The sequence below is a fragment of the Loxodonta africana genome, chromosome 17, assembly GCF_030014295.1.
Source record: "Loxodonta africana isolate mLoxAfr1 chromosome 17, mLoxAfr1.hap2, whole genome shotgun sequence".
Classification (NCBI taxonomy): Eukaryota; Metazoa; Chordata; class Mammalia; order Proboscidea; family Elephantidae; genus Loxodonta; species Loxodonta africana.
Genome location: NC_087358.1, coordinates 44,997,011 through 45,141,189, shown reverse-complemented (window position 1 = coordinate 45,141,189; position 144,179 = coordinate 44,997,011).

The window sequence follows — 144,179 nt, the reverse complement described above, 5'->3', positions numbered from 1 at the left end:
TACTTGGACTGAGTCCTTGGTCTTGCCAGAGCCTTGGGACTCAGGGTACCAGGACTCCTCCAGGCTGAGGATGTTCACTCTGGCTTCTACCTGAGAACAATGCTTCTGGGCCACTGTGGTGTCCTTGCTGAGTTTTGATATCTTGGAGACCCGGTGGGCAGAACCATGGGGCCTTGCTGTTCAACTAGCTTGTTTCTTCCTCTGCTGTGCCTCCTTTGCCTCAAAAATTAGCTGTTTTCTCAGGCAGATTAGTTTTTGTTCTGGGGCATGTGGACTGTCTATTGGGATGGGGAATTCCTGGAGAGATGTTTTACCTTGGTTATTGAGACTCCCAAACGCCTCCTGTGTGGGTAAGTTCTCTAAGAGTGCTACAGATTGGTTCCGAGACTCCCTTACCTTTATGGGAATTCCCAGATTTAACTCTAAGGCTTTTTTTCTCAGATGGAAATTTAGTTTGGTCAAGATGTATGTTTTACCGCCTCTGAAATATCAGCATGTTTCTCTACCTGTGTGGGCACTTGGGCTGAGTCCTTGGTCTTGCCGCAGCCTAGGGACTCAGGGCAGCAGGCATCTTCAGGCTGGGGATGTTCACACTGGCTTCTACCTGAGTACAAAGCTCCTGGGCATCTGCTGTGTGCTCACTGAGTTGTGAGATCTTGTGGACCCGATGGACAGAACCGTGGGGCCCTGCTGTGGAACTAGCTTGTTTCTTCCTCTGCTGTACTGCCTTGACCTCAAGAATCAGCTGTTGTGGAAGGCCGATTACTTCTGGATCTGGGGCCTATGGACTGTTTGGTGGGATGTGGAGATTCTGGAGCCCTGTTTTCCCTTGGTTGTTTAGAGTGCCAGGTGCCTCCTGTGTGGGTAAATTCTCTGAGACCGCTCCAGGTTGGTTCCGGGACTCCCTTGCCCGTATGGCAATTCCCAGATGTATGTCTAGGACATTTTTTCTCAGACGGAAATTGAGTTTGGTCAAGATGGGTGTTTTGAGTGCCTTTAAAAGAGCAGCATCTCTTTGACTTTCTAGATGCACCATCTCCTTTGTTCCTGCACTTTAGCGAGGAAGTCTTGTGCACCGTCTGCACGAGTCTCGTCATCTTGAAGGCCTGGCCCGGGACTTATGCACCGTTCCTCCCAGGAGATCTTCTCAGTCGGAGGCTCTGGTGTGAGTTCAACAGGCTCAGGCATTATCCCTGCCGTGGCAGATTGGCTAGTGATTGGCGGGCCCGTGGCCTTGGAGGGAGCCAAATCATAGAGAGGAGGCAGCCCTGACAGGAAGGCTAGATGTTTGTCCTGTAACTTAGCTCCCAGTTTCTCCTTGGCTCCCTTGGGCAGGGATCGGGACATCTTAGTGTGTTCAATGACGGCACCTGGCAGTGCCTGGGAGCACATAACTTTCTGATATATCTCAGGATCAGTTGGTGCCTGTAGCTCTAGCAGCTTGTTTTCCGGATTGCAGGAGAACTGAGCTACTTCCGTGCCCCCTGGAATTCCGCAGTCCCGGGAGCTAAATATATGGGCAATGACAATGCCCTGCAGGGTCTGCCAACATTTGGAGTCGATGTGGCTCCGCAGTATTACTTTGGTCTGGGTGAGCAAGTGTGGCACGGAGTCTGACCCTGGGGCCAATGTGAGTGAAATCCGGTCACTAAAGCCACTGGCCTCTATGGCTGCAGACCAGGGGACATTCACATGGTCCAAGGCTTTACTGCTCGATGACAGAGGCTGTTGGTCAGCAGGAGATCCGAACAATGCAGTGGACTGCTTGATCTTCTGAGACACGCTCCCCTGATGGTGAATTAAGTGCTTGTGGAGGTGGAACTCCAGCCTCTGGCCTGGTCTGCAAAGAAGGGTAGTTTCCTCATGAGGACTGAGACTGTCTTCTTGGTCCAGGAAGTTTCCACGGTCTCAGGAGACCGGGCTGACTCACAGAGCTCATTCAGCATGCGGCTCTGGGAATGGGGCACAGGGCCCTTGGCTGGGACCAGGTTCTTCTTAAGTTTTTTTTTTTCTTTTTTTGGTTCAATTCTCCTCTGGATAGAACATGGATTCTTCATCTACTGTCTTAGGATCGCAACAGTGAAAAATGCACTTCGTCTTATTTCTTAAGGCAAATTCTGCAAGGTCCGGGCTCCTCGGAATATAGTCTCCTCTCGCTTGCTCCTGTGGAGTGTCAGTCTGCAAAATTTTGTTCTGCAAAAGATTCCCCGGAATTAGTGAGCCCAACAAAGAAGGCCCTGTGAAGCTTGGGGCCGCAGAGGCTGGACAGTTGAAGGAGTCCTGCCTGGTTGTGTAATGAGATTCAGGTTGATTTCACTGTCCTCCAGATCCATGTTCTCAGAGTCTTTCCCTCCAGGAGTCCCTGGAGGTAGTTTTGGGAGCTTAAACTGAGGAGAGTATTTAGGACTCTGCTGACTGGAGGCTGTAATATCAAAGCTCTGACTCTTTTGCCAGGGACCTCGGGGTGTCCTGTTGACAGATAACCCTGCTGGCTTCTGGTCTTCAGCAGGGTGTCTGTTTTCTGTATTTGAGGGCAGCCCAAAGCCTGCATTCCATTCCTTCGAGTCCCCTCGTGGTTTCGATTTCCGTGGGGACTCTTCCTTCACTGCCAGTGTGGGTACTTGGGCTGAGTCCTTGGTCTTCCCAGGGCCTTGGGACTCAGGGCAGCCGGCCTCTTCCCGGCTGGGGATGTTCACTCTGACTTGTTCCTGAGCACAAAGCTCCTGGGCACCTGTGGTGTCCTTGCTGAGTTGTGAGATCTTGGCGACCCGGTGGGCAGAACCATGGGGCCCTGCCGTGGAACTAGCTTGTTTCTTCCTCTGCTCTACTGCCTTGACCTCAACAAGCAGCTGTTTTCTCAGGGAGATGAGTTGTTGTTCTGGGGCATGTGGACGGTCTCTTGAGATGGGGTTTCCTGGAGGGATGTTTTGCCTTGGTTATTTAGACTCATGAGCGCCTCCTGTGTGGGTAAGTTCTCTAAGACTGCTACAGATTGGTTCCGAGACTCCCTTACCTTTATGGGAATTCCCAGATGTATCTCTAGGTCCTTTTTTCTCAGATGGAAACTTAGTTGAATTAAGATGGATGTTTTGACAGCCTTTGAAATATCAGCATCTCTCTCTCTGCCAGTCCGGGTACTTGGGCTGAGTCCTTGGTCTTGCCAGAGCCTTGGGACTCAGGGTACCAGGACTCCTCCAGGCTGAGGATGTTCACTCTGGCTTCTACCTGAGCACAATGCTTCTGGGCCACTGTGGTGTCCTTGCTGAGTTTTGATATCTTGGCGACCCGGTGGGCAGAACCATGGGGCCCTGCCGTGGAACTAGCTTGTTTCTTCCTCTGCTCTACTGCCTTGACCTCACCAAGCAGCTGTTTTCTCAGGGAGATTAGTTGTTGTTCTGGGGCATGTGGACTGTCTCTTGGGATGGGGTTTCCTGGAGGGATGTTTTGCCTTGGTTATTTAGACTCAGGAGCGCCTCCTGTGTGGGTAAGTTCTCTAAGACTGCTACAGATTGGTTCCGAGACTCCCTTACCTTTATGGGAATTCCCAGATGTATCTCTAGGTCCTTTTTTCTCAGATGGAAACTTAGTTGAATTAAGATGGATGTTTTGACAGCCTTTGAAATATCAGCATCTCTCTCTCTGCCAGTCCGGGTACTTGGGCTGAGTCCTTGGTCTTGCCAGAGCCTTGGGACTCAGGGTACCAGGACTCCTCCAGGCTGAGGATGTTCACTCTGGCTTCTACCTGAGCACAATGCTTCTGGGCCACTGTGGTGTCCTTGCTGAGTTTTGATATCTTGGAGACCCGGTGGGCAGAACCATGGGGCCTTGCTGTTCAACTAGCTTGTTTCTTCCTCTGCTGTGGCTTTGCCTCAAAAATTAGCTGTTTTCTCAGGCAGATTAGTTTTTGTTCTGGGGCATGTGGACTGTCTATTGGGATGGGGAATTCCTGGAGAGATGTTTTACCTTGGTTATTGAGACTCCCAAACGCCTCCTGTGTGGGTAAGTTCTCTAAGAGTGCTACAGATTGGTTCCGAGACTCCCTTACCTTTATGGGAATTCCCAGATTTAACTCTAAGGCTTTTTTTCTCAGATGGAAATTTAGTTTGGTCAAGATGTATGTTTTACCGCCTCTGAAATATCAGCATGTTTCTCTACCTGTGTGGGCACTTGGGCTGAGTCCTTGGTCTTGCCGCAGCCTAGTGTCTCAGGGCAGCAGGCATCTTCAGGCTGGGGATGTTCACACTGGCTTCTACCTGAGTACAAAGCTCCTGGGCATCTGCTGTGTGCTCACTGAGTTGTGAGATCTTGTGGACCCGATGGACAGAACCGTGGGGCCCTGCTGCGGAACTAGCTTGTTTCTTCCTCTGCTGTACTGCCTTGACCTCAAGAATCAGCTGTTGTGGAAGGCCGATTACTTCTGGATCTGGGGCCTATGGACTGTTTGGTGGGATGTGGAGATTCTGGAGCCATGTTTTCCCTTGGTTGTTTAGAGTGCCAGGTGCCTCCTGTGTGGGTAAATTCTCTGAGACCGCTCCAGGTTGGTTCCGGGACTCCCTTGCCCGTATGGCAATTCCCAGATGTATGTCTAGGACATTTTTTCTCAGACGGAAATTGAGTTTGGTCAAGATGGGTGTTTTGAGTGCCTTTAAAAGAGCAGCATCTCTTTGACTTTCTAGATGCACCATCTCCTTTGTTCCTGCACTTTAGCGAGGAAGTCTTGTGCACCGTCTGCACGAGTCTCGTCATCTTGAAGGCCTGGCCCGGGACTTATGCACCGTTCCTCCCAGGAGATCTTCTCAGTCGGAGGCTCTGGTGTGAGTTCAACAGGCTCAGGCATTATCCCTGCCATGGCAGATTGGCTAGTGATTGGCGGGCCCGTGGCCTTGGAGGGAGCCAAATCATAGAGAGGAGGCAGCCCTGACAGGAAGGCTAGATGTTTGTCCTGTAACTTAGCTCCCAGTTTCTCCTTGGCTCCCTTGGGCAGGGATCGGGACATCTTAGTGTGTTCAATGACGGCACCTGGCAGTGCCTGGGAGCACATAACTTTCTGATATATCTCAGGATCAGTTGGTGCCTGTAGCTCTAGCAGCTTGTTTTCCGGATTGCAGGAGAACTGAGCTACTTCCGTGCCCCCTGGAATTCCGCAGTCCCGGGAGCTAAATATATGGGCAATGACAGTGCCCTGCAGGGTCTGCCAACATTTGGAGTCGATGTGGCTCCGCAGTATTGCTTTGGTCTGGGTGAGCAAGTGTGGCACGGAGTCTGACCCTGGGGCCAATGTGAGTGAAATCCGGTCACTAAAGCCACTGGCCTCTATGGCTGCAGACCAGGGGACATTCACATGGTCCAAGGCTTTACTGCTCGATGACAGAGGCTGTTGGTCAGCAGGAGATCCGAACAATGCAGTGGACTGCTTGATCTTCTGAGACACGCTCCCCTGATGGTGAATTAACTGCTTGTGGAGGTGGAACTCCAGCCTCTGGCCTGGTCTGCGAAGAAGGGTAGTTTCCTCATGAGGACTGAGACTGTCTTCTTGGTCCAGGAAGTTTCCACGGTCTCAGGAGACCGGGCTGACTCACAGAGCTCATTCAGCATGCGGCTCTGGGCATGGGGCACAGGGCCCTTGGCTGGGACCAGGTTCTTCTTAAGTTTTTTTTTTTTTTTTTTCCTTTTTTGGTTCAATTCTCCTCTGGATACAACATGGATTCCTCATCTACTGTCTTAGGATCACAACAGTGAAAAATGCACTTCGTCTTATTTCTTAAGGCAAATTCTGCAAGGTCCGGGCTCCTCGGAATATAGTCTCCTCTCGCTTGCTCCTGTGGAGTGTCAGTCTGCAAAATTTTGTTCTGCAAAAGATTCCCCGGAATTAGTGAGCCCAACAAAGAAGGCCCTGTGAAGCTTGGGGCCGCAGAGGCTGGACAGTTGAAGGAGTCCTGCCTGGTTGTGTAATGAGATTCAGGTTGATTTCACTGTCCTCCAGATCCATGTTCTCAGAGTCTTTCCCTCCAGGAGTCCCTGGAGGTAGTTTTGGGAGCTAAAACTGAGGAGAGTATTTAGGACTCTGCTGACTAGAGGCTGTAATATCAAAGCTCTGACTCCTTTGCCAGGGACCTCGGGGTGTCCTGTTGACAGATAACCCTGCTGGCTTCTGGTCTTCAGCAGGGTGTCTGTTTTCTGTATTTGAGGGCAGCCCAAAGCCTGCGTTCCATTCCTTCGAGTCCCCTCCTGGTTTCGATTTCTGTGAGGACTCTTCCTTCACTGCCAGTGTGGGTACTTGGGCTGAGTCCTTGGTCTTCCCAGGGCCTTGGGACTCAGGGCAGCCGGCCTCTTCCCGGCTGGGGATGTTCACTCTGACTTGTACCTGAGCACCAAGCTCCTGGGCACCTGTGGTGTCCTTGCTGAGTTGTGAGATCTTGGCGACCCGGTGGGCAGAACCATGGGGCCCTGCCGTGGAACTAGCTTGTTTCTTCCTCTGCTCTACTGCCTTGACCTCAACAAGCAGCTGTTTTCTCAGGGAGATGAGTTGTTGTTCTGGGGCATGTGGACTGTCTCTTGAGATGGGGTTTCCTGGGGGGATGTTTTGCCTTGGTTATTTAGACTCAGGAGCGCCTCCTGTGTGGGTAAGTTCTCTAAGACTGCTACAGATTGGTTCCGAGACTCCCTTACCTTTATGGGAATTCCCAAATGTATCTCTAGGTCCTTTTTTCTCAGATGGAAACTTAGTTGAATTAAGATGGATGTTTTGACAGCCTTTGAAATATCAGCATCTCTCTCTCTGCCAGTCCGTGTACTTGGGCTGAGTCCTTGGTCTTGCCAGAGCCTTGGGACTCAGGGTACCAGGACTCCTCCAGGCTGAGGATGTTCACTCTGGCTTCTACCTGAGCACAATGCTTCTGGGCCACTGTGGTGTCCTTGCTGAGTTTTGATATCTTGGAGACCCGGTGGGCAGAACCATGGGGCCTTGCTGTTCAACTAGCTTGTTTCTTCCTCTGCTGTGCCTCCTTTGCCTCAAAAATTCGCTGTTTTCTCAGGCAGATTAGTTTTTGTTCTGGGGCATGTGGACTGTCTATTGGGATCGGGAATTCCTGGAGAGATGTTTTACCTTGGTTATTGAGACTCCCAAATGCCTCCTGTGTGTTTAAGTTCTCTAAGAGTGCTACAGATTGGTTCCGAGACTCCCTTACCTTTATGGGAATTCCCAGATTTAACTCTAAGGCTTTTTTTCTCAGATGGAAATTTAGTTTGGTCAAGATGTATGTTTTACCGCCTCTGAAATATCAGCATGTTTCTCTACCTGTGTGGGCACTTGGGCTGAGTCCTTGGTCTTGCCGCAGCCTAGGGACTCAGGGCAGCAGGCATCTTCAGGCTGGGGATGTTCACACTGGCTTCTACCTGAGTACAAAGCTCCTGGGCATCTGCTGTGTGCTCACTGAGTTGTGAGATCTTGTGGACCCGATGGACAGAACCGTGGGGCCCTGCTGTGGAACTAGCTTGTTTCTTCCTCTGCTGTACTGCCTTGACCTCAAGAATCAGCTGTTGTGGAAGGCCGATTACTTCTGGATCTGGGGCCTATGGACTGTTTGGTGGGATGTGGAGATTCTGGAGCCATGTTTTCCCTTGGTTGTTTAGAGTGCCAGGTGCCTCCTGTGTGGGTAAATTCTCTGAGACCGCTCCAGGTTGGTTCCGGGACTCCCTTGCCCGTATGGCAATTCCCAGATGTATGTCTAGGACATTTTTTCTCAGACGGAAATTGAGTTTGGTCAAGATGGGTGTTTTGAGTGCCTTTAAAAGAGCAGCATCTCTTTGACTTTCTAGATGCACCATCTCCTTTGTTCCTGCACTTTAGCGAGGAAGTCTTGTGCACCGTCTGCACGAGTCTCGTCATCTTGAAGGCCTGGCCCGGGACTTATGCACCGTTCCTCCCAGGAGATCTTCTCAGTCGGAGGCTCTGGTGTGAGTTCAACAGGCTCAGGCATTATCCCTGCCATGGCAGATTGGCTAGTGATTGGCGGGCCCGTGGCCTTGGAGGGAGCCAAATCATAGAGAGGAGGCAGCCCTGACAGGAAGGCTAGATGTTTGTCCTGTAACTTAGCTCCCAGTTTCTCCTTGGCTCCCTTGGGCAGGGATCGGGACATCTTAGTGTGTTCAATGACGGCACCTGGCAGTGCCTGGGAGCACATAACTTTCTGATATATCTCAGGATCAGTTGGTGCCTGTAGCTCTAGCAGCTTGTTTTCCGGATTGCAGGAGAACTGAGCTACTTCCGTGCCCCCTGGAATTCTGCAGTCCCGGGAGCTAAATATATGGGCAATGACAATGCCCTGCAGGGTCTGCCAACATTTGGAGTCGATGTGGCTCCGCAGTATTGCTTTGGTCTGGGTGAGCAAGTGTGGCACGGAGTCTGACCCTGGGGCCAATGTGAGTGAAATCCGGTCACTAAAGCCACTGGCCTCTATGGCTGCAGACCAGGGGACATTCACATGGTCCAAGGCTTTACTGCTCGATGACAGAGGCTGTTGGTCAGCAGGAGATCCGAACAATGCAGTGGACTGCTTGATCTTCTGAGACACGCTCCCCTGATGGTGAATGAACTGCTTGTGGAGGTGGAACTCCAGCCTCTGGCCTGGTCTGCGAAGAAGGGTAGTTTCCTCATGAGGACTGAGACTGTCTTCTTGGTCCAGGAAGTTTCCACGGTCTCAGGAGACCGGGCTGACTCACAGAGCTCATTCAGCATGCGGCTCTGGGCATGGGGCACAGGGCCCTTGGCTGGGACCAGGTTCTTCTTAAGTTTTTTTTTTTTCTTTTTTTGGTTCAATTCTCCTCTGGATAGAACATGGATTCTTCATCTACTGTCTTAGGATCGCAACAGTGAAAAATGCACTTCGTCTTATTTCTTAAGGCAAATTCTGCAAGGTCCGGGCTCCTCGGAATATAGTCTCCTCTCGCTTGCTCCTGTGGAGTGTCAGTCTGCAAAATTTTGTTCTGCAAAAGATTCCCCGGAATTAGTGAGCCCAACAAAGAAGGCCCTGTGAAGCTTGGGGCCGCAGAGGCTGGACAGTTGAAGGAGTCCTGCCTGGTTGTGTAATGAGATTCAGGTTGATTTCACTGTCCTCCAGATCCATGTTCTCAGAGTCTTTCCCTCCAGGAGTCCCTGGAGGTAGTTTTGGGAGCTTAAACTGAGGAGAGTATTTAGGACTCTGCTGACTGGAGGCTGTAATATCAAAGCTCTGACTCTTTTGCCAGGGACCTCGGGGTGTCCTGTTGACAGATAACCCTGCTGGCTTCTGGTCTTCAGCAGGGTGTCTGTTTTCTGTATTTGAGGGCAGCCCAAAGCCTGCATTCCATTCCTTCGAGTCCCCTCGTGGTTTCGATTTCCGTGGGGACTCTTCCTTCACTGCCAGTGTGGGTACTTGGGCTGAGTCCTTGGTCTTCCCAGGGCCTTGGGACTCAGGGCAGCCGGCCTCTTCCCGGCTGGGGATGTTCACTCTGACTTGTTCCTGAGCACAAAGCTCCTGGGCACCTGTGGTGTCCTTGCTGAGTTGTGAGATCTTGGCGACCCGGTGGGCAGAACCATGGGGCCCTGCCGTGGAACTAGCTTGTTTCTTCCTCTGCTCTACTGCCTTGACCTCAACAAGCAGCTGTTTTCTCAGGGAGATGAGTTGTTGTTCTGGGGCATGTGGACGGTCTCTTGAGATGGGGTTTCCTGGAGGGATGTTTTGCCTTGGTTATTTAGACTCATGAGCGCCTCCTGTGTGGGTAAGTTCTCTAAGACTGCTACAGATTGGTTCCGAGACTCCCTTACCTTTATGGGAATTCCCAGATGTATCTCTAGGTCCTTTTTTCTCAGATGGAAACTTAGTTGAATTAAGATGGATGTTTTGACAGCCTTTGAAATATCAGCATCTCTCTCTCTGCCAGTCCGGGTACTTGGGCTGAGTCCTTGGTCTTGCCAGAGCCTTGGGACTCAGGGTACCAGGACTCCTCCAGGCTGAGGATGTTCACTCTGGCTTCTACCTGAGCACAATGCTTCTGGGCCACTGTGGTGTCCTTGCTGAGTTTTGATATCTTGGCGACCCGGTGGGCAGAACCATGGGGCCCTGCCGTGGAACTAGCTTGTTTCTTCCTCTGCTCTACTGCCTTGACCTCACCAAGCAGCTGTTTTCTCAGGGAGATTAGTTGTTGTTCTGGGGCATGTGGACTGTCTCTTGGGATGGGGTTTCCTGGAGGGATGTTTTGCCTTGGTTATTTAGACTCAGGAGCGCCTCCTGTGTGGGTAAGTTCTCTAAGACTGCTACAGATTGGTTCCGAGACTCCCTTACCTTTATGGGAATTCCCAGATGTATCTCTAGGTCCTTTTTTCTCAGATGGAAACTTAGTTGAATTAAGATGGATGTTTTGACAGCCTTTGAAATATCAGCATCTCTCTCTCTGCCAGTCCGGGTACTTGGGCTGAGTCCTTGGTCTTGCCAGAGCCTTGGGACTCAGGGTACCAGGACTCCTCCAGGCTGAGGATGTTCACTCTGGCTTCTACCTGAGCACAATGCTTCTGGGCCACTGTGGTGTCCTTGCTGAGTTTTGATATCTTGGAGACCCGGTGGGCAGAACCATGGGGCCTTGCTGTTCAACTAGCTTGTTTCTTCCTCTGCTGTGCCTCCTTTGCCTCAAAAATTCGCTGTTTTCTCAGGCAGATTAGTTTTTGTTCTGGGGCATGTGGACTGTCTATTGGGATGGGGAATTCCTGGAGAGATGTTTTACCTTGGTTATTGAGACTCCCAAACGCCTCCTGTGTGGGTAAGTTCTCTAAGAGTGCTACACATTGGTTCCGAGACTCCCTTACCTTTATGGGAATTCCCAGATTTAACTCTAAGGCTTTTTTTCTCAGATGGAAATTTAGTTTGGTCAAGATGTATGTTTTACCGCCTCTGAAATATCAGCATGTTTCTCTACCTGTGTGGGCACTTGGGCTGAGTCCTTGGTCTTGCCGCAGCCTAGGGACTCAGGGCAGCAGGCATCTTCAGGCTGGGGATGTTCACACTGGCTTCTACCTGAGTACAAAGCTCCTGGGCATCTGCTGTGTGCTCACTGAGTTGTGAGATCTTGTGGACCCGATGGACAGAACCGTGGGGCCCTGCTGTGGAACTAGCTTGTTTCTTCCTCTGCTGTACTGCCTTGACCTCAACAATCAGCTGTTGTGGAAGGCCGATTACTTCTGGATCTGGGGCCTATGGACTGTTTGGTGGGATGTGGAGATTCTGGAGCCATGTTTTCCCTTGGTTGTTTAGAGTGCCAGGTGCCTCCTGTGTGGGTAAATTCTCTGAGACCGCTCCAGGTTGGTTCCGGGACTCCCTTGCCCGTATGGCAATTCCCAGATGTATGTCTAGGACATTTTTTCTCAGACGGAAATTGAGTTTGGTCAAGATGGGTGTTTTGAGTGCCTTTAAAAGAGCAGCATCTCTTTGACTTTCTAGATGCACCATCTCCTTTGTTCCTGCACTTTAGCGAGGAAGTCTTGTGCACCGTCTGCACGAGTCTCGTCATCTTGAAGGCCTGGCCCGGGACTTATGCACCGTTCCTCCCAGGAGATCTTCTCAGTCGGAGGCTCTGGTGTGAGTTCAACAGGCTCAGGCATTATCCCTGCCATGGCAGATTGGCTAGTGATTGGCGGGCCCGTGGCCTTGGAGGGAGCCAAATCATAGAGAGGAGGCAGCCCTGACAGGAAGGCTAGATGTTTGTCCTGTAACTTAGCTCCCAGTTTCTCCTTGGCTCCCTTGGGCAGGGATCGGGACATCTTAGTGTGTTCAATGACGGCACCTGGCAGTGCCTGGGAGCACATAACTTTCTGATATATCTCAGGATCAGTTGGTGCCTGTAGCTCTAGCAGCTTGTTTTCCGGATTGCAGGAGAACTGAGCTACTTCCGTGCCCCCTGGAATTCTGCAGTCCCGGGAGCTAAATATATGGGCAATGACAATGCCCTGCAGGGTCTGCCAACATTTGGAGTCGATGTGGCTCCGCAGTATTGCTTTGGTCTGGGTGAGCAAGTGTGGCACGGAGTCTGACCCTGGGGCCAATGTGAGTGAAATCCGGTCACTAAAGCCACTGGCCTCTATGGCTGCAGACCAGGGGACATTCACATGGTCCAAGGCTTTACTGCTCGATGACAGAGGCTGTTGGTCAGCAGGAGATCCGAACAATGCAGTGGACTGCTTGATCTTCTGAGACACGCTCCCCTGATGGTGAATGAACTGCTTGTGGAGGTGGAACTCCAGCCTCTGGCCTGGTCTGCGAAGAAGGGTAGTTTCCTCATGAGGACTGAGACTGTCTTCTTGGTCCAGGAAGTTTCCACGGTCTCAGGAGACCGGGCTGACTCACAGAGCTCATTCAGCATGCGGCTCTGGGCATGGGGCACAGGGCCCTTGGCTGGGACCAGGTTCTTCTTAAGTTTTTTTTTTTTCTTTTTTTGGTTCAATTCTCCTCTGGATAGAACATGGATTCTTCATCTACTGTCTTAGGATCGCAACAGTGAAAAATGCACTTCGTCTTATTTCTTAAGGCAAATTCTGCAAGGTCCGGGCTCCTCGGAATATAGTCTCCTCTCGCTTGCTCCTGTGGAGTGTCAGTCTGCAAAATTTTGTTCTGCAAAAGATTCCCCGGAATTAGTGAGCCCAACAAAGAAGGCCCTGTGAAGCTTGGGGCCGCAGAGGCTGGACAGTTGAAGGAGTCCTGCCTGGTTGTGTAATGAGATTCAGGTTGATTTCACTGTCCTCCAGATCCATGTTCTCAGAGTCTTTCCCTCCAGGAGTCCCTGGAGGTAGTTTTGGGAGCTTAAACTGAGGAGAGTATTTAGGACTCTGCTGACTGGAGGCTGTAATATCAAAGCTCTGACTCTTTTGCCAGGGACCTCGGGGTGTCCTGTTGACAGATAACCCTGCTGGCTTCTGGTCTTCAGCAGGGTGTCTGTTTTCTGTATTTGAGGGCAGCCCAAAGCCTGCATTCCATTCCTTCGAGTCCCCTCGTGGTTTCGATTTCCGTGGGGACTCTTCCTTCACTGCCAGTGTGGGTACTTGGGCTGAGTCCTTGGTCTTCCCAGGGCCTTGGGACTCAGGGCAGCCGGCCTCTTCCCGGCTGGGGATGTTCACTCTGACTTGTTCCTGAGCACAAAGCTCCTGGGCACCTGTGGTGTCCTTGCTGAGTTGTGAGATCTTGGCGACCCGGTGGGCAGAACCATGGGGCCCTGCCGTGGAACTAGCTTGTTTCTTCCTCTGCTCTACTGCCTTGACCTCAACAAGCAGCTGTTTTCTCAGGGAGATGAGTTGTTGTTCTGGGGCATGTGGACGGTCTCTTGAGATGGGGTTTCCTGGAGGGATGTTTTGCCTTGGTTATTTAGACTCATGAGCGCCTCCTGTGTGGGTAAGTTCTCTAAGACTGCTACAGATTGGTTCCGAGACTCCCTTACCTTTATGGGAATTCCCAGATGTATCTCTAGGTCCTTTTTTCTCAGATGGAAACTTAGTTGAATTAAGATGGATGTTTTGACAGCCTTTGAAATATCAGCATCTCTCTCTCTGCCAGTCCGGGTACTTGGGCTGAGTCCTTGGTCTTGCCAGAGCCTTGGGACTCAGGGTACCAGGACGCCTCCAGGCTGAGGATGTTCACTCTGGCTTCTACCTGAGCACAATGCTTCTGGGCCACTGTGGTGTCCTTGCTGAGTTTTGATATCTTGGCGACCCGGTGGGCAGAACCATGGGGCCCTGCCGTGGAACTAGCTTGTTTCTTCCTCTGCTCTACTGCCTTGACCTCACCAAGCAGCTGTTTTCTCAGGGAGATTAGTTGTTGTTCTGGGGCATGTGGACTGTCTCTTGGGATGGGGTTTCCTGGAGGGATGTTTTGCCTTGGTTATTTAGACTCAGGAGCGCCTCCTGTGTGGGTAAGTTCTCTAAGACTGCTACAGATTGGTTCCGAGACTCCCTTACCTTTATGGGAATTCCCAGATGTATCTCTAGGTCCTTTTTTCTCAGATGGAAACTTAGTTGAATTAAGATGGATGTTTTGACAGCCTTTGAAATATCAGCATCTCTCTCTCTGCCAGTCCGGGTACTTGGGCTGAGTCCTTGGTCTTGCCAGAGCCTTGGGACTCAGGGTACCAGGACTCCTCCAGGCTGAGGATGTTCACTCTGGCTTCTACCTGAGCACAATGCTTCTGGGCCACTGTGGTGTCCTTGCTGAGTTTTGATATCTTGGAGACCCGGTGGGCAGAACCATGGGGCCTTGCTGTTCAACTAGCTTGTTTCTTCCTCTGCTGTGCCTCCTTTGCCTCAAAAATTCGCTGTTTTCTCAGGCAGATTAGTTTTTGTTCTGGGGCATGTGGACTGTCTATTGGGATCGGGAATTCCTGGAGAGATGTTTTACCTTGGTTATTGAGACTCCCAAACGCCTCCTGTGTGGGTAAGTTCTCTAAGAGTGCTACAGATTGGTTCCGAGACTCCCTTACCTTTATGGGAATTCCCAGATTTAACTCTAAGGCTTTTTTTCTCAGATGGAAATTTAGTTTGGTCAAGATGTATGTTTTACCGCCTCTGAAATATCAGCATGTTTCTCTACCTGTGTGGGCACTTGGGCTGAGTCCTTGGTCTTGCCGCAGCCTAGGGTCTCAGGGCAGCAGGCATCTTCAGGCTGGGGATGTTCACACTGGCTTCTACCTGAGTACAAAGCTCCTGGGCATCTGCTGTGTGCTCACTGAGTTGTGAGATCTTGTGGACCCGATGGACAGAACCGTGGGGCCCTGCTGTGGAACTAGCTTGTTTCTTCCTCTGCTGTACTGCCTTGACCTCAACAATCAGCTGTTGTGGAAGGCCGATTACTTCTGGATCTGGGGCCTATGGACTGTTTGGTGGGATGTGGAGATTCTGGAGCCCTGTTTTCCCTTGGTTGTTTAGAGTGCCAGGTGCCTCCTGTGTGGGTAAATTCTCTGAGACCGCTCCAGGTTGGTTCCGGGACTCCCTTGCCCGTATGGCAATTCGCAGATGTATGTCTAGGACATTTTTTCTCAGACGGAAATTGAGTTTGGTCAAGATGGGTGTTTTGAGTGCCTTTAAAAGAGCAGCATCTCTTTGACTTTCTAGATGCACCATCTCCTTTGTTCCTGCACTTTAGCGAGGAAGTCTTGTGCACCGTCTGCACGAGTCTCGTCATCTTGAAGGCCTGGCCCGGGACTTATGCACCGTTCCTCCCAGGAGATCTTCTCAGTCGGAGGCTCTGGTGTGAGTTCAACAGGCTCAGGCATTATCCCTGCCGTGGCAGATTGGCTAGTGATTGGCGGGCCCGTGGCCTTGGAGGGAGCCAAATCATAGAGAGGAGGCAGCCCTGACAGGAAGGCTAGATGTTTGTCCTGTAACTTAGCTCCCAGTTTCTCCTTGGCTCCCTTGGGCAGGGATCGGGACATCTTAGTGTGTTCAATGACGGCACCTGGCAGTGCCTGGGAGCACATAACTTTCTGATATATCTCAGGATCAGTTGGTGCCTGTAGCTCTAGCAGCTTGTTTTCCGGATTGCAGGAGAACTGAGCTACTTCCGTGCCCCCTGGAATTCCGCAGTCCCGGGAGCTAAATATATGGGCAATGACAGTGCCCTGCAGGGTCTGCCAACATTTGGAGTCGATGTGGCTCCGCAGTATTGCTTTGGTCTGGGTGAGCAAGTGTGGCACGGAGTCTGACCCTGGGGCCAATGTGAGTGAAATCCGGTCACTAAAGCCACTGGCCTCTATGGCTGCAGACCAGGGGACATTCACATGGTCCAAGGCTTTACTGCTCGATGACAGAGGCTGTTGGTCAGCAGGAGATACGAACAATGCAGTGGACTGCTTGATCTTCTGAGACACGCTCCCCTGATGGTGAATGAACTGCTTGTGGAGGTGGAACTCCAGCCTCTGGCCTGGTCTGCGAAGAAGGGTAGTTTCCTCATGAGGACTGAGACTGTCTTCTTGGTCCAGGAAGTTTCCACGGTCTCAGGAGACCGGGCTGACTCACAGAGCTCATTCAGCATGCGGCTCTGGGCATGGGGCACAGGGCCCTTGGCTGGGACCAGGTTCTTCTTAAGTTTTTTTTTTTTTTTTTTTGGTTCAATTCTCCTCTGGATAGAACATGGATTCCTCATCTACTGTCTTAGGATCACAACAGTGAAAAATGCACTTCGTCTTATTTCTTAAGGCAAATTCTGCAAGGTCCGGGCTCCTCGGAATATAGTCTCCTCTCGCTTGCTCCTGTGGAGTGTCATTCTGCAAAATTTTGTTCTGCAAAAGATTCCCCGGAATTAGTGAGCCCAACAAAGAAGGCCCTGTGAAGCTTGGGGCCGCAGAGGCTGGACAGTTGAAGGAGTCCTGCCTGGTTGTGTAATGAGATTCAGGTTGATTTCACTGTCCTCCAGATCCATGTTCTCAGAGTCTTTCCCTCCAGGAGTCCCTGGAGGTAGTTTTGGGAGCTTAAACTGAGGAGAGTATTTAGGACTCTGCTGACTAGAGGCTGTAATATCAAAGCTCTGACTCCTTTGCCAGGGACCTCGGGGTGTCCTGTTGACAGATAACCCTGCTGGCTTCTGGTCTTCAGCAGGGTGTCTGTTTTCTGTATTTGAGGGCAGCCCAAAGCCTGCGTTCCATTCCTTCGAGTCCCCTCCTGGTTTGATTTCCGTGGGGACTCTTCCTTCACTGCCAGTGTGGGTACTTGGGCTGAGTCCTTGGTCTTCCCAGGGCCTTGGGACTCAGGGCAGCCGGCCTCTTCCCGGCTGGGGATGTTCACTCTGACTTGTTCCTGAGCACAAAGCTCCTGGGCACCTGTGGTGTCCTTGCTGAGTTGTGAGATCTTGGCGACCCGGTGGGCAGATCCATGGGGCCCTGCCGTGGAACTAGCTTGTTTCTTCCTCTGCTCTACTGCCTTGACCTCAACAAGCAGCTGTTTTCTCAGGGAGATGAGTTGTTGTTCTGGGGCATGTGGACTGTCTCTTGGGATGGGGTTTCCTGGAGGGATGTTTTGCCTTGGTTATTTAGACTCAGGAGCGCCTCCTGTGTGGGTAAGTTCTCTAAGACTGCTACAGATTGGTTCCGAGACTCCCTTACCTTTATGGGAATTCCCAGATGTATCTCTAGGTCCTTTTTTCTCAGATGGAAACTTAGTTGAATTAAGATGGATGTTTTGACAGCCTTTGAAATATCAGCATCTCTCTCTCTGCCAGTCCGGGTACTTGGGCTGAGTCCTTGGTCTTGCCAGAGCCTTGGGACTCAGGGTACCAGGACTCCTCCAGGCTGAGGATGTTCACTCTGGCTTCTACCTGAGCACAATGCTTCTGGGCCACTGTGGTGTCCTTGCTGAGTTTTGATATCTTGGAGACCCGGTGGGCAGAACCATGGGGCCTTGCTGTTCAACTAGCTTGTTTCTTCCTCTGCTGTGCCTCCTTTGCCTCAAAAATTCGCTGTTTTCTCAGGCAGATTAGTTTTTGTTCTGGGGCATGTGGACTGTCTATTGGGATGGGGAATTCCTGGAGAGATGTTTTACCTTGGTTATTGAGACTCCCAAACGCCTCCTGTGTGGGTAAGTTCTCTAAGAGTGCTACAGATTGGTTCCGAGACTCCCTTACCTTTATGGGAATTCCCAGATTTAACTCTAAGGCTTTTTTTCTCAGATGGAAATTTAGTTTGGTCAAGATGTATGTTTTACCGCCTCTGAAATATCAGCATGTTTCTCTACCTGTGTGGGCACTTGGGCTGAGTCCTTGGTCTTGCCGCAGCCTAGGGTCTCAGGGCAGCAGGCATCTTCAGGCTGGGGATGTTCACACTGGCTTCTACCTGAGTACAAAGCTCCTGGGCATCTGCTGTGTGCTCACTGAGTTGTGAGATCTTGTGGACCCGATGGACAGAACCGTGGGGCCCTGCTGTGGAACTAGCTTGTTTCTTCCTCTGCTGTACTGCCTTGACCTCAAGAATCAGCTGTTGTGGAAGGCCGATTACTTCTGGATCTGGGGCCTATGGACTGTTTGGTGGGATGTGGAGATTCTGGAGCCATGTTTTCCCTTGGTTGTTTAGAGTGCCAGGTGCCTCCTGTGTGGGTAAATTCTCTGAGACCGCTCCAGGTTGGTTCCGGGACTCCCTTGCCCGTATGGCAATTCCCAGATGTATGTCTAGGACATTTTTTCTCAGACGGAAATTGAGTTTGGTCAAGATGGGTGTTTTGAGTGCCTTTAAAAGAGCAGCATCTCTTTGACTTTCTAGATGCACCATCTCCTTTGTTCCTGCACTTTAGCGAGGAAGTCTTGTGCACCGTCTGCACGAGTCTCGTCATCTTGAAGGCCTGGCCCGGGACTTATGCACCGTTCCTCCCAGGAGATCTTCTCAGTCGGAGGCTCTGGTGTGAGTTCAACAGGCTCAGGCATTATCCCTGCCATGGCAGATTGGCTAGTGATTGGCGGCCCGTGGCCTTGGAGGGAGCCAAATCATAGAGAGGAGGCAGCCCTGACAGGAAGGCTAGATGTTTGTCCTGTAACTTAGCTCCCAGTTTCTCCTTGGCTCCCTTGGGCAGGGATCGGGACATCTTAGTGTGTTCAATGACGGCACCTGGCAGTGCCTGGGAGCACATAACTTTCTGATATATCTCAGGATCAGTTGGTGCCTGTAGCTCTAGCAGCTTGTTTTCCGGATTGCAGGAGAACTGAGCTACTTCCGTGCCCCCTGGAATTCTGCAGTCCCGGGAGCTAAATATATGGGCAATGACAATGCCCTGCAGGGTCTGCCAACATTTGGAGTCGATGTGGCTCCGCAGTATTGCTTTGGTCTGGGTGAGCAAGTGTGGCACGGAGTCTGACCCTGGGGCCAATGTGAGTGAAATCTGGTCACTAAAGCCACTGGCCTCTATGGCTGCAGACCAGGGGACATTCACATGGTCCAAGGCTTTACTGCTCGATGACAGAGGCTGTTGGTCAGCAGGAGATCCGAACAATGCAGTGGACTGCTTGATCTTCTGAGACACGCTCCCCTGATGGTGAATTAACTGCTTGTGGAGGTGGAACTCCAGCCTCTGGCCTGGTCTGCGAAGAAGGGTAGTTTCCTCATGAGGACTGAGACTGTCTTCTTGGTCCAGGAAGTTTCCACGGTCTCAGGAGACCGGGCTGACTCACAGAGCTCATTCAGCATGCGGCTCTGGGCATGGGGCACAGGGCCCTTGGCTGGGACCAGGTTCTTCTTAAGTTTTTTTTTTTTCTTTTTTTGGTTCAATTCTCCTCTGGATAGAACATGGATTCTTCATCTACTGTCTTAGGATCGCAACAGTGAAAAATGCACTTCGTCTTATTTCTTAAGGCAAATTCTGCAAGGTCCGGGCTCCTCGGAATATAGTCTCCTCTCGCTTGCTCCTGTGGAGTGTCAGTCTGCAAAATTTTGTTCTGCAAAAGATTCCCCGGAATTAGTGAGCCCAACAAAGAAGGCCCTGTGAATCTTGGGGCAGCAGAGGCTGGACAGTTGAAGGAGTCCTGCCTGGTTGTGTAATGAGATTCAGGTTGATTTCACTGTCCTCCAGATCCATGTTCTCAGAGTCTTTCCCTCCAGGAGTCCCTGGAGGTAGTTTTGGGAGCTTAAACTGAGGAGAGTATTTAGGACTCTGCTGACTGGAGGCTGTAATATCAAAGCTCTGACTCTTTTGCCAGGGACCTCTGGGTGTCCTGTTGACAGATAACCCTGCTGGCTTCTGGTCTTCAGCAGGGTGTCTGTTTTCTGTATTTGAGGGCAGCCCAAAGCCTGCATTCCATTCCTTCGAGTCCCCTCGTGGTTTCGATTTCCGTGGGGACTCTTCCTTCACTGCCAGTGTGGGTACTTGGGCTGAGTCCTTGGTCTTCCCAGGGCCTTGGGACTCAGGGCAGCCGGCCTCTTCCCGGCTGGGGATGTTCACTCTGACTTGTACCTGAGCACAAAGCTCCTGGGCACCTGTGGTGTCCTTGCTGAGTTGTGAGATCTTGGCGACTCGGTGGGCAGAACCATGGGGCCCTGCCGTGGAACTAGCTTGTTTCTTCCTCTGCTCTACTGCCTTGACCTCAACAAGCAGCTGTTTTCTCAGGGAGAAGAGTTGTTGTTCTGGGGCATGTGGACGGTCTCTTGAGATGGGGTTTCCTGGAGGGATGTTTTGCCTTGGTTATTTAGACTCAGGAGCGCCTCCTGTGTGGGTAAGTTCTCTAAGACTGCTACAGATTGGTTCCGAGACTCCCTTACCTTTATGGGAATTCCCAGATGTATCTCTAGGTCCTTTTTTCTCAGATGGAAACTTAGTTGAATTAAGATGGATGTTTTGACAGCCTTTGAAATATCAGCATCTCTCTCTCTGCCAGTCCGGGTACTTGGGCTGAGTCCTTGGTCTTGCCAGAGCCTTGGGACTCAGGGTACCAGGACTCCTCCAGGCTGAGGATGTTCACTCTGGCTTCTACCTGAGCACAATGCTTCTGGGCCACTGTGGTGTCCTTGCTGAGTTTTGATATCTTGGCGACCCGGTGGGCAGAACCATGGGGCCCTGCCGTGGAACTAGCTTGTTTCTTCCTCTGCTCTACTGCCTTGACCTCACCAAGCAGCTGTTTTCTCAGGGAGATTAGTTGTTGTTCTGGGGCATGTGGACTGTCTCTTGGGATGGGGTTTCCTGGAGGGATGTTTTGCCTTGGTTATTTAGACTCAGGAGCGCCTCCTGTGTGGGTAAGTTCTCTAAGACTGCTACAGATTGGTTCCGAGACTCCCTTACCTTTATGGGAATTCCCAGATGTATCTCTAGGTCCTTTTTTCTCAGATGGAAACTTAGTTGAATTAAGATGGATGTTTTGACAGCCTTTGAAATATCAGCATCTCTCTCTCTGCCAGTCCGGGTACTTGGGCTGAGTCCTTGGTCTTGCCAGAGCCTTGGGACTCAGGGTACCAGGACTCCTCCAGGCTGAGGATGTTCACTCTGGCTTCTACCTGAGCACAATGCTTCTGGGCCACTGTGGTGTCCTTGCTGAGTTTTGATATCTTGGAGACCCGGTGGGCAGAACCATGGGGCCTTGCTGTTCAACTAGCTTGTTTCTTCCTCTGCTGTGCCTCCTTTGCCTCAAAAATTCGCTGTTTTCTCAGGCAGATTAGTTTTTGTTCTGGGGCATGTGGACTGTCTATTGGGATGGGGAATTCCTGGAGAGATGTTTTACCTTGGTTATTGAGACTCCCAAACGCCTCCTGTGTGGGTAAGTTCTCTAAGAGTGCTACAGATTGGTTCCGAGACTCCCTTACCTTTATGGGAATTCCCAGATTTAACTCTAAGGCTTTTTTTCTCAGATGGAAATTTAGTTTGGTCAAGATGTATGTTTTACCGCCTCTGAAATATCAGCATGTTTCTCTACCTGTGTGGGCACTTGGGCTGAGTCCTTGGTCTTGCCGCAGCCTAGGGACTCAGGGCAGCAGGCATCTTCAGGCTGGGGATGTTCACACTGGCTTCTACCTGAGTACAAAGCTCCTGGGCATCTGCTGTGTGCTCACTGAGTTGTGAGATCTTGTGGACCTGATGGACAGAACCGTGGGGCCCTGCTGTGGAACTAGCTTGTTTCTTCCTCTGCTGTACTGCCTTGACCTCAACAATCAGCTGTTGTGGAAGGCCGATTACTTCTGGATCTGGGGCCTATGGACTGTTTGGTGGGATGTGGAGATTCTGGAGCCCTGTTTTCCCTTGGTTGTTTAGAGTGCCAGGTGCCTCCTGTGTGGGTAAATTCTCTGAGACAGCTCCAGGTTGGCTCCGGGACACCCTTGACCGTATGGCAATTCGCAGATGTATGTCTAGGACATTTTTTCTCAGACGGAAATTGAGTTTGGTCAAGATGGGTGTTTTGAGTGCCTTTAAAAGAGCAGCATCTCTTTGACTTTCTAGATGCACCATCTCCTTTGTTCCTGCACTTTAGCGAGGAAGTCTTGTGCACCGTCTGCACGAGTCTCGTCATCTTGAAGGCCTGGCCCGGGACTTATGCACCGTTCCTCCCAGGAGATCTTCTCAGTCGGAGGCTCTGGTGTGAGTTCAACAGGCTCAGGCATTATCCCTGCCATGGCAGATTGGCTAGTGATTGGCGGGCCCGTGGCCTTGGAGGGAGCCAAATCATAGAGAGGAGGCAGCCCTGACAGGAAGGCTAGATGTTTGTCCTGTAACTTAGCTCCCAGTTTCTCCTTGGCTCCCTTGGGCAGGGATCGGGACATCTTAGTGTGTTCAATGACGGCACCTGGCAGTGCCTGGGAGCACATAACTTTCTGATATATCTCAGGATCAGTTGGTGCCTGTAGCTCTAGCAGCTTGTTTTCCGGATTGCAGGAGAACTGAGCTACTTCCGTGCCCCCTGGAATTCCGCAGTCCCGGGAGCTAAATATATGGGCAATGACAGTGCCCTGCAGGGTCTGCCAACATTTGGAGTCGATGTGGCTCCGCAGTATTGCTTTGGTCTGGGTGAGCAAGTGTGGCACGGAGTCTGACCCTGGGGCCAATGTGAGTGAAATCCGGTCACTAAAGCCACTGGCCTCTATGGCTGCAGACCAGGGGACATTCACATGGTCCAAGGCTTTACTGCTCGATGACAGAGGCTGTTGGTCAGCAGGAGATCCGAACAATGCAGTGGACTGCTTGATCTTCTGAGACACGCTCCCCTGATGGTGAATTAAGTGCTTGTGGAGGTGGAACTCCAGCCTCTGGCCTGGTCTGCGAAGAAGGGTAGTTTCCTCATGAGGACTGAGACTGTCTTCTTGGTCCAGGAAGTTTCCACGGTCTCAGGAGACAGGGCTGACTCACAGAGCTCATTCAGCATGCGGCTCTGGGCATGGGGCACAGGGCCCTTGGCTGGGACCAGGTTCTTCTTAAGTTTTTTTTTTTTTTTTTCCTTTTTTGGTTCAATTCTCCTCTGGATAGAACATGGATTCCTCATCTACTGTCTTAGGATCACAACAGTGAAAAATGCACTTCGTCTTATTTCTTAAGGCAAATTCTGCAAGGTCCGGGCTCCTCGGAATATAGTCTCCTCTCGCTTGCTCCTGTGGAGTGTCATTCTGCAAAATTTTGTTCTGCAAAAGATTCCCCGGAATTAGTGAGCCCAACAAAGAAGGCCCTGTGAAGCTTGGGGCCGCAGAGGCTGGACAGTTGAAGGAGTCCTGCCTGGTTGTGTAATGAGATTCAGGTTGATTTCACTGTCCTCCAGATCCATGTTCTCAGAGTCTTTCCCTCCAGGAGTCCCTGGAGGTAGTTTTGGGAGCTTAAACTGAGGAGAGTATTTAGGACTCTGCTGACTAGAGGCTGTAATATCAAAGCTCTGACTCCTTTGCCAGGGACCTCGGGGTGTCCTGTTGACAGATAACCCTGCTGGCTTCTGGTCTTCAGCAGGGTGTCTGTTTTCTGTATTTGAGGGCAGCCCAAAGCCTGCGTTCCATTCCTTCGAGTCCCCTCCTGGTTTCGATTTCCGTGGGGACTCTTCCTTCACTGCCAGTGTGGGTACTTGGGCTGAGTCCTTGGTCTTCCCAGGGCCTTGGGACTCAGGGCAGCCGGCCTCTTCCCGGCTGGGGATGTTCACTCTGACTTGTACCTGAGCACAAAGCTCCTGGGCACCTGTGGTGTCCTTGCTGAGTTGTGAGATCTTGGCGACCCGGTGGGCAGAACCATGGGGCCCTGCCGTGGAACTAGCTTGTTTCTTCCTCTGCTCTACTGCCTTGACCTCAACAAGCAGCTGTTTTCTCAGGGAGATGAGTTGTTGTTCTGGGGCATGTGGACTGTCTCTTGGGATGGGGTTTCCTGGAGGGATGTTTTGCCTTGGTTATTTAGACTCATGAGCGCCTCCTGTGTGGGTAAGTTCTCTAAGACTGCTACAGATTGGTTCCGAGACTCCCTTACCTTTATGGGAATTCCCAGATGTATCTCTAGGTCCTTTTTTCTCAGATGGAAACTTAGTTGAATTAAGATGGATGTTTTGACAGCCTTTGAAATATCAGCATCTCTCTCTCTGCCAGTTCGGGTACTTGGGCTGAGTCCTTGGTCTTGCCAGAGCCTTGGGACTCAGGGTACCAGGACTCCTCCAGGCTGAGGATGTTCACTCTGGCTTCTACCTGAGCACAATGCTTCTGGGCCACTGTGGTGTCCTTGCTTAGTTTTGATATCTTGGAGACCCGGTGGGCAGAACCATGGGGCCTTGCTGTTCAACTAGCTTGTTTCTTCCTCTGCTTTGCCTCCTTTGCCTCAAAAATTAGCTGTTTTCTCAGGCAGATTAGTTTTTGTTCTGGGGCATGTGGACTGTCTGTTGGGATGCGGAATTCCTGGAGAGATGTTTTACCTTGGTTATTTAGACTCCCAAATGCCTCCTGTGTGGGTATATTCTCTAAGAGTGCTACACATTGGTTCCGAGACTCCCTTACCTTTATGGGAATTCCCAGATTTAACTCTAAGGCTTTTTTTCTCAGATGGAAATTTAGTTTGGTCAAGATGTATGTTTTACCGCCTCTGAAATATCAGTATGTTTCCCTACCTGTGTGGGCACTTGGGCTGAGTCCTTGGTCTTGCCGCAGCCTAGGGACTCAGGGCAGCAGGCATCTTCAGGCTGGGGATGTTCACACTGGCTTCTACCTGAGTACAAAGCTCCTGGGCATCTGCTGTGTGCTCACTGAGTTGTGAGATCTTGTGGACCCGATGGACAGAACCGTGGGGCCCTGCTGTGGAACTAGCTTGTTTCTTCCTCTGCTGTACTGCCTTGAACTCAAGAATCAGCTGTTGTGGAAGGCCGATTACTTCTGGATCTGGGGCCTATGGACTGTTTGGTGGGATGTGGAGATTCTGGAGCCATGTTTTCCCTTGGTTGTTTAGAGTGCCAGGTGCCTCCTGTGTGGGTAAATTCTCTGAGACAGCTGCAGGTTGGTTCTGGGACTCCCTTGCCTGTATGGCAATTCCCAGATGTATGTCTAGGACCTTTTTTCTCAGATGGAAATTGAGTTTTTTCAAGATGGGTGTTTTGAGTGCCTTTAAAAGAGCAGGATCTCTTTGACTTTCTAGATGCACCATTTCCTTTGTTCCTGCACTTTAGCGAGGAAATCTTCTGCACCGTCTGCACAAGTCTCGTCATCTTGAAGGCCTGGCCCGGGACTTATGCACCGTTCCTCCCAGGCTCAGGCATTATCCCTGCCATGGCAGATTGTCTAGTGATTGGCGGGCTCGTGGCCTTGGAGGGAGCCAAATCATAGAGAGGAGGCAGCCCTGACAGGAAGGCTAGATGTTTGTCCTGTAACTTAGCTCTCAGTTTCACCTTGGCTCCCTTGGGCAGGGATCAGGACATCTTAGTGTGTTCAATGACGGAACCTGGCAGTGCCTGGGAGCACATAACTTTCTGATATATCTCAGGATCAGTTGGTGCCTGTAGCTCTAGCAGCTTGTTTTCCGAATTGCAGGAGAACTGAGCTACTTCCGTGCCCCCTGGAATTCCGCAGTCCCGGGAGCTAAATATATGGGCAATGACAGTGCCCTGCAGGGTCTGCCAACATTTGGAGTCGATGTGGCTCCGTAGTATTGCTTTGGTCTGGGTGAGCAAGTGTGGCACGGAGTCTGACCCTGGGGCCAATGTGAGTGAAATCTGGTCACTAAAGCCACTGGCCTCTATGGCTGCAGACCAGGGGACATTCACATGGTCCAAGGCTTTACTCCTCGATGACAGAGGCTGTTGGTCAGCAGGAGATACGAACAATGCAGTGGACTGCTTGATCTTCTGAGACACGCTCCCCTGATGGTGAATTAAGTGCTTGTGGAGGTGGAACTCCAGCCTCTGGCCTGGTCTGCGAAGAAGGGTAGTTTCCTCATGAGGACTGAGACTGTCTTCTTGGTCCAGGAAGTTTCCACGGTCTCAGGAGACCGGGCTGACTCACAGAGCTCATTTAGCATGCGGCTCTGGGCATGGGGCACAGGGCCCTTGGCTGGGACCAGGTTCTTCTTAAGTTTTTTTTTTTTTTTTTTTGGTTCAATTCTCCTCTGGATAGAACATGGATTCCTCATCTACTGTCTTAGGATCACAACAGTGAAAAATGCACTTCGTCTTATTTCTTAAGGCAAATTCTGCAAGGTCCGGGCTCCTAGGAATATACTCTCCTCTCGCTTGCTCCTGTGGAGTGTCATTCTGCAAAATTTTGTTCTGCAAAAGATTCCCCGGAATTAGTGAGCCCAACAAAGAAGGCCCTGTGAAGCTTGGGGCAGCAGAGGCTGGACAGTTGAAGGAGTCCTGCCTGGTTGTGTAATGAGATTCAGGTTGATTTCACTGTCCTCCAGATCCATGTTCTCAGAGTCTTTCCCTCCAGGAGTCCCTGGAGGTAGTTTTGGGAGCTTAAACTGAGGAGAGTATTTAGGACTCTGCTGACTGGAGGCTGTAATATCAAAGCTCTGACTCTTTTGCCAGGGACCTCGGGGTGTCCTGTTGACAGATAACCCTGCTGGCTTCTGGTCTTCAGCAGGGTGTCTGTTTTCTGTATTTGAGGGCAGCCCAAAGCCTGCATTCCATTCCTTCGAGTCCCCTCCTGGTTTCGATTTCTGTGGGGACTCTTCCTTCACTGCCAGTGTGGGTACTTGGGCTGAGTCCTTGGTCTTCCCAGGGCCTTGGGACTCAGGGCAGCCAGCCTCTTCCCGGCTGGGGATGTTCACTCTGACTTGTACCTGAGCACAAAGCTCCTGGGCACCTGTGGTGTCCTTGCTGAGTTGTGAGATCTTGGCGACCCGGTGGGCAGAACCATGGGGCCCTGCCGTGGAACTAGCTTGTTTCTTCCTCTGCTCTACTGCCTTGACCTCAACAAGCAGCTGTTTTCTCAGGGAGATGAGTTGTTGTTCTGGGGCATGTGGACGTTCTCTTGAGATGGGGTTTCCTGGAGGGATGTTTTGCCTTGGTTATTTAGACTCATGAGCGCCTCCTGTGTGGGTAAGTTCTCTAAGACTGCTACAGATTGGTTCCGAGACTCCCTTACCTTTATGGGAATTCCCAGATGTATCTCTAGGTCCTTTTTTCTCAGATGGAAACTTAGTTGAATTAAGATGGATGTTTTGACAGCCTTTGAAATATCAGCATCTCTCTCTCTGCCAGTCCGGGTACTTGGGCTGAGTCCTTGGTCTTGCCAGAGCCTTGGGACTCAGGGTACCAGGACTCCTCCAGGCTGAGGATGTTCACTCTGGCTTCTACCTGAGCACAATGCTTCTGGGCCACTGTGGTGTCCTTGCTGAGTTTTGATATCTTGGCGACCCGGTGGGCAGAACCATGGGGCCCTGCCGTGGAACTAGCTTGTTTCTTCCTCTGCTCTACTGCCTTGACCTCACCAAGCAGCTGTTTTCTCAGGGAGATTAGTTGTTGTTCTGGGGCATGTGGACTGTCTCTTGGGATGGGGTTTCCTGGAGGGATGTTTTGCCTTGGTTATTTAGACTCAGGAGCGCCTCCTGTGTGGGTAAGTTCTCTAAGACTGCTACAGATTGGTTCCGAGACTCCCTTACCTTTATGGGAATTCCCAGATGTATCTCTAGGTCCTTTTTTCTCAGATGGAAACTTAGTTGAATTAAGATGGATGTTTTGACAGCCTTTGAAATATCAGCATCTCTCTCTCTGCCAGTCCGGGTACTTGGGCTGAGTCCTTGGTCTTGCCAGAGCCTTGGGACTCAGGGTACCAGGACTCCTCCAGGCTGAGGATGTTCACTCTGGCTTCTACCTGAGCACAATGCTTCTGGGCCACTGTGGTGTCCTTGCTGAGTTTTGATATCTTGGAGACCCGGTGGGCAGAACCATGGGGCCTTGCTGTTCAACTAGCTTGTTTCTTCCTCTGCTGTGCCTCCTTTGCCTCAAAAATTAGCTGTTTTCTCAGGCAGATTAGTTTTTGTTCTGGGGCATGTGACTGTCTATTGGGATGGGGAATTCCTGGAGAGATGTTTTACCTTGGTTATTGAGACTCCCAAACGCCTCCTGTGTGGGTAAGTTCTCTAAGAGTGCTACAGATTGGTTCCGAGACTCCCTTACCTTTATGGGAATTCCCAGATTTAACTCTAAGGCTTTTTTTCTCAGATGGAAATTTAGTTTGGTCAAGATGTATGTTTTACCGCCTCTGAAATATCAGCATGTTTCTCTACCTGTGTGGGCACTTGGGCTGAGTCCTTGGTCTTGCCGCAGCCTAGGGACTCAGGGCAGCAGGCATCTTCAGGCTGGGGATGTTCACACTGGCTTCTACCTGAGTACAAAGCTCCTGGGCATCTGCTGTGTGCTCACTGAGTTGTGAGATCTTGTGGACCCGATGGACAGAACCGTGGGGCCCTGCTGTGGAACTAGCTTGTTTCTTCCTCTGCTGTACTGCCTTGACCTCAACAATCAGCTGTTGTGGAAGGCCGATTACTTCTGGATCTGGGGCCTATGGACTGTTTGGTGGGATGTGGAGATTCTGGAGCCCTGTTTTCCCTTGGTTGTTTAGAGTGCCAGGTGCCTCCTGTGTGGGTAAATTCTCTGAGACCGCTCCAGGTTGGTTCCGGGACTCCCTTGCCCGTATGGCATTTCCCAGATGTATGTCTAGGACATTTTTTCTCAGACGGAAATTGAGTTTGGTCAAGATGGGTGTTTTGAGTGCCTTTAAAAGAGCAGCATCTCTTTGACTTTCTAGATGCACCATCTCCTTTGTTCCTGCACTTTAGCGAGGAAGTCTTGTGCACCGTCTGCACGAGTCTCGTCATCTTGAAGGCCTGGCCCGGGACTTATGCACCGTTCTTCCCAGGAGATCTTCTCAGTCGGAGGCTCTGGTGTGAGTTCAACAGGCTCAGGCATTAACCCTGCCATGGCAGATTGGCTAGTGATTGGCGGGCCCGTGGCCTTAGAGGGAGGCAAATCATAGAGAGGAGGCAGCCCTGACAGGAAGGCTAGAGGTTTGTCCTGTAACTTAGCTCACAGTTTCTCCTTGGCTCCCTTGGGCAGGGATCGGGACATCTTAGTGTGTTCAATAACGGCACCTGGCAGTGCCTGGGAGCACATAACTTTCTGATATATCTCAGGATCAGTTGGTGCCTGTAGCTCTAGGAGCTTGTTTTCCGGATTGCAGGAGAACTGAGCTACTTCCATGCCCCCTGGAATTCCGCAGTCCCGGGAGCTAAATATATGGGCAATGACAGTGCCCTGCAGGGTCTGCCAACATTTGGAGTCGATGTGGCTCCGCAGTATTGCTTTGGTCTGGGTGAGCAAGTGTGGCACGGAGTCTGACCCTGGGGCCAATGTGAGTGAAATCCGGTCACTAAAGCCACTGGCCTCTATGGCTGCAGACCAGGGGACATTCACATGGTCCAAGGCTTTACTGCTCGATGACAGAGGCTGTTGGTCAGCAGGAGATCCGAACAATGCAGTGGACTGCTTGATCTTCTGAGACACGCTCCCCTGATGGTGAATTAAGTGCTTGTGGAGGTGGAACTCCAGCCTCTGGCCTGGTCTGCGAAGAAGGGTAGTTTCCTCATGAGGACTGAGACTGTCTTCTTGGTCCAGGAAGTTTCCACGGTCTCAGGAGACCGGGCTGACTCACAGAGCTCATTCAGCATGCGGCTCTGGGCATGGGGCACAGGGCCCTTCCCTGGGACTAGGTTCTTCTTAAGTTTTTTCTTTCTTTTTTTGGTTCAATTTTCCTCTGGATAGAACATGGATTCCTCATCTACTGTCTTAGGATCACAACAGTGAAAAGTGCACTTTGCCTTATTTCTTAAGGCAAATTCTGCAAGGTTCGGGCTCCTCGGAGTATAGTCTCCTCTCGCTTGCTCCTGTGGAGTGTCATTCTGCAAAATTTTGTTCTGCAAAAGATTACCCTGAATTAGTGGGCACAACAAAGACTGGCCCTGTGAAGCCTGGGGCAAAAGAGCCTGGGCAGTTCCAGGAGTCTTGCCTGGCTGTGTAGCGAGATTCAGGATGATTGCACTGTTCTCCAGGTCCATGTTCTCAGAGTCTTTCCCTCCAGGAGTCCCTGGAGGTAGTTTTGGGAACTTAAACTGAGGAGCGTGTTTAGGACTCTGCTGACTGGAGGCTGTAATATCAAAGCTCTGACTCCTTTGCCAGGGACCTCGGGGTGTCCTGTTGACAGATAACCCTGCTGGCTTCTGGTCTTCAGCAGGGTGTCTGTTTTCTGTATTTGAGGGCAGCCCGAAGCCTGCATTCCATTCCTTCGAGTCCCCTCGTGGTTTCGATTTCTGTGCGGACTCTTCCTTCACTGCCAGTGTGGGTACTTGGGCTGAGTCCTTGGTCTTCCCAGGCCTTGGGACTCAGCGCAGCAGGCCTCTTCCCAGCTGGGGATGTTCACTCTGGCTTCTACCCGAGCACAAAGCTCCTGGGCACCTGTGGTGTCCTTGCTGGGTTGTGAGATCTTGGCGAGCCGGTGGGCAGAACCATGGGGCCCTGCCATGGAACTAGCTTGTTTCTTCCTCTGCTCTACTGCCTTGACCTCAACAAGCAGCTGTTTTCTCAGGCAGATTAGTTGTTGTTCTGGGGCATGTGGACTGTCTCTTGGGATGGGGTTTCCTGGAGGGATGTTTTGCCTTGGTTATTTAGACTCGTGAGCACCTCCTGTGTGGGTAAGTTCTCTAAGACTGCTACAGATTGGTTCCGAGACTCCCTTACCTTTATGGGAATTCCCAGATGTATCTGTAGGTCCTTTTTTCTAAGATGCAAACTTGGTTGAATTAAGATGGATGTTTTGACAGCCTTTGAAATATCAGCATCTCTCTCTCTGCCAGTCCGGGTACTTGGGCTGAGTCCTTGGTCTTGCCAGAGCCTTGGGATTCAGGGTACCAGGACTCCTCCAGGCTTAGGATGTTCACTCTGGCTTCTATCTGAGCACAATGCTTCTGGGCCCCTCTGGTGTCCTTGCTGAGTTTTGATATCTTGGAGACCCGGTGGGCAGAACCATGGGGCCTTGCTGTTCAACTAGCTTGTTTCTTCCTCTGCTGTGCCTCCTTTGCCTCAAAAATTAGCTGTTTTCTCAGGCAGATTAGTTTTTGTTCTGGGGCATGTGGACTGTCTATTGGGATGGGGAATTCCTGGACAGATGTTTTACCTTGGTTATTTAGACTCCCAAACGCCTCCTGTGTGGGTAAGTTCTCTAAGAGTGCTACAGATTGGTTCCGAGACTCCCTTACCTTTATGGGAATTCCCAGATTTAACTCTAAGGCTTTTCTTCTCAGATGGAAATTTAGTTTGGTCAAGATGTATGTTTTACGGCCTCTGAAATATCAGCATGTTTCTCTACCTGTATGGGCACTTGGGCTGAGTCCTTGGTCTTGCCGCAGCCTAGGGACTCAGGGCAGCAGGCATCTTCCAGGCTGGGGATGTTCACACTGGCTTCTACCTGTGTACAAAGCTCCTGGGCATCTGCTGTGTCCTCGCTGAGTTGTGAGATCTTGGAGACCCGGTGGACAGAACCGTGGGGCCCTGCTGTGGAACTAGCTTGTTTCTTCCTCTGCTGTACTGCCTTGACCTCAACAATCAGCTGTTGTGGAAGGCCGATTACTTCTGGATCTGGGGCCTATGGACTGTTTGGTGGGATGTGGAGATTCTGGAGCCATGTTTTCCCTTGGTTGTTTAGAGTGCCAGGTGCCTCTTGTGTGGGTAAATTCTCTGAGACAGCTCCAGGTTGGTTCCGGGACTCCCTTGCCTGTATGGCAATTCCCAGATGTATGTCTAGGACCTTTTTTCTCAGATGGAAATTGAGGTTGATCAAGATGGGTGTTTTGAGTGCCTTTAAAAGAGTAGCACCTCTTTGACTTTCTAGATGCACCATCTCCTTTGTTCCTGCACTTTAGCGAGGAAGTCTTGTGCACCGTCTGCACGAGTCTCGTCATCTTGAAGGCCTGGCCCGGGACTTATGCACCGTTCCACCCAGGAGATCTTCTCAGTCAGAGGCTCTGGTGTGATTTCAACAGGCTCAGGCATTATCCCTGCCATGGCAGATTGGCTAGTGATTGGCGGGCCCGTGGCCCTGGAGGGAGCCAAATCATAGAGAGGAGGCAGCCCTGACAGGAAGGCTAGATGTTTGTCCTGTAACTTAGCTCCCAGTTTCTCCTTGGCTCCCTTGGGCAGGGATCGGGACATCTTAGTGTGTTCAATGACGGCACCTGGCAGTGCCTGGGAGCACATAACTTTCTGATATATCTCAGGATCAGTTGGTGCCCGTAGCTCTCACAGCTTGTTTTCCGGATTGCAGGAGAACTGAGCTACTTCCGTGCCCCCTGGAATTCCACAGTCCCGGGAGCTAAATATATGGGCAATGACAGTGCTCTGCAGGGTCTGCCAACATTTGGAGTCGATGTGGCTCTGCAGTATTGCTTTGGTCTGGGTGAGCAAGTGTGGCACGGAGTCTGACCCTGGGGCCAATGTGAGTGAAATCCGGTCACTAAAGCCACTGACCTCTATGGCTGCAGACCAGGGGACATTCACATGGTCCAAGGCTTTACTGCTCGATGACAGAGGCTGTTGGTCAGCAGGAGATCCGAACAATGCAGTGGACTGCTTGATCTTCTGAGACACGCTCCCCTGATGGTGAATTAACTGCTTGTGGAGGTGGAACTCCAGCCTCTGGCCTGGTCTGCGAAGAAGGGTAGTTTCCTCATGAGGACTGAGACTGTCTTCTTGGTCCAGGAAGTTTCCACGGTCTCAGGAGACCGGGCTGACTCACAGAGCTCATTCAACATGCGGCTCTGGGCATGGGGCACAGGGCCCTTCCCTGGGACTAGGTTCTTCTTAAGTTTTTTTTTTCTTTTTTTGGTTCAATTTTCCTCTGGATAGAACATGGATTCCTCATCTACTGTCTTAGGATCACAACAGTGAAAAGTGCACTTTGCCTTATTTCTTAAGGCAAATTCTGCAAGGTCCGGGCTCCTCGGAGTATAGTCTCCTCTCGCTTGCTCCTGTGGAGTGTCATTCTGCAAAATTTTGTTCTGCAAAAGATTACCCTGAATTAGTGGGCACAACAAAGACTGGCCCTGTGAAGCCTGGGGCAAAAGAGCCTGGGCAGTTCCAGGAGTCTTGCCTGGCTGTGTAGCGAGATTCAGGATGATTGCACTGTTCTCCAGGTCCATGTTCTCAGAGTCTTTCCCTCCAGGAGTCCCTGGAGGTAGTTTTGGGAACTTAAACTGAGGAGCGTGTTTAGGACTCTGCTGACTGGAGGCTGTAATATCAAAGCTCTGACTCCTTTGCCAGGGACCTCGGGGTGTCCTGTTGACAGATAACCCTGCTGGCTTCTGGTCTTCAGCAGGGTGTCTGTTTTCTGTGTTTGAGGGCAGCCCGAAGCCTGCATTCCATTCCTTCGAGTCCCCTCGTGGTTTCGATTTCTGTGGGGACTCTTCCTTCACTGCCAGTGTGGGTACTTGGGCTGAGTCCTTGGTCTTCCCAGGCCTTGGGACTCAGCGCAGCAGGCCTCTTCCCAGCTGGGGATGTTCACTCTGGCTTCTACCCGAGCACAAAGCTCCTGGGCACCTGTGGTGTCCTTGCTGAATTGTGAGATCTTGGCGAGCCGGTGGGCAGAACCATGGGGCCCTGCCGTGGAACTAGCTTGTTTCTTCCTCTGCTCTACTGCCTTGACCTCAACAAGCAGCTGTTTTCTCAGGCAGATTAGTTGTTGTTCTGGGGCATGTGGACTGTCTCTTGGGATGGGGTTTCCTGGAGGGATGTTTTGCCTTGGTTATTTAGACTCGTGAGCACCTCCTGTGTGGGTAAGTTCTCTAAGACTGCTACAGATTGGTTCCGAGACTCCCTTACCTTTATGGGAATTCCCAGATGTATCTGTAGGTCCTTTTTTCTAAGATGCAAACTTGGTTGAATTAAGATGGATGTTTTGACAGCCTTTGAAATATCAGCATCTCTCTCTCTGCCAGTCCGGGTACTTGGGCTGAGTCCTTGGTCTTGCCAGAGCCTTGGGATTCAGGGTACCAGGACTCCTCCAGGCTGAGGATGTTCACTCTGGCTTCTATCTGAGCACAATGCTTCTGGGCCCCTCTGGTGTCCTTGCTGAGTTTTGATATCTTGGAGACCCGGTGGGCAGAACCATGGGGCCTTGCTGTTCAACTAGCTTGTTTCTTCCTCTGCTGTGCCTCCTTTGCCTCAAAAATTAGCTGTTTTCTCAGGCAGATTAGTTTTTGTTCTGGGGCATGTGGACTGTCTATTGGGATGGGGAATTCCTGGACAGATGTTTTGCCTTGGTTATTTAGACTCCCAAACGCCTCCTGTGTGGGTAAGTTCTCTAAGAGTGCTACACATTGGTTCCGAGACTCCCTTACCTTTATGCGAATTCCCAGATTTAACTCTAAGGCTTTTTTTCTCAGATGGAAATTTAGTTTGGTCAAGATGTATGTTTTACGGCCTCTGAAATATCAGCATGTTTCTCTACCTGTATGGGCACTTGGGCTGAGTCCTCGGTCTTGCCGCAGCCTAGGGACTCAGGGCAGCATGCATCTTCCAGGCTGGGGATGTTCACACTGGCTTCTACCTGAGTACAAAGCTCCTGGGCATCTGCTGCGTGCTCAGTGAGTTGTGAGATCTTGTGGACCCGATGGACAGAACCGTGGGGCCCTGCTGTGGAACTAGCTTGTTTCTTCCTCTGCTGTACTGCCTTGACCTCAACAATCAGCTGTTGTGGAAGGCCGATTACTTCTGGATCTGGGGCCTATGGACTGTTTGGTGGGATGTGGAGATTCTGGAGCCATGTTTTCCCTTGGTTGTTTAGAGTGCCAGGTGCCTCCGGGGTGGGTAAATTCTCTGAGACCGCTCCAGGTTAGTTCCGGGACTCCCTTGCCTGTATGGCAATTCCCAGATGTATGTCTAGGACCTTTTTTCTCAGACGGAATTTGAGTTTGTTCAAGATGGGTGTTTTGAGTGCCTTTAAAAGAGCAGCATCTCTTTGACTTTCTAGATGCACCATCTCCTTTGTTCCTGCACTTTAGCGAGGAAGTCTTGTGCACCGTCTGCACGAGTCTCGTCATCTTGAAGGCCTGGCCCGGGACTTATGCACCGTTCCTCCCAGGAGATCTTCTCAGTCAGAGGCTCTGGTGTGATTTCAACAGGCTCAGGCATTATCCCTGCCATGGCAGATTGGCTAGTGATTGGCGGGCCCGTGGCCTTGGAGGGAGCCAAATCATAGAGAGGAGGCAGCCCTGACAGGAAGGCTAGATGTTTGTCCTGTAACTTAGCTCCCAGTTTCTCCTTGGCACCCTTGGGCAGGGATCGGGACATCTTGGTGTGTTCAGTGAGGGCACCTGGCATATCCTGGGAGCACATAACTTTCTGATATATCTCAGGATTAGTTGGTGCGTGTAGCTCTAGGTACTTGTTTTCCGGAATGCAGGGGAACTTAGCTACTTCCATTGTCCTTGGAATTCCGCAGTTCCGGGAGGTAAACATATGGTCGATGACAGTACCCCACAGGGTCTACCAAAATTTGGAGTCGATTTTGCTCCGCAGTTTTGCTTTGGTCTTGGTGAACAAGTGTTTTCAAGGACTCTCACCCTTATGAGATCCAATGTGAGGGTCCAATGCGAGTGAGATGGGGTCACTAAAACCACTGGCCTCTATGGCTAAGGACCAGGGAACATTCACATTGTCCAATTCTGTTCTGCTCTATGACAGAGGCTGTTGATGAGCAGTGGATAGGAGCAATGCAGTGCACTGCTTGATCTTCTGAGACATGCTCCTGTGATGGTGAATTAACTGCTTGTGGAGGTTGAACTCCAGCCTCTGGGCATGGTCCGGGAGGAAGGGTAGTTTCCTCATGAGGACTGAGACTGTCTTCCTGGTCCCGGAAGTTTCCATGATCTGAGGAGACGGGGCTGACTCACAGAGCTCATTCGGCATGCGACTCTGCGCATCGGGCCCAGGGCCTTTGGCTGGGACCAGGTTCTTCTTAAGTTTTTTTTTTTTTTTTTTTTCGTAGTTTGGTTCATTTCTCCTCTGGAGAGTATATGAATTCCCCATCCACTGTCTTAGGATCACATGAGTGAAAAATGCACTTCGTTTTATTTCTTAAACCAAATTCTGCAAGGTCCATGCTCTTCAGAGTGTTGGCTACTTTTTCTTCCTCCTGTGGAGTCTCATTTTGCAAAATTTTGTTCTGCAAAAGATTACTCAGTATTAGTGGGCCCAACAAAGACTGGCCCTGTGAGCCCTGGAGTAGCACAGGGTAGGGAGTCCCAGGAATCCTGGCTTATTCTGTAATGAGATTCATGTTGATTTCACTGTCCTCCAGGTCTTTCTTCTCAGAGCCTTTCCCTGCAGAAGTCCCTGTAGGTAGTTTTGGGAGCTTAAACTGAGGAGAGTATTTAGGACCCTCCTGACGGGAGGCTGTAATATCAAAGCTCGGACTCATTTTCCAGGGACCTCGGGGTTTCCTGTTCACAGATAATCCTGCTGGCTTCTGGCCTTCAGGAAGCGTTCTGTGTTCTGTGTTTGAGGACAGCCCAAACGCTGCGTTCCGTTCCTTAGAGTCCCCTTGCGGTTCCGGTTTCCGTGGGTACTATTTCTTCACTGCCGGTGTGGGTATTGGGCTGAGTCCTTGGTGTTGCCGGGGCTTTGGGACTCAGGGCACCAGGCCTCTTCCAGGCTGGGGATGTTCGCAGTGGCTTTTACCCTAGCACAAATCTCCTGGGCATCTGCTGTGTCCTTTCTGATTCGTTAGATCTTGGAGACCCGGTGGGCATAACCATGGGGCCCTGCCGTGGAACTAGCTTGTTTCTTCCTCTGCTCTACTGCCTTGACCTCAACAAGCAGCTGTTTTCTCAGGCAGATTAGTTGTTGTTCTGGGGCATGTGGACTGTCTATTGGGATGCGGAATTCCTGGAGGGATGTTTTGCCTTGGTTATTTAGACTCTCTAGTACCTCCTGTGTGGGTCAGTTCTCTAAGACTGCTACAGATTGGATCCGAGACTCCCTTACCTTTATGGGAATTCCCAGATGTATCTCTAGGTCCTTTTTTCTCAGATAGAAATTTAGTTTAATTAAGATGGGTGTTTTGGCTGCCTTTGGAATATCAGCTTCTCTCTCTGCAAGTACGGGTATTGGGCTGAGTCCTTGGTGTTGCTGGGGCCTAGGGACTCAGGACACCAGGCATCTTCTAGGCTGCGGATGTTCACACTGGCTTCTACCTTAACACAAAGCTCCTGGGCATCTGCTGGGTCCTCACTGAGTTGTGAGATCTTGGAGACCCGGTGGACAGAACCATGGGGCCCTAGCTTGTTTCTTCCTCTGCTGTACTGCCTTTATCTCAACAATCAGCTGTTGTGTAAGGCTGATTAATTCAGGATCTGGGGCCTCTGGACCGTTTGGTGGGATTTGGAGATTCTGGAGCCATGTTTTCCCTTGGTTGTTTAGAGTGCCAGGTGCCTCCTGTGTGGGTAAATTCTCTGAGACAGCTCCAGGTTGATTCCAGGACTCCCTTGCCTGTATAGAATTTCCTGATGTATGTCTAGGACCTTTTTTCTCAGATGGAAATTGAGTTTGGTCAAGATGGGTGTTTTGAGTGCCTTTAATATAGCAGCTTCTGTTTGACTTTCTAGATGCACCATCTCGTTTGTTTGTTTCTCCTGCTGTTTAGTGAGGAAATCTTGTTTTCCATATGCACAAGTCTCGTTTTCTTGACGGCCTGGCCCAGAATTTATGCACCCTTCATCCCAGGATAACTTCTCAGTCAGAGGCTCTGGTGTGATTTCAACAGGCTCAGGCATTATCCCTGCCATGGCAGATTGGCTAGTGATTGGTGGACCTCTGGCCTTGGAAAGAGCTGAATAACACAGAGCAGGCAGCCCTAACAAGAAGGCTAGATCTTTGTCCTGTAACTTAGCTCCAAGTTTCTCCATGGCTCCCGTGGGTAGGGATTGGGACAGCTTAGTGTGTTCAATGACAGCACCTGGCAGGGTCTGGGAGCACATAACTTTCTGATATATCTCAGGATCAGTTGGCGCCTGCAGCTCTAGGAGCTTTTTTTTCCAGAATGCAGGGGTACTGAGCTACTTCCATGCTCCCAGAATCCACAGTGGCTAGAGGTAAATATATGGGCAATGACAGTGCCCTGCAGTATTTGCCAATATTTAGAGTCGATTTGGCTTTGCAGTATTGCTTTGGTTTGGGTAAGCAAGTGTGGCATGGAGTGTGACACTGGGGCCAGTGTGAATGTGATCAGGTCACTAACCCCTTTGGCTTCTAGTGTTGCCGACCAGGGGACATTCACATCGCCTAAGGCTTTACTGCTCGATGATGTAGGCTGTTGGTCAGCAGGGGATAGGAGCAATGCAATGGACTTCTTGATCCTCTGAGACATGCTCCCATGATGGTGAACTAACTGCTTTTAGAGATGGACCTCCAGCAGCCTCTGGGCATGGTCTGGGAGGAAGTGTAGCTGCCCCGTGAGGAGTGATATGGGCTCCCAGGACCAAGAAATTCCCAGGGTCTCAGGAGACTGGGCTGTGTCACAGGGCTTATATTTCAGGAGACTCTGGACACACTGAGATCTCTTGAAAGCAGCTGGCAATTCCCACCTTACCTGTAGCTGCCTTTGCAGTAGGTTCCTCTCCAACATTTTCAACTTGGCCAGAGCCCGAAATGGGTTATTGATCTGGTTTCTTTGATGGTCAGTTGGAGGGATCGAATTTGGGGTAGATATGGAAGAAGGTAAAGCTGACTGGTGTGGATTATTAGGCAAGAGTGGGAGGAAGGAGCGGTCACTGAGCAAAAAAGGCACATTCATGGGAAATTGGGGTATGTACCTGTTTGTGGAAATGCCTTGAAACTCAATGTAAGTGACAAGCTGAGACTCACTGGTTAGACAAGAGAAGGCGCAGAATAGCTGGCTGTGCTTCTTCTTCAGATGATCACCCAAGTCTTCAGCTTGTCTCTCAGGTTGTAGATAAATACTATTTAGAAATTTAAGGGCTAGAAAGGGCAAGGCCAGAGCCAGAGTGTTTGGGGTTTTCTGGCAGTGGCAGCTTTGTTCTTCAACCCTGACAGACCATTTAAAAAGCCAGAAGGCCTGAGTAGGATGGCTGAGCATACATGAACCCCAGGTCTTGTGAGAAATTGTCCCGGTGGTTTCAGAACGAGCATTCAAATGCTCATTCTTGGTGAAAGTTACTGGTGTGTGTGGCATAAGCTGCCTCAGGGACTCTTCTACATGTCTGGCGAGTCGCCACCTCTGGAAATGCATCCATTTTTTTACATGGACCTCAAGAAGCCTGAGGACCTCAGGACTCAGCAATGGGAAGTGGGCGAGGAAGATAGTGACCATATGCGTGGCTATAGCATGTGTCAGAGTTGTGAGGTCTGTGCTCAGGAGCCGCAGAGAGACATGGGATCTCAAGGGCTGCTGGCCTTGATTCCCATGGAGAAATCTGTGGTTGTTATACATCATCTCTTGCTGGTTCACAGGAACTCTAGTCTCCTCAAGGCTTGAAGATGTTGTAGTTCTTGGGTCCCTGGGCACATGTGGCAGTTGAAGTCCCTTCCCTAGGTGCAGGTGGTCATCCCAGTGATCGTGGATGCTGACCACACCGGTAGATGGGGCAGCCGTCTGGGTTAAGGATTTCTGATCCGTTAATTGTAACAGTGTGGAGGTTACGGATGCCAGTAAGAGCTCTCTGGAGTTCTTGGAACGCAGATGCAGACTCTGCTTAGACACTCCAGAGATGGACAGAATCACTAGGCAAGAGGAGTGTGGTGAGGTCCCCGCTGAAGTGGGGGTGATCAGGGTGTTCTTACCTGTCACCAATTGTTGAATGTCCAGAGCCGTGTCATTGGTAACCTGATAGTAGAGGTCTGCATGTAGGAGCTGTAGCACATGTCCGTCATGAGGAAGCCAGCCTTGCCTGGAAAGGGAAGCATGGCAACCGTTACTGATGCAGTGTCATCTGCCTCCTTGGAAGAGTGTGCTCTGGGGGATTGGCCCTTCTTTTCCCCTAGGCCTGTAAGCCCTGGGTCTACCCCTGGGAATCTACCACTTTGCTTGCTAGGCCTGGCTGAGTTGAGGGTCTTGGTCTTGTCTGGCAAGGTCTCAGACAACTGCTGGTTGGGCAGTGCCCTCAGATAGGACTGGGAGGTAGGGCGAATTCTCTGCTGAACTCTGTTGAGAAGCTGAACTAGAAGGGAACCAAGCAGGTGAGGATGTCAGGTAGTTAGCAGAATGGCCATCACCAGGCACATCACCAAGTATAACCTAGAGGCAGTCTCATTGGAGGCTATGAAAGCAATGTCTGTTATCCATATTTGTGGATAATGACATCTTTGTGGGAACACTGTATTCTGGGGACAGTGGATTGTCCCTGGTGGTATATACAGCATCTCCTGGGGACTAGTCCTGTCCTCTGGAGATCTTATTAAGAGGATAAGATGATAGGCTTCTGTCTGAAGACTGTCCTAGTGAGTGACCTCCCTATGTTTCAAGGCCAAGCCGGACTCAGAGGAGTCTGCCTTTAAAAGGGTGTAGAAGCAAAAGCAATATGACAGTGGTGACTTAATTATGCAAAATCCAGACTCAAGGCTGAATAACTTGTCTCCTTGCTGAGTTCCACTTCATGTAGAATCTTTTATAAGTTACCTGCTAGTTAGACCTGAATTCCACAGTAAAGTGACTCTAGCACAGTGCAGAGTGGGAGACTGTTCTCTCCTGTGATGTCTGATCACTTCTGTCCTGGCAACTCTCTCAACCAGTGAACCAGCCTCTCTTGTTTATGGTTCCCTCCCATGCATTGTCCCTCTCTTCTTCCTTGTCCCTGGCCAAACTGAGAAATCATCACAGGCCAGGCTGGGACTTGGGGGATAACAAAGAACAGAGAGCAAGAGATCACCTTTTTGTGACAGTGAGACGCTCTTGGAGCTTCTCGGCTTCTTCCTCAGAAGGTCTCGTAGCTGAAAAACCAAGAAGCACTGTTAGAAGGACAGGAAAGGGTAGGGACATTCTAAAAGAAGCTCAGTTGTGAGGCCTTTGACTCTCAGTAAAGGAGACTAAAGGCTTCAAGAGTCAGGCTCCAAGGCATGTCTGTGTATAACTTAAATATTTACACTGTGTATCTCATTCCTAATCTCATTTGATGTTCACAGTCACAGTGTGAGTGCAGCAGGATCATCGGTGTTATGCCCATTTTATGGATAATAAGATTGAGACATGGAATGACTTCCACAGTGTCATAAAAACTAGTAAATAACGCAGTTAGGGACTTCTGCCCTATTTCCTCATTTCTTCATTCCCAGCAGGTTAAGGTAGAGAAATTTGGACATTCCCAGGTTCTGATTTCCCATCCAAGGAAGTTTCTGTAAGAAATTGTCGATTTGGGGAGCTTCAGCCTTTAGTGGTTAGAGTACCTCGCTCCTGGCACCAAGGGTAAGGGCTAGTATCCATGGGAACCTCGCTCACCATGAAGGAGAGTCAGAGGAGAGGTTGGGACCTTACCTCTTGATGGAGCATCTCTAGCCCTTTGGCTGACCCTTTGGTGTTGCTTAAAGACAAAAAAGGTTAGAAAGTGAAGCTTTGACACAAATTCCTTTTCATGCCCAAAATGGGACAAAACCAATAAACATTTTCTAATCCCTTTTATATATCTTTCTACATTTTATACTTTTCCTACATTTCCTTTCCTTAGTCCCCCTTTTTTTACCCCAACATTTCTCTTTTCTGCTTATTTGACTCACTTCTAGGCTCTTCCAGACTCCATGCTTCATACCCCATTTCTAGGAGAAGTTCTGTGGGTGGCTGAGGATGACACAGAAGGAAGAGTGGAACAGATTAAAGGGTGAATGGTTTCAGTAGCCAAAGGCTTCAATTTACAAAGGCCTTAAAGAACCACAAACTGGAAAAATCACCCAAACTGGGAGGTTCAGTAAGGTAGACTTTATATCTTTGAGGCCTCAGTCCAAGTCAGGTAATGTCCTTGGCTTTTCAATTAGAGTACATTGCATAGATGGCTGGTAAGGAATTGTTCTAGGCTCTAAGAAGTAAATGACTATACAAGAATAACTGAAGGTGTGATTAAAAAGAAAAAAGTTCTGGGTCGGAGGGATAAGGAGAGAAACTGCGGGTTTAAAAGCTTCTTGTCTGAGACTTAACAGTTCAATAATGTTCAGAGTGTTTCCCTACCTTACAGCTGCTCCTGTTAGATTCCAATCTGAATCCATGGTATTTCTTTTTCATTCGCTGAATATTTATTATAAGGCAGAAAATGGGGGCCAATATATATAAGGCATACCCAGCGTGCCACCAAACGAAAGCAGGGCACAACATGATCTTGCCTCATTAGCATGAGGAGACCAGTCCTCCCTCTATCTAGGCATCCAGGATACTGGTGCCTAATGATTCTCAGCGCTAAGCCTTGTCATCTCCACCTCACAGTCATCGACCGCATCACAAAGCCCTCTGGTGTCATAAAGCAGGTGTGGTAGCAAAGCCCTGTAGCTGTCTTCGGGAAGGTTATGTGGTGATTCAGTCTGTAGATGAGGGCATCTGGTTATCTCTGAGGGTTTCAGAGCTTGCAAATAAAAATGCCATGGCCAGGCCGCAGGCAGTGTCTACCCTCCCCTTCTGTCTCCACTCTCCACACTCTCCACCAGCCTGATGACTCAGTTCTCTCTGTTACAACAGTCTGAAACTCCCCAGAAACTGAGTGTTTAAGCACACAGGGCACCTTATAAGAAAGAGTAGCCAGGGCAGAGGACCCTCCGCCAACTCCTTGACCTGTAATTGAAGTTTACCTGAAAATTACACAAGAGGCTAGGGCAGGCAGAGTCAGGTTAAGGCTTGGAAACAGAGAGCTTTGATATTACAAGTAATGGGTGACTGGTAATGAGAGGTGCAGGAAGGGGACCAAGGCTGATGTGACAGGAAAAGACCAAAGCAGCAGTATCTTTAAGTGATATTGTGGGAACAGGAAAGGGATGCCTCCAGGCCGTGTGCCTGAGAAGAGATTGTAAACGCTCCTTCTGTGGAGGTAGAGGAATGAACCTCACCTCTGGAGGCCTGTCCAAGGCCTGGTTTTCCAGAGCTGCCCTTACAGATGTTACAGCCTTTGCCTCCTCAGGGAGATGACTACCTGCAGAGATGGGTTGGTGGCCACTTCCAACTAAGGGCCACAAACTAGTTGCTCATGGTTAGATCTACTCATCTAGTCTGGATGCATGCTGTTTGACTGGAGAAGCTTTTTGTTCTGTTATGTTTTAAACCGGGATTCTGGAAAACTTTATGCCAGGCAGGTGTTTTCCAATTCAGTCCCAGGACCCAGCATTTCTACTGTCCACCCTTATTTTACACATTTACGTTACCTGCTTGTCTTCTGTCGATATTGTGATATGCTTCTAACACCCCAGGATTTCTGTGTTTCCTTGAAAAGGCCTCTCAGTGAGACCGGCCTGACAGCCAAACAATTCTTGGGCTGATAATCTCTGAAGAGGGTATTTGTTCCTCCTCCAGCCTCCAGTCCTCCACCAGCAGGCATGGTGAGTGCTTATTTTCAAATGTTAAAACAACCTGCCTTTCTGCAATAAACCTTGTCGTGATGGTTAAGGTTGTGTGTCAACTTGGCTAGGCCATGACTCTCAGCGGTTTGGCAGCCATATGGTGTTGTGATCACTTCCATGATCAGATCTGATGTAATGTGATCACCTCTGTGATAGGATCTTTTGTGAGTCTCCAGTCAGTTGAAAGAGAGTTTCATTTGGCATGTGGCCTGCATAGAATATAAGTGGACATTCTGGCAGAGCTCGTGGGCTTTTGCTTGCTCTGTATCCTTCACCTGGCTCCTGTTCATCTGACTTCTGGTTCCCTGGACTTGAGCGAGCTGCTTTCCAGCTGTGTTGTCTGGGAATCTTGGGATTTCTTGATCTTTCCAGCTTGTGTGCAAGAGCCCTGCTCCCTGTCCTCCTTTTATTCATCAGCCCCTGTGGCTATGTGAATCTGGGGACTCCTTTGTCCTGTCCAGCCTCTACAACCGCATGAGCCATTTCCTTGATATAAATCTCTCTCTGTATATATTTATATGTTTTATTGGTATAAAGCTTCTCTAGAGAACACAGCCTGAGACACTTGTTTAGTCATTAATTTTATTTGCTGAAATTTTTTCATCAACTGTCGGGTTGCACAACCTATTGATGAAATTGCTGTCAATAAGCTGTACACCTGTTAAAAGTAGATTTGGCAAAAACTGAGTGATAGATATATTTACAAAAATGAGCAGAAAAAAAAGTATAGCTGCTTAAGCTGCTTATGTTCAACCAAATACCTCAAAAGCTGATTCTTTTTTTAAAAGATCAACAAAACCAATAAACCATTGGCCGAACTGACAAAACAAAAACAGGAGAGGAATCAAATAACTCCAATAAGAAATGAGATAGACAATATCGCAACAGACACAAATGAAATTAAAAGAATCATAATACTGGAAACCTTTGTGGCATAGTGGTTAAGTGCTACAGCTGCTAAACAATCGCTTGGCAGTATAAATCCACCAGTGCTCTTGGAAACCCTGTAGGGTGGTTCTATCCTATAGGGTTGCAGTGAGTCAAAAATGACTTGATGGTAACTGGCTTGATTTGGTTTTGGTTTAACAGAACACTATGAAAAATTGTACTCTAACAAATTTGAAAATCTAGAAGAAATGGACAAATTTCTAGAAACACAGTACCTATCTAAACTAACACAAACAGAGGTAGAACAACAAAATACACATATAACAAAAGAAGAGATTGAAAATGTAATATAAAAACTCCCAACAACAACAACAACAAAAGCCATGGCCCTGACAGCTTCTCTGGAGATTTCCAGCAATATCTCAGAGAAGATTTAACACCACTATTACTAAAGGTATTTCAGAGCATAGAAAAGGATGGGTTACTCTCAAACTCAATCTATGAAGCTAGCATAATCCTGACACCAAAACCAGGAAAAACACAAGAAAAAAAGAAAAAATAGAGACTAATATACCTGATGAACTTAGATGCAAAAATCCTCAACAAAATTCTAGCTAATAGAATTCAACAATGTATCAAAAAAAAAAAAATTCATTACAACCAAGACCCCCCCCAAAAAAGTGAAACGAGTATATTTGTGACAAAATGGGAGCCCTGAGCTTCAAAGGCAAACTTAGAAAACGAACTGAGGGGCAGGGGAGGAAAAGACTTTTGCAAGCAGAGAGGAGTTACCGGACCTGAATCTCGAGGAGCCCTCAGGCACCATTCACTGAGCGGTGGCAGGGGTGGGCTGGTACTAGAGTTCCGCCACAGTTTCCTCAGGGAGAAGCAGCTAGCCACACAGCCTACTCACACCTCCGGAAATGGAGGAGAACGGCGCTCACGGCAAAAGCTAAGTACTTGCATATATTTTAATGCGTCCCCCTCCACCCGCAAACTGGTTTCAGGGGCTGAATTCCCTAGCCTGAGATAGGCACTGTTGAGCACCTAGAGCCATCCTCCCAGCCTTGGGAAAGGAAAAAAAAATTTTCATTTGGGGGAAAAGATAATTTGCCAGCTCCACTAACCTTAGGACCTCAAGATAGAAACAGCTCCTATCCAGACATAAACCGTCCATGGACTTTGAGCAATTTTCCTTTCTGCATGGACCTTTGTGGGCCATTGGTGGCAGACTTCAACCACTTCTGTTGTGCAGTGGAGAGGTGGGTCTTTGATGTTTGACATAGCTTTGCCTATTAAACAAGGTCCTCAGCTACCCACATCAGGGACCTAAGGACTGGTAGCTCCATTCAGGTCACCCAGCCACCCAAGAAAGGAGTCCAGAGATAAATGGTACCTCCCAGTCCTTACAACCAAAACCTTTGGGTGACCATGTTCCCCCTGCATAACCCACCCAACTGCATGCTCTAGGGAACAGGGACATGCTTTCCTCAGAGACACTCAGGGGTCAGTTCTCAGACTGCTGCCTATTTTAGAACGCAACCCCCTACTAAAATCAGATACCGGTGTATATGCCAATCACCTCTGCCCCTCTAAGAATGTAGCAAGGAGCCTGTACCACACACTTGATGATCAGCTACCTGAAAACCTTAGCTGAATTCATACAAGAAAACTGAATGAACTCCTAGACTGATATACCTGATAACAGCTCTAGCCATCCGGGGACAGGACCCCAGAGCTCCAAAGGTGAAAATAATCTAACTCACTCAAGCAACCTATATGGGTTTACCAAAACAAAACAAACCAAGAAGCTATGACACAGTAAGCAAGCATAAACAAATACAAAACTTATAGATGGCTCAGAGATAAAAGTCAATGTCAAGTCACATAAAGAAAAAGGCCACGATCACCTTCACAAGCTCTCAAAACAAAGAATCCAGGGATCTTCTAGATGAAAGTGCATTCTTCGAATTACCAGAGGCAGAATACAAAAGTTTAATATACAGAACCCTTCAAGACATCAAGAAGGAAATGAGGCAATATGCAGAACAAGCCAAGGAACACACAGATAAAGCAATAAAAGAAATTAGAAAGATTATTCAAGAACATAATGAAAAGATAAATAAGCTGGAAAACCCATAGACAGGCAGCAATCAGAAATTCAGAAGATTAACAATAAAATTACAGAATTAGATAAATCAAAAGAAAGCCAGAGGAGCAGAATTGAGCAAGTAGAAGCTAGAATTTCTGAACTTGATAAATCACTTGGCACTAATATATTTGAAGAAAAATCAGATAAAAGAATTAAAAAAAAAAGAAGACACATTAAGAATCATGTGGGACTCTATCAAGAGAAATAACCTACGATTGATTGGAGTACCAGAACAGGGAGGGATAACAGAAAATACAGAGAAAATTGTTGAAGATTTGTTGGCAGAAAACTTCTCTGGTATTGTGAAAGATGAGAAGATATCTATCCAAGGTGCTCATTGAACTCCACATAAGGTAGATCTTAAAAGAAAGTCACCAAGACATATTATAATCAAGCTTGTCAAAACCAAAGATAAAGAGAGAATTATAAGAGCAGCGAGGGATAAATGAAAAGTCCCCTACAAAGGAGAGCCAATAAGAATAAGCTCGGACTACTCGGCAGAAACCATGCAGGCAAGAAGGCAATGGAATGACATATTTAAAAAATTGAAGGACAAGAATTGCCTGCCAAGAATCACACAGGCAGCAAAACTGTCTCTTAAACTTGAAGGTGAAATTAAGACATTTCCAGATAAACACAAGTTCAGGGAATTCATAAAAACCAAACCAAAACTACATAAAATACTAAAGGGAGTTCTTTGGTTAGAAAATCATTAATATCAGGTATCAACCCAAGACTAGAACACTGGGCAGAGCAACCAGAAGTTAACCCAGAAAGGGAAATCCAAAAAAAAAAAAAAAATATTGTTACAAAAAAAAATTCAAAACAGGGTAACAGCGATGTTGTTATATAATAGAAGACAGCATTAGAATAATAAAGCGGGACTAAGAAATGTAATCATACACCTCCCATATGGAGAGGAAGATACGGCGATACAAAGAAATAAAACTTAGTTCTAAATTTAGAAAAATCAGGGTAAATAATAAGGTAACCACAAAGCAGACAAACTATCCTCACTCATCAAAATAAAATACAAGGGAAAAATACAGACTCAGTGGAAACAAAATCAACAACAGCAAATATGAGGAAAGGACACTATATAAAGAAAATCTACTCAGCACATAAAATCAAGTGGGAAAAAGGAACTGTCAACACACAAAAAAAGACATGAAAACGATAGCACTAAATTCATACCTATCCGTAATTACCCTGAATGTAAATGGACTAAATGCACCAATAAAGAGACAGAGTGGCAGAATGGATTAAAAAACAAGATCCATCTATAAGCTGCCTACAAGAGACACACCTTAGACTTAGAGAGACACAAACAAACTAAAACTCAAAGGATGGAAAAAAATATATCAAGCAAACAACAATCAAAAAAGGGCAGGAGTGGCAATATTAATTTCTGACAAAATAAACTTTAAAGTTAAATCCATCAGAAAGGATAAGGAAGGACACTATATAACGGTTAAAGGGACAATACACCAAGAAGATATAACCATATCAAATATTTATGCACTCAGTGACAGGGCCGGAAGATACGTAAAACAAACTCCATCAGCACTGAAAAGTGAGATAGACAGCTCCACAATAATAGTAAGAGACTTCAACACACCACTTTTGGTGAAGGACAGGACATCCAGAAAGAAGCTCAAAAAGACACGGAAGACCTAAATGCCACAATCAACCAACTTGACCTCGTAGACATATACAGAACACTCCACCCAACAGCAACCAAGTATACCTTCTTTTCTAGTGCACATGGAACATTCTCTAGAATAGACCACATATTAGGTCATAAAGCAAGCCTCAGGAGAATCCAAAACACTGAAATATTACAAACCATTTTCTCTGACCATAAGGCCATAAACGTGGAAATCAATAACGGGAAAAGCAGGGAAAAGAAATCAAACACTTGGAAACTGAACAACACCGTGCTCAAAAAAGGCTGGATTAGAGAAGACATTAAGGATGGAATAAAGAAATTCATAGAATCCAATGAGAGTGAAAACACTTCCTATCAGAACCTTTGGGACACAGCAAAAGCGGTACTCAGAGGCCAATTTATATCAATAAATGCACACATGCAAAAAGAAGAAAGGGCCAAAATCAGAAAATTATCCCTACAACTTGAACAAATAGAAAGAGAGCAACAGAAGAAACCCATAGGCACCAGAAAAAAATAAATAGTAAAAATGAGAGCTGAACTAAAAAAAAAAAAAACTAAACAAAACAGAAAAAACAATTAAAAGAATTAACAAGACCAAAAGCTGGTTTTTTGAAAAAATCAACAAAATGGATAAACCATTGACCAAACTGACAAAAGAAAATGGAAGGGAAGGAAATAACCCAAATAAGAAATGAGGTGGGTCATATTAGTTTAGACCCAACTGAAATTAAAAGAATCATATCAGATTGCTATGAAAAATTGTACTCTAACAAATTTGAAAACCTAGAAGAAATGGATGAATTCCTAGAAACACACTACCTACCTAAGCTAATTCAAACAGAGGTAGAACAACTAAATAGACCCATAGCAAAAGAAAAGATTGAAAAGGTAATCAAAACAACTCCAAAGAAATAAAAACCCTGGTCCGGATGGCTTCACTGCAGAGTTCTACCAAACATTCAGAGAAGAGTTAACACCACTACTATACTATTAAAGGTATTTCAGAGCATAGAGAAGGACAGAATACTACCAAACTCATTCCTGAAGCCACCATATTCCTGATACCAAAATCAAGTAAAGACACCACAAGAAAAGAAAATTATAGACTTATATCCCTCTTGAACGTAGATGCAAAAATCCTCAACAAAATTCTAGCCAATAGAATTCAACAACATATCAAAAAAAAAATTCACCGTGACCAAGTGAGATTCGTACCAGGTATGCAGGGATGGTTCAACATTAGAAAAACAATTAATGTAATCCACCACATAAATAAAACAAAAGACAACAATCATATGATTTTATCAGTCGATGCAGAAAAGGCATTTGACAAAGTTGAACACACATTCATGATAAAAATTCTCAGCAAGGTAGGAATAGAAGGAAAATTCCTCAACGTAATAAAGGGCATTTATACAGAGCCAACAGCCAACATCACCCTAAATGGAAAGAGCCTGAAAACATTCCCACTGAAATCGGGAACCAGACAAGGATGCCCTTGATCACCACTCTTATTCAACATTGTGCTGAAAGTCCTAGCCAGAGCAATTAGGCTAGATACAGAAATAAAGGACATCCCGATTGGCAAGGAAGAAGTCAAAGTATCTCTGTTTGCAGATGACGTGATCTTATACACAGAAAACCCTAAGGAATCCTCCAGAAAACTACTGAAACAAATAGAAGAGTTCAGCAGAGTATCGGGATACAAGATAAACATACAAAAATCAGTTGGATTCCTCTACACCAACAAAAAGAACATCCAAGAGGAAATCACCAAATCAATGCCATTTTTAATAGCCCCCAGGAAGATAAAATACTTAGGAATAAATCTTACCAGAGATGTTAAAGACTTATACACAGAAAAATCCAGTACACTTCTGCAAGATACCAAAAGAGACTTACATAAGTGGAAGAACATACCTTGCTCGTGGATAGGAAGACTTAACATTATAAAAATGTCTATTCTACCAAAAGAGATCTGTATGTTTATTGCAATTCCGATCCAATTCCCAAGGACATTCTTTAATGAGATGGAGAAACAAATCACCTATTTCATATGGAAGGGAAAGAGGCCCTGGATAAATAAGGGACTACTGAAAAAGAAGAACAACGTGGGAGGCCTTGCTTTACCTGATTTTAGGACCTATTATACCACCACAGTAGTCAAAACAGCCTGGTACTGGTACAACAGATACATGGACCAATGGACAGAATTGAGAATCCAGACATAAATCTATCCACATATGGGCAGTTGATATTTGACAAAGGCCCCAAAACAATTAAATGGGGAAAAGACAGTCTTTTTAACAAATGGTGCTGGCATAACTGGATATCCATTTGCAAAAAAATGAAACAAGACTCATACCTCACTCCATGCACAAAAACTAACTCAAAATGGACCAAAGACTTAAAGTCTAAAACGATAAAGATCATGGAAGAAAAAATAGGGACAACATTAGGAGCCCTAATACATGGCATGAACAGTATACAAACATTACAAAGAATGTAGAGGAAAAACTAGATAACTGGGAGATCCTGAAAATCAAACACCTATGCTCATCCAAAGACTTCACCAAAAGAGTAAAAGACTACCTACAGACTGGGAAAAAGTTTTTAGCTATGACATTTCTGATCAGCACCTGATCTCTAATATCTACATGATACTGCAAAAACTCAACTGCAAAAAGACAAATAACCCAATTAAAAAATGGGCAAAAGTTATGAAAAGACACTTCACTAAAGAAGACATTCAGGTAGCTAACAGATATTTGAGGAAATGTTCACAATCATTAGCCATTAGAGAAATGCAGAACAAAACTACAATGAGATTTCATATCACTCCAACAAGGCTGGCATTAATCCAAAAAACACAAAATAATAAATTTTTAAGAGGCTGTGGAGAGATTGGAACACTTATACACTGCTGGTGGGAATGTCAAATGGTACAACTACTTTGGAAATCGATTTGGTACTTCCTTAAAAAGCTAGAAATAGAACTACCATACAATCCAGCAATCCCACTCCTTGGAATATATCCTAGAGAAATAAGAGCCTTTACATGAACAGATATATGCACACCCATGTTTATAGCAGCACTGTTTACAATAGCAAAAAGATGGAAGCAACCAATGTGCCTATTAATGGATGCATGGATAAACTATAGTACATTCACACAATGGAATACTACGCACCAATAAAGAACAATGAGGAATCTGTGAAACATTTCATAACATGGGGGAACTGGGAAGGCATTATGCTGAGTGAAATTAGTCAGTTGCAAAAGGACAAATATTGTATAAGACCACTATTATAAGAACTTGAGAAATATTTTAAACTGAGAAGAAAACATTCTTTCGGAGTTGTTGTGGGGGAGGGAGGGACGGTGGGAGAGGGGCATTCACTAATTAGATAGCAGGTAAGAACTACTTTAGTTGAAAGGAAAGACAGCACGCAATACAAGGGAGGTCAGCACAATTGGACTGAACCAAAAGCAAAGCAGTTTCCTGAATAAACTGAATGCTTCAAAGGCCAGCGTAGTGGGGGCAGGGGTCTGGGGACCATGGTTTCAGGGGACATCTCAGTCAATTGGCATAATAAAATCTATTAAGAAAATATTCTGCATCCCACTTTGAAGAGTGGCGTCTGTGGTCTTAAACGCTAACAAGCAGCCATCTAAGATGCATCAATTGGCCTCAACCCACCTGGATCAAAGGAGAATGAAGAACACGAAGGACACAAGGCTATTACGAGCCCAAGAGACAGAAAGGACCACATGAACCAGTGACTACATCAGCCTGAGACCAGAAGAACTAGACCGTGCCCAGCTACAAAGGATGACTGCCCTGACAGAGAACACAGCAGAGAACCCCTGAGGGAGTACGAGAGCCGTGAGATGCAGACCCCAAATTCTCATAAAAATACCAGACTTAATGGTCTGTCTGAGACTGGAAAGACCCTTGTGGTCATGGCCCCCAGACCTTCTGTTGCCGCAGGACAGGAACCATTCCCAAAGCCAACTCTTCAGACATGGATTGGACTGGACAATGTGTTGGAAAGGGATGCTGGTGAGGAATGAGCTTCTTGGATCAGGTGGACACCTGAGGCTATGTTGGCATTTCCTGCCTGGATGGTAGATGAGAGGGTGGAGGGGGTGAGAAGCTGGTGAAACGGACACCAAAGAGAGAGTGGAGGGAGACAGCGGGCTGTCTCATTAGGGGGAGAATAATTGGGAGTATGTAGCAAGGTGTATATAAGTTTTTGTGTGAGAGATTGACTTGATTTATAAACTTTCACTTAAAGCACAATAAAAATTATAAAAAAAAATACAAAAAAAAGTAATAATTCACAATGACCAAGTGGGATTCATACCAGGTATGCAGGGATGGTTTAGCATTAGAAAAACAATCAGTGTAATCCATCACATAAATAAAACAAAAGGCAAGAGCCACATGATCTTATCAATTGATGCAGAGTAGGTATTTGACAAAGTCCAACATCCATGCATGATAAAATCTCTCAGCAAAATAGGAATAGAAGGAAAATTCCTCAACATATTAAAGGGCATTTATACAAAGCCAAGATCCAGCATCATCCTAAATGGAGACTGAAAGCATTCCCCTTGAGAATGGGAACCAGACAAAGAAGTCTGGTATCACCACTCTTATTTAACATTGTAATGGAGGTCATAGCGAGAGCAGTTAGGCTAGAAAAAGAAATAAAGGGAACCCGAGTTGGTAAGGAAGAATTAAAAGTATCTCTGTTTGCAGATGATATGACCTTATACACAGAAAACCCTAAAGAGTCCTCAAGAAAACTACTGAAACTAATAGAAGATTTCAGCAGAGTATTAGGATAGAAGATAAACATGGAAAAGTCAGTTGGATTCCTCTACACCAACAATGAGAACGTTGAAGAGGAAATCAGCAAATCAATACCGTTTACAATAGCCCCCAAGAAGATAAAATACTTAGGAATAAATCTATCCAGAGAGATAAAAGACCTCTATAAGAAGTGGAGCCAAGATGGCAGAATAAACAGATGCTTCTGGAGAGCCCTCTTACAACAAAGACCTGAAAAAACAAGTGAAACGAGTATATTTATGAAAAGCTAGGAGCCCTGAACATCAAAGACAAGCTTAGAAAACAAAGCGAGGGGTGAGGGAGGAAAAGATGGTTCAGAAGAGGAGAAGAGTTACCAGACCTAAATCAAGGGGAGCTGTCAGACACCATTCCTGGGAGAGGAGGTGGCGGGCTGGTACTAGTGTTCAGCTGCAGTTTCTTCCGGGAGAAGCAGCCAGCCACACAGCTTACTCACACCTCTGGAACCAGAGAAGAACGGCGCTCTTGGCAAAAGCTAAGTACTTGCATATATTTTACGGTTCCCCCCACCTCCAGCTCCCAAGCTGGATTCAGGGGCTGATTTCCCTGGGCCTGGATTAGGCCCTGTTGAGTGTCTAGAGCCATCCTCCTGGCTTTGGAGAAGGAATAAATTCCAATTGAGGGAAGAGATAATTTGCCTGCTTCACTAACTGGGCGAGCTCAGGACAGAAGTGGCTCCTGTCCAGGCATAAATGGTGCGTGGACTTTGAGTACATTTCCCCTCTGCATGGACCTGTGTAGGCCTATTTCAGGAGAATAGGCCCTTGTTGGCAGACTCTAACCATTTCAGCTGTGCGGCAGAGAGGTGCGGCAGAGAGCTGTGTGGTGTTTGATGTTTGACATTGCTTTGCCTATTAAACAGGGTTCTCACCTACCAACATTAGGCGCCTTAGGACTGGTGGCTCCACTCAGGTCATCCAGCCACCTGCGACAGGGGTCCAAGGAACTGGTACCTCCCAGTCCTTACAACCGAAAACATTGGGTGCCCATGATCCGTCTGCGGAATGCACCCACCTGTACACTCTAGGGAACACAGACACGCTTTACTCAGAGATACATGGGGGATGATTCTCACCCCCCTACTTTTTCAGAGTGTGATCCCCAGTTGCAACCAGATACTGGTACCTATACCAATCATCCCTGCCCCTCTAAGTCTGTAGGACAGAGCCTGTACCACTCACTGGATGATCAGCTACCTGGTCACTTGAGCTGAATTCATAAAAGAAAAATGAATGGACTCCTAGACTGATACACCTGATAACAGCTCTAGCCATCTGGTGACAGGAAGTCAGAGCTCCAAAGGTGAAAATAATCAACCTAGCTCACTCAACCAACACATTTGGGCACATCAAAACAAAACAAAGCAAGAAGCTATGACACAGTAAGCAAACATAAAATAAACTAATATAATAACTTATAGATGGCTCGGAGACAAGAGTCAATATCAAGTCACATAAAGAAACAGATCATGATCGCCTCAACAAGCTCTCAAAACAAAGAATCAAGGGATCTTCTGGATGAAAGTACCTTACTGGAATTACTGGATGCAGAATTCAAAAGATTAATATATAGAACTGTTCAAGACATCAGGAATGAAATTAGGAAGGAAAGCAGGCTATACACAGAACAAGCCAAGGAACACACAGGTAAAGCAATTGAAGAAATTAAAAAGGTTATTCAGGAACATAATGCAAAATTTACTAAGCTGGAAAAATCCACGGACAGAGAGCAATCAGAAGTTCAGAGGATTAACAATGAAATTACAGAATTACACAATTCAGTAGGAAGTCAGAGGAGCAGCATGGAGCAAGTGGAAGGCAGAATTGGTGAGCTTGAAGAAAAGCACCTGGCAGAAATATATTTGATGAAAAATCAGATAAAATAATTCAAAAAAAATGAAGAATCCCTAAGAATCATGTGGGACTCTTTCAAAAGAATAACCTATGAGTGATAGGAGTACCAGAACAAGGAGGGATAACAGAAAATACAGAGAGAATTGTTGAAAATTTGTTGGCAGAAAACTTCCCTGATATAGTGAAAGATGAGAAGATATCTATCCAAGATGATCATTGAAATCCACATAAGGCTGATTTTAAAAGAAAGTCACCAAGACATATTATAATCAAACTTGCCAAAACTAAAGATAAACGGAGAATTTTAAAGCAGTGAGGGATAAATGAAAAGCCACCTACAAAGGAGAGTCAATAAGAATAAACTCGGACTACTCGGCAAAAACCATGCAGGCAAAAAGGCAATGGGATGACTTATATAAAAAATTGCCAACCAAGAATCATATAGCCAGCAAAACTGTCTCTTGAATATGAAGGTCAAATTAGGAGTTCTTCAGATAAACAGAAGTTTAGGGAAATCGTAAAAACCAAGCCAAAACTACAAGAAACACTAAATGGAATTCTTTGGTTAGAAGACCAATAATATCAGGTATCAACCAAAGACTAGAACGTTGGACAGAGCAGTCAGATGTCAACCCAGACAAGGAAGTGGCAAAAACAAATTAAGAGAAAAAAAAAGTTCCAAGCAGGGCAACAGTGATGTCATTATGTAAAGAAGACAACATTAAAACAATAAAAAGGGACTAAGAAATGTAGTCATAGATCTTTCATATGGAGAGGAAGACAAGGCAATACAAAGAAATATAAGTTTGGTTTAAACTTAGAAAAATAGGGGTAAATTTAAGGTAACCACAAATGAGACTAACTATTCTACTCATCAAAATAAAATACAAGGAAAAAATAGAGACTTAGCAAAACAAAATCAACAACAACAAATAAGAGGAAAAGACAATATATAAACCACTCAGGACAAAAAATTAAGTGGGAAATAGAAACTCAACAATACACAAAAAAGACTTCAAAATGGCAGCAAATAACTCATACCTATCTGGAATTACACTGAACATAAATGGAGTAAATGCACCAATAATGAGACGGAGAGTGGCCGAATGGATTAAAAACATGATCCATCTATATGCTGCCTATAGGAGACACGCCTTAGACTTAGAGACACAAACAAACTAAAACTCAAAGGATGGGAAAAAAAATATCAAGCAAACAACAATCAAAAGAGAGCAGAAGTGGCAATTTCCAACAAAATAGACTTTAAAGTTAAATGCACAAGCACAAGTAAGGAGACTATATAATGATTAAAGGGACAATATACCAGGAGGTTATAACCATATTAAATATTTATGAACCCAATGACAGGGCTACAAGATACATAAATTCGAACAGCTTTAAAAAGTTAGATACACAGTTCCACAATTATAGTAGGAGACTTCAACACACCAATTTAAGTGAAGGACAGAACATCCAGAAAGAAGCTCAATAAAGACACAGAAGATCTAAATGCCGCCATCAACCAACCTGACCTCATAGACATATACAGAACACTCCACCCAACAGCAGCCAAATATACTTTCTTTTCTAGTGCACATGGAACATTCTCTAGAATAGACCACAAATTAGGCCATAAAGCAAGCCTTAGCAGAATACAAAACATCAAAATATTACAAAGCATCTCCTCTGACCATAAGGCCATAAAAGTGGAAATCAATAACAGGAAAAGCAGGGAAAAGAAATCAAACACTTGGAAACTGAACAACACCATGCTTAAAAAAGACTGGATTATAGAAGACATTAAGGATGGAATAAAGAAATTCATAGAATCCAATAAGAATGAAAACACTTCCTATCAGAACCTTTGGGACACAGAGAAGGCAGTGCTCAGAGGTCAATTTATATCAATGAATGCACACATGCAAAAAGAAGAAAGGGCCAAAATCAAAGAATTATCCCTACAACTTGAACGTATAGAAAGAGAGGAACAAGAGAAACCTTCAGGCACCAGAAGAAAGCAAATAATAAAAATTAGAGCAGAATTAAATGAAATAGAAAACAGAAAAACAATTGAAAGTGTCAAGAAGACCAAAAGCTGGTTCTTTGAAAAAATTAACAAAATTAATAAACTATCCTCCAAATTAACAGAAGAAAACCAGGAGAGGAAGCAAATAACATAAATAGAAAATGAGATGAGTGATATTCCAACAGACCCAAATGAGATTAAAAGAATCATACCAGATTACTATGAAAAATTGTACTCCAACAAATTTGAAAACCTAGAAGAAATGAATTCCTAGAAACACACTACCTACCTAAATTAACACAAACAGAGGTAGAACAACCAAATAGACCCATAACAAAAGAAGAGTTTGAAAAGGTAATCAAAAAACTCCCAACAACAAAAAAAAAACCCTGGCCTGGAAGGCTTCACTTCAGAGTTCTGCCAGACTTTCAGAGAAGAGTTAACACCACTAGTACAAAAGCTATTTCAGAGCATAGATAAGGATGGAATACTACCAGGCTCATTCTATGAAGGCACCATTTCTCTGTTACCAAAACCAGGTAAAGATTCCAAAAAAAAAAAAAAAAAAGGAAATTGCAGACCTATATCCCTCATGAACTTAGATGCAAAAATCCTCAACAAAATTCTAGCCAATAGAATTCAACAACATATCAAAAAAATAATTCACCATGACCAAGTGGTATTCATAACAGGTATGCAGGGATGGTTCAACATTAGGAAAACAATTAATGTAATCCATCATATAAATTAAACAAAAGACAAGAACCACGTGATTTTATTAATGGATGCAGAAAAAACATTTAACAAATTTCGACACACATTCATGATAAAAACTCTCAGCAAAATAAGAATAGAAGGAAAATCCCTGAACATAATAAAGGGCATTTATACAAAGCCAACAAACATCATCATCCATAATGGAGAGAGTCTGAAAGCGTTCCCCTTGAGATCGGGAATCAGACAAGGATGCCCTTTATCACCACTCTTATTGAACATTGTGTTGGAGAGTTCTAGCCAGAGCAAGTAGGCTAGATAAAGAAATAAAGGGCATCCAGATTGGTAAGGGTGAAGTAAAAATATCTCTATTTGCAGATGACATGATCTTATACACAGAAAACCCTAAGGAATTCTCAAGAAAACTACTGAAACTAATGGAAGAGTTCAGCAGAGTATTGGGGATACAAGATAAACATACAAAAATCAGATGGATTCCTCAACACCACCAAAAAGAGCACTGAAGAGGAAATCACCAAATCAATACCATTTACAGTAGCCCCCAAGAAGATCAAATACTTCAGAATAAATCTTACCAGATGTGTAAGAGACCTATAGAAAGAAAACTAAAAGACACTACTGCAAGAAACCAAGGAGACCTACATAAGTGGAAAAACATACCTTGTTCATGGAAAGGAAGACTTAACATTGTAAAAATGTCTATTCTACAAAAAGCGATCTATAGATACAATGCAATTCCAATCCAAATTCCAAAATCTTAATGAGATGGAGAAACAAATTTCCAACTTCATATAGAAGAGAAAGAGGTTCCCGATAAGTAAAGCATTACTGACAAAGAAGATCAAGGTGAGAGGCCTCACTCTACCTGATTTTAGAACCTATTATACCACCACAGTAGTCAAAACAGCCTGGTACTGGTACAACAACAGATACATAGACCAATGGAACAGAATAGAGAATCCAGATGTAAATCCATCCACATATTCACAGCTGATATCCGACAAAGACCTGAAGTCTGTTAAATGGGGAAACGACAATCTTTTTAACAAATGGTGCTGGGATAACTGGATATCCATCTGCAAAAAAATGAAACAAGACCTGTACCTCACACCAAGCACAAAAAATGAGCTCAAAACGGATCAAAGACCGAAATATAAAATCTAAAATGATAAAGACCATGAAAGAAAAAACAGGGACAATGCTAGGAGCCCTAATACATGGCATAAACAGTATGTGAAATATTACTAACAATGCAGAAGAGAAATTAGGTAACTGGGATCTCCTAAAAATCAAACACCTATGCTCATCCAAAGATTTCAGCAAAAGAGTAAAAAGATTACCTACAGACTGGGAAAAAGTTTTTAGCTATGACATTTCCGATCAGCACCTGATCTCTAAAATCTACATGATCCTGCAAAATCTGAACTACAAAAAGACAAATAACCCAATTAAAAAATGGTCAAAGCATATGAACAGGCACTTCACTAGAGAAGACATTCAGGTAGCTAACAGATACATGAGGAAATGCTCATGATCATAACCATCAGAGAAATGCAAATCGAAACTACAACGAGATTCTGTCTCACTCCAACAATGCTGGCATTAATCAAAAAAACACAAAATAATAAATGTTGGAGAGGTTGTGGAGAGACTGGAACACTTATACACTGTTGGTAGGAATGTCAAATGGTACAACCACTTTGGAAATTGATTTGGTGCTTCCTTAAAAGACTAGAAATATAATTTGCATAAGATCCAGCAACCCCACTCCTTGGAATATATCCTTGAAAATTAACAGCAAAAGGATGGAAGCAACCAAGGTGCCCATCAATGCATGAATGGATAAACCAATATGGTATACTCACACAATGGAATATTACTCATCGATAAAGAACAATGATGAATCTGTGAAACATTTCATAACGTAGAGGAAATCTGGAAGGCATTATGCTGAGTGAAGTTAGTCCATTGCAAAAGGACAAATATTGTATAAGACCACTGTCATAACAACTGGAGAAATAGTTTAAAACAGAAAGAATATATTCTTTGAAGGTTACAAGGTGGGGAGGGAGGGAGGGAGGAAGGTTTTCCCTGATTAGAGAGTAGATAAGAATTATTTTAGGTGAAGGGAAAGACAACACACAATACAGGAGAGGTCAGCACAAGTGGACTAAACTAAAAGCAAAGAAGTTTACAAAATAAGCTGAAGGCTTCAAAGGCCAGCATAGCAAGGGTGGGGGTTTGAGAATCATGGTTTCAGGGGACATCTAGGTCAATTGGCATAATAAAATTATTAAGAAAACATTCTGCATCCCACTTTGGAGAGTGGCTTCTGGGGTGTTAAATGCTAGGAAGGGGCCATCTAAGGTGCATCAATGGGTCTCAACCCACTTAGAGCAAAGGAGAATGAAGAACACCAAAGACACAAGGTAACTATGAGCCCGAGAGACAGAAAGGACCATGTAAACCAGAGATTACATCAGCCTGAGACCAGAGGAACTAGATAGGGGCAGTGGGATTAAAAAAAAAAAAAAGTGGGTTACAGACCCCAAATTCTTGTAAAAAGACCAGACTTGATGGTCTGACTGAGACTAGAAAGACCCTAGAGGTCATAGTCCCCAGACAGTCTTTTAGCCCAAGACAGGAACCATTCCCAAACCCAACTCTACAGACAGGGATTGGACTGGACAATGGGAAAGAAAATGATACTGGTGAAGAAATAGCTTCTTGGATCAAGTAAGCATAAGAGACTATGTTGGCTTCTCTTGTATGGAGGGTGGATGAGAGAGCAGAGGGGGTCAGAAGCTGGCCAAATGAACAAGAAAATAGAGAGTGGAGGGAAGAAGTGTGCTGTCTCATTAGGGAGAGTGCAATTAGGAGTATATAGCAAGGTGTATATAAGTTTTTGTGTGAGAGACTGACTTGATTTGGAAACTTTCACTTAAAGCACAATAAAAATGAAAAAAATAAAAACAAACAAAAGAATAATTCTTTTGAGTTTATTATCATTAATCTCCTGGATTTTTAGAGTTTAACTGGTACATTGGAGAGAAAATGAAAAAAGTATCAAATCATTTGGTAAGTTAGTGCATGAAAGAAAATGAAGAGTAAGAGACAAGAGAAATGAAGACCAACATAATGAGTAGTTGTAGATCACAGAATTGACTTAATTTAGCATCATGGAATTCAAGTAAATATTTTTTAGAGGACTGACTACCAAACTTGTAAAGATAATATTGATTTCTCAATTACTATGTATTCTGAATTCATTTTTAGTTCAACTGAACTTGACCCTCCAATTTTTACAAGCAAATGATGGAGTAGTGTGAGAGTCATGGAAATCACGTGCCCTTGATACCCCAAGGTATTCTCTCAAGTCACCTGACCTTTCATAGAGGGCTTTCCCATACCCTGAAAATATGTGAAACTGATACACCTGTTAAACACAATCATGCAGCGAAAATAATGAAGTCACCAACACAATTTCCTTGTTATCTCCAACTTTAACCTGAATTTTAAATAAACTTATCTGTCAAATTCGCTGCCTATTGGCCATGCTGACATAAGCATTTTCTCTTTCAACCTTCATGGTGTATCAGGTAAATGGATTTAACAACATTTTTTTTTTTCTTAAAATAATTTCCTCTCTCTTTTTCTTATATACAGTTTTTCACAGAATTCCATGATGAAATCAATGATACAATTTTTAAGAGATCTTTACTGACTGTCTGGTATATATAAGACAGTGAGAGTTACTAAAGGAATAAACATCCATAAGACAAGGTCCTTGTCCTTGAAAATCTCTTACACTAGAAAGATAAATAGGTGATGAATAAGTATATATCCAGGCTTTGAAGCTTATACAATATGGGAAGCCCTCTTTAATAAAAATACTACAGAATACAAAAAAAAAAAAAAAAAATCCATGCCAATGAGTAGCTCTGAATCTTAAGCTTCATTTGCTTCATGGTAAATTTGCTGCTGTTGGTAAGCATTATAGTGGTGATATAAACAAAGTGATATGGAATGAATATTCGTCAGAATACTTGTTTGTGCCCAGTCATGGTTTCATTAAATGTTAGAGAAAGGAGGCTCTTAATTCTGCCACCTGTGGTAGTCAGTATAGATTTCATTAGAATGAAATTTGAACTAGGTTTGGAGAATAAGAAGCAATTCACCAGTTAGAATAGGAGAAAGGAAAAATCTATCAGAAAGAGGGAGATGCACAAACAAATGCAGAAAGATAAAACCATGTGTGGCCTTTGACAGAAAGTTCGATTCCATACAGCATGGCTGCTTCACGAATGAACAAGGAACATACGTGAAAATATATGTTGTCGGGACATTAAACTGTTAAATCAGTTAGTGAAGGTTGTTGCTTGCTTGCCAAGCTAAGTAGAGCCATTGCACATTTCAAAGCAGTGAAAGGCTTAATTAGGAAATTGCAGCTCATTTTTTCATCATCTCTAGTTAAAATTAAGTGTCATTTACCGTGGTTTGGGGGGTAAAAAATGCATTTTATTCTAGTGTGCTACATAGATCATTTACTGGTAATATCTTTAATGATAAGATATAGGCAAAATAAAAACTACCATTTAACATTAATATTAATTTATATATTAAATATAGACCACATAGAGAATAAAATTTAAGTGAATAAAAAAAATTATTAAATCGCTATGAAAATATTTATATTGCCATCCAATTTTCCCCCGTTTATATATGTACTTTTGTCTGCTCCGGAGAAAGCTGCCAGGCTAATGACATTTAGAGTGATGACAGGATCATCTGTCAGCTTTCTCTGTAATTCTCTCCAGGCCTTGGCAGACAAATACATTTGCACATGCTATAAAAAAATTAACTACCAAAACATTGTAAAAATAACTTTGAGGGTCTGATAAAAGAGGCTAAAGCAAGGACACTGAAAGTTAATTCTTTCCTTTCAGCCTAAACTTGCCTTATTCAATTTCACAGACTTCAAAAAATGTAATAATAATTCTAAACCTACGGAGGGCAAAAAGAGACAAGATCCTCTAAAACAAGATATAAATAATGGTCTAAAAGTGATAATGAGTCATCCAGCTTCTAGAAATAAATGACTGCTAATATATTGGTTTTATCATTTAGACTAGCTTCTGCTGTAAGTAACGAAAACCCAATACAAAGAGGCTTAAATTATAAGTGGAATGATGACAAATTGTGGTTCAATCACGGCCTTACTCTCTTTGTGATTTTTTGACTATGCCTGATAGCTTTTTCAGTATATTAATGTAACTGCGATGGCAACGGGTGTTTTTTTTGGTTCCTGAGTTGAGGTTAGCACACACGCCCAGAGCAAAAAAGAGCCCATTATTTCCAGCATTCCCAGCAAGAATGATAAAAATAATTTTGAGTGTACCCGATATTTAATCAGTGCCTGCCTAATGGAATACAAATTCTGATTAATTTCAATCAACCTTACCCTCTCTTCCCAGCTGAGGAATGGTCAACCTTCCCCAGGGTATATGGCATATATGGGAAGGAAGATTCCTGAACAAAAAGTTGGATGCTGTTAGGACAGTGAAAAAGGGGAACAGATCCTGGTAGACAATCCATCATGTTAATTTCATCTGCACTAAATGGAATTCCACTGCTTTGTTTTAAAACAAACAAAAAATGACTCAGAGCAACCCTATAGGACAGAGTAGAACTGCCCCATAGGGTTTCCAAGGAGCAGCTGGTGGGTTCAAACTGCCGACCTTTTATTTAGCAGCCAAGCTCTTAACTACTGCACCACCAGGCCTTCTGCTTTATTTTAGGTTCTTAGAATTTCTTTCCTGCAATTTTGTGATGATGTTTAATTGTTCTTTTTTTTTTTTTTTTTCTTTTCTTGCTCCCCATCTACAAAATCATAACAGGTTCTTTATCCTGCAAATATGGCTTTCCTCAAGGAAACTCAGTATAAAGTATTAGCTCCGTGAAAGGAACCCGAAATTATTCATGATATTTTTCATGACTTACTCATGTGCTTCATGTTTCCTTACACTATACCTCAGACCTAACTCTCCAGAATTACGAACTGTATGCACTTTTTATACATCTGTTTCAGCACACATGTGTGCCCTTGCTATAACCCTGGCTGTGATCATTCTTCATCTTTCCCTGAACGCTTAACTCTTTCCAATAACTACGCCTAGCTTGGATACCTCCTCCTTTAGGAAGCCTTCCAGATGACAAAGGCTAGACTTCTTTCCAGACATCTATACAACTGCTAATACAACTCCAGCTCAGAGCCCTGGTGATGCAGTGGTTAGTAGTTACAGCTGCTAGCCAAAAGGTTAGCAGTTTGAATCCACCAGCTGCTCCTTGGAAACCCTATGAGGCAGTTCTACCCTGTCCTGTAGGTATTGCTATGAGTTGGAATCGACTTGAAGGCAACATTTTTTTATATATACCTGCAGCATTCATAGCTCTTTACAACATTATTATAAAGTGCTCTATTTATGTTTTCATGTGCATGGCTGTATGGAATAACTTGTTTATTGCTGTAAACACAGTTACTGAGAGATAGCTGTAATTAATGAAAACTTGAAAAATAAAACTACAGTATACCGTACTGAGTAATAATGACCTCATGTGGTGCCATGTTCATCCTTACTTCCTATGTTCCATTTATGTCTGTTTTATTTTATGTCTTCAAAATATGCCATTTATTTTTCTGCATATATTTCTCCTGGGATATTCTCATTTTACCTAACTAAGTAGAATTCACTCTTAAAGTACTAGTTTAATGTGTCACTCTTTGCCAAGGAGCTTGTTGTAACTCATGTGTCTGTGTAATGTTGCCTCCAATATTTCCATACAGTAGCCTGATCTTTCCCTTCATAACACTCAGGTTGAGTATGTCAACATTCACTCAGTGCCTTTTGTTCTTCATACACTGTGAGATCCATGAAATCACAGTCTAGAAGTCTATTCACCACTATAATCTATAACCTAGCACAGTGCCTGAAACATATTAAGTATTTCATATTTTCATCAAAGATGGATGCTACTGTTAATTATTATATTCCTAAATCTAGACTAGTTCCCTGTGAAACATTAGACAAACACAACTCTGCAAACACTAAATATGCATTCATGAAAATTCAAGATAACTCATTTATGGTTAATGACTTTTATTTGGGATATATTTAGCGATTTTAGGCATCCAAAAATTTCTGATTCTCCTTTTCTACTTACCAAGAAAACTTAGAGGGTGGAGCCATTTCATTCCTTATTTCTAATTCCCTATTCTGCTACCACTTCTACACAGATTTAGGTCTCCCTTGAAGATTCAGGACACTCTGAGAAGCTGCCATCTCCCAGAATTTTAGAACAGAAGTAGGAAGAACTCTTGTCTGCTATCAGATCCTGAAAGCTGTCTCAGGATTTCCATTACTACCTGCCAACACTTTCAACACATTGACAACCATTGTTAGTACTCATTTTTGTTCTTGTTAGGTGTCTTCAAGTGGATTCCAACTCACAGAGGCCCCATGTGATAGAATAGAACTATGATGTAGTGTTTTCTAGGCTGTTAATATTTATGGTAGCAGATATCCAAGTCTTTATCCAGTGGAGCTGCTGGGAGGTTAAAATAAACAACCTTTCACTTAACAGCCTAGAGTTTAACTGTTGCATGACCAGTGCTCCTTGGTAGGTATCCAGTAGCATCTCATTATCAATCCATTTCATTCTTCTACTTGCTGTGGGGACTGTTCTAAAGTCACCGCAATTCTTTCACATGCTAAATCCAAGTCCTCAGGTCTTTTGGCTCTTGATATTCAAAGCTAAAGCTGGACCCTAAAATATCCCCAACAACACAGTTTAAAAAATGTGTGTGTGTGTGTATATATATATATATATATAATTTTTGCCTTTATTTAAAATATCTCTTCATATACTCATTTTCTCCATTTATACTGTGTGCCCAACCCTTCGATTGACATGTACATTGGAAGATATCCCATCTTCTTCAATAATCAGGGAAAGATGTAGAAAAGTTTTCTCAGGTAGTAACTCTTTAATATCATTTGCTTCATGATACAATTTTTTCACCACCTAGACCACACACACATACATACACAGCTAAAAGTAATATGGTATTAATATTATTCAAACCAGAACATTGTTGCAGTGAGAAGGATAAAATCCAAATCCTGATCACAGGAATTATCCTTAGATAGGTGGGAAAACAACCTTTACATAGAAAATAAGAGCTATAGACAGTGTTGGTATCTATTTCTATAGCAATGATACTAAGAACTCTTTTCTTCACTGAATATGTATTTACCCAAATAAATACGTAGTGGATATTTCCAATGTATATCACAGATATCTCAAGTCAACAATTTCAAAATGGAACAAATGAACTTCCTCAGCTTATGAATTGATTCTCCTCTTGTGATCATATTCTCAGTAAATGAGATCATTGTTATTTCTGAGTCAAAAATGTTTTCAAGTATTTCTCCTTTTAAACAAAAAATGCAGTGCAACCAATAATTGCTGTACAATTGGCACTAAATAGAACATTATTTTTTTTTGCCTTTTATAACGAAACTCCTTGAAAGAGTTTTCTTGCTGCCTCCCCACCTACTCATTCATCAATTTGTAACATTTTACTTCTACCCTCACTTCTTCAATGAAACTGCAATTTTCTTTTCTAATTCCAATGTGTACTCCTAAATTTTCTATAATATTTCACTTTACCAAAGAGTTCATTTTCAATTTTAACTCTTTCTTGAATTTGAAATTATTCTTTTATTAATAATTTATTTATTTTCCTGTAGGATGCTTTATGATCTTTCACACGTTCTGTAATTAACTGAGGATGAAGGGGTTAATCCTATGATTTTCATATGTTCTAGGACAAAGAACATATTTAGGTCTTTATCTTGTCAAAGGTGGAGAATTATTGAATATTTTTTTTAAATGGATAGGTATGAGTGAAAAAAAAAAAAAGTACCACCTCGATATAACTAAGACTGATTCATTGCAATTGTCCCAAGATGGAATTATAATGATGAGTTGGGAGACAATTGAAAAAGTCTAAGAGATTACACTGGTCTTAACCAATTTAGTGGCAGTGGGAACAAACAAAAATGTTGAATAAATGAATTGTTAAGTACTTAAACTGATGAAGATGGCACAAAAAAATGGAATCTAAAATGACTTTTATTTTCTGAACAATTTAATGAAGTGGTTCTCAGTTGGGAGGATTTTGCCTCCCAGGGGACATGTGGCAATGTCCTATTGCTTGTCATGACAGAGGGAGATGCTACTAATATCTAATGTGTAGAGAACAAGGAAGCTGGCCTGTATATCTTACAATGTCCAGGAAAGCCCCTTACAACAAAGAATTATGGTGGAAATTCAAAATGGTAAAGCCCTTATGGACAACAGTGTAGAGGTTTCTCAGAAAACTAAAAGTAGAGCTACAATATGACTCAGCAATTCCACTCCCAGATATATATCCAAAAGACTTGAAAGCAGAGACTCAAAAAGATACTTGTACACCAGTGTTTATTGCAGCACTATTCACAATAGCTAAAAGGTGGAAAGGACCTGAATACCCGTCAACAGATAAGTGGATAAAAAAATGTGGTACATACAGACAATAGAACACTACTCAGCCATTAAGAGAAATGAAATCTTGGGACAATATGGATGGAGCTTCAAGACATTATGCTGAATGAAATAAGTCAATCACAAAAGGACAAATATTGTATGACCTCATTTATATATAAAGACAGGAACAGGAAATGTATAGAGACCAAAGTTTATTAGTGGTTACCAGGGGTGAGAGCCAGGGGAAAATGCGGAGTTATTGCTGATAGAGTACTGAGTTTCAGTTTATGGTGATTGAAAAATCACATTGATTAAGGGTAGAATTGCACAACCAATTAATATAACTGTTGAAAACCTGTAAAAAGTTGAATTGGCAAAAGTCATGATAGGTATATTACAACAATGCTAAAAACATTGGGAAGTTGAGAGCAAATGGATGGTATGTTATAGATTGAATCGTGTCCCCCCAAAATATGTGTCAACTTTATTAAGCCATGATTCCCAGTATTGTGTGATTGTCTACCATTTGTCATCTGATATGAATTTCCTATGTGTTGTAAATCTTACCTCTGTGATGTTAATGAGGCAGGACTCAATCTACAAGATTAGGTTTTGTTTTAAGTAAATCTCTGAGATATAAAAGAGAGAAGCTAGCAGACAGACAGGGGGATCTCATACCACCAAGAAACAAGATCCAGGGGAATAGCGCATCCTTTGGACCCCGAGCCCCTTCGCTGAGAAGTTCCACAACTAGGGAATATTGATGACAAGGACTTTCCCCCAGAGTCGACAGAGAGAGAAAGCCTTTCCCTAGAGCTGACACCCTGAATTTGGACTTCTAGCCTCCTAAGCTGTGAGAGAATAAATTTTCTTAAACCCATCCACTTATGGTATTTCTGTTATAACGACACTAGATAACTAAGACAGTATATGAAGATTTCAAAGAAATTAATCGGAGATAAACTTTGAACAACTCTCTAACTGGTTTGTCAGGGCACACAGCTGTGCCAAGAATGTGCTGGAAGGTTGCAAAGATATTGACAGTCCATTGTCCACTGCTGGTTTTGTTGTCATTGGCTTCTGTGTGAACAATCTGCACCTCTGCCAAATTTGCTAGAGATAGGCACTGTCTGCATTAACTGGCTCATAGCTGATGGTTCACTCTTCAGCAGCCTGTGGTACTTGCTGTCCCTGGAGTACAATCTGCTACTGCATGTGGGTTGGGCAGAGGGAATGGCTGCCTCATACTGCTGGATGAGGATCTGCTGGGTCTGGCCTTGTTGGCCAAGCAACTGCAGATTCTCCCACCCCTGGATCCAAATTGTCTGGGCAGGACCAACTATTTATGCTAAAAACCCTGTGTCCCAGATACAGATACTTACATGTTGGCTTGACCTTATGCACAAAAGACAGTTTAAACCATGATAGATTGGCCAGCAACATAATTAATTGGCCTCTTCTGACTACACCATGAATGGCTGCCCCTGAGCCTACTGCTGAATCTGTCCAGCCTGCACAATAATCTGCCCCATTGAGCTATTTCTGTTTACTGTATACTGTTCTATGGTCCTTCCAATTTAGAATCCTATCCCCAGTGAGCTTCACTGTGGAGATTCTAGAAAACAATGAAGTGTACTCCTTAGTGTAGGGGCATTCATGACAGGCAAGCCTACAACCAGGCCTGCAGCCCAATAACCCAGGCATAGGGTTGGAGAGAGGAGGACACATCCTTACCTATCACTAGCACACTGCATGGGTTGCACCCTGTTATGCCTGCTCTCAGAGACACAATCTCTGTGTACAGAGGCCACTTGCAGGCCTTGGACAGGAGTACCTGAAGCAGTTTCTGGCTCTGGGCCAAGGCCTCTGGCCACCCCTCTCAGCCAGGCTCAGGATAACTGTAATAATTTATTTTTATTCAACATATATTGATGGACATACCCCTATGCATTTATTACATTCTGATTGAGATGCAAAGATGTCTAGTAATGGTCATGCACAAAAACCATCTACAGAGCAGTAGGAGAGATGTGAAAAATACAAAAACTCCTGCTTTAAGACAAATTATAAGAAACAAAAGAGTGGTAGAAAGAAAGATCTAGGCATATTAGCAAAGTTAACAAACCTCTCTGAAAATCTGGAAATATAGCACATGAACAGTGGTATCCGAGCATTATTTCTAACATGAAGAACATTTTGACAAGAAACCCAGTCCCCAGTGCCATTGAGTTGATTCCGACAAGAAAAGTGGGTAATTTACAGAAAACAGGGTAAGTGTATTTTATAAAATGGACAAAAGTCCAATTTGATGAGAGCAAAAGGAACATATAAAAGAATTGAAATTTACTAAATCTTATTGCTATATTCTCTCTCAAGCTTTGTTTTTTATTTTGTTTTATCAATTTCTATATACCTCTTTCTGTCATGCTCTTTCTTCATAGTCTGAACTTCTTACAGCAATGCTGTAAATAGCAGTGTTTCTCAGAGACCTGGACTTTAACTTCTTAATTTGCACATTGAGTCTTGCGGTATTATCCATTATAATGGCTTCACGAAACTTAAAAATGCTGCTGACTTGAAATTATGTTATTCCCACCCTATATTAGGTTCTTAAACTCCAGATCATTTCACCAAATGTCTCTTGAATGTCTCCAATGAATGTCTAAAATGATTCTGGAGACATCACGCCCATCATTTCATTACAAAACTATGTTGCACCTGAGTTTTCTAGCTTAATATGTAGCAATAAAACACTTGGGTAAAACAGGAAGAAGCAATCGTTAGGCAGCATTAATAATCATTGAAGTCACATCTCTAGACAATTGAGAACATCCTTCAGGAACTTTATACACAAAGGAAATGAGAATGATGGGAATCCATCCTGAAGATACTTATACTGGCAATAACATCTTCCTAGAGGTTCTTCTATGGATAAAGGGAAGAAAAGCACAGAAGAGATTTTCAACTTTGAAGGAAGCCATGTGGGACAAGCTACATAATTTTCAGTACCCGGTGCAAAATGAAAATACAGTCCCTTTTTCAAATATTATGAAGAATTTCATGCCAGCAACAGCAGAGAATTAAGACAAGCTTCAGGTCCATCTGAGAGCAGGCCTGTGTGACAGCCCAGCTCAAATGCCCAGGAAACTGTCCCTAGACGCATCCTCTGTACCATGCTCAAATTGGCGAGGTATGCTACTTGAGATTCACATTAAAGGACCATAAGGTATGTTAAAAAATAGAAATATACTCGATAAAGTTATTTTAAAAGAAAATTAAAAGAGGGAAGTGAGCTCTAAGTAAGGAAAAATGTGGCATAGAAATATTAACTATTCTGTGCCTTTTCTCTCCAGCTCTACTGTGTAATTACTACAAGGATGATAGGAAATGTTTTGTATGTATTCGCACCAGATGATAGGAAATGTTTTGTATGTATTCGCACCAATTAAGTACTTGGTTTTTAGTTTATTGATTTATAATTGTCATCCTTCATAACTTTTCTTAAAAATGTATTTGTCTTTGATTCATTTCTCCAGGATCTAGAAGTGTTTGCTGTGGTCATCAGTATTTGTCTTAAACTACATGATTTTATTCTGGAGGAAATATTTACACGGTTCCTGTGAAGGCTTGTTTTCATTTCTGACATCTTGCCTGAAAATTCCGTCATGATAACTACAGGAAAAAAAAAAAAATTATTTCTTGTCATATTCTATGCTGGTATTATTTAATTCCATCCATTATCCTTTAGTGGTGTAAAGTCTTCCATTATTGATCATACTGCTTTAAAGAAATATTGAGAGGCTCTTCTGTTGTTTTATTCACTTTTAGTGCAGTACATCTTTATACCACCAAACATGTTTTTTCAGCCGATGTATTTACTCTTTCAGTTTTACTTTGTTATTTATTCTTTTAAGTATATGAAATATTTTTCCAAATTTAAGCAAATGAGGCATCCACCCAAAACCTATGCCTAGTAAGACAAAAATAAGGGAATTCTATGAATATTTTGGGTACAGTTTTTCCTCATTGATGACATATATGGCCCCTGCTGGTCCAGTTTTGATGCCTCTTCATTGGAGCCTGTCAATCATTCTAAATTGTATGTGGGTTTTATAATGTGAGGATATTTCCCAGAGGCTAAAGTAATGGAAAGTCTTGGGTAAATCAAAAAACAAATTAATAAATAAATAAAGAATGCAACAAAAGGCATGACAGAATATGAAATTCTGTATATTTTTACTATTTGGCTTTTCAATGCTCTGCCATACAGAAAAGATGAAAAATTCTATTACTGAAATACTTATGTGAAAATAGTTTTTAAGTTCATCCTGCTTTTAGGAAATAAAGTAAATTAAATTCTAAAAATGTAGCTAACACGAATGTTATCAGGGAAAGCTATCTGATAGAATATATTTTGTTTGGGTGGTAAGTTTTATGTTTTAAATAAATAATGCATATACATATTGAAAGCATTATGGGGCAGTTATACTCTGTCCTATAAGGTTGCTATGAGTCGGAATCAACTTGATGACAATGAATTTGCTTTTTGCTCTCTCTTTTTTTTTTTTAATAGCGAATGTTTCTATAATTTCTAACTTTTTTTTTTGCATTGTTTGATGTTCTGGTCATATGCCACTTTTCAATGTGTTTATACCCAGTTTCTCTTTTCTTTTCTATTTCATAGTTACAGAGAAGGAACACTTTATTAGAGAACATGCTTTTTTTTTTATTGATAAAGAGCAAAAGATAGAAAATGGTCATATGTAATCTGCATTTTGGACAAATTAATTCTTATTAAGTATCTGGTGTCTATTATTCCATTGTGAATTTCATAATGGGTTAAAGTATTCAATTCTAAATTGTCTGCACAGTGCCATGGTCAATATCTCTAATATTTTATCAGTTCACCTCCCAAGTTAAAAATTCACACTTGGTAAAAAGATAAACCCATAGAATTTTGAAGTAACTATACAAACAAGGCAACAGAAACCCTGGTGGCATACTGGTTAAGAGTTCAGCAGCTAACCAAAAGGTGGGCAGTTTGAATTCACCAGTGGGTCCATGGAAACCCTATGGGGCAGTTCTTCCCTATTCTATAGGGTCGCTATGAGTTGGAATCAACTCCACAGGTTTAACGGGTATACAAGCACAATTCAAAGTATTAAATATCCAGGTTTGTAGATAAATTTATTGTGATTATCCTTTTGTGTTTTTGTTGTTCATTTATTTTTGTTTCGTTGTTGTTGTTATCGTTGTTTTACTTTGTGAAAGTGTACTGACCTCTAAAGTCTTCTTCAATATTCTGTGAACACGGTTCACTGAAAAACAACCAAGGTCAGGGATGTGATGTGCCAAGCACATTCACCACACAACCAGATGATTTTTACTACCATGCTGGTCTCCTAAGAGCTTGTTTCTCCTCCACCCATACGTTAAAGCTTATGTGTGTTTATGCAGCTTTTTTGGAGCATTTATGATGGATATGGTATAGGCTTCTCAGTGAATAACAGTCTTAACCTGCAACTAGTTCTAGGATACAATCTCAGAAGCTGATTCATTAAAGAGCAGTGTGGTTCTCTCAGCTTGTTACTTTGCTACGACCTTCTACATGGGGGGATAGCATCTTGTCAAAATAAAAACAGAAAAGAGATAAGGAAATTAAAAACAAAAAAAACATAATGGTGATCTTGAAGCTGCTGCTGAGGCTTTCCTGGCTCTGCAGCAGTTCCCTCCCCCCACCCCACTACCCCACACTTTGTAGCCCCCTCAAACTCCAGTTTCTAATTGCGCTTGGCCCTACCGGGCTGCGGGCCCTAATGGCTGTTTGAATTTGGTGCCGAAATCCTGTGCATGCACAAACGGAGATCTCGGTGCATGCGCAGGACCTGAAGAGCCTTGCCCCGAACTTGACCCCTGAGCTGAACTTCACTGGAGCAGATTTTCTCTGGCACAGAGCTGCACTGAAGGCAAAGCTCCCTTCCTTTGCAAAAGACTCAGCACCTGGATCTCCAAATATGGACATGGGAGGGACGGGTGTGGAATTTGGGTGCTAATCCCGCCCTTTGGGAGAGTGTGGTCTTTCAGCTGCTAGGCCCCACATTGCTCTTTGTTTGGGCAAACAATAAATTTCCACTTTGTGTTTCCCCTGCAACTGGTGGTATGGCATCGGTCTTATTTCCATCCGCTAGTAAAAAAAAAAAAAAAAAAAAAAAATTTTTTTTTTTTTTAATAAGACAGGAGAAGAACCCTCGTTCTGTTACAATCTTACTCAGAGATGATGGTGCTTGTGTAGTAAGGGGAAGATAATCAGTAAAAGAAAGTTTAAGTTTCAAGGTATACAATAAAATTATATCTACTTTATAAGCATGATCAACATTAAACGAGTTTATTATTCCAGGATGGTAGTGTGGCTTGGAGGACTACATTTTAAAGGCATGTTATTGAATTATATTTACTTGTGGTTTCATTAAAGACAAGAGCTATGAGTCATGGAAAATCTGTCAAGCTAGAGTGCATGTACAAAGGCTAGTAAGGAGATGGAAAAAAACAAGTTTTGTCTGTTACTATAAAAATAGATCCATAAAATCTGAAGAAAGGATACTATATAACATTAAGAAGAGTCATCATAAGCAGTCTATTAACACCCTCTTCCTGATATTTTCACCTTTTCTGCAAAAGGATGGCAAAGGAGCTGTTAAGTCTATGAGGTAGTATTAAAATAAAGGGTACCTTTTTTGAACTTAAAGGATGGTCCTTGACAGGGAGAACTGTCCTGACTTCTGCTGTATCTATTTATATATAATAAATTGTTCTTTTTCTATAGATAGATAGATATACATAAACTTGTATTTTTGCCTGTTTCCACATCTGTGTAACATGTTTTGATGGCTCCACAAGGGCTAACACAACCTTCTACTAAGTTACCTACCTAATCTATAATTTAGGTGGTTCGTCAAACTTAAAAAAAAAAAAAAAAAGGCTTAAAAAAGTTATGCCTAGCCTCGTTTGTATGGCATATAAGGTCTGTATCATTCTGGGCTATGAGCTCAATAAGAACAAGGACATACTTCATGTAGTTTACCAATGTACCTCTGGAGCACAGCACATTTATATACACATTCTGGCCACAGTTAAAAAACCTAGTGCGTTCCTATTCAGACCACAAAAACTTGGTAATTATGTGCAAAACCTTATACTTGTAACTTACTTTTGTCATGTAAAAATGAAAGCAGATACTATAGATGAAGAAGCTTTTAAATTCAGATTTGTGGCAGAAATTACCTTTGGTTATTCCCTATACTGGAGGCAGAGTAGGATTATGCCGCCTTGCTGCTGAGGTTAGAGATGCTGATAAGACATGCTTTGGCTAAGAAAATGTGAATGGAAATGACATATGTCACCTCTGGGTGGAAATATTTAATTATTCTGCTTAAATCTTCCATTAACCCTTTCTCTGCTCCACAGAACTAGAAGGTTGTATGTCTGGATATATGTCCACAATATAGTGGAGTCTTTTTTGACTTGATTTATTGAGTTGCTGCAGAAAAGGTAGTTGCCCCAATGACCTCCTAAATTTCAGGGGAATTTATATGTGAAGCCAGTGAGATTGGAGAACTGTTTGTTATCACAGCATAACAACCTGTCCTGATTGACACAGAAATTTTCTCACTCTTATTCTCCTCTGTTTTTCCATCTACAGTGATGAGTGGTACTTCATCTAAAATTAAAAGGGTTTGCATGTTAACTAGTGTGACTGATGACTTTTTCAAGAGGACCACAAGGGGAAAAGTGGGTGGAGAAAGCAGGCAGAATCTCTGGAACCTGGGACTATGGTTTCTACTCCCTATTCCATACTGTCTTTGGTGGACTTTACCTTTCTGGTTTGCAGTAAAATGCAGAGTGTAATTCATGAGTTAGTGTTCCCCAATAGCTAGTAACCCACTCTCATGAGGAAAGTCCTAGTGGACTGGGTTCTCTTTTCATTAGTAACATAATCACTTCACTTGGTTGTGTAGCTAAGCATGGTAGTGACCGAGATTATATTAGTAAAATACAGTTTAATAAGGGTGATTATGGCCATGCCTGTGGAAATAAGTTCAGATGGCTATGCAAACCAAGACTTGTTCAAGCAGGAAATCTTGTTGCAATCCTGTTCAAATCCTTCAATATTTTAATCTACACCTTATTTGCTCCAGAGACTCCAATCTGCTTCCCCTCTCTCTGTTATTGTAAGATGTCAAAACTGCATGATCTATTCTTTATTAATCCTGAATTTTCATGTACTGCTGAAAGAGTTGCTATGTGTGCTAAATGAGATACAACAAATTTTTGCATACATGAATACACCTATACAGGATAAAATTTTTGAACAGGCTTTATATAATAAAATATCAAACCATTCAATCAATGAAAACATATTTTAAGTTATACTAGTGGAGCAGCATAATGGATACATTTTTATTATTATTACTGCTTTACTTTTTTTTCAGTGAGAACCATTCTCTCCTAATAATGACTGATAGACTACCTACAATTCAGGGGTTGAGAATTGATGACCTGTGTGACAGTATAGGTAAATAATCCACTTTGGAGGCAACAAGAAGGAGAACAAGTTGCATTTATGTGGAGTTTTTAATGGGCTTTCAACTCACGTTTTACTCCTTAACATTTATGTTGGCTATTTGGAACTTGATATTTTTTATATCATTTCTATTCATCACTTGATTCTCAATATGCCATTTATGGTGCCTTCTCGCATATACATTTTTTGACATCAGAGATAGAAAGGTTGCAAATAACATAGCTAAGCAGGATAAGTGAGAATAGGATAGGTCATACTCACTCTGGCAAGAAATTGGATGTTACGATGGATCCAAATTTATTCTGGGAATTTGTTATAAACTACTAGATCAAAAACAGCATGAAGTTGAGGAAATGGTCTGTGAAATAAAAAAAAAAACCCTGTGATAAAAGGGAAGAGAACCGATGAAGGATTTTAATTGGAAAAATCTAAAAATATTGTCTTGTTTAGAACTACCTAATATTACGGCAACAGGTTAATATTGCCTGAGTCAACCATATTTCCCATTACCTTTTTTTTCCACTCACATTAAGATAAAATTTCTACATATTCTAAAACTATATATTTCAAATTATCTGTTCAGTTTTGCATTACTAAATTTTGTGACTCTATTTACTGGCATAAATATCCTAAAATGTTATTAATTGGGTGCTTATTAATCACAAAAAGTGGAAAGATAATAATGATTACACATCCATAAAATCAATTTCACATTTACAAAGTTTTTCATTACATATAATTCAGATTAAAGTTAATTTGTAGTTTTTTATAGTTTTAAAACTAATTTAAAAAAGAGCCCTTTAATTATGATTAAAGAATAGATATAACAGGTGAAGTTTTGTGAATTGGTTATTAAAAAATCAAGTGGAAAATTAATTATATTAATAAATATTGTTCTTTCAAAAAAAGAACTATGACAGTTTTGCCCATTTCAAGAAAAAAAGAAGCACTGGAATTACCTGTATTTTTTATTTTTGTTACGGCAAATTAAGGTAATGAAATGTCAAAATCCTAAAGTTCAGTTTAGATAAAAGCTCTTCACCTAAAATGATCAAATCAACCGTCACTGAATATAAAATTATTGCCAGCATGAACTTTGCCTGTGCTTATTGCTGGATCATTCTGTGTTCAGAGAAAAAATAAAATAATAAATAAGAGTCAAAGAATGTGTAACCAACTGAAATTCCATCAGTCTGGATAATAATGGCTAATTGGTGTAACTCCCTAAATAAAGCACAAAACCCCCAAAGCCATTGCTGTTGTGTCAATTTGGACTCCTAGCAATCCTACAGGATAGAGTAGAACTGCCCCATAAGGTCCTCAAGGCTGTAAATGTTTACAGAAACAGACTGACACATCTTTCTCTCACCAAGCAGCTGGTGGGTTCAATCTCCAAACTTTTGGTTAGCAGCCAAGCACTTAACCACTGTGCCACCAGGGCTTCTTGAGTCTCTAAACAGGCATCTCTTGTCATTATACCCTGAAACCAACTATTTTGTAGCTAGCTTGTTTTCACAGGAGCCTGGCTGTCTAACAGGGAAATTCCTTATTGGGATGTTAAGAAACACTGTTTTTCACTAATCACTGTTTCAATAGTAATTTAATTTACATTATTTTTAATAAGTGTAACTGGCGAGGAATAATCTTGTCTTGCCATATTAAATTATGTAATAAATAATTTTAGATGAAGTCTAACATGGTTGCTTTCTGAATTTCTATAAGGGAGACAATACAGGTTCTAGAATACAGTTATTTTACTTTACCATAAAGTACAGTAAAGGGATACATTATTATAATTTTTATTTGGTATTGATACTAGGTATCTGAACTTCATTGTTGCAACAATGAGGCAGAAGTTGATTATTGAACAACTTGCTCCAGAAATGGTCTTTCCTCTGGTAAATTTATTATAGTGCATTGATTAAAACCCAGACCTCTCTAAGTGGACTGTCAGGGCTCATAGACCATCTTTGTCACTTATTAGCGCTGATACTTTGAGTAAATTCCTTACCCTCCTGATGTCTTGAAACCCTCATCTAGCAATGTAGAAAAATAGAGATACCAACCTATCGCATAGGATTATTGATAAGAGTTAAAGAAAGTAATAATAGAAAATGCTTAGGTCACAGCCTAACAGTCATTGCTAAATAAAAGTAAGCTTTCATTACGTTTATGCTGTTATTTTACTTTGAAAGTTAGAGATAAGTGGTCCCTTCAAGGAATGCATGCATATTCTGTTTCACTGGCCTGGTTGAAACTGTCTCCAGGCAGGATGGGAAATTCTATCATTGGTTTTCTCTTGGGTCATTATCCATATAGGGGATAGAGAGGGTGTGTTTTATGTTTCTAAGTGTATATATATATTCATATCCAGGTCTTATTAGGATATCTGTTTAAGTCAACCATTATTTTAACATTTTGATACGATTCAGACAGCTATCTTTTCAATCTGGCTGGCGGTATGTGGCACAACTTTCTCCTTGGTACAAATTTGAGTTCAATTTTTTGTTTACAAAAACTGCTAACTTTCATGTTATATTCTGAGCAATAAAATCTTCCATGTTTAATATACAGATTTTCTTTGCTTTGGAAAATTAACCTTGCCAGCAATAACAACAGTCTTAGTCATCTAGTGCTGCTGTAACAAAAATGCCACAGTGGATGGTTTTAACAAAGAGAAATTTATTCTTTCACAATCTGCTAGGCTAGAAGTCCAAATTCAGGGTGCCAACTCCAGGGGAAGGCTTTCTGTCTGCAGGCTCTGGAGGAAAGTCCTTGTCATCAATCTTCCCGTAATCTAGGAGCTTCTCTGTGCATGAACCTCGAGTTCAAAGAATACCCTCTGATCACAGCATTGCTTTCTTGGTGGTATGAAGTCCTGCTCTCTTTGCTTGCTTCCCTTTCCCTTTGTCTCTTATAAAAGGTGGTATAGACCACACCCCAAGGAAACACCCTTTACATTGGACCAGAGGTGTGACCTGAGCAAGGGTATTACATCACACCCTAATCCTCTTTAACATAATCCAATCTTGCCCCGTTAACCACAGGCAGAGTTTAGGCTTTACAGTACAGTGGAAAATTGATCACAAAATGGAGGATAACCACACAATACTGGGAATCATGGCTTAACCAAGTTGACACATATTTTTGTGGGACAGAATTCAATCCTTGACACTTTTACTTCCCTTAGACAAACATCATGAAAAAAGTAGATGATTTTTCCCAAAAGTTTTCATGGATTATAATCCAGATAAGCATACTAAAACCAACCTGATTCTATATATTTGTTATGGTTTTGGAGTAATACATAAATTAAGGGAGATACCAATGACCAAGGAATTATACTTTCTTTCTGGACAGACCCGGTACCGTAAACACCCAGAAATCTTTATCAAGCCTTATTTAAATTTTTTTAATTATAATAAATTCCAAAGTCGCTTCTAGAAATCTCACCTTCCTGAGAACAGAGCAGTCTTTAGAAGGGTGGGATTTGGAGGCAAACATAAGAAACAGATTGCTGCTGACAACGTTGTCTTTTTGTATTGGAGCACCTCTGATCTTAGCCAGTCCTGTAAGCCCGTGGCACTAAAAACTATTCTTTCTCCATCTACAAGCATTGAAAAATTTGAGTTTACTAGACACATCAGGGTTTGCATCAACTCCAAAACTGCTAAATATGCATGTCAGATTTATTTGTGGGTAAGAGTGGGTGAAATATAAATGAGTCAGGAGCCTCAACTCTCAATTCCTTAGTGGAAGCATGTTAATTTATCAGAAAGGTGCAGAAAACCAAAGAAAGTATATATACTTTAAAAGTCACTCTATTTTAAGTAATTGCAAGATATTTTTTATTTGCTTCCATACTTTGACCTTCTTCTAATCAACATTATGGAAAAATCCCATAATTACCCCCAATTCAGAAAATAAGTTATATACAACCTTCTTATGTTTTCTCCCTTCTATAGATATATAAAAGAAACATATTCCTTAATTAGTCTTAAATGTTGGCTAGATTTTTCTGTTGGACATTACACATAGGAATTACAAAAGCATCGACAATTACAGAGGGTCTCTTATGACCTTCCTGATATAACAGCTGAATTGATTATGTCACTGTGGACAAGTCAAAAAATCATAAATGTGCTTTCTCTCTTAGGGTATAGACACAGAGTTACTCAAGAACAGTTTGAGATCTGTCTTTTTAGAACATCGTAAGTCAGGGAGTTGTAAAGTTTTGAAATTGGCAACAAAAAAGTGAAAAACGTATAATATCGACAATAATTGCATATAATCAGCACACTACTGCATCAGAAAATAGAGATAATTAACCTGATTCTCCATAGTAATTCTCCAAAAATAATTTTCATTAGGCTTGTAAATATATTTGATGCAATAGTTTATTTCTGAAAAACAGTGACTTTGTTTTTGCATTTCACTCTAACTTTATTAAAACTGTACATGACAGTATCCTTCACAAGTAAAAACAGTTTATATAATATGAAATTTATTTATAGGCATATCAAATGCTTAAAGAAATGTTTAAAGAAAATTTTGAAAAATGACATAACATTTTCAGAGATAGGATTTGATTCTTTAGTATTTGAAAACATTTCTTTAAATCCATCTAAATGTCTTTCAGACATTTCTGTTTCAAAAATGATTACTTAGCAGTAAAATCACATATTAAATGTTTATATGTTGTGATAATAATAAGTAATAGTAATAATAAAAAAGAAAACACTCTTTCCATAATAAGTAAAAGAAAAAAAGAGGGGAGGAAAAAGAATGTTTTAAGAATCTGCTTTTCTTTGCCTCAATAGAAGCATCTTCACACAAAAGAAAAAAAAAATTAGAAAGTATAATCATTATTTTCTTAACAGGATAAATAATCTGCATTAAGAGTATTTCATCCCAGTCACAGAAAGAAGATAAAATCAAAGGAAAGTAATTACATATTTTTCTGATGTTAAGACCACAATTTGTGACCTTATTTTTAGACAACTGTGGTCTACTATAGTAGTTTCCTTCTTCTGTTGGCCTCATAATCTTCACTAAGTTTTTAGGAGATATGGAACAATAATAAAATATATATATATATATATACACACATATAAGAACAAATGAAACATTGGAATAGGAGAAACTGTATCTTCAAAACAGCCTGGGGCAGCATTTTTATTGATTTCCATGGTTTGAAAATGTAATTTGAAATATTATATGCATATTTCCCTTAGAAATTATTTTATAGTCATGGTTATTCTTGAAAAAAACAAGCCCATTGCTCTTGAGTTGATTCCAACTCGTACTCTGTCCTACAGGGTTGCTATAAATCGACTCTTCTATACCTAAATTTATTCTCCATTTTTAACATGAACAAAGAATTTGATCTTTGGCAAATATATCATTAGGATAAGGGCTAAAATGTTTTCGGCTAATTATGATTTTTTCCATTCCTTAAATGATAATAACTGAAAACAAATGGAAAAATTAGAAAATGAATATCAAAAGAACGAAGATTGTTGTTACCACAATAGCCATTGTTCTGCCAAAGTATATTTTAACTTCCTGATAAGACCCTTATAAACAGTGCAGTTTGAATCCACCAGGTGCTCCTTGGAAACTCTGTGGGGCAGTTCTACTCTGTCTACAGGGTCGCTATGAGTCAGAATCAACTCGACGGCAACAGGTTTGTTTTTTTTTTTGGTTTTTAAACAAGGCATTATTTTTTCTTAAGCAGAGATCTCAGCTACTCTATTTAATATTAAACCATATTTTCTCTTCCCAACAACCTAAAAAGGTAGCATTATTTAATACCCATTTTTAGATGAAAAAAATTTTACTTACTGAAATAAAAAAAATATTTTGCCAGAGATCACAAAGACTAAGTGATATAATTTTGAATTCAGGTCTTGTCTCTGATCCCAGCACTTATTGTATTATATAAGATCACGCATATAAAGTATTTATTATTTTTAAATTTTATTATGAAATATTTCATCCATAGAGAAGTATCATATATATTATTTATAAGAAAATATACACATATTCACCCCTCAAATTCAAAGTAAAGCTTCTACATTCTATTACCCTGTAAACATATAGAAGAAACCACTAGCCTGAGTCTTATGTAGACCATTCCCTGAAAAGAGTAAATAATGAGGTAAAACTGAAAGAGTAAAATATATCAACTGCAAAAGCACAGCTGATGATATTAGGATGTGCTGCACTGAAAGGAAATAACACACACAGTCATATAACCCCCCTGCACACACATATACACATGACTCACACCTATAGGAATTCTTCAAAAATAAACTCTTTAATTTTAATTGACTTTATAAAGAGGCTATCATGCTATACATAAAAAAAAAAAATACATAGTGTTCAGAATTTACTTCTTTGAGTATTATCGTTCTAGGATTAACTCATTTCTTTTGAATTTATGTAATATTCAATCATACAACATATAAACCATGGGAAAACACATCTGCTCATTACTTTTTTTTCTTAAACATTTTATAATTTCTGTTTACTAGGTATAATTTATATGCAACAGTATTCAGCATTTTAGTAAATAGTTCTGCAAGTTTTGAAAAACAGTTGTGTAATCACCACCATGATCAAGATATAAAGCAGTACTATTACTCCAAAACCTCCCCTATACTAACTGTGGTCAAACCCTCCCACAACTCCCAATACCTGACTATCTTAATACATTCCTTACCCCTATACATTTGCCTTTCCCTTTGCCTCATCCAAAATGCCCTATTAATGGAATAATATACGGAAACTTTGGAGTCTGGCTTCTGTCACATTGTTGTCACTTGCCATGGAGGGACTCCACAATCATGGCGACCCATGTATTACAGAGGAGAACTACTCCATAGGGTTTTCAATGCTATGGCCCTTCAGAAGACGATCACCAGTCCTGTCTTGCCAGGTGCCTCTGAGTGGATATGAGCTGCCAGCCTTTCAGTTAGTAGTCCAGTGCTTAACCATTTGCACCAGGTGGTAAGTGTATGTTTGAGTTTATAAAAAAAACAGCTAAATTCTTTTCCAAAATGGCTGTACCATTTTGCATTGCCACCAGCAATATATCACAGTTTAAGTTCTTCTGCATCCTAGCCGACACCAGATATTTTTTTCCTGATTTTTTTTTAGTGGTGTTAGATTATTTTCTTCTTATTTTCTCATTTCAGTAGGCATGGACTGTATCTGATTATTTTAAATTTATTTCTCTTTTGAGTAATGAAGTTGAAAATCATTTTATGTGCTTATTTGTTACCTACATATCTCTTTGGTAAAGTTATCTTTTCAGATCTATTGCCAACTTTTTTTTTTTTTTTTTTTAATCTGGCTGTTTTTCTTTCCTTTAAAATTAAACTCTTTATTTGTGAATGGTTGCTTTTCCTTTTTTTTTTTTTTTGCTCTTTTTTTTTTTATTGTGGTAAGTGTATATATAGAAACAACAAAGCATTTGCCATTTCAACATTGTTTACACTGCAGAGTTTTTAAAGTTCTTTATACTGGATAAAGGCCCTGTATCCGGTAATATGGTGTTCAAATACTATCATAAAAGAGTGTATTTTGGTTCTTAATAGACATTTTCAAACCTTAAGATTCTTAATTTTGATTAAAATTTATCCATTTCTTTTTTGTGGATGGTATTCTTGGTGTCATATCTAAGAAAAAAATTACCTACTACATGGTCACCAAGGTTTTTCCTTCCATTTATGCTCAGAAGTTTTAGAATTTTGATTTTTAGGTCTTTGTCTAATTTTGTTAACTACAAACTTTGTGTCTTGAACTCAAGAGATTCTGCAAGATTCTCCTTCAGTTCACTGCCCCTGCACGGAGACTTAGAAACTTTCTCGAATCAGTGATCTGGGGCAGTCTTAGAGCTCCATACACTTGTTTTTCCTCTCTCTGATTTCACTGTTCCATGCTGTCTCTTTTCTAATACATGAACACTATTTTCTAGATTTTTTTTCTATTCATTTAGTTGTTTAAAGCAGTAAGATAAAATCTTGTCTCTGTCAGTCCATCCAAAACTGAATGACTTCTTCAACCATGTGAAAATGATTTAATCATAAATGTATTTATCACTAAAATGTACACTTTTCGTTTTGCTTATTTTGCAGATATTTATTCAGTAGCCTTCTGTGACATTAATTGTTCCCTTAATAGTATAAATCTAAGGTTTATATAATTACAGAATTTTTATTCCTCTGGATATATTTTTAATACTCTGTTATATAATATTAATGAACACTACAATGTCTGGGTAACCATTTTATAGTTGATACAGATTTGGATAATGTCCAGTGTTTCAAACATTGGTCTAGGGAAATACTGAACATGCCTACTGGTGCGCATAAACAAGAGCTGCTCCAAAATGTCTACTTTTCTTTTCTTTAGTGTCTCTGACTTTTGCTTGTTTTGTTGTTGTCTAATCAACATAACAAGGCATACTTATTGTAATTTATCCAGGATTTAGTTCAATTATAGTGGGAAGGTCTTCATGTACCTATTCGGTCCTATACCATTAAATGTCATTTTAATACCATTGCATTATACTCTGGCAAAGTTTATTTCCAATAAGGAGAGAGTAAGAGAGAGAAAGGAAACATCTGGAACATTGTATTAAAATTTCGATTTCTGTGATACATGACTAGATGGCTGCACACTCTTCTACTTCATACCTGGTCTTTGTATACATTCGGATAAAACATTCCAGGTCGAAATAGTAATCCAATACTTATTATTCAGTAAACTTTTTTTTTAATCAACTTTCCTTCTCATATAAAAGTAGTTTGATTCTCTTCTTTCCGTAAAATATCTACTTTTTTTATAGCTTTGCACTAAAATTAATACTAAAAAGAAAGCTAAGAGTTAACTGTAGTGAATGCTATCATACTAGATTTCACCTTAGAAATTATTCTAATGATACAGTACTTGATATATTACTGTTGAATTGATATTAGTAAAAAAATTCAAGCCACAAAATAAATATTTATGGAAGAAATAATCCATTCAGGTATTAGAGAAAAATACCCCAAATAATCAAGAAATATAAATATCTCTAAAACTATTCTTGAAACTTAGCATATTTTCTCAAAATCAACATATTATCCCATAATAGGTTATGTCTGTTGAACTATGTTGACTTTGGGAGCTTCAGTAAGTATGAAACTTGATTGAATCGTGTTGCTATGGAAACTTTAATACCTACCATTAATCACCAGTACGTAACCATGGCTACATCTGATAATTTCAGGTTATTCACGCTCTGGAACATGAAATAATACCCTCCAGACTAATTGCATTAGATTATCAGTTAGATGTTACAAGCTCTGCTATTCCAAGTTTGACCTATTTTAAGCCCCACAAAACTAATCAATTAGAGATATACCTGATCAGAGAATCTAATCAGCAAAGAACTAGGACTTTGCTTCTAGACACTAGACTCTTTCACCAGGAAAAAATAAGTAGTGCTTTTAAGTGATTTCACTTAAAAAAACAAAATCTTTTAATCTAATATCAACCCCATTCTCTGGGATTCTTATCATTCATGAGACTGGATTCTGCAAGTATTCAAAAGCTTAAAAAGCAAATATGGAGCTCTTTTTCTTCCATTAGATATGCCATGTATACATTAGGTTTGGGTGGGAGTATAAGTGTAGAAATAAAGTAGTATTTAAAATGATCTTTTTCCTTGAAATACCTCCTTAGCCACAATGCATCTCATAAATTAAGTGATGTAATTGAACCACGAGAGAACACTTTTGCTTCATTTCCTCTCATTTCAATTCAGCTCTAGTAAAAAAAAAAAAAAACTCTCTTGATAATAAATGATAAATGCTTTGAGGGTATATAGATAGACTAGTGTTAAACAATGTGAAAAAAATTGATGGTTTTAAGATAAAGAGCACCATTGTTTCACTATCTATGTAGGCTGAAGAAATACGTGTAAATATGTTTAAGCACGTCTTCATAAATGCAAGATGATCGTGCTTTGTTCGTGCTTTCTCATGGATATGAAAGATTATATTCATCCCCACTGGTTGTTAATTTACAAGACAATGAATTTCCAGATAGCAATGAGTACATGGTAGAAAAGAAAAAAATAGATAGAATAATAGAGTGATATATGTGGTAATCCCACACTAGAAAATCTTTTCATAGAACTACCATTTAGTTCATTTTGCCTCATTACCTTCAAAGGGCAGTTCCTACATTAAAACAATGAGATGTAAAAGTGGGATTTTATTATCACTGTACAGTTTGAAACATGGCAGGTACAATAATTTGTAAGTTATTTCTTGAAACCAGTGGTAAGGACCACTGTCCACGAAAATATATGAATGAAGGGGAGTTGTTGAAAACCTTTAGGAGAAAGAACTAAAGTGGATACATAACCTACCTAATTTATGTAAACTGACACAAAATAAAGCCCTCTGTGGCTGCCAACATGTGGCACAATTCCTGTCAATACTGTGTCTTTAAATCAGAAATCCACAAATATGTCTTATCAACAGGGCCTGTATAGTAGGCAGCAAGGTCAATAAATAATACATCCCTGAGACCATATGTATGTGATATATAATTGCAATCCTCAAAAGAATCTTAAAAGATTTTTTTTTCCAATTTGCAACTAAATAAACTGAAGTTATTTACTTATTTTCAAATAATAATAAAAAAAAAAACCAAACCACTGCCATCAGGTCGTTTTTGGCTTATAGCGACCCTGTAGGACAGAGTAGAGTTGCCCCGTAAGGTTTCCAAGGAGCACCTGGTGGATTTGAACTGCCTATCTTTATTTTATTTTTTTTATCTTTTGGTTAGCAGCTGGCACGCTTAGCCACTTCACCACCAGGGTTTCCTTTCACATAATACAGAGTGAAAGATCTAGGAGTTGGTTCCAGGTATATGTGATGTTGAAATCTGAGACTGTTGTACTTTTGGGCTATACATCATATCTTGATACGAGAGGAACATTTTTGTGAAACCTGAAATATGAGGTCGCATAGTAGGGTAGCTACTCTCACAAATCCTGGAACTGCAGTTCCTGGGTTAAAAATCTGGTTCTTCTACCTTCTATTTGTGTACCTTAGGTAAATGAAGATAGTGAGTAAAAGAAGAATTTCTTAATGTCTTTGTACCTCACTTTCTTCATGGAGATGAAAACAATAACCTGCCACATAGCACTGTTGTAAATATAAACATTTAAAGGATTAGAACTACTTGTCCAGATAGAAAGACAGCACCATAGCATGAGGAGCTCTGTAGACGTGCTTTCCAGTGAAACTGATATTTGTTTTTAAAATACACAACAATTTTAGTTCTCTGGAAATAGTACTAGGGACGTATATCAAGTGAACAAGCATTTATTCAAAACAAATGAACAAACAAAAAATCTACTACAATTTGGTAAGAAGAAGAGGAGACCACATTATTTCCACTGAGATCTTCTCCTCCCTCTCCCTTCTCACTCAGTAAGACAGAAATTCCATTCACGACTGTGACACAGGGATCCCTGCTCCCTGTCAGAGGGCTATCTTCCTAGAAGGGACATCCTAGAAGGATCTTCTTATTCTGCCCAATGCTACCTATTGCTGAGACTTAGTACTGGGCAAGTGTGGGAAAGAGAAAGACCTCACTTTTTTAAATCAGATCCCACTTGTGGGATGGAGGCTGTTCTCTGTGTACAGTACCACTGAGAATACTGGGTCCTGGATCAACCTAGCCCCAGTTCATGAAGTGGTGATTCAATTCAAGGAGAGGCAAACCAAGAACACCTGAGGCTATGCACACCCTTCACCAATGGCTCAACTTCTAAAGTTGGAATGTCATTCAGAGAGAAGAGTGCCATTGTCCCAGCCTCCAGCTCCAGAGTCCTGACTCAGACATTTTTCCTGGGTAGAGAAACAGGCCATAAAACAGATAGCTCTTAATCTCTTCTCAAAGAAATTAAATTTGCAATAGAGTGTGGGGAAGTTCATGTCTAAAGGTGCTCTCAAAAACAATTCAGTTGTGGTGAAAAATAATTAGGAAGAGATTTGAAAATTCATTGGACATATAGGTTAAACAGTAGGCTATTTTTTTTTTTTTAAGTAGTTTACCAGAGAAAACCAGGAAATGAAACATCTGGCACAAGCCACTATGGGGTCTGAACAAACCTCCAATGCAGATGTTAGGAAGTGTTCCCTGAAAATAGACCAAAATTGATTGTTTTAGTCAATTAACAATATACTGTCCAGGGCATTGTTGGAAGCAACAGAGTAGTTAAAGTAAGCAGAGCTTAAAAGTTCACAGCAAGATGTGATCAGGGATAAGACAGCCAAAACCATGATCATTGTAGATTGATGGTAGGCGTCTTAGGCTGTGTTCTCTAGAGAAGACAAACCAGTAAAGCGTATAAATATACATATACAGAGAGAGATTTATACCAAGGAAATGGCTCACGTGATTGTAGAGGCTGAAAGATCTGCAAATAAACTGATAGCTTAAGTCCCAAGATCCAGAGGTCAGACGAACAGGAGGCAGCGCAGGATCCTGAGTGAACAAAGAAACCAGAATGTCTGCTTATATTTGGATGCGGGCCACACCCCCAAGGAAACTCCCTTTCAACTGATTGGCTACTCACAGCAGATTGAATCATGGGAGTGATCACATATAAACACTGAGAATCATGGCCCAGCCAAGCTGACACACAATCTTAACCATCACAGTAGGTATACCCAAGGTTGCATCACCTGAGGTGAGACTGCAGGAGAAAAATAGATATTACTAAACAAATAAACAAGCAAATGACAATAAAAATATCTGGGGTGGAGTACCATTACCAAATTTTCAGCAATTATCTAAAATGTCTAATTTCAAAATAAAAATATATGCAAGGAGGAACATGTGACATATGTACTCTAGAAAAAAGGAGGCAACAAAAGCTGCATTTGAAAGAAACCAAAGGTCAGATCCAAAAAGAGTTCCTAACAGTCAATTTAAATATGTTAAAATAAGAAAAGTAAGCAGTGAATAAAGAAGAAAAGGAAGGTATGGTGACAATGTCACATTAGATAGAGGATATCAATAAATAGAAACAATGGAGTAGAGAAGTATGATAACTAAAATGACAATATTCACTACAATGTCTCAACAACAGGCTTGAACAGGCAGAAGAAAGAATTTGTAAAGTTGAAACTGATTGACAGACATTATCCAACCTACAGAACAATGGGGAAAATGAACTAAAATGAACAGGACCTCAGAAAAATGTGGGACAACATTAAGCCCACCAACATACACATAATGAAAGTACTGGAAGGAGAGGAGAGAGAAAGGTTTAGAAAAAATATTCAGAGAAATAATAACTGAAATCTTCCCAAATATACTAAAACACAATAATCTACACATCTAGAAAGCTCAACAAACTTCAGGTAGCATAACCACAAAGAAGTACACAAAAAGACACTTCATAGTAAGAATTCTGAAAGCCAAAGCCAAAAGAAAATCTTGAAAATTGTTAAGAGGGAAATGACTCATCAATTACAAGGGAACCAAAATAAAATTAACAGATCATTTCTCATCAGAAAAAATGGAAGCTGGAAGAGCATGAAATAACATATTCAAAGTATTAAAAAAAAAAAATTAGTGTCAATTAAGAATCCTAGAGCCAGCAAAGCCATTTTCAAAAAAGAAGATGGAATAAAAATATTCACAGATAAACAAAAATTGTGAGAATGTGTTGATATCAGAGTCAACTTATAAGAAATACTGTAAGAAGTTTTTCAGTTGAAAAACAAGTGAATCCAGACTGTAATCTGAATATACACAAACACACACGGATAAAGGTAAGTATATAATTATAAAAGAGAGCATTGTAATATATATACGTGTGTGTGTGTGTGTGTTTAAATATTGTCTTGACCCAGTTTTAAATCCTTGGCTTGAGATTGCTCAGTTTCCCTTCTTAAGCAGCTGAATAATTCCACATCCTATCCACTTCCCTTATTGGGCTCTCACATTCTACGACCATTACGAACCCACTCTTACCATACTTACGACATGTACGAAATAGCTAAGGATATCTTTTAAGCTCCCCCCACCAAAAAAAAAAAAAAACCCGTTGCCTTCGAGTCAATTGCAACTCATAGCCACCTATAGGACAGAATAGAATTGCCCCATAGAGTTTCCAAAGGGTACCTGGTAGATTTGAACTGCCAAACTTTTGGTTAGCATCTGTAGCTGTTATCCACAAAGCCATTAGGGTTTCCTTTAAGCCCCAGAGCTACAAAATTATTCAAAGCACCCAATCACCAGTAAACCCACAAAACCTAGCTAACTCAACCTTACTTGCCAAACACAAACTATCTCCTACAATTGCAGTTTGCTGGAGTCCTGGGTGTGTGGCCCTGCATGATAAAAAAAAAAAATAGTCTTTGCTAATTTGGAGATGTAAGTTACAAAGCATTTCTCAAGCTGAAAGAGCTGAAGAAAAACTTCAAGCCTTGAGTGGCAGTATTGAAGGATTCTAAATGGAAAAATATTAAATGACCCAGGGAGCATTGAAAGGTATTAAATGATGCAGGAAGCATCAAAAGAAGATGGGAGGAATACACAGAGTCACTGTACCAAAAAGAATTGGTCAACATAAAGCCATTTCAGGAGGTAGCATACGATCAAGACCCAGTGGTACTGAAGGAAGAGATCCAAGCTGCATTGAAGGCATTGGTGGAAACAACTCTCTAGGAACTGACAGAATGCCAGTTGAGATGTTTCAAAAAAAAGGATACAGCACCAGAAGTGCTCATTTATCCATGCCAAGAAATTTGGAAGACAGCTACCTGACCAACAGACTGGAAGTCATCCATATTTGTGCCCATTCCAAAGAAAGGTGATCCAAAGGAATGAGGAAATTATCAAACAATATCATGATATCACAAGCAAATAAAATTTTGCTGAAGATCATTCAAAAGCAGTTGCAACAGTACATCAACAGAGAATTGCAGAAATTCAAGCTGGATTCAGAAGAGAAAGTGGAACAAGGGATATCATTGCTGGTGTCAGATGGATCGTGACTGAAAGCAGAAAATACCAGAAAGATGTTTGCTTGTGTTTTATTGACTATGCAAAGGCATTCGATTGTGTAGATCATAACAAATTATAGATAATATTTCCAAGAATGGTAATTCCAGAACACTTAAATGTACTTATGAGGAATCTGAACAGACCAAAAGGCAGTTGTTTGAACAGAACTAGGGGTTATTGCATGGTTTAAAATCAAGAAAGGTGTGTGTCAGGGCTGTATCCTTTCACCATGCTTATTCAATCTGTATGCTGAACCAATAATCCCAGAAGCTGGACTACATAAAGAAGAATGAGGCATCAGGATTTGAGGAAGACTCATTAACAACCTGCAAAATGCAGATGACACAACCTTGCTTGCTAAAGAAAAGAAGACTTGAAGCACTTACTGATGAAGATCAAACACCACAGCCTTCAATATGAATTACACTCTAACAGAGAGAAAATAAAAATCTTAACAACTTGGACCAATAAGCAACATCATGATAAATGGAGAAAAGATTGAAGTTGTCAAGGATTTCATTTTACTTTGATCCACAATCAATGATCATGGAAGCAGCAGTCAAAAAATCAAATGATGCGTTGCATTGGGAAAATCTCCTCCAAAGACCTCTCTGAAGTGTTGAAAAGCAAATATGTCACCTTGAAGACTAATGCGCATCTGAACCAAGCCATGGTGTTTTCAATCACCTCATATACTTGTGAGTGCTGTGCAATGAATAAGGAAGTCCAAAGAATTGATGCCTTTGAACAACGGTGTTGAGGAAAAATATTGAATATACCATGGACTGCCAAAAGAAAGGAACAAATCCGTCTTGAAAGAAGTACAGCCACGATGCCCCTTATAAGCAATGAAGGGAAGACTTCATCTTACGTATTTTGGACATGTTATCAGGAGGGATCAGTCCCTGGAGAAGGATACCATGCTCAATAAAGTAGAGGGTCAGCAATAAAGAGGAAGACCCTCAATGAGGTGGACTGACACAGTGGCTGCAATGATGGGCTCAAGCATAGCAACAATTTTGGGGTGGCACAGGCTCTGGCAGTGCTTCATTCTGTTCTACACAGGGTCATTATGAACTTGAATTGACTCGGTGGCAACTAACATGAACAACATTGCCAGACTATTTGTTCTTGTTTTTACTTGTTTATTCATTTTTGTTTATCTCTGAATTCAAAGTAGTATGCGGTATGTATGCTTATTCGTAATGTTTACTTATCCATAATGAGGCCAGGAGTAGATTTGCTTCTCAGCCACTTTTGTGGTCAATTCTGATCCCTTAATTGTGGAATTGACAAAAATAGATTGTTTAGGTATTTTTATGCTCAATACAATCAATTTGATGCTCCTTTACTTTGTCAATTGTAATTAGGTAAGTCAATGGTGCTGAGTGAGACACAAAAAAACACCTTTGTATATGGTATACAGCACTATAACCATGTAATACTATAAACTTGTAAATAAAGTACCTGCGTACTTTGCAAATTAATTGGAGCACTTGGAGTTATTTTTTTAATTACCTTTAAAAATTAAGTAATTATTTTCTTGATCTTATAAGTGCATATATTTCAGCTATTTATCCAATTCAACTCTAAAAAAAAATTCTATAGCCTTTATAAATATAAGGATATCTGCTTTCCTCTGAGATCATCTAGTTTTAAAATGTTCTTGGCCTATCAGTTAATGATGCGATAAAGATGGATTCTATAAGTAATTGAGCACATATAACACTATAATGTTTGAAGGCCTTTGTAAGCATAATTTTCACATATGAAGAGTTGCCCTTGTTTTATAATAGGCTTCTGTATCTAACTAAATAAGAGTATCTTTCAACGTAATATTTCTCTTTGGTCTTAGTTACAAATTAAAGTTTACCTGTCGTATCCTAACAGAAAACAAGACACATTCATATATATATACATATATATGTATGTTCATTGAAAGTAAAGGCATCTTGAATTATATTTAATCATTGTTTTTAGTAAACAGAGCCAACTAAAAGATGACATTTTTTCTATAGAAACATTGATCTTAAGTATTTTTGACAATATTCTATATTACATATCTATATCTATATCATCTATATCTATATCTATATCATCTATATCTATATCATCTATATCTATATCTATATCTATATCTATATCTATATCTATATCTATATCTATATCTATATCTATATCTATATCTATATCTATATCTATATCTATATCTATATCTATATCTATATCTATATCTATATCTATATCTATATCTATATCTATATCTATATCTATATCTATATCTATATCTATATCTATATCTATATCTATATCTATATCTATATCTATATCTATATCATCTATATCTGTATCTGTATCTGTATCTGTATCTGTATCTGTATCTGTATCTGTATCTGTATCTATATCTATATCTGTATCTATATCTATATCTGTATCTATATGCGTGTGTTTCCATTTTTTTTTTCCCTAAAATTTAAGGGGCCCATAGGGGAAAAAGATGCTATTTAACGGGCGTTAAGTTTGTTGTCTCTATGCGTTGGAATCCACTCAACGGCAGTGTTTTTTCTTTTTTTATTTATGCTTATTGCACATATGTTGTTGTTAGCTACCGTAGAGTTGGCACCTGATTCGTGGTAACCTCATGCAAAATGAAAGGACACACTGCCAGTCCTGTGCCATACCCATGATCAGTTGCTGATCAGACCATTGTGATCCATAGAGTTTTCACTGGCTGTAGGCTGGAAACAGATTGCCAGGCCTTTCTTCCTAATCCGTTTTAGTCTGGAAGTTCTGCTGAAACCTGTTCAGCATCATAGCAACGCACACGCCAGCACTGAGACGGGTGGTGACTGCACTTGAGGTTCATCAGCTGGGACTTGAACCTGGGACTCCAACATGGAAGGCGAGGATTCTACCACTGGATCACCAATGCCCCGTGGTTACACACATACATGCTGTTAAAATTAAAGTTAAAATTAGGTTGAAGAAAAAAAGAGAGAGAGAGAGAGAATGATGTTTTGTATGTTCCCATTTGAATGTAGAGGACTAACCAATTTTTTTCCCAAAAGTTACTCTTCTGTTTGTTTCTAATCTTAAGTAATTAACCCTTGTCCTACTGATTGTGTGTCTGTTAGCGATTTGCTTTGGTGAAATCACCTACTTCTGGGCTAAAAGTGTTCTGGAAATCCTGCCAATATATGACATGTCTACTTGGAGTAAAGCCATGAGTCTATGCCTTGTATGACATATGTACCTGGTAAAATTTCTTATTGATGCTTTCTTTTTTATATTTTTCCAGGGCTTCTTTGATTCTGGGGCCTATGATTGAATTCATGTCTGTGGTGTAACTACAAAGTGAGGGGAGGAAGAATGACCACAGAGTATTTATATGACATAATTGTAGGTTTCTATACAAGACAGCAAAATTGGCATGTTATTTTTAGTTGCGTTAAGCCAAAATCCTTGGAGTTTTCTTTTGCTTTTCTGTCTTGAATAAGCTGAAGTACATTCCTCAGCTGTAAAACAAAAAAAAAGAGGACTTTTTCAAAATATATATTATTTATTGCTTAATTCAAAATTGCTTTTCCCTGGGAACTACCCTATTATTTAGATTCCTATTCTCCCTTTCAATTCCATACCCATGAATTTGACTGGATGAGGTCCATTAGTGCTCCCCTAGCGTGTTCCTGTAGCCCTGGCCTCCAAAAAGTCTACAGATGCAGCATGCTTATCCACCAACCAGACTGAAACCAGGCACTCGAAATAAGTTTCCAGACTGGTAAACCTGCAGGTTCTGTAAACTGAGGATTCCTCAGCTTACTCTCTGGCTAAGATTCTTCCACTGTATTTAAGGAGTTGAGATTTTTATATCGATTGATGACTCCAGACAGCCCATCAAGAACCAAGCTAAGACTACATAGTATGACAGTCAGCCTGGTGGTGTGGTGATTTGAGTTGGCTAATATGTACCATTTTTTTTTAGTTATGCTGTTGTTAGAGGAAAAAAATATCCTGATGAGTAATACGACAATTAATAATAATAGTGATAAGAATAGTAAGGTTGATGGCTTAAAAAAATTTTTCACACATAAGGCAGATGACCCTTAACTACTCAGGCAAGCTAGAAGAATTTTGGGAATGGCCATTCTCTGCAGTTTATGGTCTGTTTTATCTGGCAATGAGCATTGAGTTGGTATATTACCCTAAGAACATAGTTTAAATTCCAGAAAATTTCAGGAAAAGATCATGAGAGTCAGAAGATAGAGCTCCCTGTTTCAAAAGTGTTGTTTTCTAAAGCCCTAGTCTAGCGAAATAGTGGGTCAAGATAAAGTTTAATATCTTTTGCAGGCAAAGATAGTTATTTCAAATGTCTTGCCTAGACTAATATGTGTATTTCTATGGGACCACATTATTTTTTTCACAAGTGAAAAGAGGAAAAGCCATGCAATTAGAAGCCTTTTGATTTCCAAAAAGGAGAAAGATCACTTCACCAGCCAGAAGTAATCTTTCTTATTCCATGTGCTCTTGATTCCAACACAAATTCAAGAAAAGCCCCCATATGTATATACACATACACATATAAAAAAAAAAAAAAAATTTCTACATACATATATATATAGATTTTTTTTGGTCAGAGCTCTTTTCTCTCTAAACCGTGCAAATACAAATTCAATCTTTAAAACCTTGCACGTGTTTCACCCCTTTTATGATAGATTTGTTCCACTTAGATAACTTCTAGTGCACATGAGTGAAAGATTTATATGACCAATTAATTAATCTCCAAAAGTTTTAAAAAGGAGCCAGCCAAAGTCTATAAGGTTACAATTAAAAACATATTGTTGTAAAAGGCTACTTATTGGCTTTGCTTTTGAGGAACAGAAAGGCTTTTAGAAAAATTAGTTCACACACATACACACACCACATCACTGAAACACACAGGGAACAAGCAACCTTAGTTTTTCATATTCAGCGACTGGTCAAAGGCAAATACAGAACACAGATTGTTGAATCTCAAACGAAACTCACCAGTCAATGGCAGCAGTTTCAGGTTGGGTAGGTGTGAATAATTTCCTTGAAATATTTCTTGAACAAATAGTATGAGTACAGAAGTCAAAGTAATTTTTGTTATTTGCAGAGATTTTAGTGATTTGAGTTGACGGAGCTGTGCAAATGACATAAAAATTAAGTTTTATCTAATGTTCAGAATATATACCTAATCAATGTTTTAATAAGTAATATTGCCATAATTGCATTAGATAGAGATCAGCCAACTAACCAATCAAATCATATTCTTATGATGTAATGGCAAAGAAAAGTGTTACCAAAGTAACAGGAGATATCACAGTCCTCAATATGAACAAACACAAAAGACAAAGATACAGCCAGTGTTGTTCATCACTTGAAAAAGAACATATGATCAGATCATATTATCAAAACCAGCCTCCAAACATTGCTGCTAAAGGAGGAAACAAAAATGATGCTCATTTATGAAATGGAAAAAAAACTTGGCAGAGAAACAATACAGAATCAGCAAAAATCAACAGGCTTAAATGATTGTAGATTTCACACAGGAGCCAAGAAATGGAAGTCAAGTGCAAGACATGAAAGAAGTACATTTCGAAGCACCACACTTTTTAGTTTTTCTGGGTGGGTCTGCCTTGGAATCTTCATTGCACCTTTATTAACAAGGGAAAAATTTAGAGGGAAAGTGTATTTTTCCTTTCAAATTTTTGCAAGGGTGTTCAGACTTTTAAACAATTTTACATCTGTAGAAGTATAAAGAACTCAGGGATGAGTAAACATGTAACATCCTTTCAATATTCATAAGTTAAGGAAAGTTGATTGATAGAGAAAAAATAGTAACAGGGCATTGTGGGATTTATAAAGAAAATATGTGACAACAGTAATACAAATGATGAACGGGGGTAAAAGGAATTGTGCTGTTGCAACCTTCTTGCATAACATGCAGCGTGGTATACGATTAAATGGACAATAGTGAAAATTTAAGGATACATATTGTAATATCTAAAAAAAATTTTTTTTAAGCTACTAATAATTATAGCTTAAAAACTCAAAAAGAGATACAGAAGGGATCTCAAGAATATTCAATTAATCAAAAAGAAAATAAGAAAGGAGAAACAAAATAAAGAAGGAATAAATAAGAAATAAATTATAAGATTGTAGACAAATACTTGCTTAAGATCATTTCTGAATGCAAAGTACTTTTTTTTTTGGTCTGACTGAGGTATATGATTGCTTTGTCATCTAGTACTGTTGTAAAAGAAATACCACAAGTGGATGACTTTAGCAAACAGAAATTTACTGTCTCACAGTTTAGGATGCTAGAAGCTGGAATTCAGAGAGCCAGCTCTAGGGGAAAGCTTTTTCTCTCTGTTGTCTCTGGGGGTATATCCTTGTCTCCTTTCAACAACTAGAGGCCCACTGTTCCTTGGAGATCTCCACATGTCTTGGCATCAGTCTTCCCCTGGGTCTAGGAGGTTCTCAGTACAGGTACCCAAGGTTCAAAGGATGTCTCCACTCCTGATTCATCTTTCTTGGTGTCACTGAGGTCTGTCTTCTCTCTACTTTCATCTCTTTTAAGATAAAAGGTGGTGTAGCCCACACCCCAGGAAAACTCCCCTTTACATAGGATCAGGGCTGTGATCTGAGTAAGAGTGTTGAATCCCACTCTAGTCCTGCCTTATTAACATGACAAACACAGCCTAATAGTCTTCAACTTAATTTAACCCTGCCTCATTAACTATAGGCAGAGATTAGGATTTACAACACATAGAACAATTTCATCAGATCACAAAATGGAGGACAACCATACAATAGTGGGAGTTATGGTCTAGCCAATTTGACACATATTTTTGGAGGACAGAATTCAATCCATGACATTCCACACTTTTGGCTCCCTTACATGTGTCCTTGGTACATATAAAACACTTTCATCCCATCATATCACCCCAAGAGTCTTACATCAACTCCAAGTCCAAATTCCATCCTGGGGCAAAATTCCTCTTCATCTGTGAACCTGTAAAATCTAGAATACAAGTTATCTGCTTCCAAAGTACAATGATGGAACAGGCACAAGGTAGCTATTTCCATTACAAATGGGAGAAATTGGAGGGAAAGGAGGAATAACGGACACCAAGCAATTCAAAAACCCAGAAGAATTTACATTAGCTCTCAAGGCTTGAAAATATCTTCTGTTCTCTGAGACTATCTAGGCACTTGGTCATGCTCTATGGATTCTGTATGGAGGCTCCTTGGCTCTGGGCTTGAGCTCCACCTTCCAGGCCCACTGGGATGGCAACTCTGCTCCCTTGGCTTAGGATGCCCACATTCTCTGAGTCCAACGGAATGGAGACCTCACCCCTTTGGCCCCATGTGGCCCCGTTCTTCTGTCCCTTGGCATGGCAACCGCACTCCCTCATTTTGGGGAGCATCTCTGGCCCCATTCCCCTGTCACTTATGAACGGCAGTCCCACACTCTGGAACCCAGTTGGTGAAGATCTGACTCTTTGGTATCTATGAGTCTGTGGCCCCACACTTTGAGACCCAGCAGGCCATGGTTCCACCCTCTGAGACCCCAGAGTTCATACCCCTACACTTTGAGAATGAGGCAGCTCTGCTTCCCCTGCTCCTTCTCTTCAGCTTCTGATTCTTGGTTGCTTGACCTCTTGATTCCTTGGCCACTCGGACATCTTGGGCCAACCTGGCCTTTGCCGTCCTGCTTGAGAAATTTTCACAGAGCTCTTTAGTTCTACTGATAAGTGCCAGAAGCACCCCACTCTGCCAGGAAGCCTCCTGCCTAAAGACACTCAGCTTTCTCGCTCTGTGGGTCAGCTCCTGCACCATCTCATGCCTATCTTCTGGTTCTGCTGCCACCATTTATCTGCTGCTTCTTTTCACCATCTGCACCTTCTCTGGTGTTACAGCGCTCCTCACTTCCTTCTGAGCCCTCACCAGCATTGCCTTTGACATCCATAATTCCACCAACCATCTTCTCAAGGCAATGTAGGGTCTTAGGCACTTTAAAACTTTTCCAAAACCACTTCCACATTTTAGTTGTCTGTTAGAGCAGCACACTACTCCTGGTACCAAATTTCTGTCTCAGTTACCTAGTGCTGTTATAACAGAAATAACAGAAGTAGATGACTTTAACAAACAGAAATTTATTCTCTCACAGTTTTGGAGGCTAGAATTCCAAATTCAGTGTGCCAGCTCTAGGGGAAGGCTTTTTCTCTCTGTCAGTTCTGAGGCTAGGTCCTTATCTCCTTTCAACATCTGTAGGTTTGATGTTTCTTGTAGATCTCCATGTGTCTTGGCATCAGTCTTACCCTGCTTCTAGAAGGTTCTCAGTGCAAGAACCCTAGGTCCAAAGAATGCACTTCACTCCTGGCTCTTCTTTCTTGGTGGTACTGAAGGCCTTCCTCTCTGCTTACTTCTCTCTTCTTTTATCTCTTGTAAAATAAAAAACGACACAGGCCAAATGGCAGGGAAACTCCCCTCACATTGAATCAAGACTGTGACCTGAGTAAGGGTGTTGCATCCCATCCTAATCTGGCCTTATTATCATAATAAACATAACCTGATCCTCTTTAACAGAACATGATCCTGCCTCACTACCTACAGGCAGAGATTAGGATTTATAACACATCAGACCATCACAAGAGATCACAAAATGGAGGACAACCACACATTAGTGGGAATCGTGGCCTAGCCAAATTGACATTCTTTTGGAGTACACAGTTCAATCCATGATAATGATGTGCTTAACAGTAGTGGTGGAAGGAAAGTTCCAATTTTGGTTTCCTGATAAGAAAAATGTCTGAATCATTGAGTGAGTGGAAACAAAACAAAACAAAACAAAAACTTCTCACACCAGATTTTAGTCCTGTTGACTGTAAAACTTAGGACCTCATATGATTTTCTTTTGGGCATTGTCTTAGTCATCTAGTGCTGCTACAATAGAAATACCACAAGTGGATGGCTTTAAAAAGAGAACTTTATTTCCTCAAAAGTAAAATCGGCTAAAAATCCAAATTCAGGGTGTCAGCTCCAGGGGAAGGCTTTCTCTCTCTGTTTGCCTTCTCATCAGTGCTCCCCAGACTAGGAGCTTCTCTGTGCAGGGACCCCAGGTCCAAAGGACACACTCTGCTCCTGGTATTGTTTTCTTGGTAGTATGAGTGCCCCCCATCCCAGGTCTCTCTGCTTCCTTCTCTCTTGTATATCTCTAGAGATTGCCTCAAAATACAATCCAATTTTGTAGATTAAGTTCTGCCTCCCTAACACAATTGCCAGCCATCCTCCCCATTAATATCATAGAGTCAGGATTAACAACACATGGGAAAATCACACAATATCAGTAATTATGGCCTAGCCAAACTGATACACATTTTTGGGGGGACATAATTCAATCCATGACAAGCATTTTAAGGCAAAACTTAATTATCTTCTAGCATCCAAATATGTTATTGTCAGTCTTATGGCCATCTGATTTTTGTCCCTTTGTGGTTAAACCACTTTTTCTCTCCGGGTGATTTTACAATTTCCTCTTTATGTTTAGAATTGTGATATTTCACAAAGACTTGATCACATCTAGGTTATTTTGTTTGTAAGTGGTGTGGCAGTCCATCAATTCTTTCATCCATGAGACTCATAACTATCATCAGATTATGAAATTTTTTCTTTACCTTTTTTTGATAACTTTTTCCTTCTATTTTTTCTATTCTCTACCAGTGAAATTTTTATTATAAAGTGTGGAACCAGTGAATTTGTATTATATGACTCTTTTATATTTTCTTTTTATACATTATGCTTTACTTTCTAGATTTCCTCAACTTCATATGCTAAATCCCTAAGTAAGTCTTTAGCTGGGAAAGCAATTACAATTAAAAAGGGCAAGTGGAAATTTTTTTAAGTGTACTTCCCTTTCAAAACTGTAAACCAAAAACTTGCAGGAAGAGTAGCACATAGTGCCACCTAAAATATTTGAGAGAAGTCAGGGTAAGACATTTCTCTTACTTCCCCAATGATCACTTGTGGATTTTGCTGAAGATAAATGCATTTTGAAGAATTACAGTGGATTATTGTAAGTTGAATTAGGTCGTGACTTCAATTGCAACTTTTATTTCAAATGCAGTCTCTTCGATGGGGCAAATTAATACAAACTCTTTGTGAGTAACCAATGATTTTGTTAATGTGATAATAAATAGAGGAAAAAATGAAGCAGTTTTCCTTCTCATGACTAGAACAACAGGGGCTCGTCATTGAATGCTACAACAATTTCACACAAGGCTCCATCAATCTCCAGCTCTGTTTCATAATTTTTATGCAAGGACCTTCATCACATAAGCCCAGGTCACTGACAACCTAAACAGGACAGTACTATGCATAAGTAATCTATGAAATTTTGAAGATTGACCACTCTATTGGAATTTCTGGATTGTAGGGCACTGGAACATGTTAATACAGCCCCATTCAGCGTGAACGGTATTGCTTTCCCATGCACCCTGAACTCGTAAGAAAGTTGTAGGAGCCTGGATGAGCCTCTTCAGATTTTGAAGACAACATATTCAGCATTTTGGTATATTACTCCAGCCTGTTCATATAATGGGAAACACTGGTAACGTGGTGGTTAAGAGCTATGGCTGTTAACCAAAAAGGTTAGCAGTTCAAATCTACCAGGTGCTCCTTGGAAACTATACAGGGCAGTTCTACCCTGTCCTATAGGGTTGCTGTGAGTCAGAATCAACTCAACGGCAATGGGTTTGGTTTTTTTGTTTGTTTGTTTGTTTTATTCATATAATGACCTATAATACACAAACCATAAACAGGAACCTGGAGCAAGAAAATGCTTTTCAGCTGTTCTAGGAAGCAGTGCAAACAGGCTTTTCATTTTGTCTGAGTACAAGTGTGTTGAAAGTCTCTATTGCAGATAGGTATGTGCAATGTATCCTGTGGCAGGCACTAACAGGAGAAACAATATTCCCTGAGAGTTTGGGAGCAAACAATACTTTGTTAGAAAGTATATTTTCTTTCCATCAGAGGAGTGACCTAGTAATTCTGGGAATTTGGAACTATTTCTAGAAGTTCAGCCTAGAGCTTGTGCTTTCAGGCATTTTAGCAATTTGTATGTCATCTAATGCCTTGCTATATAACCCTGTCTTTCTAAATTATCAATTTCTGTTATATGCCATAAAATGTGAACCAATAAACTATCCCTTCATGGCTCAGCTCAATTTCCAACTCCCTTACAAAGCACAGATAAAGTATCCCAGCTGGAAATATCTCCGTTTTGTCAGCTCTCCTATAAAAACACCCGTTGCCATTGAGTTGATTCCAACTCATAGTGACCCTATAGGACAGAGTAGAGTTGCCCCATAGGGTTTCCAAGGAGCAGCTGGTGAATTCAAACTGCTGACATTTTGGTTAGCAGCCAAACACTTAACCACTGTGCCACCAGGGCCCACAGCTCCACTATAAACCAAACCAAACCCAGTGCCATCGAGTTGATTCCGACTCATAGCGACCCTATAGGACAGATTAGAACTGCCCCACAGAGTTTCCAAGGAGCACCTGGCAGATTCGAACTGCCGACCCTTGGGTTAGCAGCTGTAGCACTTAACCACTACACCACCAGAGTTTCCAGCTCTCAACTCTCCTATAGTACTATAAAAATACTTCTCACAGTTTCCTTATATGTATTAACATTTTTATTAGTTTGGTGAACACTGCTTCTAACTGAATCTTTTCAACAGTCATAATCATATTTTATTTCAGAATGATATTTAATATCAAAACAGTTCTAATTTCATTTATTCAGATTTCAACTTGAGTAAATAATGTTAACAAGCTTTCTTTTACTATCATGAAATTTTTCACCATCTAGTTCATAAAAATTAGTTGTCAAATAAACATCTGTTTTTAGGAAGGAGAGGAAAAAAAAACTTCCAAAGCTCTTTTGTCAAATGTCTACCTTATCCAAGGAATTGGACGTGGTGAGTCAATTTTTCATCTTAAGCATTATAAATAATAATTTTTAAATGTTGGTAAAGATAAAAAACATAATGAACATTAAATAATATTTATTTCTCTAGAAAGTCAATTTATTGTTGTGAATGTTGATTGTGTGGTATATGTGGAAAAACTCATAATATTGGATCAGTAGTTCATGCTTGTGCATGAGAAGTATTTGCTAATAGATTTTAGAAATAATGAAAGAGGAATTTGTGAGGTACTTGATACAGAATTCTTGAAATAAATTGCATATCTTACACATTCATTCTAACTCTACTAGTCTAGATCACACATAAAATATTTTCTTTGAAGATATTATTAGCTAAATTGTACCAGAGTAGGGTGGGCCCTATTTCTAATCCCTTCTGAGTGTTATCTTAAACAAGGGGAGAAAAGACACAAAGAGAGGGTCACACACAGCAGGGAAGACACCATGTAAGGATACATCTATCTACAAGCAACAAAGGAATAGCAAGGATTGTCAACAGCCACTACAAGCTAGAAGAGAAACATGGAACAGTTCCTCTCTAAGAATACTTAGAAGGAACTGACATGGACAAGACCCTGATTGGATTTCTAGCCTCCAGAACTGTGAGAAAATACATTTATTTTCTTTGAAACCCTCCACTTTGTGCTATTTTATTATGGCAGCCTTAGAAAACTAAGAAGTGCTGCCTTGTAGATTTTGAACTTTGAATAGGACCATCACTTTCTTTACGGTTGCCAGAATGGGTGATATGCCAGAATGAAAATTTAATTTTTGGTTTCAATGAATAAAATGACAAATAGGATGCTCTAACATTGATAATTCAGTCATTAATTTATATATTGAAGAATAATTTTCAAAAGACCATGGAACATTATGACATTCTTATGATAAAAGCTTTGTGTTCCAAAGGATTGAAAAGATACTTTCCATCACTTTGAGGTCTTAACTCAAAAAGATTAAAAAATTCCACACATTGTCCTTAAGTATGGGGAAAAAATCAGCAAAGCAAAATGGCAAAGTAAAATGTTTATGCTGTGAAAATTTAGGAGTACTAATTATAAGCTAATAATTTGTAGCATTTTATGCATCATTATCTAAAGGGCATTATAAGAAACACCTTGTGAATCACTACTTTGATTATTAGGGTATTGTAAGAATGGGGTAAAGTAAAAATTATTAATTTATGAGACTTGATGGGAGATACATCTCAGATTTAGTAACAGATATGAGATTATTTACCAAATGATCTTCCTATCATCATAGTGGTTCCAAGAAAGCTTACAGTTCACCTCTGGGAAGAATATCGATATTGATTGCATTCATCCTGTGTGCTACATCTTTCTGGGATCATTTAATATTTGTAGTTATATTTTACCTTTGAGATTATTCTTTCACTTATTGAATTTCATTTATAATTGGATGCTCCAATTGATCTTTGTCAGTCATTTTTTCAAGTATCACTTATTGATTTGTATATTTATCTAGTCAATGAATAGTACTTACTGGCTATTATGTGTATGACCTAAAGGATGAAAATACAGAATTTGTCAAGAAAGATGTATCAAATAACACATGTATAAACTAATATCACCTTACTTCAAATACGTTATTTCGCTGTTACTTCCTGACCCAGGACTTTTCTACTACTCCCATATGGGATGTCTGCAGGAACTGAGTCAGACATGCTGATCCATCTGAAAATGTGGAAGCGATAGAGGCTAAACATCCCAATGCAAATCACATGTTTTTATTCTTAACCTCCTTTAGATTCTTGCACAGATTATGTGTCCCCAGTGAGTCTTCCTTTGAATTGAAATCAGAGACATATTATAAACCAGGTACGCACAGGTTTACTTGTGCTTACTTACTAATCTGTAGTGAACAATTTCACATTGGTTTCACTTTGATATGTTGTAGTGAAACTCATGTGAAATTGTTCACTACAGATTAGTAAATGAGCACAAGTAAACCATGCTCACCTTGCTTACTGAGTCATCTACCCCTGTCAAGGATTGTAAATTTGAAAAAAGGCTTTGATTCTGTAGGAGGGTGCTGTGGGGTTGGGAGAGAGATGGATGTCAGCCATACCTAGAAGCAGAGTCTTTAATATGGTGAAAAATGTGAAATTGTTCTCTATGGATGATCTGGTAAGTAAGGCAAGCATCGTGTTTACCTTGCCTATTTGATAATTACCCCTGATTGAAATCCATTCATTTTCCCTAACCATTACCTTGTTAAATTTATCACAATTATAGCCAGCTAATCCATAATATAATCTATTTATCTTGTCATTGTATTTCCCACCAGATCTCATGTGAAAATAAACTCCAAGATGACGAGAATCTGTCTACTTTGTTCATTGTCTCCTCATTGAACAGAAAATAATATCACACACACACGTATGTATATACATACTGAGAGAGAGAGATCAGAACTAACAGAATGGCATGATGGCAAAGACAAAGGGAAGACTATAATAATTTGAGGAAGACTGGCGAGAAGAACAACATAAAAAATTTAATTTTAGACATGATACATGATGTAAGATGACAGTGGGCAGGAGGCTCTGAAACTGAGTAATCATATCTTGACTGGAGATAAAGATTTTGAAATCCATATCCATAGCTTAGAAATGGTAATCGAAGTCATGGGGGAAAAATAGATCATTTATGGTAATATTTATAGTGGAAAAGAAAGAGAAACTAGCTTGGAACTGTGAATAAATACTACAGTTTAGGAGACAAAACATTGAAAAATAGTGTACATTTCCACAAAAAAGGAAGACACAATATTAAGCCAATTCAAGAGGAACACTTAAAAATGGATTAAAGTCTTGTGAGTATCAACGTAGAAATGTTAAGAAAATATACATCATGAAATGTCTGGTATTTTGTAAGAGGTTCTTTATTTGAGATTTACCTTATCTTTTTCTTGAGATTAGACTGGGCTCTTGAGTTTCAGAGGGAGAATACCACAGAGGTTGTAGCATTTAGAGTTTAGCCTTACCCCTCAAAATGCGGTCTTTGCCCTTATTTCCTTAGAGATAACCCCTAAGAACTTGTAATTTATCTAATGTTTTAAGTGTCCTTAATAAGGACTTCAGATCTGACAGGCTATGCTGGAGGGGCAACTCTGGGATTGGAGCTGGTTAAACCGAAGGACTTTACCTCATGATGATCATTTCATGGTGTCTAGGCCAGCAAGTTCCACCTAGTGGTGACATGGCCAGAAGACCCACCTGTGATTACCTCATGATATTAGATGAACTCAGGGGTGAGGGGCTGGAATTTAATGAGAGCCCCAGTAAAAGCTCCGGATACGGAATCTCTATGAGCTTCCTGTTTGGCAAAAAACATCTGCTTTGGGGTAGGTGACGCTCCCACTTTAGGACATGAAAGATTCATGTTGGAAAGCTTTCCAGACCTCATCTTAATGAATCTCTTCTTTATGCTGAGCCTGCTGTGTATCCTTTAAAGTAAAGCTGTAGTCATAAGCACAGAGATTTATATGAGTCTTTCTATCAAACTGAGGGAGTAACAGGAGCCAGCAGGTCAGAAGTGAGGAGACTGGGGACCCCTGAGTTGCCCCGTCTGGTATCCGGAGGGGGTAGAAATAACCCTCGTATTTGTAGCCAGCAGGTCAAAAGTGAAGCAGAGCTGGGGACTCCAAAGCATGCAGCTAGTGTCTGAAGCACTGGGCCTACTTGACAGTCTGGAGGATTGCGTCCTTTAATTTGTGAGCTCAGACCTAGCTCTGGGTAGTTAGGGTCAGAGGCAGAAGTACTACATGTTGCAGCTGGTGTCAGAATTGAACAGAGGAATGAATAGTGGGAATATTGATTTATGTAGGCTTGATTATTATCCTCACAGTTGGTGTCAGAAAGTAGATTGATATACATAGAGGTGAAGTGCCATTCCCATCACAATCATATCAAGGACACATACTATCAATATGACTTATTGAGACTGATATTAACCTTTATCACCTAGCAGAGGGAGTGTTTGTCAAGTTTCTCTGTTTGAAGTTATGCATTTTTCCCCTTTCCTTCGTATACTCTTTACAACAGTCACTATGCCCAGCCCACACTTAAGGAGTGGGGAGCTTTGTTCCACCTCCTTTAAGGTAGAATATTTACATAAGTTATTTGATTATGCATGGGTGACATTTATATTGTACTCCATTAATTTTTTTTACTTATTCAATAATTTATTTATATTTGTATGAACTCATGGCTGCTTATTTTATATTCCAATATTATTTATTTTGCTGCTCAAGTTCTTCTAGATTTGGCCATTAGAAGCACTTTAATTAATCTTCTGCTTCTCTTTGATACACCTCCATTGTTGTGTTCTTTGTCATTTTTGAGCACTTCCTTCCTTTCTGTCACTATAAGATGCTTTTGTTTCATCTTATATATATTTTACCCCAGGCCTATAATCAGTCATTTTTCCAAGGACCCCTGAGAGCTTTTATTGAAGAATGATATTAAAAACCAAAGTCTGGACACTAAGTTTGCTCATTGCTACTATGTTATCATTTTTCTAGGTCTCTTAGCTGAAACAGAAAGGAAATACATAGATATGAGTATATACATACATCTATAAGTATTTCTGTACCTTTATTAAGCTGAACATGCATTCATACTGATGTCTCCAACTCTATTTTATTTCCATAGATTCATTCTAGACTCTTCCTCTTGCTTATCTGTAACTTCCCATCCCAATACTGAGAAACCTGGCTCAGATCATTTTCCATCCATTTACTTAATTATTCAGTTACAGTATACATGTACAGTGGTTTCAGAGTTGTTAACCCATATCCCCATGGGAAACAACTTTATCAATTAGAGTAAAATGCTTAGTATAATCCTTTTTTTTTTACTTTAGTCCTACAGACTCCACTCATTTCCAAAGTTATATAGGTCAGTATTTTATTCTCCTAGCCCATTCAGTGAGATTGTTTCACATATCTGTAATAGATTGTTTTATCACAACCTGCATCTCCTTCTGAAATCCTCTGATGCCCTGAATAATTTTGTTTTAATTTGCATACTTTAAGGTTCACTCTTTGTGCTCTAATGTTCCATGGGTTTTGGCATATGTCATGTACCACCATTACTATGTTGTTATCATTAGGTGCCCTTGAGTTGATTTTGACTTAGTGACCGTACATACAACAGAACGAAACACTGCCTGGTCCTGTGCCATCCTCACAATTACTGCTATGTTTGAGCCCATAGTTACAGCCACTGTGTGAATCCATCTTGTCGAGGGTCTTGCTCTTTTCCTCTGACCGTCTGCTTTAGAAAGCGTGATGTTCTTTACCATTACTATGGCACACAGAGTTTACCACCATCCTCTGTGCTTCAGCTGTTTAGCCTTTCCTATCTCAAACCCCTTTCGAATGCTGATTTGTTTACAATGTTTATGGTTTATAGTTTATACATTCTTTTTAAAAATAATTTGAGGTGAAATTCATAGTACATAAAATTAACCATTTTAAACTGAAAAATTCAGTGGCATTTAGTATACTCACAATGCTGTGCAACCACCATCTCAAAGCATTTTTATCACTCCAAAGTAAAACTCCTTACACTTTAAGTAGTCCCCCCCACCACCCCCCAGTTCTCCCTCCACCTAGGCCCTGGCAAATACCAATGTGAGACCTGTCTCTACAGATTTATCTGTTCCATATACAGGTAGTCTCTAAGCTGCAACATATTTGAGTTACAAACCACACTTAAGACCATCCTTTTTTTATGGTTTATATGTATGTTTTATGTATGTATGTATTAATAATAATGGAACCTAAAAAAAATGGAAGTGTTCGACTTAAGTCAGAACCATCTTATGACAGAGTCCTCTGAACAGAACCCTGTTATAGGTCAGGAACAACCAGTATTATATCCATAAAATGGATATCATATAATATATGACATATGACCTTTTGCATCTTTTTTTTACTTAGCATAATGTTTTAGAGGTTCTGAAATTCTTTTTAATGAAATATATGTATCATATTATATAAATAAGTTTGCAAAAATTGGCAGCTCTAGCAGCCAAAATGTAATTTATGAAATATATTTTAAAGACTATACTTTGATTACATATGTTTTCTATAAGTGTAACAAAATTTAAAATAAGGAATTTTGCAAATAAAAAAAAGTCCCAATAACTAAATAATTCACAGGCCTTTTAGACCCTCTGAATGCATGTCACAAATTACCAGGAAAACAAATTAGAACACTGAAAAAAATCTCCAAAAACCCACTGCTGTCAAGTCAATTCCAAGTCATAGTGACCCTATAGGACAGGGTAGAACTGCCCTGTAGTTTCCAAAGAGCGCCTGGCAGATTCAAACTGTCAACCTTTTGGTTAGCAGCTGTAGCACTTAACCACTATGCCACCAGGGTTTGCAAATATTGGTTGCCATCAAATCAATTTTGACTCATAGTGACCCTGTAGGACAGAGTAGAACTGCCCCATAGAGTTTCAATCAAAGGAGCTCCTGGTGGATTTGAACTGCCAACCTTTTGGTTAGAAGCTGTAGCTTTTAACCACTATGCCACCAGGGTTTCTGGAAAAAAAAAAAAAATCCAAGGGGTAATATATGTCTATACCATGTAACTGTAAAAGTTGTAAAAGAAATTCTAAATCTGGGACTAAGTGAACTTCGATATGTTGATCCATGAAACATCTGATCCAAATGTTCAGGGTAAAATGTGTAAAAAATGAGTATAAGCAAAGAACAATTTCAGCAGTAAAGGACCTTATTAATATGACACACGAGAGTCAGGAGGAGAAAATGTAAGCAATAAGCACAATCCAAGAGCACTGTTTCAGTCATCTAAGACTTGGGAACATGGCATGTCCTTTATTAATGAAGGAACTAACTCCAAAACAGAGCAGTTTGGAGGTGTAGAAAAGGTGGAAGAACTAATAGACCTTTGTGAGTGTTTCCCAGCGCACTACAAGATGCTAATTCTGTTCTACTTTTTTTCTTTCCAGCCTTTTAATTGTCATTAAGAAGTCTCAGTACCCTTAAGTCAACTGGAATTCCCATGGTGATTCTACAGGTAATAAAAAATCCTTGGTGAACATGGGTGGAGAGAGAAGAGTACCAAATGTGCATAAACAAAAACAAAACAGAAAGAAAAAAATTGTTGAGTACCAAAACGTTGTCATAAATTTTGCTAACCTCAATAGAGATTTAAAAGACACATTTCCTATCCTAAAAAAAAAAAAAGCACATACTAATTGTTGTGATAGAAGTGTAAATAAGCAATTACAAATAATATAATACAATAAATTCTACAATAAAAGCATCATAAGATCACTTAGTTCAGAAGGGGGATGTTCTAGGAAGGTAAAAAAAAAAAATTTTTTTACCTTTTAATCTAAATGTGGTATCTTTCATACTAGAGGATACCTGTGTTTGAAATGCACATATTCCAATCAATTTCCCAGGGCAGCACCAGAGCTACCTCAGCCAGAATTCATGCTGACAGAATTTACTGAGGCTGTTGTTGTTAGGTGTCATTCAGTCAGTTCCAGCTCATAACTATGCTATGAAAAACAGAAAGAAACACTGTGCCATCCTACAGTTGTTGCTGTGTTTAAGCCCATTGTTGCAGCCACTGTGTTAATCCATCTCCATGAGAGCCTTCCTCTTTTTCCTTGACTCTCTACATTACCAAGCAAAATATCCTTCTTCAGGTCCTGGTGTCTCCTGATAACACATCCAAAATATGTGACATGAAGTCTTGCCTTCCTCTCTTCCAAGGAACATTTCAACTGTACTTCTTCCAACACAGATTTATTCATTCTTCTGGCAGCCCATGGTATATTTACTATTTTTTGCCAATGCCGTAACGTAAATACATCAATTCTTCTTTGGTCTTCCTTATTCACTGTCCAGTTTTCACATGCATATGAGGTGATTGAAAATATCATGGCTTGAGGTAGGCACACCTTACTCCTACAAGTGACATCTTTACTTTTTAACACTTTGAAGAGGACTTTGGCAGCAGATTTGCCCAATGTGACATGTACTTTGACTTTTTTTTTTTTAATTTTTATTGTGCTTTAAGTGAAAGTTTACGAATCAGTCTCTCACACAAAAACGCATATACACCTTGCTACGCACCTCCAATTATTCTCCCCCCTAATGAGACAGCCCGCTCTCTCTTACCACTCTGTCTTTTGATGTCCATTTTGCCAGCTTCTAACCCCCTCCACCTTCTCATCTCCCCTGCAGGCAGGAGGTGCCAACATAGTCTCAAGTGTCCACCTGATCCAAGAAGCTCACTCCTCACCAGCATTCCTCTCCAACCCATTGTCCAGTCCAATCCATGTCTGAAGAGTTGGCTTCAGGAATGGTTCCTGTCCTGGGCCAACAGAAGTTCTGGGGGCCATGACCACTGGGATCCTTCTAGTCTCAGGCAGACCATTAAGTCTGGTCTTTTTATGAGAATTTGGGATCTGCATCCCACTGCTCTCCTGCTCCCTCGGGGGTTCTCTGTTGTGTTCTCTGTCAGGGCAGTCATTGGTTGTAGCCAGGCACCATCTAGTTCTTCTGGTCTCAGGATGATGTAGGTCTCTGGTTTATGTGGCCCTTTCTGTGTCTTGGGCTTGTAATCACCTTGTGTCCTTGGTGTTCTTCATTCTCCTTTGATCGAGGTGGGTTGAGACCAATTGATGCATCTTATGTGGCTGCTTGCTAGCGTTTAAGACCCCAGACACCACTCTTTGAAGTGGTAAGCAGAATGTTTTCTTAATAGATTTTGTTATGCCAATTGACTTAGATGTCTCCTGAAACCATGGTCCCCAAACTCCTGCCCCTGCTACACTGGCCTTCGAAGCATTCAGTTTATTCAGGAAACTCCATTGCTTTTGGATTAGTCCAGTTGTGCTGACCTTCCCTGTATTACGTGTTGTCTTTCCCTTCACCTAAAGTAGTTCTTATCTACTATCTAATTAGTATACCCCTCTCCCACCCTACCTCCCTCCCCCTTCTCGTAACCACAAAGGAATGTTTTCTTCTCAGTTTGAACTATTTTTCAAGATCTTATAATAGTGGTCCTATACAATGTTTTTCCATTTGCAACTAAATAATTTCACTCAGCATAATGCCTTCCAGGTTCCTCCATGCTATGAAATGTTCCACAGATTCCTCACTGTTCTTTATCAACGCATAGTATTGCATTGTGTGAATATACCATAATTTATTTATCCATTCATCTGTTGATGGGCACCTTGGTTGCTTCCATCTTTTTGCTATTGTAAAGAGTGCTGCAATAAACAGGGGTGTGCATATATCTTTTCTTGTAAAGGCTTTTATTTCTCTAGGATATATTCCGAGGAGTGGGATTGCTGGACCATATGGTAGTCCTATTTCTAGATTTTTAAGGAAGTACCAAATCGATTTCCAAAGTGGTTGCACCATTTGACATTCCCACCAGCAGTGTATAAGTGTTCCAATCTCTCCGCAGCCTCTCCAACATTTATTATTTTGTGTTTTTTGGATTAATGCCAGCCTTCTTGAAATGAGATGAAATCTCATTGTAGTTTTGTTCTGCATTTCTCTAATGGCTAAGGATTGTGAACATTTCCTCATGTATCTGTTAGCTACCTGAATGTCTTCTTTAGTAAGTGCCTATTCATATCTTTTGCCCATTTTTTAATTCGGTTATTTGTCTTTTTGCAGTTGAGTTTTTGCAGTATCATGTAGATTTTAGAGATCAGATGCTGATCGGAAATGTCATAGCTAAAGACTTTTTCACAGTTTGTAGGTAGTCTTTCCACTCCTTTGATGAAGTCTTTGGATGAGCATAGGTGTTTGATTTTTAGGAGCTCCCAGTTATCTAGTTTTTCTTTTGCATTCTTAATAATGTTTTGTATACTGTTTATGCCATGTATTAGGGCTCCTAATGTTGTCCCTATTTTATTCTTCCATAATCTTTATCATTTTAGATTTTATATTTAGGTCTTTGATCCATTTTGAGCTCGCTTTTGTGCATGGAGTGAAGTATGGGTCTTGTTTCATTTTTTTGCAGGTAGATATCCAGTTATGCCAGCACCATTTGTTAAAAAAACTGTCTTTTCCCCATTTAACTGTTTTGGGCATTTGTCAAATATCAACTGCTCATATGTGGATGCATTTATGTCTGGATTCTCAATTCTGTTCCACTGGTCTATGTATCTGTTGTTCTACGAGTACCAGGTTGTTTTGACTACTGTGGCAGTATAATAAGTCCTAAAATCAGGTAAAGTAAAGCTTCCCACTTTGTTATTCTTTTTCAGTAATGCCTTGTTTATCCGGGGCCTCTTCCCTTTCCATATGAAGTTGGTGATTTATTTCTCCATCTCATTAAAGACTGTCTTTGGGATTTGGATCAGAATTGCATTAAATGTATAGATCACTTTTGGTAGAATAGACAATTGTATAATGTCAAGTCTTCCTATGCATGAGCAAGGTATATTTTTCCACTTATGTCTCTTCTGGTTTCTTGCAGAATTGTACTGTAGTTTTCTCTGTATAAGCCTTTTACACTTCTGGTAAGATTTATTCCTAAGTATTTTGTCTTCTGGGGGGCTGCTGTAAATGGCATTGATTTGGTGATTTCCTCTTCGATGTCCTTTATGTTGGTGTAGAGGAATCCAGCTGATTTTCGTGTGTTTATTTTTTTTTATCTTATATCCTGATACTCTGCTGAACTCTTCTATTAGTTTCAGTAGTTTTCTGGAGGATTCCTTAGGGTTTTCTGTGTATAAGATCATGTCATCTGCAAATAGAGATACTTTTACTTCTTTCTTACCAATCTGGATGCCCTTTATTTCTTTATCTAGCCTAATTGCTCTGGCTAGAACCTCCAACACAATGTTGAATAAGAGCAGTGATAAAGGGCATCCTTGTCTGGTTTCGAACTCAATGGGAATGTTTTCAGGCTCTCTTCACTTAGGATGATGTTGGCTCTTGGCTTTGTATAAATGCCGTTTATTATGTTGAGGAATTTTCCTTCTATTCCTATTTTGCTGAGAATTTTTATCATGAATGGGTGTCGAACTTTGTCAAATGCCTTTTCTGAATCGATTGATAACATCATGTGATTCTTGTCTTTTGTTTTATTTATGTGATGGATTACATTGTTTTTCTAATGTTGAATCATCCCTGCATACCTGGTATGAATCCCACTTGGTCATGGTGAATTGTTTTTTTGATATGTTGTTGAATTCTATTGGCTAGAATTTTGTTGAGGATTTTTGCATTTACGTTCATGAGGGGTATAGGTCTGTAATTTTCTTTTCTTGTGATGTCTTTACCTGGTTTTGGTATCAGGGATATGGTGGCTTCATAGAATGAGTTTGGTAGTATTCTGTCCTTTTCTATGCTCTGAAATACCTTTAGTAGTAGTGGTGTTAACTATTCTCTGAAAGTTTGGTAGAACTCTGCAGTGAAGCTATCCAGACCAGGGCTTTTTTTTGTTGGGGTTTTCTTGATTAACTTTTCAATCTCTTCGTTTGTTATGGATCTGTTTAGTTGTTCTACCTCTGTCTGTGTTAATTTAGGTATATAGTGTGTTTCTATGAATTCACCCATTTCTTCTAGGTTTTCTAATTTGTTAGAGTAGAATTTTTCATAGTAATCTGATATGATTCTTTTAATTTCAGTTGGGTCTGTTGTAATATTACCCATCTCATTTCTCATTGGGTTATTTGCTTCCTCTCCTGTTTTTCTTCTGTCAGTTTGGCCAGTGGTTTGCCAATTATGTTGATTTTTTCAAAAAACCAGCTTTTGGTCTTGTTAATTCTTTCAATTGTTTTTCTGTTTTCTATTTCCTTTAGCTCAGCTCTAATTTTTATTATTTGTTTTCTTCTGGTGCCTATGGGTTTCTTTTTTTGCTCTCTTTCTATTTGTTCAAGTTGTAGGGATAATTCTTTGATTTTGGCCCTTTCTTCTTTTTGGATGTGTGCATTTATTGATATCAATTGGCCTCTGAGCACTGCTTTCGCTGTGTCCCAAAGGTTCTGATAGGAAGTGTTTTCATTCTCATTGGATTCTCTGAATTTCTTTATTCCATCCTTAATGTTTTCTATAATCCAGTTTTTTGAACAGTGCATTGTTCAGTTTCCAAGTGTTTGATTTCTTTTCCCTGCTTTTTCTGTTATTGATTTCCACATTTATGGTCTTATGGTTAGAGGAGATGCTTTGTAATATTTCAATGTTTTGTATTCTGCTAAGGCTTGCTTTATGACCTAATATGTGGCCTATTCTAGAGAATGTTCTAAGTGCACTAGAAAAGAAAGTATAGTTGGTTGCTGTTGGGTGGAGTGTTCTGTATATGTCTATCAGGTCAATTTGGTTGATTGTGGCACTTAGATCTTCTGTGTCTTTATCGAGCTTCTTTCTGGATGTCCTGTCCTTCATTGATACTGGTGTGTTGAAGTCTCCTACTGTTATTGTGGAGCTGTGTATCTCACTTTTCGATGCTGATAGAGTTTTTTGTATGTATCTTGCAGCTGTCATTGGGTACATAAATACTTGATATGGTTATGTCTTCTTGGTGTATTGTCCCTTTAATCATTATATAGTGTCTGTCCTTCCTTATCCCATCTGATGGATTTAACTTTAAAGTTTGTTTTGTCAAAAATTAATATTGCCATTCCTGATCTTTTTTGATTGTTGTTTCCTTGATATATTTTTTTCCATCCTTTGAGTTTTATTTGTTTTGTGTCTCTAATTCTAAGGTGTGTCTCTTTTAGGCAGCATATAGGCGGATTCTGGTTTTTAATCCTTTCTGCCACTCTCTGTCTCTTTATTGGTGCATTTAGTCCATTTACATTCAGGGTAATTGCGGATAGGTATGAATTTAGTGCTATCATTTTGATGTCTTTTTTTGTGTTTTGACAGTTTCCTTTTCCCACTTAATTTTATGTGCTGAGTAGATGATCTTTATATATTGTCCTTTCCTCATATTTGTTGTTGTTGATTATGTTTCTGCTGAGTCCCTATTTTCTTCTTGTATTTTATTTTGATGAGTAGTATAGTTTGCCTCCTTTGTGGTTACCTTATTATTCACCCCTATTTTTCCTAATTTAAACCTAACTTTATTTCTTTGTATCACTGTATCTCCCTCTCCAATATGGAAGGTGTATGATTACATTTCTTTATTTCTTTGTATCACTGTATCTCCCTCTCCAATATGGAAGGTGTATGACTACATTTCTTAGTCCCTCTTTATTATTTTAATGTTGTCTTCTTTTATATAATAACATGGCTGTTATTGTGTTTTGAGTTTTCTTTTTTTTTTATAATCTTCCATTGTTTTATTGGATTTCCCTGTCTGAGTTTTCTTCTGGTTCCTCTGACCAGTGTTATAGTCTTGAGTAGATACCTGATATTATTGATTTTCTTACCAAAGAACTCCCTTTAGTAGTTCTTGTAGTTTTGGTTTGGTTTTTATGAATTCCCTAAACTTGTGTTTATCTGGAAATGTCTTAATTTCACCTTCATGTTTAAGAGACAGTTTTGTTGGCTATATGACTCTTGACAGGCAATTTTTTCCTTCTGTTTGTTAAATATATCATCCCATTGCCTTCTTGCCTGCATGGTTTCTGCCGAGTAGTTCGAGCTTATTCTTATTGGCTCTCCTTTGTAGGGGACTTTTCGTTTAACCCTCACCTCTTTTATAATTCTCTCTTTATCTTTGGTTTTGGCAAGTTTGATTATAATATGACTTGGCAACTTTCTTTTAAGATCTACCTTATGTGGAGTTCGATGAGCATCTTGGATAGATATCTTCTCATCTTTCACAATATCAGAGAAGTTTTCTGCTAACAAATCTTCAACAATTTTCTCTGTATTTTCTGTTATCCCTCCCTGTTCTGGTACTCTAATCACTAGCAGGTTATTTCTCTTGATAGAGCCCCTCATGATTCTTAGGTTTCCTTCATTTTTTTTTTTAGTTCTTTTATCTGATTTTTCTTCAAATATATTAGTGCCAAGTGATTCATCTTCAAGTTCAGAAATTCTAGCTTCTACTTACTCAATCCTGCTCCTCTGGCTTTCTTTTGAGTTATCTAATTCTGTAATTTTATTGTTAATCTTCTGAATTTCTGATTGCTGTCTGTCTATGGATTTTTCCAGCTTATTAGACTTTTCATTATGTTCCTGAATAATCTTTCTAATTTCTTCAACTGCTTTATCTGTGTATTCCTTGGCTTTTTCTGTATATTGCCTCATTTCCTTCCTGATGTCTTGAAGGGTTCTTTATATTAAACTTTTGTATTCTGCATCTGGTAATTCCAGGAATGCACTTTCATCTAGAAGATCCCTGGGTTCTTTGTTTTGAGAGACTACTAAGGTAATTATGGTCTGTTTCTTTATGTGACTTGATATTGACTGTTGTCTCTGAGCCATCTATAAGTTATTGTATTAGTTTATGCTTGCTTACTGTGTCAGAGCTGCTTGCTTTGTTTGTTGTGTTATATCCCTATGGTTTGCTTGAGTGAGTTAGCTTGATTATTTTTGCCTTTGGAGCTCTGGTGTCCTGTCCCCAGTCGGCTAGATCTATTATCAGGTGTATCAGTCTAGGAGTCCATTCACTTTTCTTGTATGAATTCAGCTCAGGTTTCCAGGTAGCTGCTCTTAAAGTGTGTGGTACAGACTCTGTCCTACAGTCTTAGAGGGGCAGGGGTGATTGGCATATATACCGGTATCTGATTGCAGCAGGGGGTCATGCTCTGAACAAGGCAGGGATCTGAGAACCCCAAATTTCTCTGAGGAAAGTGCACCCCTTTTCCCTAAAGTGTGCAGGTGGGTGGGTTCTGCAGACGGCCCATGGGCACCTAAAGTTTTTGGTTGTAATGACTGGGAGGTACCAAGTATCTCTGGACCCCTGTCATGGGTGGCTGGGTGATCTGAGTAGAGCTACCAGTCCTTAGGTCTCTGATGTGGGTAGGCGAGGACCTTGTTTAATAGGCAAGGCAATGTCAAACATCAAACGCTCACCTCTCCACCACACAGCTGAAATGTCTGGATCTTTACTGTCTTTTTAATGTCCTTTTGTTTTCTTTGTGTATGAAGACCTTCCACAACTCGTCTGGTCTTTGGTCATTAGTGTTCAGCACATCAAATCTGTTCTTGAGATTGTCGCTAAATTCAGGTGGGGCATACTCAAGGTCGTATTTTGGATCTTGTGAACTTGTTTTAATTTTCTTCAGTTTCACCTTGAAATTGCATATGAAGAATTGATATTCTGTTCTGCAGTTGGCCCTTGCCCTTGCTCTGGTTGATGATATTGAGTTTCTCCATGGTCTCTCACTTTAAATCAAAAGCTAGAAATGATTATGCTTAGTGAGGAAGGCATGATAAAAGTTGAAATAGGTCAATACTTTGGCCTCTTGTGCCAAACAGTTAGCCAAACTGTGAATGCAAAGGAATAGTTCTTGAAGAAAATTTAAAGTGCTACTCCAGTGAACACATGAATGATAAGAAAGTGAAACAGCCTTAATGCTAATATGGAGAAAGTTTTAGTGGTAAGGGTAAAAGATTAAACCAGGCACAACATTCCCTTAAGCCAAAGCCTAATCCAGAGCAAGGCCCTAACTCTCTTCAATTCTATGTAAGCCAAGAGAGCTGAGGAAGCTCCAGAGAAAAGTTTGAAGCTAGCAGAAGGTGGTTCATGAGGTTTAAGGAAAGAAGCTCTCTCCATAACATAAAATTGCAAGGTGAAACATCAAGTGCTTATGTAGAAGCTGCAACAAGTTGTCCAGAAGATCTAGCTAAGATAATTGATGAAAGTAGCTACACTAAACAGATTGTCGGTGTAGATAAAACAGCCTTATATTGGAAGAAGATGTCATCTAGGACTTTTAGAGATAGAGGGATGTCAACGCCTAGCTTCAAAGCTTCAAACAACAGGCTGACACTCTTGTTAGGGGCTAATGCACCTGGTGACTTTAAGTTGAAGCCAATGCTCATTTATCATTCAGAAAACCCTAGTGCCCTTAAGAATTGTGCTAAATCTACTCTGTCTTTGCTGTATAAGTGGAACAAAGCCGGCTTGACAGCACATCTGTTTACAACATGGATTACAGAATATTTTAAGCCTACTGTTGAGACCTACTGCTCAGGAAAAAAAAAAAAAAAATTCCTTTCAAAATATTCCTGCCCATTGACAATGCACCCAGTCACCTGAGAATTCTGATGGAGATGTACAAAGAGATTAATACTGTTTTCTGCCTGCTAAGACAACACCCATTCTGTAGCCCATGAGTCAAGGAGTTGTTTCAACTTTCAAGTCTTATGATTTAAGAAATACATTTTGTAAGGCTATAGCTACCATAGATAGTGATTCCTCTGGTGGATCTGGGCAAAGTAAATTGAAAACCTTCTTGGAAGAATTCACCAGTCTAGATGACATTAAGAATGTTTGTGATTCATAGAACGATGTAAAAATATCAACATTAACAGTTGTTTGGAAGAAGTAGACTCCAACCCTCATGAATGACTTTGAGGGGTTCAAGCCTTCAGTGGAGGAAGTAACTGCAGATGTGGTGGAAATAACAAGAGAACTAGAATTAAATGTGGAACCTGAAGATGTGACTGAATTGCTGCAATCTCATGATAAAACTTTAAAGGATGAGGAGTTGCTTCTTATGGATGATCAAAAAAAGTGGTGTCTTGAGGTGGAATCTACTCCTGGTGAAGATGCTGTGAACATTGTTGCAATGACAACAAAGAATCTAGAATATTACTTAAACTTAGTTGACAAAGCAGCAGCAGGGTTTAAGAGAATTGACTCCAATTTTGAAAGAAGTTCTACTCTAGGTAAAATGCTATCAAGAAGCATCACTATCTACAAAGAAGTCTTTCGTGAAGAGTCAATGCAGCAACTACTGTTTTGAGCAGTCAACAGCCATCAACACAGAGGCAAAATTCTCAACCAGCAAAAAGATTACAACTCCGATGAAGGCTCAGATGATGGTTAGCATTTTTTAGCAACAAAGTATTTTTTAACTAAGGCTATGTACTTTTTTTTTAGGCAATGTTATTGCACATTTAATAGACTATGGATATAATGTAAACATAACTTTCATATGCAGTGGGGAACCAAAAAATCTGCATGACTCACTTTATTGCTGTGGTCTGGAACTGAACCTGTAAAGTCTCCAAGGATTGCCTGTAATCACCTGGTGATTAACTTTATGGATCTTATATAGGAGGTTAGAGAGAGAATTAAAGCGTGTGAATATTAGTACATAGTTATTCTGAGGATAAAGTGAAGGAATGTGCCTGAAATCTATTGGAAATACAATAAAATACAAAGTACTATTTTTAAAAAGCTTGCATTAGGCATCCCATAACATTTCTGTTATCCAATACTTCTAATGAAGTTGAGATGAGTATTAATAAATAATTTACTGTTTCAAAAATTAGTTAATGTGACTCATGTGTTCTACCAGGTATTTTTTCTCTAGCTCTCCTTCTTAATACCTACAGAGGAATTAATTTTTTTTTTTAAATGGCTCAGGTATATTCTCACTACCTGCAAAAATTATGACCAAAAAGAAAACTCCTTGTAAGGAAATCTATAAGACTATAACAAATACTTTATGATTTGCATCACCCTGATTAACTGTACTTCGAAAATTTGAATTAAGGACTTTAACATTATTGACTCTAGTGTTGAAAAATGGCTGAACTACACTGCTTTTACTAAATATATTCACTAATGGACCATAACATATTTCAATGTATATTCTTATTTTTCCTCACATTCACTTGGAAATTCTTTCTTTCTTCTGTTCTGTAAGTAAACCAAAAGTAGTATGAATACCGGTAAAACTATTAGTAACCTTGATAGTTATAAAACACCTCTGTGCTCCTGTGTTAAGAGGAAGTCCCAGTTTTCTGCAGTTGCATACCTTTCAAAAAAAAAAAAAAAAAACAGTGCAAGAGTAAAATTGCAGAGAAAACGTGTAATTTATTCTGCTACTGCTGGACATTAATGATCTTCAAGCAAGTGATAGCACTTTTACTCATGGCAAATAAAGATACCAGTCTAAGATTACCAACGGGAAGAAAACATGATAAAAAGTCCTATTTCAAAATAAAATATCCAAATTAGAAATCCTTTGAATGATACATAAGGCTGTTAGTATAATGGCAGAATCTTTTATTATTATTATTATTATTGTTGGTTATGAGATTCAGTTACTGAGGGAGCTTCGATAAAATTCTGAAATTTTAAAGGGTTGTTGACTTATCAGGGAAACACAGCTTATCATGTAAATGTAATGCATGCAGATTTGCAAAGATAAGAGCCAGGTACTTACCTAATCTTACTGAAAGAGATACTTGCTAGGTGAGAGGAGAGTACCCTGAAACATGATTCTACTTATCAACTCGTAGCAGACATAAAGAATACAAATAAACTTCACTTGGAAATGTAGCAAAGAAATAGAAGCCGATGATTTTTCAATGGTGCGGGAGGGAAAACACTCTTCAGGTATAAAGAGAAGTGTCCTGAAAAGGGAGGAAAAAGGGGTAAAAAAAAAAAAAAAGAAATTCAGTGTCATAGTGATTTTAGGCTCTTTTCTGTCAGAGGAAGAGTTTTAAATGAATTAGTCATACAGAAGTGAAGCTGTGACCCTTACTCATCTTTGAACATTGCCCTTGCAAGGGATTCTTACAGAAATTATGTGAACTGGGCTTTCTCCATTTCAGCAAACTTGATCTTCAACGTTGGAATCATTTTGATGCACTCTAGATATGTATTGTTATCAATCTGAAGTGTGTCACTACTGAAATATGTTGTTGGTGTTGTTCACTTCCATTGAGTCCGTTCTCGTTCATAGTGACTCTATGTACAACAGAACGGTACACTTCCGGGTCCCGCGCCATCCTCACAACTGTCGCTGCTTTGGAGCCCATTGTTGCAGCCACTGTGTCAAACTATCTCTTAAAGGTCTAACTCTTTTTCACTAACCCCCTACTTTACCAAGCATAAAGTCCTTCCCCAGGGACTGATGCCTCCTGATAACATGCCCAGAGTATGTAAGAGGAAGTTTTGCCCTCCTTGCTTCTAAGGAGCATTCTGGAAGAATGACAATGTGTTTTGAGTCAGTTAATAACAAATTAGAACTTCTAGCAGTGTGTCATAGGTAAAGACAGATTTGTTCGTTCTTCTGGCAGTCCATGGTATATTCAATATTCTTTGCCAACACCATAATGCATATTTTTTTATTTTGATCACTGAAATATAAAGCCCCATATTTCCCTCCGAACATATTGTTGTATATCCCTGCATATCTCTCTGTTTCACCCTTTTTATTCTCGTATGTTTTTGCACCTTTTGAGTTTCTTAAACTTTTTTTCTTTTTCTTTTCAATTTTTTCATTTTCTTTTATATCTTCCTTTTTTTTTTTTTTCCCCTACTGGACCCCTGGTGGTGCAGTGGTTAAGAGCTATGGCTGCTAACCAAAAGGTTGGCAGTTCAAATCCACCTGTTACTTCTTGAAAACCCTATGGGGCAGTTCTACTCTGTCCTATAGGGTCGCTATGAGCTGAAATCTAGAGCCCTGGTGGCACAGTGCTTAAGAGCTATGGCTGCTAACCAAAAAGTTGGCACTTTGATTTTACCACCAGCTCCTTGGAAATTCTATGGGGTAGTTCTACTCTGTCCTTTGGGGTCACTATGATTCAGGATTGACTCAATGGCAACTTTTTTTTTTTTTCCACCTAGCCTGTACTTTCTGGTCCATCACTTTAACTAAGATCTTCAGTTCTTACTGTTCATCCTGACCCTGTGTTCTTTTCTGGTAAGTTTCTGAAGTATCAGCATTCTCCACATTTTATTTCTTTTGCTATACTTTTATCACATATTTCAATTGGTTAAAATTCTTCTTGGACCCCCAAACCTACCTCTAAAAGTTTATTCTCAGTAAAGATTGAAGTAAGAAAATAGAGATCATCTGTCATGAAACTAATCAACTAGCTGTCTTGTAGATATTAAATGGTTTCACATCTTAGACAGGAGAACATTTCTTTCCAGGTATCTCTCAGGAACTGCAGATTTATACTGACAGGATATCTCCAATTGAAGGATGAGAGACATCTTATACTTAACCTGTTCAACACTGCACCCCTGATTTCCCCCTACTTCACCCATAGCATTCCCATTCTCAGTTAATGTCAACTCCATCTTTCCAACTGTTTACATCAAAAATGTTGGAGTCATCCTTGAGCTCTCTTCTTTACTAATAACCAGCTTTAAGGTGGCAAGAAGTCCTGTTGACTAGGGTTGCTGTATCGACTCAATGGCAGCAGGTTTGGTTTTATGGTTTCTAACTTCAAATATATGTACAGGTGAAAATAGTGCAATATCATTGCTTATTTCCTATTTTTGACCACTGAAATCAGTTTATGTAAGGCAATAACCTTTTTTTTTTTTTTTTTAGGAAACAAAACAAAACAAAAAAACATTTGTATGTTCTTCAAAGTGGTTTAGAAAAAAAAAAAGTACATGTGCGTGTGAATGTGTGTACATGTATAACTATGCACAGATAGATAGATAGGTATCAATACATCCAAAGAGAGACAGAGAGAGAAAAATGTGGTAAAGTATTAGCGTTTGGGAAATTTAGGTAAAAGTATATGATAGTATTTGGGATTACCTTTGAAACTTCTTTGAAAGCCTAAAATATTTCAAAATAAAAATTTGAAAAAGAAAACAGAAGAAAATATATTATTCTAAAGGAAAAACTATGTTTAGAATCCATATTTTTCTCATTCTATCCACTGCTTCCTACAATATCTTAGAGCAGGACAATGTCATCTTGCTTATTCCAGCTTGTCGAAATTGTATTAAATTACAATTCTATTGCCTGCTGTTTTTTCTCACTCTCTAACTTTTAGATCCAGCCTACCCCCGTGACTTTAACTCCATGGCCCATGTTTTGATCAGGCCAGAGACCTATAACACCCTGCTAGAAGTTCTAATTTGTTATTAACTGACTCAAAACCCCCAAAACACATTGCCGTCAAGTCAGTTCAGACTCAAGGTGACCCTGAAAGGACAGAGTAGGGTTTTTAATGCTGTAAATCCTTAAGGAAGCAGACTGTCTAATCTTTCTCACATGGGTTCGAACTGCTGACCTTTTGGTTAGAAGCCAAGTGCTTTAATCCCTGCACCACCAAGCCTCGTTTAACTGACTCAGGGAACTGCTAACTCTACAGCCCTCAATTATTGAGCACCCACTGAATGCTGGGGAGGCACTATGCCAATTGCTTTATGTATGCCATCTTTATATATACCATCTCACTAGATATGTACATATTTTATTGGTTCTTATTTCTCTAGAGAACCTTGACTAAGACAGGAGGAGAGCAGGCTATAATTTTCCCTCAGACAGCAGTAATAGGAGCTTATACACTTAGATAACTGACAAATCAAAACCCAAGAAAAACCTTCAAAGTGGTTATTAATCCAAAGGAGTACTATGGTCAATATATTAGATTTTGGGGTTCTAACACATACAGGACATCTGAAGTGATGAGACCAAATGAGATGTCTTGGAGATAAGTGTAAATTGGAGTTTATAAAGTCAAATGTCTACCCACATTGTTCAGATAACAAAACCCCAAGTAAAAAATTTGAGACCTAGGAAGAATAGGGATGGTTTTGGACTGCAGGCCACGAGCCCCATTTAATAAATCCAGCTGGTTTTCAACACTAAGAATTTCCAGATCATTTAATTTTGGAGAGAAGCCAAAATTTTCAATTTTTATACGAAATGTCCTGTGTAAACCTTGGTAGTACTTTTATCAGGAAACAGAAATGGTCTTTGAATGTCTTAAGTAAAAGGGGAGATTTTTGTAATAGAATTTATCTGAAAAGGGTTTAAGGCTTAGAAATAGACAGGAATCAAGGGAGCTTAGAAAGTTACTATGAACAATCTGTCCAGAATATCTCCAGCATAACCACTAAACATCAGCTCAGATCCATGTCTACTTCTCTGAATTCTAGATTCAAAGTTCCAGATGGAAGTGTCTTAAGGGCCGGCTAAAGGCAAAAATTACCTGCCTCAGATACTAGTGAGCAAGGCCAGAGTGCATTTCCCCACTTTGCCTTCCTGTATAGTAGAAAGATCACTGTATCCTGTCATCATTACTTAGTAGAGAGTCTCCCATCAAGAGGAGTGGATAATTAATGCTGGACAGCTAAATATATTCTCTTCATGGCTAATCAAAGCTTTTTTCTAACACACTATGTGATAAACACTTATCTGCAATCCAGTTGTTCCTCACAGGCAGCATTTCGTAACATCATGTAATGATAGAGACAGAGAAAAAAGTCAGCCTTGGACCGATGAATAATGAAATTTAAAGAATTAGTGTCAATGGCCCTCAAATCAGATTAATAGTACCTGCAAAGTTGGAAGAAAAAATCACTGACATTATTGAGGAAAAGGGAATGGTTTTTCAATAGGAAGAGATAGGCAGTAATAGAGAAGAAATAATATATTAGAACTAAAATGTGTCCTTTAGAATTAGTGATATGAGGATTAGGGCTGTATTGTAGAGATGGAAACCAGAAGAAAGAAAGTATAAAAATGACAATTTAATGAATATGTTAAGAGAAGAAATATAGACATCTTTTGAAAGTGTTTGTAGAGCAAAATGAAGAGTTACGGTAATGACTGAACCTTTTTTTGTTTTGTTTTGTTTTGATTTATTTGTTTTTCTCCTGATGAGAGAGATTTGAACATGCTTAAATGATGAGATAGCATATGCAGAAAGGTAAAGACTGATGATGTAGGAGTAAGTCAACATTCATTAAATTTAAAGGAAAGTAGAGAGTGGAAATAGATTAACTAGATAGAAGGATTGATGGCTCTTCTTTGACAAGAAGTTCGGTTGAGGAGAGCAATGAAGGAAATAGGCTTGCCATCTGATGGTAGAAAGCTGCAGATGTTCTTTAAAAAAAATTGACCCTCTCCTGCAATTTGCATGTCTTCTTAGTTTCCAAATCCTGTCAACACCACCAAATATCTCTCAAATCCGTTCCCCTCTTCTCCATATTAGGTACCGTAATATTATTTGATGATAGTTTTTCATTTGGACTCATTCTTCTAACTGGATTCATTCTCTAGTCTTTTACTTCTGTAAAGAGTTTTTCCTAATACTTTCAGTTATGTGTTGAAAATTAAAAAAAAAAAAAAAAGATTTTTTTTTCTGATAGGTCCTTACGAAAAAGTATAAACTATTAGTATGAGAAAGCCCATCACAGCCTGGTGCCAAACGAGATTTCTATTTTCATCTTTCCCTTGCACACACAATAAGTACAAACTGAAGTTTCCATATTTCCATAATTGAAATCCAGATGCCTATTTATTTACTTATTTATTTATATATTTTTTATTTTACAACACACTTCTCTCTGTCCTCAAGGAAATCTCCATCCTTTAAGGTCTTGGTCAAAGGTCCTCTTTTCCATTAAGCATCATCTTTTCTTAACTTTATTCCCTACATTCCAATCATTTTTCCCTTACATCTTCAAAACAATGTGTACATCTCTTTCATAGCATGTTCATCAAACTTAATCATACTACTTATGATTATGGTATTTTATTTTCCAGTAAATATTCTGAATTTTTTATGTTATGAAATATGTAATTCTAACATTTCCACTGGATTTTTAAAAAATGTAATATGTTTTAAGAAGCAGTATAGGCTCAGTCCTACTTTATCCTTAGTGTATAGGGCAAAGAAAGTTTCTTTTAAACTAATCTTGGTTTTTGGTTATGGAGTGTTGATATCAAGGTAGAAGAATACTCAAATCCATTACAGGTCACCATACAGATTGTGCATATACGGTTTTTCTGCAAACTTTTTGCCCAGAATATTAGATATTTGAGAAGCCATAGCGTATATTTATTCAGATGGAACAATTATTCCTAAAATTCCATTCAGAGATGTATTTACAGAGTCTGAAAAACATGTAGTAAAGTGTCAATGTCAGCAATGGGTTTAGCTGTCAGGTACAGTTTGGAAATTCTTTAAATGGGGTGAAAGTTCCCGAGTGCAGAAAAAAAATGTTTTTCCATTTGCATTTTCTCAGAGTTTTCTTTTTCTCTGAGGGAAAATATTAGTTGAAGCATCGTCAGAAAAATTTAAAAAATAAAACAATCTGGGTAAATGATAAGTAGGTTATTTTATACAGAATTTATAAATCAGTGTGTAATATTTACTGTTGCCAAATGCTTCAGAAATTTTAATGTAGCAATTATATCTTAATATTTATCATATCAAAGCTAAAAATTGTGTTTATGTGAGTGAATTCACACACTTTTAATTACTGTGTATCTGGCATTTTGAGTTGACTTGAAATAATCTCATCTGTATTAGGAAGAGGTAAACAATAGACATTTTATTAATATCTGCTAGTTAACCAAATTTACATATCCTTAATAAAGTTTTTGCCTTGAGATACAGTAACTAATTAATGAGTCCATATCAATATGTTATAGACTACAACTTTATCTTTTTTAATTATGTAATTTACTTATTTATGTATTTTTTGGTGAATATATACATAGCAAAACATTTCTACATATACAATTCAGTGACATTGATTGCCTTCTTCAAGTTGTGCAGCCATTCTTGCTATTCTTTTCCAAGTTATTCTTCCACGATTAATATAAACTCACTGTCCCCTAAGCTTCTCATCTAACCTTTTGAGTTGCTGTTGTCAATTTGATTTAATACACATAATTCTTTAAAAAAGCACAATGCTTAAGGCAGTCATTCCTTACTAATTAAGCTAAACTATTATTATTATTTTTTATTATTTGGTTTCAAGAAGACTTCAGGGGATTTTTTTTTGTTTGTTTAAGGATTAAAAACTATTCCAGAGCAATGGTTTTGGGGGCTTACCCAGCCTCAATGAATCCATAGATTCTGGACCCCAAGAGAATTTGAAACTCTGTTTCACATTTCACCCACTTTTGTTGGGAACTCTTCTACTGAATGAACTTTCTATCATGATTTCTTGTGCCTGTGATACAATGTGAGCCAAATCTAACAACTCTTTCAATTCCTTTCAGGTAATAAAAAGTTGTCTGGTCATTTTCAGCCACAAAAATATTATCATGTAATAATATGTCGAGTCCAATGTAATAATCAAAAATCCAAGCTTCATTTTGATTTAAATCTTCTATTCTTGTCTGGCTTAAGCCTGGTGTAAGCCAAGCCCTTTGGAAGAAAAGATAGCTGGACCAGGTTCTTCTCTATTTACCTCTCTCATTCTTTTTACAACTCTCTCCTCATTAATTAGGTGGTGTCTGTTGACTCCAGAGTTGAAGGAAGAGAGCAAAGCAGAAGAAGAAAAGACGAAAAGTACCTTCTTTCTTGGCATCAATGTAATTAGGCATTGTTTCCTTTGATCTTGACAGTCACCAAGCTGACACATTCTTGCCTTGGCAGCAGATAAAAGCAAGCTCCTTTTCTGGGGATGTGTTCTACTGAAGATATGTGACTAGACTTCCTCTGACATGGGCAATATATTTTCTTCCTGCTGATCACTTACATTTCTCCTGTCAGTCCTGAGATATTTGACAATTTCTTCTCATTATCATTATTTTTAAGTGGGCAAACTCCCCTTTCTAAGCACCTCAGGGGAATAATTTAAAATTCTTTAGGTGCCCACTTTCTGCTACATGATCTATATTTAGTAAGAGAGACAAACAAAAAGTCTCATGCACCCTTTCCCCTGAAGTTACTGGAGACAGAGTAATTACCAGTAAAACCCAATTACATAATTTGTTGGCCCAGTGTACAATGAAACCATGGAAACTCTTGCTCTAAAAAAGGAAAATAAAATTCCTTTCAGGCTATTAATATATATATATATATTCTTACTCAATTTGTCTGTCAACCTGTCATGGTGCTTCCTATTTGGTATTTTACGTTATAGTTTCTCAGGTACGGAAATACATAGGGCCTGTAGGCAGATCCTCACAGGCTTTTGGAAGCTTGCCCCTTATACATCTCAATGGATAGCCCACTCATTGTTGGTTTCTGTCTTCTCTTAGTTGCAGACGGATGTACTGTGCCCTTGTCTGAAGTTAAAAAAGTCAATGTACTTTTCCACAAGCCAGTCACATCAACCCACGGTGGAAAAGAAATTACCAGCGGATTACAATCTCTGCACCAGACATGCTCAGTACCTGGATTAAGAGTGAGCAAGAAGCTCACCCCACTGTTCTGCCAGCTGAACAAGCTATATTCCTACCAGTCGAGAGCAAGGATTGCTGATGTCATGCCCATCCCAAGACACCACAGTGTGCATGTACCCAACTCAAGAAATCTCCATGATTGTGTCCCGATCCCTTCTTACTGTGTGTTCCTCCTGTCAATGCAACCTAGCGGCCACTGTGTGGAGAAAGCAGTAGTGGGAGCTGGGTAGGGTAGGGGGCTGTGGATGATTGAAGGGTGCTGAGCAGGACTGCAGGGTTTGCAGGGCACTGGGCATAAGAAAGTTGGCTGCCAAGAGCCCATATCAGGGAGGTGTTGGAGGCTACACCGCATGTGAGACTCCAAGCCCTGAAGACATGCTCCATTGTGACATCGGACTTCACTTTTAAAATACAAAATCAATGATAACATTATTAACGATTTCAAGATGACAACCCCAGAGCATTAAACCCCATGTGTGGGCTCTTCTGAAGAACCATTTAATTACTTAAAACTGATTAATGGAAGTGCTAACTGAGTTTGTGCTCCTTTGGTGCTAATGATTTAAGGAAGATAAAATACCTTCAGTTAAAAAAAAATAGCAAATATGATAGAAGTTATCTATGGAAGGTATAATCTGTGTTTATGTTTTTACTTACAAACATACAAATAAACTATACAATATTACTGCAGTTATCTATTACAAAACTGATCAGGTACAACTTTCCTGAGTAGCCACTGACCTGTCAACACACATGAAAAATTATATTCAAAGCATCCAGATTTAAATATATTTTCTCTACCTGAGTATGCAAATATCATAGCATAACATTTGGAGCAGTTTATATTTTATTAGAAAATATGTATGTGTTGTATATAAACTACTAATAAGTGCATAAGATTAGAAACTTAATAAAAGTATGTGTGCATGAAACACGAAAATGTCTACTTTAACAGTACCATGAGATATTTAAACTATTGTATTAAAGTGTGCTGACTACTGCAATCTTATTTTGAAATAACCCATACCCACCAGTAAAATCTTACATTCTTTATGAAAATTTGTGACAAGATCAAACTCAGTAACAAAATGTTTTCTCTAAAATTTCTGTGTTTCAGTTTTATTTTCTCCACCCATAATGTGTGCTTGATGTCATTGTTGTTAGGCGCCATCACATCTATTTTGACTCACAGCAACAGCACGTGACAGAGAACAACTGCCCCATAGGGTTTTCTAGGCTGAAATCTTTACAGAAGCAGATTGCCAGGACGTTCCCCTGTGGAGATAGGTGCTGGGGTGGGTTCCAAAAGCTTACCTTTCAGTTAGCAGCCAAGCACTGTACTACCAGGGCTGTTTTCCGTTTTTTTTTTTTTTTTTTTCATTGTTTGCTTGTCTTCTTGATGAACTCCAATTTTCAAATATTCCCTCAGATCCTTCGGACAATTGCATTCAAGATTTGGGTGCTTCTACTTAAGCAGATCAATATGCAGAGCCTATTATAAAGTGGGCTCCTGTATCACCTTCTCCACTCTGAAAGTCCTCCACATTGAGTTCCCCAGAAGCAGACTCTGAACTAGAATTTACGGGCAAGTGGTTTATGACGGCAATGCTCCCACAGTAGAAACAAAGGCAGGGTTAAGGGGAGCAGGACAGGCAGGGGAAGCACCAAGATGCACTTCCAGAAGAAGTCTACCCTCAGCCTGACCCTGTAGGGAAGCTGTGCTAGAATAAAAATTACACCTAAGAGTTTGTTAAAGACCTAAAGTTAAAAATTAGGCTTATCTGGATAAAAAAGCTTATAAGCTTAGTCATTTAGTTCCATAATTAAATAAATAATCTCTAGGGGGAGTAACCACCACCCCTTCAGCAGTTTATTGGACTATAGTGGCTTGGGTGCTGCTGTGATGCTGGAACTTAGGTCACTGGTATTTCTAATTTCAGCAGGGTAACCCATGATGGACAGGTTTCAGCAGAGCTTCCAGAATAAGATGGACTGGAAGAAAGGACTCGTGATCTACTTCTGAAAATTAGCCAATGCAAAACTATAGATCACTACAGGGTATTGTCCTATGTGTTGCTAAAAGCTGAAACTCCTAGGTTGGAAGGCGCTACACAATAGCTCTAACAATGGACTCCGGCATACCAAGGATCATGAAGGTGGCACAGGACTGGGTAACATTTCATTCTGTTATATATGAGACTGGCATGAGTTGGAGCTGACTCAGTGGAAACTAACAGCAACAGGGAAAGAAATTTGAACATTTATTGGTGACACGAATATATTATAAACTACTTTAAATAATTGCAACATACTCAGAGATCACTGAGATATGTGATGCTATCTACCTACAAAAAATAGATGTGTTTTAAAATTTTTGTTGATAACAAAAGAAAAAAGAAAGGAGTTTTTTAGGGTGGTTAAGACTTCAGCCGCTAACCAAAAGATCAGCAATTCGAATCCACCAGCCCATCTTTGGAAAGCCTACGGTGCGGTTCTACTCTGTCCTATAAGGTTGCTATGAGTGGGAATTAACTCGACGGCAATGGGTTTGGTCTTTTTTTTTAATATTAAAACTGTCCTGTTACATCTTACTCTTTTCAGAGCATGGCATCTTTTGTTTCTTAGCATTCTCTCCCATCCTTCCCCTCTAACCACAGACATTTCTGATATTCTTTGCTATTCTCAATTGGCGTGTTAGTGTTTTTCCTTTTTTTTTTTTTTTTGTACCTACCTTCATATAATTAGGAAAGTAAAATATTAAGTCTGTGTCTTTCACATTTTTTGCATATATATATAATTTTTATTGTGCTTTAAGTGAAAGTTTACAAATCAAGTCAGCCTCTCATACAAAAATTTATATACACCTTGCTATACAATCCTAAATGCTATCACCCTAACGAGACAGCCCCCTTCTTTTCCCTCCACTCTTCCTTTTCGTGTCCATTCCGTCAGCTTCTGACCCCCTCTGCCCTCTCATATTCCCTCCATATAGGACATGCCAACATAGTCTCAAATGTTTACTTGATCCAAGAAACCCATTCTTCACCAGCATCTTTTTCCATCCCATTGTTCAGCCCAGTCCCAGTCTGAGTAGTTGGCTTTGGGAATGGTCCTGGGCTCACAGGAGGACTGGGGGCCAGAACCACCAGGGTCCTTCTAGTCTCAGTCAGACCATTAAGTCTGGTCTTTTTATGAGAATTTGGGGCCTGCATCCCACTGCTCTCCTGCTCCCTCAGGGGTTCTCTGTTGTGTTCACTGTCAGGGTAGTCATCGGTTGTAGCTGGGCACCATCCAGTTCTTCTGGTCTCAGGCTGATGTAGTCTCTGGTTTATGTGGCCCTTTCTGTCTCTTTGACTCATAATTACTTTGTTTCCTTGGTGTTCTTCATTCTCCTTTGCTCCAGGTGGGTTGAGACCCATTGATGCACCTTAGATGGCCACGTGGTAGCATTTATGATCCCAGATGCCACTCTCCAAAGTGGGATGCAGAATGTTTTCTTAATAGATTTTATTATGCCAGTTAACTTAAATGTCCCCTGAAACCATGGTCCCCAAACTCCTGCCCCTCCTACGCTGGACTTCAAAACATTCAGTTTATTCAGGAAACTTCTTTGCTTTTTGTTTAGTCCAGTTGTGCTGATCTCGCCTGTATTGTGTGTTGTCTTTCCCTTCACCTAAAGTAGTTCTTATCTACTATCTAATTAGTGAATACTCCTCTCACTCCCCCTCCTGCCCCTCCTCATAACCATCAAAGAATATTTTCTTCCCTGTTTAAACTATTTCTCTAGTTTTTATAACAGTGGTCTTATACAATATTTGTCCTTTTGCAACTAACTAATTTCACTCAACATAATGCCTTCCAGGTTCCTCCATGTTATAAAATGTTCCACAGATTCATTACTGTTCTTTATTGATTGATACACAGTATTCCATTGTGTGAATATACCATAATTTATTTATCCATTCATCCGATGATGGTCACCTTGATTGCTTCCATCTTTTTGCTATTGTAAACAGTGCTGCAATGAACAGAGGTGTGCATATATCTGTTCATGTAAAGGCTCTTATTTCTCTAGGATGTATTCCAAGGAGTGCGATTCTGGGTCTATGGTAGTTCTATTTCTAGCTTTTTAAGGAAGCACCAAATCGATTTCCAAAGTGGTTGTACCATTTTAAATTCCCATCAGCAGTGTATAAGTGTTCCAGTCTCTTTACAACCTCTCCAACATTAATTATTTTGTGTTTTTTGGATTAATGCCAGCCTTGTTGGTGTGAGATGGAATCTCATTTTAGTTTTATTTGCATTTCTCTAACAGCCAGTGACTGTGAGCATTTCCTCACGTCTCTGTTAGCTGACTGAATGTCTTCTTTAGTGAAGTGTCTGTTTATGTTTTTTGCCCATTCTTTAATTGGCTATTTGTCTTTTCGTAGATGAGTTTTTGCATTATCTTGTAGATTTTAGATATCAGGTGCTGATTGGAAATGTCATAGCTAAAAACGTTTTCTAGTCTGAAGGTAATCTTTTTACTCTTTTGGTGAAGTCTTCAGATGAGGATAGATGTTTGATTTTTAGGAGCTCCCAGTTATCTAGTTTTTCTTTTGCATTCTTAATAATGTTTTGTATACTGTTTATGCCATGTATTAGGGTTCCTAAAGTTGTCTCAATTTTTTTTCCATGATCTTTATTATTTTAGATTTTATATATAGGTCTTTGATTTGTTTTGAGTTTGTTTTTGTGCATGGTGTGAGGTATGGGTCTTGTCACATTTTTTTGCAGATGGATATCCAGTTATGCCAGCACCATTTGTTAAAAAGGCTGCCTTTTCTCCATTTAACTGTTTTGGGGCCTTTGTCAAATATGAACTGCTCATATGTGGATGGATTTATGTCTGGATTCTCAATTCTGTTCCATTGGTCTATGCATCTCTTGTACGAGTACCAAACTGTTTTGACTATTGCGGTGGTAAATAGGTACTAAAACCAGGTAGAGTGAGGCCTCCTACTTTGTTCTTCTTTTTCAGTAATGCTACTTATCTGGGGCCTTTTTCCCTTCCATATGAAGTTGGTGATTTGTTTCTCTATCTCATTCAAGAATGTCTTTGGAATTTAAATTGGAATTGCACTAAATCTATAGATTGCTTTTGGTAGAATAGGCATTTTATCAATGTTAATTCTTCCTATCCATGAGCAAGGTATGTTTTTCCACTTATGTAGGTCTCTTTTGGTTTCCTGTAGATTTGTTTTGTAGTTTTCTTTGTATAGGTCTTTTACACTTCTGGTGAGATGTATTCCTAAGTATTTCATCTTCTTGGGGGCTACTATAAATGGTATTGATGTGGTAATTTCTTCTTCAGTGCTCTTTTTTTAGTGTTGAGGAATCCAACTGATTTTTGTATGTTTATCTTGTATCCCAATACTCTGCTGAACTCTTCTATTAGTTTCAGTAGTTTTCTTGAGGATTCCTTAAGGTTTTCTGTGTATAAGATCACGTCATCTGCAAATAGAGATACTTTTACTTCTTCCTTACCAATCTGGTTGCCCTTTATTTCTTTATCTAGCCTAATTATTCTGGCTAGGACTTCCAGCACAAAGTTGAATAAGAGCGGTGATAAAGGGAATCATTGTCTGGTTCCCCATCTCAAGGGGAATGTTTTCAGGCTCTCTCCATTTAGGATGATTGTTGGCTCTTAGCTTTGTGTAAATGCCCTTTATTTTGTTGAGGAATTTTCCTTCAATTCCTATCTTGCTGAGAGTTTTTATCATGAATGGGTTTTGAACTTTGTCAAATGCCTTTTGTGCATCAGTTGGTAAAATCATGTGATTTTTGTCTTTTGTTTTATTTATATGATGGATTACATTGTTTTTCTAATGTTGATCTATCCCTGCATACCTGGTATGAACCCCACTTGGTCATGGTGAATTATTTTTTTGATATGTTGTTGAATTCTATTGGCTAGAATTTTGTTGAGGATTTTTGCATCTAAGTTCATGAGGGATATAGGTCTGTAATTTTCTTTTTGGTGGTATGTTTACCTGGTTTTGGTATCAGGGATATGCTGGGTTCATAGAATGAGATTGAGAGTATTCTGTCCTTTTCTATGCTCTGAAATACCTTTAGCAGTAGTGGTGTTATCTCTTCTCTGAAAGTTTGGTAGATCTCTGCAGGGAAGCTGTCCAGGCAAGGGCTTATTTTTGTTGGGAGTTTTTGATTACCTTTTCAATCTCTTCTTTTGTTATGGGTCTATTTAGTTGTTCCACCCCTGTGTTTGTTTAGATAGGTAGTGTATTTCTAGGAATTCATCCATTTCTTCTAGGTTTTCAAATTTGTTATAGTACTATTTTTCGTAGTAATCTGATATGATCTTTTTAATTTCAGTTGGATCTGTTGTAATATTGCCCACCTCATATCTTATTCAGGTTATTTGCTTCCTCTCCTGGTTTTCTTTTTGTCGGTGTGGCCAATAGTTTATTAACTTTGTTAATTTTTTCAAAGAACCAGCCTTGGTTTTGCTAACTCTTTCAAATGTTTTTCTGTTCTCTATTCCATTTATTCTGCTCTAATTTTCATTATTTGCTTTCTTCTGGTGCCTAAGGGTTTCTTTTGTTGCTCTCTTTCTATTTGTTCACGTTGTAGGGATAATTCTTTGCTTTTGGCCCTTTCTTCTTTTTGTATATGTGCATTTATTGATAGAAATTGACTTCTGAGCACTGCCTTTGCTGTGTCCCAAAGGTTCTGATATGAAGTGTTTTCATTCTTATTGAATTCTATGAATTTCTTTATCCCATCCTTAATGTCTTCTATAATCCAGTCTTTTTTGTACAGGGTATTGTTTGGTTTCCAAGTGTTTGTTTTCTTTTCCCTGATTTTTCTATTATTGGTTTATGTTTTTATGGTCTTATGGTCAGAGAGATGCTTTGTAATATTTCAATGTTTTGGATTCTGCTAAGGCTTGCTTTATGACCTAATATGTGGTCTATTCTAGAGAATGTTCCATGCACATATATTTTTACAAATAATATATGCCGTGACATTTTATAGATAATGTCCCTCTTGCCAAATTTTTAGGTATTAGCCAAAAATTATGACACATCTAGTAATAGTCTCCAGCACTCCTGAATTTCATCTTGACCTTTAGCTGTCGCCTATAATTGAATTCTGAATATTCTGAATATATATTTACCAAGGCCACTCTAGTTGCTGATCCCAGGCCCACTTAATTTCCTCCCACACGTGTCTGCCTACTTTCTTTCTTGAAAAGCCTAAAGGATACTCAAAAAAAAAAAAAAAAAAAAAAAACTCAAGGTCAAGCCAATTAAAATAAATGTTATCATGGAACTAGCAAGAAGTTAGAAAGTTTATTTCATTTGTCGATGACAAAATAGATTGTTTCTCCTCCTAATGAATACAAGAAATGGCAAGTACTTTAATGAATCTATAGTGTACCAGGAAAAGCCAAGAGAATTGCCTTAGGGAAGTCAATTATTTTTTATGTCTTTTTAGTGTTCATTTTATGACTTGGTATGGCCGGATTAATTAGCACTCAGACTATGTAAGGAAAAGGCATGAAAATAGACTGCTTTACCTAATGTGAGTAAACATGATACTAAATAACTAAAATCTAGTCATTTCATGAATGTTTTCAAATGTTATTTTATCTATTTTGAAAGAAACTATAGCTGCAAAGTACAGGGTACTGTTAACACTCATTACTGAACATTTGTATGTCAAGTTTTCTTGTCAAAACCCCAAATTTTAAGCTTTCTTTTGTCATTCTGCCTCTTTCTTTTTTGTAGATATACAAAGATATTTATTCTTTATCTTTCCCTTAGAATAGATATAATAAAGTGAATGAGGAAAGTTGAAAGCCTCTCACTTCTTGATATGATCAGAACCTAAGGAGAGCATAGTCGTGTCTTCATTAATATATGTAGAAGTCCCTGCCTGAGTGCAAAAATCTTTAAGCACTCAACTACTTGCTGAAAGGTTTCAGGTTTAAACCTACCCAGAGGTGCCTCAGAAGACAGGCCTGGCAATCTGCTTTCAAAAAGTCACAGCACTGAAAACCTATGGAGCACAGTTCTGCTCTGCAACACATGGGGCTGTCTTGAGTCAGAATTGACGGCCAGCTGACAACAGCAGTTAGGTGTAAAGCTCGGCCCACCCAGTGCACCCCACTTTGTAAAAATGAAAGATTTCGTGTGTCCATTGGGTCAATGCTACATACCCAATAGCTGAAGTAACTATTTTCTCCACTTCTTAAGAAAGCAGTAATTAACATTCAGTAACCACATTCTGCATCAGAGGATGTTCTTGTTTGCAAACATTCAAAGCAGCTCTTGCTGCGTTAAGCAGAAAGTACATTGGGAAGCTCACAAGATCGCTAGGAAGTCTGGGAGCTAGGCCAGATGCTTAGCAGTGAGAAAAGCAGCCCTATCCTTATTTTAATGACCAGTACAAACATACTGGTTTATAGTGTTTAACACAAACCTTTCCCAGAATAATTCTTCAAAACTGTTTCTGGTAATGGATCTGCTCCTCTGTTGCTGCTATTCACACCTGAAAAGTGCTATCCTTATTTCTTGTCTTTATCTGCCATCAGCTCCTTTGCCCCAATTGCTGTGGCATATCTAGTTGACAGAGCCTAGGTCATGTACTTGTATCCTGGTTGAAACGGTGGCTGGAGAAGCAAGCAACACTTTTAACCCCTATGGTGGGAGACAGTGTTTGCTGCCAGTCAACAGTTAGAACATAGAAAATGCCCCCAAATCAGAGGTCTGGTTGATTAAAAAAAATGAGAGACAAACATCAATTAAAATGTCCATGTGCTAGGCTTGGTGCTCAGAGCTTTATAATATACATCCAATGTTTCTTCAGTAGGCAAGGAAATGGAGAATGAGAGAAGCTAAATAACTTACTCAAGGTCAAATGGCTAAAAAATAACAATGACAAGATTCAAACAACAACAACAAAAAAAAAACCAAGATTTCCTAAAAGTTGAGTTATCAAATCTTATTTTACCTGTGTCCTCAAAAAACAGCTTATAAATTACCATGAATTTTTTCTTAATAGCTATGTTTATTCATGACAAAATTATTCAGATTTTGTATTGAATTTTCAAACACATTTTGAGCATTAAAATATTCGTACAGTGGTTTTGAGAGTAATGGACAGCATCATAAAACTCAAGTGATTAAGGCGATGTTTTTCTCTCAGCAGCTTCTTAGTATGCTTTTTTTTCTTTGTAAAATCAAACACTTGTTTTACTACAAATAGGAAAGCTTTACATGAATAAAACTATGTTTTTATATGGGAACTGCCCTAACTTAAATATATTAAATGACTTCTTTAATAACTAACTGTTCACTTCTAAAAGGCAGCTAAACAAATGCAGATATGTATTTGCACCTCCCTGCAAATTATTATAAAATTATACAGTGCCTCAGAAGCTATTGAAATGGTGTAATTATGATCCCATTAATGTTTTAATGATAATGCATTAGGTCTGAGAACATAAAATTAAGGTTAAATGCGATGCAGTATTGACCTTTAGTAAAATGCAGGGTTTCTCACGGTAAACAAGCTATTGGTCCGTATTTTATTGGAACCATTCTCTATAACTACATAATCTCCCCTGCTCTTATTATGGGAAGCATTACAAGTGAGTATGCAGAAGATGAAAAGCGAAAATCTATGGTAAAGGTAATGATCTTTGAAAATTTTCTCTAATGAGTAATTTGTGGCTCAGTGGATTTCAAGAGATTATTGGTTTTGGAAATGGATTCTATCAACTAAGGAGGTAATGAAAATCATTAGGGGTGAATAAAATAAAACAGCAAATTTGTAATTCACACTAGCATTCTGCAAGTCTCTAGTTTCCCCACAAGTGGGAAACCTTGTTTAGAGCTACAACTATGACATATTTTCTATGGAGGTCAATGCACTGCTGTGTAATACAGAATGTTTGTATTTATAGCAAGTAATATTGCTTTTTAATACCATTTTTGAGTAACAAATTTTTTACAAAGTAAATTAAAATATATGGTGGTATTATATGACACAAACAACAAAATGTCTCAATGTATTTGATAGCCAGTAATCAGCTAATTAAGGAGCACTAGTGGCAAAATCGTTAAGCACTGGGATGCTAATGGAAAAGTTGGTGGTTTGAACCCACCTGACTCGACGTTTTTGTTTAGTGGTTCCAGGGGAGAAAAGGCCTGGTGATCTGCTCTCATAAAGATTACAGCCTAGGAAACCCTATGAAGCAGATCACTCTGTCACAATGTGTCACTAGGAATTGAAATTGACTCAATGGTACCGAAAAAAATAACAAAATCAAAAAATTTACATATATATTGCATTAAAATGTTTTGACCCAGTGCATTTTTGTACCATAGAGTAAATGTATGAATAACTTTTAGAATATTGCTGGACGATATACATTTGGCATTCTAAACCAAGCATCCTTTAACCTTTTATTTTTTTCATGTTTGTTGTCTGTTTCTGTCCCTATTGTATCCCCAGACCTTAGAATAGTGCCGTTATACAGAAGGAATGAGCCCTGGTGGTGCAGTGGTTAAAGCACTCAACTGCTAACGGAAAGGTCAGCGGTTGGAACCCACCAACCTCTCTGTGGGAGAAAGAGATGGTGGTCTGCTTTCATAAAGATTTACAGCTTTGGAAACCCTATGGGGTAATTCTACTCTGTCCTATAGGGTCTCTATGAGTTGGGGTGGACTCGATAGCAGTGGGTTTGGTTTCTACATACAGAAGGAAATCAACTAAAATTTCTTGGATCACTGTGTGAAAGAATGATATACAGTCATACTTAAAATAAATTGTAAAAGCTTGAATAATATGAAAATTAAATGTTTAGCACAACAAACTCCTTGCAACAGGTTATGTGTATTTGTTATAATACATGAGATAATAAATGGATTATATTAATTGTAGAACAATATATCCTGCTGAACTAAGTCATAAATCTAAGACAACACTCCAAATCTGCTTAGTGCTCACACGTTGTACCTGATTCCTAGATAGCCAAGAGGCCAGTAGAAAAGAGGGCACCAATAACTAATATAACTGCTCCATAAATATCACATCCTTCTGATCAGAGCCTGAACACATTTTAACACATGGAAAGTAGCTTTTACTACTTACAAGAATCACACAGCACACAATGGGAAACAGGAAAATTTGCATTGCAAGCAGTCCCCCTCACAAGCTGTCGGGACAAAGTTAATAAGTCTTCCGTGTACACCCCACTTTGTGCAATGTATAAGTGGCTTAAATGGGACCCCACTTACTGCCAGTTTCCCCCGGCCAGGTATGCACACTTAGGTGGAAGGTAATCTTATGCTATGTGTGCCCCATCTGCACCACCCACTGCTGAGGAGACTCAGGAAACTTCATTTCCCAGCCTTTTATACACCCAGGATAAGTGGCTCATTGTATCTTTTTTACCATGCTAACAAACGTCCTACTGCATCATGCCCACAGACCTCCTGAGGAGGGAAAGTGGTTAGCCCAGAACTGCACCGTTTTAACCCCACTAACAACTATCAGGCCCCAGTGGGTGGTGGTGGTTTGTTCTGAGTCCTAAAGATGCCAGCAGGGAGAAGAACAGAAAAAGACATGGCTGCCTTGCTTGTCCAAAGGACTTGCTCCTCACACTAATTAAGGTAATATCTTTTTTAAAAAACATAGTTTACTCATCTTTAACAACTAAGTGGAAAAAAACAAACAGAAAACCATTGCCATCGAGTCCATTCCTACTCATAGTGACCCTATAGGACAGAGGAGAACTGCATCATAGGGTTTCCAAGGAGCAGCTGGTGAATTTGAACTGCAAACCTTTTAACTAGCAGCCTTAGAGCTTAACCACTGTACCACCAGGGCTCCAATTAAGTGGAAACCAATTGTTGATGATGTTCTTGATGAGATTTTACATGATATTTTCTTTTGAGAATGTCAAATACAGAATAGCAATTCTAATTAGACATGCCAGTCTGCCTCCCTATTTTTTTCTAAAAAATGAAACGTGTCTACTTGTAATAGCTCAACTGATCACAGTTATTTTCTTTCTCCTGCTTTTCTCATTAATGATCACAATGTTAAAATCAATTACAATAGAGTCACTCGTTTTTATTTTACAAGGCCATTTGTTGGTTAGAGATGCTGATACTGTATGGCATTGACAAAGAGACAAACTGTACATTTTGAAATGCTGACATGATATATTCCTAGAGTTTTAATTATTTTAAAACAAAAAAACCTACTGAAATGCGAAAAAAATTAAGAACTCACAAAATTAAATATTACTTAAAATGATAACATGCATCTAAAAGGGCACATAAAAAAATAGGAATAGATATACTCTTAGTCATATTCATCTATTTATGTAAGAAAAGAACATCGAATAATTTAAAATATTCAATTATTTTTTATTTTTTTTAGTGAAATAGATTTGCAATAAGTACACAATTTAAAAAAACGGCCCACACGTGCCAGAGCAGAACTTTGCTCCTTGGTGTTTTCAATGGATAATTTTTTGGAACAGATTTTCAGCCTTTCTTCTGAGACTCCTTTGGGTGGACTCAAACCCCCAACCTTCCACTTAGCAACCAAGTGTGTTAACCATTTTCAACGCACAGGGATTTCAAGAAATTGCTAGAATTACTCATTCATGGAACCAACCCCAAAACTGATGAATCAAAATTCCTGAAGGTAGGGCCAAATATATCCATGTTAGTGTGATGATCACTAGGATTTAGATTATTTGGAAAAGGTTGCAATATACTTAAAGGCAGAGTAAATCTTTAAGGAGAAAAGCATTGCAAGTCCTTATCTCCAAAAACTAAACCAGAGATTATTAAGAGTGAGTTTCAAATATTGTATAGATGTATAGCATGCTAAAACTTTGTTGGCATGTTTAGTGTGTCATTGTTAAAAAAAATACAGTATCATGTCTCAAATTGTGTAATATTCTTGATAATCTATTTAAAATATGAGAATTAATTTTGTATAACACAGTTATTCTGTGCTGCCCATGGTGACTGCCTTAGTCATTTGGTGCTGCTATAACAGATATACCACAAGTGGATGGCTTTAACAAAGAGAAGTTTATTTTCTCACAGTAAAGTAGCCTAAAAGTCCAAATTCAGGGTGTCAGCTCCAGGGCAAGGTTTTCTCTCTCTGTCAGCCTTCTCATCAATCTTCCTCCAGACTAGGAGCCTTTCTGTGCAGGGACCCTGAGTCTAAAGGACACGCTGTACTCCTGGCAGGCACTGCTTTCTTGGTGGTGTGAGGTCCCCCTGTCTCTCTGCTTGCTTCTGTCTGTTATATCTCAAGAGATTGCCTCAAGACACAATCCAGTCCTGTAGACTGAGTCCTCCTCACTAACACAACTGCTGTCCACCTCCCTCATTAACATCATAGAGGCAGGATCTACAACATATAGGAAAATCACACAGTACCAGGAATCATGGCCCAGTCCAACGGATACACACATTTTTGGGGGAACATAATTCAATCCATGACAGTGTGACCTAATAACTTGCAGATGCAGGACAGATAGCATAACTGGATATATTACTGTTATTATATTATTGTCATAAAGAGCTGGCTTATTCAAATTTCTGGAAGAAAATGTTCTGAAAGTTGTTTAAAAAAAACTGTCAAAATAATAAGTCAAGGTATAAAGAGAATAAAACCTTAAATTTTAATTGTGTAGTTTTTTTAAAAATGAAAAGTTTAATAAAAGTTTTTTTTTTCCCCTCTACTCTTATTTGAAATTACATTTGTCAGTGAAGTCTGTCAGTGACAACCTTGTGAAGAGACAAAGAAAACTGAAGCAGTGAGGTTGATATATTCATCAAAATCTTACATTCACAGATATATCTTCATTACCTCATTATTGTTAACTGAATTTATACATGTAAATTCCTATGAATCATTTTATAATTATTAAGTTTGCTTGTCAAACTTGGAAGCTAATGGTAATAAAAGTAAAAGAGAATGAAATAAGAGTGATATAAAAACACAATAGAAAATTCACAATTCAGATTGTTTAATTAAAAGATATAATCCTTTAGAGATAAAAACTTAGTCATAGAAGATGATGCCTGGTACTAGTTTCAAATATCTGATCAAATTAAACATATCATTATAAAATATATTATTCAAACATCTAATCATAGAGTACTTGTACCAACCAACCCCAAATATGTTTAAAATCTTGACTTAACACATTTATTAGTTAAGCTTCCATCTATATAAAAATATTGCATCAAAAATCTGAAAATTGCCACATGATGCATATTGAATCATTCACATAATTAAAATAAAAAGCTTCTTTAACTTTATTGTAACATGTGAAATAGAAGTCTGTGACCTCAGTTTGGTTAGTCTAGATATACTTTGCAGCTTTTTGGATAATTTATCTTTGTGTGTTATACAAGAGGTTTTCTTGTCTTGATTGATTATCAACAGCATTTCATTAGTTTGGGATTTTATTTTTTATTGTTAGTAACAGCATCCTTTTTTAATTTATCCCTCATTATATTTATGCCCCAGTAATTTGTCTGGACTTCGATTCTAGACTCCGTGCCCACTACCAATCCACCTAAGGTGAAACCTCAAATTTAACAAAACTAACCTAATACAGCTGTATCTAAGCTATTTCCTCCTGAATCACCATTTTAATTTCAGAAAACAAAGAATCAGACAGGAGAAGAACTTAAACTCTGTGTATAAACTCTGCCTAATTATCTGACTGAGGAGCCATCATCAGACAGAGAGGCTAACGCACTCCACTGCTAATATCAAGGTCAGTGGTTTGAAACCACCAAGCAGTCTGTGGGAGAAAGATGTAGCAGTCTGTTCCTGTAAAGATTTAAAACCTTGGGATCCCTTTGGGGCAGTTCTACTCTGTCCTATAGGACCACCACTAGAATCA